This window comes from Chenopodium album, chromosome 23 (genome assembly GCF_948465745.1).
Source record: "Chenopodium album chromosome 23, dcCheAlbu1.1, whole genome shotgun sequence".
Classification (NCBI taxonomy): Eukaryota; Viridiplantae; Streptophyta; class Magnoliopsida; order Caryophyllales; family Amaranthaceae; genus Chenopodium; species Chenopodium album.
Window position 1 is genome coordinate 39,299,815 of NC_137856.1, and position 113,757 is coordinate 39,413,571.

Sequence of the window (113,757 nt, forward strand, 5' to 3'; positions counted from 1 at the left end):
AAGAAGTGTGTATTTGGTGTTGAGTCCGGCAAGTTTCTCGGATTTTTGATCGATCAACGTGGAATTGAGGCCAACCCTGAAAAGATTCAAGCCGTCCTTGACATGAAGTCTCCAAGAACAATTAAAGAGGTGCAAAGATTGACCGGCTGTTTAGCAGCCCTTGGAAGATTTTTGTCAAGGTCAGGGGATAAGTGTCGTTACTTTTTTCAAACCATTAAGAAGAGAGCCATGTTCGAGTGGACAGAGGAGGCCGAGGAAGCATTCGTACAGTTGAAGAGTCACTTGCATACATTGCCTCGCCTCGTTAGTCCGCTCAGGATTGAGAAGCTATATATCTATCTTGCCATCTCTGAACACTCTCTAAGTGTCGTCCTTCTTGCTGAGAGGGACGGCCATCAGGTCCCAGTGTATTTTATCAGCCATGTACTTCACAATGCTGAGCTTAAGTACCCCCTAATTGAAAATTTTGGCCTGGCCTTGTACATGGCATCAAAGAAGCTGCGGCCATACTTTTTGGCACATTCAATTGTGGTCTATACAGACCAACCCTTGAAGAAGCCGTTCTCAACATTAGAGGCAAGTGGTCGCATGCTCAAGTGGGCCTTGGAGCTCAGAGGTTTTGACCTTGTGTTTGAACCAAGGAAGGCAATCAAGGGGCAGGCTTTTGCGGATTTTTTGGCTGAAATGACACGGCCTGATCTTCAGCCGGCCGGGGACCAAGTCTGGAAAGTGTTTGTGGATGGTAGTGCAACAGCAACCGGGTGTGGTGCTGGTATTATATGTGAATCTCCTGAGGGAGACAAGTATGAGTACGCATTGAGATTTCAGTTCCAAGCGTCAAACAATGAAGCTGAGTACGAAGCGTTGTTGGCCGGCATAAGGATGTGTAAAGCGGTCGGGGCAACCAAAGTTGAAGTATGCTCGGACTCCCGGCTAATAGTTCACCAAGTCAATGGTGGCTTCGAAGCCAGGGAGCCGGCCATGATGAAGTACATGCAGCTAGTAAAAGATGAGGCCGAGGGCCTAGAACATTTCTCTCTCAAACAAGTTCCTCGTTCAGAAAATCATCAAGCGCACGCCCTCTCCAAATTGGCTTCCTCGGCATCATGTGATACTCCAAGATCAGTGTTTTGGGAAGTAAAGGAGAAAAGGAGCATTGATGCCGAGCCCGTTCAGATAATAGATAGAAGTTCAACCTGGATGGACAGAATTATCTCCTACTTAAGGGATGGAATACTTCCGGACGATCCAAAAGAGAGTTGGCTAATGAAGAGGAGAGCAGCCTGGTTCGAGATGAAGGATGGGGAGCTATTCAAAAAAGCCTTTGTGAAGCCTTACCTTAAGTGTATAACTCCTGAAAGAGGGCATGATGTGTTGGATGACCTTCATCAGGGACATTGTGGCTCACACATTGGAGGACGAGCCTTGGCTGAAAAAGCGACTCATTTGGGTTATTACTGGCCGAGCTTGAATTCGGACGCCATGAAAATGGTGAAAAAATGTGACAAGTGCCAGAGATTTTCAACCCTTATTCATCGTCCAGCAAATAGTCTATCAGCCATTAGTAGTCCGCTTCCTTTTGCTAAATGGGGCATGGACATTTTGGGGCCGTATACTCCTGCATCCGGCCAGAGACGATATGTACTAGTGGCAGTAGACTACTTCACTAAATGGGTTGAAGCTGAGGTCGTCCGGGGCATCAAATGGACGGATGTGTCAGCCTTCATTTGGAAGAGTATAATCACTCGGTATGGGGTACCTCAGTCAATGGTGTTCGACAATGGGCCTCAGTTTGAGACGCGCCAACTCAAGAAATGGTTGGGAGACCAGGGCATAACTCATTGTTTTGCCTCAGTCGGCCGACCACAAGCCAATGGCCAAGTTGAGGCCTATAACAAGTTGATTTCAAATGGGATCAAGCGCAAGCTTGAAAAGGCAGGCGGCCTATGGGCAGATGAGTTGGTTAATGTGCTGTGGTCCATACGGACAACAGCAAAGAGTTCTACAGGGGAGACTCCATTCTTTTTGGTCTATGGAGCTGAGGCTGTACTCCCAATTGAAATGTACGAGCCCACTTTGCGGGTAATGCTTTATGATGAATCGGCCAATTGGGAGGCCATGAAGACCGCTCTAGACTTTCTTCCAGAATCTAGGGGCAATGCGGCGCTTAGGCATGAAATTTATCGCTTAAGGATGACAAGGGCATATAACCACCGAGTGTCTAAGCGGCCGCTCAAAATGGGGGATCTAGTGTTGAGAAAAATGGAAGCTGTTGGCCGTGCCAATGAGGATGGCAAGTTGACCCCAAATTGGGAGGGGCCATACCGAATCAGGGAAGAAGTCCGAGACGGCACATATCGCCTTGAGGCAATTGATGGCCGTCAGATCCCACGGACATGGAACACTGACAATCTGAAAAAATATCATGTTTAAGTTTTTATTTCTTTAAGTACTTGGCCAAAAAGCTGTGTATACAGCTAGGTCTACTGACCGAGCCTTGTAATTAAAGCCATACGGCCACAACAATGTACTTTTGACAAAATTAATGAAAAGTCAGGCATTGTTGAACTACTTACTATTTTACTTATATTTATTTGCATATTATGATTTGTGATTAAAGGCTGAACGAAATGATTTACTAAGTTGCTTCCAATATAGCAACACGGCTTATCAGTCTTACTGAATGGCCGAAGTGAAAAGGAAGCAAGGTTGCTCCCAATATAGCAATTCGGCCACACAAAAAAAAACTGAAAAAAAAACTGATTTAATTCAGAGAACAATGTGTCCGCCCCATTCAAGGCGGACGATTGAGGCAAGGTATTCCGAACTTGTGTAAAAAGCAAGTGTCCTTTACAAATAGGGCAAGGGCATACCTAGGCGTTTATCCCGGCCGAACAAGGAATCTCTAAGTTGAGATAATACTTGGGATTTCTAGGGTGCGTCCGAGCGATAGATTCAACGGACTACTCGTACAATGATAGCCGAACGGCCGATTAAATTGATTCGGTGCTTCACCTAGTCCAAGGGCAATCATTACTATGATTTGATTAACTTGCTAGTCGTCATACTATACCCTTTAAGGCATAAAAACTACCAAGTTAATCAAACCACTTAGAGAATGGACTAGGCGAACACCGAATAAAGGGGCATACCCCTAGGAACGTACGAAAAGGCATAACGTTGAGACGTACGAAAATCATTCAAAAAACACAAAATTGCAAAAAATTGCTAAGTATGAAACAGAGTTGAAAAACCGCTCAAAAGGGCGGACAAAATTCTCATTGATTAGACCGCTCAAAAGGCGGCCGGAAATGTTTACAATACCGCTCTAACAGGCGGCTTCAAATTAAAAACAGAAAAGAAAAGTACAAGCTAAGTACAAAGAAAGCTGAACAAAGAAAAGCTTGGAAGCTGAGCAGATGGCTGCTGGAGGACCTGAGCTCTACTTAGCCGTATTGTCTTTGGCAGGCTCCTCCGCATTTTTGGCGTCCGTGACCTTGGCAGCCCCGTCGTCCGCCTCCTCCTCCTCATCTCCTTCTTCTCCCTCGTCCTCTCCGGACTCAGGCGAAGTAACTACTAGCTCGGGAGGAGGCTGGCCGGCCCTCTTTGCCTCTTCCCTGAGGCAGACATAGTTCAGCCGCTTCTTGAAGCGTTCTTCATAGTAGGCGGCCTCACCCTCATCCACCATCAGGTCAAAGGCATCGAAGAAGTATGCCTTAAGACAGTCTTCGGCGTTCTGCTCAATGCGGACAATTTCTTCCGCGTTGGGTGGTCGAGGAGTCTTTAGTTGCTCCTCATAGTCCGCAACGGACTTCTTCAAGGTCTCTACCTCGACCTTCAATTCAGCGCGTCCGCTTCGTCCAAAGCAGACTTAAGGTTGGCCTGGGCCAACTTCAACTCACTCTTCAAGGCCTCAGACGCCTCGAAGCCCAGCCTCCATTTTTCCTTCTCCAGGACGGCCTCGTCCCTCTCAACCCGCATGGCATCCCTGGCCAAGGACTCCTCTTCGAGCGCCTTGCCCAATTTAACCAGGTCTTCAGTTTGCCGCGCCGCCTTGTCCGCCAGCGCGGTTATTTGGGTCTCCAGGTGCACCCGTTGGACGGCGGCTATCCCCGTCACTGCATCCTCGGCCTTCCTGATTTCGAGCCAAGCTTGCTTCAGCCGCTCGTTTTCCTTGTCCTTCCAGTCTAGGAAGGCGTTTAGGCGGAGGAAGAGCTGCGGACAAAAGAAGGAAATTTAGTCAAATATATAAAAATTGGCTAAGTGTTGGAAAGAAAAATTATAGAGAAAAGGAGGCGTACCTCAGCACTACAGTTGAGCATAGGGCCGAGGAAGCCCTCATTTATTCCCCGCAGCTTGTCACGCTGCGCTTGGGGAACTGCGCGGACCATGGCCTCGCGCATCGCTTTTCTGTCCGCACCAGTCAGTGACTGGCCGGGCAGTCTCATCTGCAACTCCTCTGAGATATCTGCATACGGCCGTTCAAAAGAGTTAGTTAAAATTTACAAGTCCAAATTAAACGTACAAGAATAAAGCAAACAGGCTAACCTGTGGAGAAGCTTGGAGGAGAGAGAGCGATGGGAGGAGGCGGCAAAGAGGCCTCCCCCTCGTTTCCTGTACGACCAGCATCAGCATCACTGGCCGACTGACTGGCATGTAGCCAGTCATATTTTTTGACTATCTCGATTCCCGGAATCGAGAGGGAGCCGGTCATTTTTTCTGGGGTTGACTTATCCCCACCATCCGAAGGGACGGACGCATCGTGGACCTGATCAGCAACAGGTTCCACGGGCTTGGAGACCCCGCTTTGTGTCAGCCGGGGCTGTTCTCCTTGAGACTGCGTTTGAGCAGCCTGCGACTTTGCCTTGGCCGCAGATTTGGAGGGCGTCTTGGTCGCAACCGTCTTCCTCCTTTTAGATGCGTTCGCATCAGGAGTGGACGTGGCCGGCTGCTTCCTCCTCGCCTTCGGAGTGGAGGACTGCAAAAACACAATCAAAGTTAGAAAAATTTTACAAGATAAGGAATGTGTTGGCGTCCGTATGAATTGGGGAAGGAGCTCCCTTCCAGCATGCCTGAACGGACGAAAAGCGTCCGTGCAAACTCGGGAAGTAGGCTCCTCCCAATATAGCAGAACGGACACAATGAGGAAAGAAAAAACTCAAAAAATAAACTAAGTGTTTACCTCCTTGAGCTGCTCGTACATCTTAAAACGAGCTTTGTATCGAGCCAAGTCCACCTCGGACATCTCCACTTCTCCTTTTTGGGCCGAGTCCAGCATAGCGTACGCCTCCGCTGCAAAGAGAAAAAAGCAAAAGTGTTAGAATATTTTTCTAAAAACTCTACGTGCGTACAAAAATTTTATATATCTAAGTGTCCACCTTGGGGCATGTTCTGGTACAGGCCGTACGCAGACATGAAGGTAGTGTCCCTAAGCCAATTGGCAAGAGGAACCCAATGGCTAGGGACACGTTCAGTTTTGTTACCCCGCTTGACTCGGTTGACCTTGAAATACTCAAGCTGGTGCTCGTGGCTTGGGTGGATGGGCGGCACTTGTTCATGCGGAGGTTGAACTCCGCATCTTGGGTTTTGATGCGGTAGAATCGGTGCTTCCAGTCCCTCCATTTGCTGACACGGTCGACCACGGCCATGTAATCCCTGGTCGCGCTCAAGACGAGCCAACCATCCACATCCTTCTCCAGCCGAGTAAGTGAGTGCATCTCACAGAAGACCGCAAAGTCTGGCGTGAAACCCTTGCAGATGCACGTCACTAGGTACCCAAAAATATTTAACCAATTGTTTGGCGTCAGTTGGAAAAGGCCAATGTCGTATTCGTCCAGAACTGTCCGGACGAATGGGTGAAGAGGGAAGCGGAGGCCTACATCCAAGGCGGCCCTGTAAACGCAAAACGCCCGTTTGCGCGGCTTCTCCTCATCCCAGGTAGCCACAGCAATGGCTTTCCTGGGCACTTGTATCTCGAATCCCTCCCCCAAATGGAGGGACTCCTTGTACTGCTCGAAATTCTTTTTCAAGAACTTCAGGGCCGTCTCTCCAACTGTACAGGCGTACGGGTCCCTGAAGTTATCAATGTTGGCGACAGTTTCTTCGGCCGCCGCCTCACCTTCGGCCGTCTCACCCACGGCCTCTTTCTCAACTTCTTCTTCTTCCACTTGGTGAGAAGGGGCACTCCCAAATTCCGAAGACAGCACCCTGTCCAGATCTGCCGCTTCGGCCGAGCTTCGGCCCCTTGAGCTAGGAACGCCCATGGAAGAAGGAACGTCCTCCTCAACCATCGGACGCTTGCCCTTATCTTTGGCAGTGTCCGCCTCATTTCCCGAAGTAGGGGCGTTGCGAATAGGCAGGTCGGACGGTTCCCTGATTGAGATTCCCGTCAAAGGTCTGTCCGCCCCGCCCAATTGAAGCAGAGGTTGAGAGGAAGAGGGGACGGACGAACCAGCAGCGTCCGCCCCAAGATCGGTAGGATGGTCTTTGCAGGCTACCAGTTCGGCCCCATCCATGACTGAACTGGCGAAGTGAGGGAACCTAAGTTCCGGAGCAAGAGTGGACGAGGCGTCTTCAGCTTGTAGGCGTTCCTCGAAGGAAGAAGTGACCTCCACGGCCAAGTGATGAGAGCCAGTGGAGGCGGTCGTTGTTTGGGTGGTGGAGGTAGTCTCCACCTCCATTGTGCTTGGGTTGCTAGGGTCATAAGGGACCCTAGGGTGAACCAGACTACCGTCTGGGTTCCTGGCCGCATGACGCTCACGCGTACGCATTGTCCTTGCCATTGCCTGTTGGGACAGAGAAGAATAAGTGGGGGTGAGTATGTACACATCAGACATAGACTCACTCCAAGGAGGAGACAACTCTTCTCCGTCCACTCTAGACTCCTCAGTCCCAGGCGAACGGCCGGCCTCATGAGGAGAGTCGGACGAAGCCGAGTATGGATCCAGAATTGAAGTAAAGAAAAAGAAAACAAGTAAAAGTAAAAGAGAAAGATGTAGACGGCCTACCTTTGTACGTTCTGAAAACTTTGAAGGTGGTGGTGAAGTTCTCAAAAAATGCCCGGAAAACTCAAACTCATGGCGGCGCTCTTGAAGATTAAGGAAAAAATCACTTTCTCTCACTAGAATGCTCTGACTTCTCTCTAGAATTCACAATTGGGTAAAGTGTGAAAATGAGAATTCACTTCCCATATTTATAGAATGAACTCATGGGGGCAAAATGGTAAAATCATTTTTCCCGCCTAAACATTCAAACGGTAATTTCTTGAGAAATTACTCGAAGAAAGGGACAGAACGACGTTAGGGTTCTGTTAACTTGTGAAAAAATCAGACGGACAATTGACGGCACGTCAAAGTGAGTTGAAATGAGTTAAGTGACAAATTCAAGAGTTTTACACCTTCAACACTTAGTCTCCAAAACTTGAGAATATCTAAGAGGAAAATGCGTCCGCCCAGTTCTCAGTTGTTTAGTCCAAAAGGAAAAATTCAGACGTACGCAACATGATTAAAGAGCCAGAGAGTACGTCTGAAATCATGGAAGCCCAATCTATCTCAAAAAATATGTGGACGCTCTGGGTAGTTAGGAGACAAGCTCCTCCCAGAGTATCAGAACGTCCAGACCCACTGTTGTGGCCGCTCTGGGTAGTTAGGAGATAAGCTCCTCCCAGAGTATCAGAACGTCCAGACCCACTGTTGTGGCCGCTCTGGGTAGTTAGGAGATAAGCTCCTCCAGAGTATCAGAACGTCCATCCCCACTGTTGTGGCCGCTATGGGTAGTTAGGAGATAAGCTCCTCCTAGAGTATGAAGACGTCCAGTCCAAAATATGTGGACGTCTCGATGAGTTAGGAGATAAACTCCTCCCAGAGTATGAAGACGTCCAGTCCAAAGTATGTGGACGTCCAAATGAACCCAAGGGTTAAGCCCCTCTCAGAGTACGAGAACGTCCAGTACAAAGTATGGACGTCCAAATGAGCAAGAAGACAAGCTCACTCCAGACTACGAGGACGTCCAGGACAAAATATATGGACATCCAGGTAGCAAAGAGAGCCTTGAATCAAAAGTATATGGACGTCCAGGGCAGATGGGAGGTAAACCCAGCCCAGAGTACCAGGACGTCCAGAATGCAAGATCAGAGGAGGCGGCCATTAAGTGTACGAGCCACCCCCTCCGAGGGGAAAATGTTTAGGGTAAAAATACCCCAGGTACGTGGCCCAATCTCATAGTGACACGTGGCCCAGTAAGAAGGCGACACGTGGCCCTATGAGAGTGTGACACGTGTCCACCTGACAGGGTGACACATGTCAGCCATCTTTAAATACCCAAATACAACATCAAAAAGAGAAAAAGGCCCTGATTACATCAGGCCCAAATCCCGAGAAACCCTTGAAAGCCGTAAAACGGCGCCCCCCATGACACGTGGCGACCTCTGATTGCGCAGCCAATCACGTCACGAAATTCTAGGGTACAAACCCTAGAGGGGCACATGTTCCCACCCCTATAAATACCCCAATCATTTATGATGGGAGGGGTGGATTATGACATAACATAAATACAGAGCACAAAAAGCTCCAACTTCTCTCTACTTTCTCTCTCTAGCCTTTTCCGGTTTCCGATCACTAACTTGATCGTCGGAGGCGAATATTCCGATCACCGGAATATTCGTTGTTTTGCAGGTGTCCGACTCTCATTGTCATCAAGGCGTGACCAGTATCCGAGGAAATCACAAAAAACCCCGAAACAGGCCCAATAACATCAAAAATTCCTCAAAAAGCGTGGATATTAGCCTTTAATTTTGGAATTTTTTGACCTTTTTTTGCTCGGAAATAAAAATTGCCAAGATGTTTATTATGGTCCCTAATATTCTCCAGGAGTCCAATTGGATGGATGGAACCATCTAATTTGCCTTAAAACGCTCAATTTGCCCGTTCGAAACTTGCACCGATTTCGTGAACTCAAGCCTACCACGGACATTTATGACAACATATAATGTTCATATATGATTCCAAACGTCATTATATGACCCTTAAATGAATTCTCTAGGGTCTCAAGACTTTTCGACACCGGGCCCCGTAACGTCAAAAATTACTCAAAAAGCGTGAATAATAGCCTTCTATTTGGAATTTTTTGACCTGTTTTTGTACAGAAATAAAAATTGCCGAGATGTTTACCATGGTCCCTAATATCCTTTGGGAGTCCAATTAGGTGGGCAGAACTATCCAATTTGCCTTAAAACGCTCAATTTGCCAGTTCGAAATTTGCACTAATTTCGTGAACTCAATCCTACCACGGACATTTATGACAAAATATAATGGTCATATATGGTTCCAAACGTCACTATATGACCCTAAAATGTATCCCCTAGAGTCTAGAGTCTCAAAACTTTTCGCCACCGGGCCTCGTAACTTCAAAAATTCCTTAAATAGTGTGTATAATAGCCTTCAATTTTGGAATTTTTTGGCCTTTTTTGTCCGGAAAAAAAAATTGTTGAGAACTTTACCATGGTCCCTAATACCCTCCGTGAGTCCAATTGGGTGGGTGGAACCATCTAATTTGCCTTAGAACGCTCTATTTGCCCGTTCGAAACTTGCACGAATTTCGTGAACTCGTGCCTACCACAGACATTTATGACAACATATAATGGTCATATATGGTTCAAAACATCATTATATGACCCTAAAATGTATCCCCTAGGATCTCAATAATTTTCGCCACCGGGCCCTGTAATGTCAAAAATTTCTCAAAAACCGTGGATAATAGCCTTTAATTTTGGAATTTTTGACTTTTTTTTGCTCGGAAATAAAAATTGTCGAGATGTTTACCATGGTCCCTAATATCCTTTGGGAGTCCAATTTGGTGGTTAGAACCATCTAATTTGCCTTAAAACGCTCAATTTGCCTTTTTTGAAACTTGCACCGATTTCGTGAACTCAAGCCAACTACGGACATTTATGACAATATATAATGGTCATATACGGTTCCAAATGTCATTATATGACCCTAAAATGTTTCCTTTAGGGTCTCAAGACTTTTTGCCACCAGGCCCTGTAACGTCAAAAATTCCTTAAAAAGCGTGGATAAAAACCTTCAATTTTGGAATTTTTTGACATTTTTTGCCTGGAAATAAAAATTGGCGAGATATTTGTCATGGTCCCTTATACCCTTCGGGAGTCTTATTGGGTGGGTGGAACCATCTAATTTTCCTTAAAACGCTTAATTTGCCTGTTCGAAACTTACATCGATTTCGTGAACTCAAGCCTACCACGGACATTTATGACAACATATAATGGTCATATATGGTTCCAAACGTCATTATATGAGCCTAAAATGTATCCCCTAGGGTCTCAAAACTTTTCGCCACCGGGCCCCGTAACGTCAAACCTTTAATTTTGGAATTTTTTTGACCTTTTTTTGTTCGGAAATAAAAATTGCCGAGATGTTAACCATGGTCCCTCATACCTTCCGAGAGTTTAATTGGATGGGTGAAACAATGTAATTTGCCTTAAAACGCTCAATTTGCCCATTCGAAACTTGCACCGATTTCGTAAACTTAGGGTCTGTTCACATTTACTGAATTGAGCTGAACTGAACTGAACTAATTGGAGCTGAGCTGAACTGAACTGATTGGAGCTGAACTGAACTGAACTGAATTGTGCTGAAATGAATATTTTATGTGAGAGGGAAATTAAGAGCTGAACTGAACTGAACTGATTGGAGCTGAACTGAACTGAACTGATTGGAACTGAACTGAATTGAACTGAAATTAAGTAAATGTGAACAGGCCCTTAAGCCTACCACTGACATTTATGACACACATATAATGGTCATATATGGTTCCAAACGTCATTATATGGTCCTAAAATGTATCCCCTAGGGTCTCAAGACTTTTCGCCACCAGACCCCATAACGTCAAAAATTCCTCTAAAAGCGTAGATAATAGCATTTAATTTTGGAATACCTTTTGGTCAAATACCTTTTGGAACTTCAAGAGCCAAGTCTTTTTATATTTTAATAGCTTTTGGTCAAATACCTTTTGGAAATTCAAGAGCCAAATCTTTTTACATTTTAAAGGGAAAATTTTTCTGATATTATTATCATGTGATGCATGATGCAATGCCTGCCCTTACAGGAGTTACAAATGAATAATTATATTTTGGACTTCAGTTTATATTTAAATTATTGGTCGATGATTTTGTTATAGTAACCAAATCTTAAACTTTGGATTAGACATATCCTATACGAATTCAAAAGTTTTTATGAAAAAAAAAAGAAAAAAGAAAAAAAGAAACCAATTTCTTCGACCCAGGCACCCATCCCACCCTACCCCAACCCGGGATGGTCTTGTGTCAGCCTACCCAATCCATGACCCACCTAACCATGACCCAGCACACCCAGCCTCAACGATGGCCACCTCTAGTAGTGTTACCTACAACCTAGCTAGACAATCCCAATATACACACAAAGTATAACATGTTCATTTAGTCAGCCATTTCATTAATCACAAACATTGGTTGCATAATATACAAAGAGAGTGAATAACGTCAGAGAAACATCCATAGGCCATATCTAAAACAAAGCAGATTTAACTACTTAAATGTAAGTTGTAATAGGGAGTAAATCGAATTCGAATGAATAATGTTCAGAGAACTATCCCTAGCTAGCTCAAACTTACTGTAGCATATATATTTAACCACTTATAATAGGGAGTAATTTGAATCAGCTTTTTCCAAATTTAGAAATTCAGACACCTTGTTTTTCGGATTGAATCAGATCGAGTCCCCGAAAATTGAAGACAAGCAATTACAAAAGATGGGTAGTTTTCCATGCCCAAGATGTGATTTAAAAAATTTGACTAGAAATTATGCAGGTTCATTAGTCTTTTATTATTATTAGTTATATAAACAATGTAAGTGGATCTTTGTTTATAACTAGTGGATCCTAAGAGTTAAGTTAGATCCCCATCATTTAATTAATCATGACAAAATTCTAAGGAACCTTTCTTTTCTTATTGTGAACTTAGACGACCAAAACCCTCATTTTCCTTTTTATTTTTATTTTTTGTAAGCTAACGTACGACATAACGTAAGCTTCATGCATCATGCACTCGTTAGAGAAATGGGGCAGTAAAGTTTCTATAAAAGGGTCTAAGTTATTGGTGAACTTCCTCATTCAAATCCTGTTCTATACAAGTAGTATTCACCTCGATCACAACTTGTATTTGGGTTTGAGTTTATATAGTAAAGTTTTCGAGAAAAAAAAATGGAAAGTCGAGTTGTTGGTAGTCATGAAAAATCATTCAAGCTACAAAGCTTTCATAAGTTTGTACGCTCAAACCCGAAATCGGATAAATTTAAGGTGAAAAGGTTCCACCACATCGAGTTTTGGTGTGGTGACGCATCCAACACGAGCCTCCTTTTTTCTAAGGGGCTAGGCATGCCTATGGTTGCCAAATCTGACCATTCTACCGGCAACCTTGTACACGCCTCCTACGTGTTGCGTAGCGGTGACGTCTGCTTCCTCTTCACCGCTCCTTACACTCAATCTTCGTCTCCAACGGCCTCCATACCTACGTTTAACTATGAATCCCACTCCTCTTTTATGTCCACTCATGGGTTTGGTGTTCGCGCTGTTGCCCTTGAGGTGGACGATGCTAAGTCCGCCTACGCCACTAGTGTGGCAGCCGGGGCTCGCCCTTCCTCCCCTCCCATCCTCTTAGAGGACGGGCATACCCTCCTTGCCGAGGTCCATCTCTTTGGTGATGTGGTCCTTCGATTGGTCAGCCATGCACATAATAATTCGTCTCCAACGTGCAACTTTCTACCCAAATTTGCTCAAGTACATGGATCAGGAACCGAATTCGGGTTCAAGAGCCTAGACCATGCCGCAGGAAGCGTGCCTGAGCTAGCTTCCGTCATGGAATACATAATGAGGATAACCGGGCTCCACGAGTTCGTAGAGTTTGCAGCCGAAGACCTAGTTGGAGTCACCGAGTCCGGACTCCAATCCGTGTTCTTAGCAAACAACGACGAATCTGTTTTCCTAAACTTCAGCGAGCCAGTGTATGGCCAAACAATGAAAAGCCCCATTGAGACATTCATAAAACGTAACAACGGTCCAGGAGTGCAACACTTGGCTCTCATCACAGACGATATATTCAAAACCCTAAGAGAGATGAAGAAGACATCATTATTCGAATTCATGCCACCACCAGAAGACGATTACTACCAAAAACTAAAGGCGGTGGCTAGCGATTTCTTAACGGAGGAGGAAATACAAGAATGCGAGGCGCTAGGGCTTAAGGTGGACAAGGACCATGAAGGTGTTATAATTCAAACATTTACAAAGCCTATTGGAGATAGACTTACTATATTTATTGAGGTGATACAAAGAATTGGGTGTATGATTCAAGGAGAAGATGGCAAGTTTTACCAAAAGGGTGGGTGTGGTGGCTTTGGCAATGGGAAGAACTTTAATGAATTGGTTAAGTCATTGGAGAAATATGAAAGGACTATTATTACTACTCAGAGTTAATTGAACTTGGTGATATTGATCAGGTGATGTGCAACAATTAAGTCCTATTGTTCGAACATAGTGTGGGTTTTACATGTTAAGTATACGTAGAATAATTATGAGTTGAGCCTTTGATTAGGTTCCAACTGGTGAATTAATGTGCTTTAATATTAAATTAGCTCTTTAATTAGTATAATGGTCATCAAATAAACTGTATTACCTTTGAGCATTTTATTAATGCATGTATTATATCATACCATATGTATAATACTTAAATCTTTAATATATATACTTCGTATATTATATCGTATGTAATTCTTCTTATTTTATACTTGCAATATTGCATACTCTCTTGACTCATGAAATGATTATGAAAGGTAAACGAGTGAATTAAGTTATAAAATTTAATTATAGCAACGTAACACTTTCTTCTTATTGATAATAATAAAATTATTGTCAATTTATTTGACTATTTACCTAACTTAATATCTCCTCTTATGTGCGTGCTAAGCTGGTGTATTGTAAGTAAATTAAAATTAAATAGGTCCTAAGTGATGTCTAAAGAGAGCTACAAGGTAAATTAAGAAGAGATATGTGATCCATGTCGATCTTAGGTATAATCATCTTACCTTAGTACTTCGTATAACAATATTTAGCAATATTATTTAGGGTATAACAAAATATGCATGTATTAAAATTTGCATAACTAGAATGCATGAGATATATCCTTTACCAAAAGATACTTTTACAAAGACATGATGAGTAGATCTATGGCCCAGACAAGGCCACACATCATGCCAGCAGGCCCATGTACCAGGTTCGTGCTAAAATTATAAAATGATGCTCATTCAAAACCCAAACTCATCAATGAATCGTGCAAGGCTCATCTTATATTTGGCCATGTCATGTCGTATTTGATCAACTCACATGTCAGCGTGACTCATATCCAACTCTATACGTTACATTTGCGAAAACGCATAACTGTTATATCAGCCCAAATATCCAAATACTACATATGGAGTACTAAACTAATCAACTTTGATAATTGAGCCCAAATGTATATAAAATCGAGCCCCTTATTAATGATTTGGGTATTAATTTAAGCAATTTGGCAATTAATGTGAGGTAAAAAGTCAACCCAAACATGGGAAACAACAAAAACAAAACAGAATCAACCCAAGTGGCAATTTCGCGCAATCGCGCAGCACTCAATCAACAGACAGCAAGCACATGAAACGACCAGCAAACAGTTTAGCCAACTCAACCAAAACTAAAACACAAAAACAAAAACAAAACACAAAAGAAATCACCGAATATATTCACGCCCCCTTTATATTATCTCTCTCCTCTTTACACGCTCAAATCTCTCAAACAAAACGTGTCCAATTTCTCAACAATCTTCTTCCAAAAGTAACCCAAATTAAAAGCATCTTCCTACTATTTCAACTCATCTTCTCATTTTCTTCAAACAATCAAGAAAAACAAAATGGTAGGAGCAAAGAAATTTGGAGTAGCAGTTGATTTTTCAAAGAGTAGTAAATGTGCTCTTCAATGGGCAATTGATAATTTGGCTGATAAGGGTGATACTTTATATTTAATCCATGTTAAACCATCTTCTCATGATGAATCTCGTAATCTTCTTTGGAGTAAATCTGGTTCTCGTATGTCATCTTTACTCATTACTTATCTTATACTTTCGCCTTCAGATCATACTTTTTAGTTGAAATGGAACATGAAAAATGGGACAGAGGATTTAAACCCGATTCACTTATTGGAATTTTTTTTGCAGCGGTTATTCCTTTGGTGGAGTTTAGGCAACCGGAGATTATGAAGAAGTACGAGGTTCAGACTGATGTTGATGTTCTTGATATGTGTGATACTGCTTCTCGTCAAAAAGAGGTTTTTTTTTTTTGGTTTATTTTATATATTAATTGCTGATTTCTGTTTTTATTTTTAAGTTATTAATTTTGGTTGTTTATATGTTTTGGGATGAATGAAGATTCATATTGTAACGAAGATATACTGGGGAGATGCAAGAGAGAAGCTTCTGGAAGCAGTTGATGATCTCAAATTGGATTCTTTGGTTATGGGATGCAGGGGACTAAGTGGTCTTAAAAGGTACTCTTAATTTCTGTTTATTAAATTTATTAATCTATATTTAATTGATAAGTTTGGGTGTTATGTTACAAAATTGAGAAGGATTACCTTGTAGATTAACAACTTTATGAGATCTGTTCTGATTTCTGACTTCATGTGACTTAAATATAGTGCTTAGTTAAAGAATTTAACCAGTGATGTTGACAAAATTTGATACTACCTCCGTTTCATGTTTTTTGCAACTTTGGACAAAACATGAAACGCAGGTAATATATATGTCTGAGACTTCAAGTAAATAACTAAGCTAGTTGGCAGTCATGTACAAAGTTTAAAGGTGTACGAAATTGAAAGACTTGTTGATTAAGTGAGACAGACTTAACCCCACTTAGGTTATTGACTTATTGATGATCACGTCATGTTAGCATACTACGTCTCTTTCTAACAATTAGACAAATTTTTAAGGGCAGGGGATCTCAATTCCGTGTACAAATTGATAATAAGTTCAATGTTACATACTTTTCTGTCACAAACAAAGCTTTAGAAGCTTTAGTTTTGATGTGTTACTTTAATTCAATGGTTAAATCCTAATAAACGTAATTAATTTGTGGCTGGCTACTTATTTTTCAGGATTATCATGGGAAGTGTGGCGAATTATGTGATGAGTAATGCTACTATACCAGTGACCATTGTCAAAGAGCCCGGGTTCCAGAGGGCTTGATGTAGTTGTTGTAGTCAGATATCGCTGGCTGTACTCGTTCGATCCGTTAGCCAGCTATTACCTATGAAGTTCATAAATCGATATCTATTACTAGATGATCAGATATCTAGTTTTACAATTTGTTGTTATGCACTCTTGTGTTGTTAATAATGTTGGGGCGCCTTCGGACCAGCTCAGAGCTCGATATCTATGTCTAGATGATCAGATATCTATGTACTTGATACTATATGTGTTTGCCTTCAAACTGGTTTACTACTCAATATCTATTTCAAGATTATATACATTTGACAATTTGTTATACTAGTGTAGAAAATTGTTTTCTGCTTTGGTGTTCGCTTAAGCCAACAGTTTGGTTTGAATTTGGCTTTTGGATTTTACAAGTATTCAACTAAGTTATAATGGCTTATTTTACTCATAAAATATCGCTTATTTTACTCATAAAACATCAAAGCATTGAATTTTTTTTCAACATATTATTTTAACTATATCATGCTAGCATCCAGCTCAAACAATTAATTCTACTACAAATTACAGAAGTCAAGTGAGTTATGGGTGATTGCAGCCTAAAAGTGTTGATTACATTTGAGAGATCAAACAACCACTATTGAAACTTTTGGAGTCAAATTTTCACTGTTGCAAAAATTAAGATGCTACATTAGTATATTGTACTTTACTCATATATCTATACTTAGAAAGCGTTTTGAAATAAGTTCACATATAATGTGCTCGTTTCATTTAACGAGTCTTTCATTTCATACATAGAAAAAAAAAACTTTTGATAGTTCGAAAACTAGTTGATTATTAAACTCATGTAATATTCAATCCTCCCAACATACCTAAACAATTTAACTTGAATCTGACTTGGTTCATTTTCCATAACTCGTCTATTATTCTAGGAATTACAAAACCTTTAGGACTTGAGATTTTTCCGTCTAATGAAACCCAAAAACGACTTGGACTAGAAATTTTCCCATTTGAATATGTCTCTATTTTCAAAACTCGAGACGTTTCCGTGCTACATTGGTTACATATGTAGGTCATAGGTCTCCAAAAAAAAATGAAGATTCTCAAAAAAGAAAGAGAAGAGAGGAGAAGAATGAACTCCAAATTCGGACCCGTAGCAATCGGAAAAGACAAGGGGCAATAACATTATGAATTCCTCTTGTTTGTCAGCTTCTCCACCTTTTACTATTCGTAAAAAAAAACTTGGGGCGCATCATTTTTATCTACAGTTTTTTCCGCTTTCAACTTTTGACAATTTCACTCCTTCATTTTTATTCCAATTCTCTATCATTCTACAATCTTCTTCATCATCACATTGAGACTTTGAAAGAGAAAAAAAGAATGGCAGAAGAAGGAAAGAGAGTTGGAGTTGCTGTTGATTTCTCGGTGTGCAGTAAGAAGGCGCTTAAGTGGGCGTTGGATAACGTGGTTCGCCAGGGTGATCACCTCATTCTTATCACGGTGCGCCCTCAACATAGTTATGAGTCTGGTGAAATGCAACTTTGGGAAAAAACTGGTTCTCGTACGTATTCTTTAACCAACTACGCTAATTGACATTCATTTTATTACTTCGTTTGTGTTTTGTATTTACTGTTTTTTTATTGTAGTTGATATTTGGAACAAATCTTGTAATTGATTAAAGAGGAAAAACTTTGAATCAAATTTTGCTGAAGTTTTTTTTAAAAAAAATAGTAGGGGATGACAAACAAGAACAGATGCATATACTTTGTTCATTTTAAGAGGTGCTTTTAAGGGCATTTAAAGTGACAAGCTTTTTTAAATAGGTATTTTGTAAGACATACAAAGCCAAAAAAATATATGGTTAAAACAAGGAGTCATTTGAAAAGGAGGGAAAACTCCCTGCTTATAGAAAAGATTATGTAAAAGAGAAGACTGCAGGCTATAGCAACCTTAATCAACAAATTAACACGAACACGAACACAACATTTTAATACTACAATTCTGATTTCTTAGCAGCTTTTATCCCTTATGATGACTTCTCAAACCCCACCATCATGAAGAAATATGGAGTAGTACCTGATGAAGAGACGCTTGAGATTGTAAGAAATGCAGCTCGGGAGAAAGGGGTAAGTTATAACATTCATTTCTAGCTTTCGGCATATATATTTTTACTCTTTAAACAAACTGCTCTCGAATTTTGATAGAAACTAGCCTCTTTATTGAACAGGTTGTCCCACTCTTGAAAATCTTCTGGGGAGATCCTCGTGAGAAGTTATTGGAATCAATTGATAGCATACCCTTGAGTTGTCTTGTTATCGGAAACAGAGGACTAGGCACACTTAAGAGGTTGGTTTTGGTTTAATTTCTACCTAGTGTTTAGCTAGTATAGACACATCATGTTTTAAACCTCATTGGTTGTCTGGCTTTTGTCTATAGAGCTGAAAAATGTCATTCTGAAAATTGCTCCAGTCCCTACTTATGCAAGAAAAGGAGTAAACGATACTTCTTCCATACCTAAATAATAGGCCATGTTATAAATAGAGTTCATTTACCATATAAATATCCCTCACTATCAAAAATTTGAACCCCATCCTGTCTTGAGCAAGAGATCCCATTATAGTTCTGATTTATTGGCAGGCTTCTAAAATAAGTGGGTTCCAACAAAAACTTTGGGGCAGTATGGGAGAAGAGGAGCAAAGTCGTCACTCGTCAGTGAGAAAGGAGCCCAGATGTACAAGAAGGTTGGATAATTGAATAGTGCTTGTATATAGGCAAAGTATATGGCCTTGAACATTAAGCGAGAAGAAGAATTGGAAACCATTCTCATTTCCTCAGCCTCGAATTGCTGGGGTAGGACTGTAGGAGGGTTGGTGCATGATTTTGGGATGGGGGTTTCAGTGTCTTATCAGTATAGCAGAAGCCTGGTTTGGAGATATTATTTTAGCTTGAGACCTCTGTGAAAAAAGGATTGATAAGCAGTTCAAGAAAAGTCACTGAATAGACACCAACAGTAGGGCTAAAGGAAAATGATTGTCTGTGGTCTGTGGAGCATTAGATTCTGCATGAAATATCTGAACAAGATGATGAATCTTATAGTACCTCTTCTTTCTCCAACTTAAGGATCAAGAAGTAAATAGATTACAGAGTATTGAGCCTCATAAATTCTGCTTGACTTATTGTTTAAAAAATGCAGATGTAACAGATAAGAATACCATAGCAGCCAACTAAGAAAAATCTAATGTCAATTCTACTAAAAAAAAAATTATTGCATTTGAATTTTGAAGTACTAATCCAGTCCTTTGATCAAACGGTATATTGCTTATTTTAAAAGCCAGTGAAAGGGAAATCCCTATCTAACTGGCTTATGTCTTTCACTTATGTTCAAGGATCTTACAATTCTTATTGTTTTCTTCATGACAGGGTTTTCTTAGGCAGTGTCAGCAACCATGTTGTGAACAATGCATCTTGCCCTGTAACCGTTGTGCGCTAAGCGGTTTCATTTCAAACCAAGCTTCAGCTGATTTAGTCTGGTGGGGGGTCTTGTGACTTGAGCCTTTGTTGGCCATTTGGCTGTCTCGATTTTCGAGTTAGTTCAGTGGAGTTGTTCTTAATAAGTTCTGTTGTTTGTAGAATATTGTTAAAGTAGAAACTCTTATCTTAAAACGGCATGTATGTGTTCAATTTACTGTCAGCATGTAACTGATGTTTGTAATTACCCTCAGGAAGGGCAAAGTGCGTTATTACAATAATTTCTATCAGCTAGCACCTTACAAAAAGGAAAATTATACTCCCTAAATTACAATAACTTTTCACTGATTTTTTTGGTGTTCCTATACGAACTTTGCACTTCATCTTCTTTCTCCATCCTCTCTTTTCCAAAGCTTTCTCTTAGTTTTGGCTTGCTCATCCACATTCAAAATTTCAAACTAAATTTAACTAACTATCACTAATCTCCATGTCGATCTTTTTATGAAATTAATTTTGGAACGGAAGGAGTATATGCAAAGCTAGGGTTGTTTTGGGGCATCCATATATAATTCAAACCCTTTTTTTTTTTTTTTTCAATTGCAGCAAAATCCAGACAAAATAAAGGTTTGTTATACATAAACATATAGCTAGAAGTTTTTAAATAAATGAACCAATCAAATAATAAGACATCATTTGTAAACTTTTAATGAGAAAAAAAATAGATCGTGCATACATTATTTTGGCCACTCGGAAGCAACTACTTTCAAAATTTTTATGCAACAAGTAGCCACAGATATTCAGATTGAAGGGGCAATGGCACACTAGTTACAAGGAAGAATGAATGTTGTTCAAACAATACCATTCTAACTAAAAATATTCTATGTTAAGGCAAAGCAGCACTGTCTGCAGAATGAAGATCCAACCAAGCTTTTTAACAAGAATAACCCTGACCTTTGTTTTGATATACACTCTCCAGCTGTTCCTTTGCTCTATGGACCTTTGATTGAAGGTAAAAGCTCCCTTGCTTAGCATTCCTCTCAAATAAAACGTCGTACTTCTGCACAAATCAAAAGATGTATGACAAGGAGAACTATGCAACAGGAAAATTAAAACTTAAAAATCATATCTGCTTTTGTATAATACATTATTTAAAAGGTGAAGGAACACTGACTTTCACAATTTCCTCCCAGGCGGCATTTTCAGGGACTCCAAGAATCTGTCTTGCTTCTTGCTCTGTGAGAGCCCGACTTGCTTTACGAACTGTGTTCTGCATTGCTTCTTGTGCAGTACCAGTTTTAGACGCATCTGCAGTAAACAAAGCAACAATTCATTAAGCGCCATGATACCTAAATTGTTCTCCAGTAAACTTAGAAATTAAATAAAAAAAAACCCCAACATTTATCTTAAAGCGCCTACTTTTCTACATATATGTGTTGGTTTACGAAAGTGGAGCATTTAAACAAACATACATTACACAATCACAATCATGATGACAAATTCTGCAAATCTATATTAGAAAAAAAAGAAACTAGTAAAGTTTGAGAGATCGTTGAATTAAACATCATATAACAGCAAAAGTCGGCGCATATTACAGCAGAAGGAAATACTGCAGTTTCTCAAACATTATTAGCAACCTGAGAATAGAAAAATAACTATACTCTTTCCCACACAAGACTAAAAAAGCACTGAAAACTTGGTAATGATCAGTTCTCCCCTCATAATTCACACATTGTACAAGTATTTCATCTCGATTTTCCAATCAGATGTTACCCTGCAATAACAATGCACAACCAAACTATGAAAGTACAGTAAAGTACAATCACATAAAAGTTGCCAGACTTCAAGATGCAGCCAGAAAGAAATGACAAATTCAATTTTATTGAATCGATATCTATACACAAACCCAAAAAACGCATTGGGCAATTAAGAAAGAAGAAAGATGCTAATTCATTGATATTAATGGTTTAGACTCTAAAACATATTGGACTGCAGGACTCTTCAGTAATTAACTCTTCACAATAGTTTATTACAGCCTTTACAAGTTCTCATTTCCTTATTTTACAAAAATTAAGCAAAGGCCATCACCATCCCTCACTTTATTTCTTTCCATGCCCCACTTCACCTCGCCAAACAGCAAACAAACACTGAAAACTTCTCAACATCAATAACATGGATGATCTGGAGAAAACTATACAAAGAAGTTCCAGCAACTTCAATTCGGGATAAAGCTAGTGAGCAGGGACATCTAGATAATTGACTATAGCTTTCCTCCAAATTTGGTTCAAAATTTTAAAAGTAAGACTCCGTATAAGAAATTCTTTGTTGTCATTAAGTGTAATGATATCATTTCCAAACCCTGATGAAAACCCAAAATCTTTGATGACGCGGATATGACATTCAACTAAGACCAAAGAGCAAAAAATCAGGGATTCTTAGGAAGAAAGTAAGGTCTCTTGTTTCCCTAGTCATATCAAGAATTGTTTCGATGATAAGTTGTTTGCATAAATGAAAGGTATTCACAAGAATCATAACCATGTGTATTATCACAAGCAAAAAAAGAAGAAAAATGAGAGATAAAACTATGTAGTTAAAAACAATAACAATCCTCATCACAATGCCAATGTAACCCCAAACAATAAATCTCCAGAGAACGATGAGCTGAGCCCCAAAGTTCGTAAATGACAACGAATCGAGCATCAAGATAGTTTTAACAATTTCAAGTGATGTTCACCAAAAGTTATGTACATTAGAACACTTCATCTCATTCAAATTAAACGATTCCTTCTTCACCCCATTCCTCACAATTAACAATACCCCTAAAAACTCCACAAATAACCCATTTGAAAATCCATCTAAACCCCACTTACCATCCCATTTAAATCATCAAAATAACCCATAAAAAAGCCTATAATTCAGATACTTGTTTTTGGCTGAATTATAATCAAATGGCGCAAAGTAAGAGTTCATGAATAATAAATAAATAAATAAGGGGGTAAAAATGAAGAAGAAAGAAGGAAACTTACTAACAATAGCTTGACGGTAAGCTTGAGCAACGGCCCGAACTAACATCCCAGAACCCATCACAAGAACTTGGGCGAGTATTCTTGCTGCCTGCCCACCATAATAATCCAACAAATTAATTAATTACCCATTAAATATCAAATTAAAAATAATCATAAGAAATTGGGACAATCAAAATACCATATTTGGCTTTAATATATCTCAGACTCTCTGAATATCTGAGTAGAGCTTAATAAATACAGAGGAATTTCAGAAACTGTTGAAATTGGGAGAGAGAAGTATAATTAGGTATTTAGGTTTTCTCCCCTGTTTTGTTTTAGTTTTTTTTGTTCTTCCGTTTTTTTTTTTTTTTTCAGTATTGAGTTCGGGGAGTTGGCTGCCTATGCCGGTGGAGAAGAAACGAAGGTATCACTTTACCAATTGGGGGTCAATATTTATTTTCTCCGATTTTTTTTTTTTTTTTTTCTTTTTCTTTTTGTCTTGTCTTGTCTCACAAGAAATTAATGTTTGAAATATGCCATGGAGCATAAAAATGAACAAAATATGAAAATACAAGTATAGTTTAAGTAAACAGTGCCTTTTTGGTGCAGCATGCCATATGGTGTGGCCTACTGCCAAGTCAGCAAAAATAATGGGAGTTACTGATATTGTCAGGGTTACTTGTATTTTTCAGGTGTTACTTGTATTTTATTTTTTTTCAGGAGTTACTTGTATGATTACTTATTTAGGGGTTACTCATATTTTTTTTTCAAGAGTTACTTGTATGGATTACTTATTCAGGGGTTACTTGTATCATTCAGGGGTTACTTGTTTTATTTTTTTCATGAGTTACTGATTACTTGTATTTTTAGGGGTTACTTGTTTTTTTTAAGGGGTTACTTGTATGGATTACTTATTCCGGGGTTACTTGTATGAGTTAATTCAAGAGTTACTTGTATGATTAATTATTCAAGGGTTACTTATATGAGTTACTAGCTTATTTAAAGGTTACTTGTATGCATGGGTTACTTGTATGAGTTACTTATTCAAGGTTACTTGTTCAAGGGTTGCTTGTACGTATGCCCTATACCAAACCAGTAACACCCTACAAGCAACCCCGACCAAAATTAGTAACACCCTACAAGTAACCCATGACCAAAACCAGTAACATCGTACAAGTAACTCTTGAGAAAAAAATTGTATTCTGGGTTACTTGTTTCTGGAGTTACTTGTAGGTGTTACTTGTAGAATGATACTTGTATTCTGGGGTTACTTGTATGGAACACTTGAATGGGTTGAGTAACCCCACACCAAAATCTCGTACCAAACCAATAACACCCTACAAGTAACCCCTGACCAAAACTAGTAACACCAATACAAGTAACCCCATAATACAAGTAATACCTACAAGTAACTCCTGACCAAAACTAGTAACACTCATACAAGTAACCTCAGAATACAGGTAACACCTACAAATAATCCCTGACAAAACCAGTAACACCCATACAAGTAATCCCAGAAACAAGTAACACCTATAGTAACACCATACAAGTAACCCCTGCCGCACCATGTGGCCAGCCGCATACAAAAATTTGTGTTAAGCAAAATATAATAAAGGCATCAAAGATTTAAATGGTAACCTCTTTAGTTAGAAAGATTGTACAAAGCGGGAATTCGTTTTCATTAGACACACTTTGTGTGTGAGGATTCCTTATCTTCCCCTCCATCACTTTAATTTTAAGGTATTGTGCTATAACTCTATAAAAAGGGTTACAAGGACAGTTTAACATCTCTTTATGAGATTGAGATTCATAAAATATTAAAATTACAAACGGTTTTTCTAATGGAATTCGATTTCAATTTCGAGCACCCTTGTTTTTTTGCTTATTGCTAATGGTAAGAAATACTTAATTAAAAATTTAAATGCAATCAAAATCATCAAAGTCATAGGTAGGGATGCCAAATGTGTGCGTGTGGTCCCCTCCCTCATATCCATACCCATATGAAATTTTTAAACCTACCACCTATCCATTATACATGGCGGATATTAGGATATATAATCAATATTCATCCCCACCCAGGTAGACATAAATTTATACTCATGCCCACTTTCACCACCCAAGTAGATATCCACTACCTACTTATTACCCTAACATACTCGCCTATTATCTGCCATTACCCACTTAGGCCCTGTTCTTTTGAGTTTCTGGGCAGAGTAGGGCAAGATAAAGCAGAGCAGATTTCAGCATAGCAGGGCTAGACTTTCACACACTGCGGAGTAGAGCATTGCAGATTTTAGCATAGTAGTGCAGAGCAGAGTAGAGCAACTCTAAAGAACAAGGCCTTACACCCACTTGAAACTATTTACTTAAAAAAAATAATTACATGGTTGTGAAAACAAGTGGAGATTAGACAAACATGAAGATAAGAAGAGTGGGCGAACGGATGCGGGGTAAGCTAGGGGAATATAAGGCGAGTTACAAGTATAATTTTAAATCTAACACATTTTCACTTGTGCATGACTTTTGATATTCATATCCACTCACTATTCATCAAAGCTGTATTCATAAGTCATACCTGTTTTAATTAGGGCATAGGTAACCATAAATATTCTCAATTACAAGTTAAAATCTTAAAATTATCATTTTACCCTTGAGAGTGGGCAACTCCGTCCAATCTCAGGTATTGGTCTATTAGCCATTCAGCTGAATCAGCTCCCAGTACTAGCTACTGCCTGGTTGAGCAATATTTGTGATGCTCCACATAAAATAAAATAAAAATAAAAACTAATATTAAGCATGTTTGTCATCTACTATTCCTGAACAACAAATTGATTCAGGATCCAAAATCGATGATCATTTTCTTCTTCTTCTTCTTCTTCTTCCAACTTTAGGTTTCCACTTTCATATTGCCATTTCCAGTGAAGTTGTTATCAATGGCGTTTTGGTGGCCATTGTTAGTGCTTCTATTTGCTTACGCCATTTGCAGATTTCTCTTGATGCTCATTCCTCCTAATGTTCCTTCTATCGACGTTGATGTTTCCGACGGTATTTTCTCTCTCCTCTTTTTGTATTCCGCGTTCCAAAACTCGTCAATTTGATCTTCAATTTGTTGTTTTGTTGTTGTAATTGCTGCTGCTGTTGTTGTTGTAATTGCAGTTGTTGATGACGGAAATCAGACCAAGGAGAACAGCTTTATCTATGTGAGTTTTGAATCGAGTTGAATTGAAATCGCTTAATTTTTTGCAATTGTTCCTAATTTAGCTAGGTATTTGTTGATTTTGGAGTTGAATTGGTGAAATGTGGACTTTATTTTGGAAATGTATATTAGGTGTTGCCTTTTTAAGCGAGTCTAAAAAATTTAGGAGTAGTATTTGATTTTTGGTTGACTTTTGATGAAGTGAATTTTGGATTCAAAGTGAGGTTTGAATATTATTGAACTAGCAAATGCAAGATACTTCGTATATGATATACGGAATACAAGCATAAGACAATAGGAACATGTCATATCTCGTAACGTGAAGTTTGCTTCAGATTCTGCTTTGTTGTGCTTTCATTTTGCTGTCAGTAGCATGATTGTGAACATATTTTGATGTTGAAGTAGTATGTTGAAAAATTAATGGATCATACTTTCTATGTTTTGTTTCTATGGAGCTAGATTGGCTGTTATGTTGTAGTTTAGCAGTTCCATATTTCTGATTATGGTTTATTTACTGGTATGAGCAGATACCAACAAGGGGAAGACAAACAGACAAAGTGCAATGCTATGAACCAGCTACAATGAAATACCTGGGATTCTTTCCGGCATTGAAGCCAGACGAGGTCTGTGTTACTTCCGTGTCTTTTAAAAAATATATCATTGCATGTAACACAGAATGAGCACTGTTAGGTGATTATGTTATCCTCTTGATAATTAATTTTCGATACCCAATTTAGCTCTGGGTCCTTGGGCTCCAGACATGTTTGTGGCATGCTTGTTGAAATAACTGAGACTTATATGTTACTGTTCAAAAGTTTTATAGATGTCATATTAAGATGTCTTTCGAGAGCATAAGGTCTCTTAGAAGGCTCTTGATTAGGAGACTGATATTTATTTGCACAGATTTCATTTGGATGTCTTATGTTGTGATTTTAATTAGCTTTATATCCTTGCTTGAGATTGTTTAATATTATGTAAACTGTTTAAGATGTAAGTAACGAAAACTTCATCAAGAAAGGAAAGTGAGGTATATTTTGTTCAAAGACTTTTCTTACTGTTTCCTATCTTTTGTTCTAATTTGTATCTTCTTCTAAATCCCCTTCATTTCTTGAAGGAGCCAATGGGCATATTTTGTTCATTAACTTTCATGAAACTATGTGTGCGTTGTGTATTAATTTACTTGCTGTTTAACTGTTTGGAAGAAAAAAGAGATTAACACCTATCAATGTCGTATTAAAAAAAGGCCTGGTTTACTATTCTTTATCTATTTTTTTTTAGGATATGGTAACTATAGATGAGTCACATTCCTGCAATTACTAACTAGAGGACTTGGTAGGAGGGAAAAAGGATAAGGATTACTTAATCCCAATTTTATTTATTAATTTATCTATAATGTGAGGGAAACTTAATCACAAATTAAGGACAATAGGACTATAAAAGTATGTGTTTTGTGCCTAATATTTAATCTCATTGACTCTAATATCATAGCACCGACTGAATGTATAGTTTCCTAGTGTTTATTACCAAAGATCCATAACATACATCTTCCACCTATGTTATCAGGTTCGAGAACGTGTTGAACAAGCAAGGAAGGCACAGGAAATTTGGGCCAAAAGTACCTTCAAGCAAAGACGGCAATTTTTACGCATACTTTTAAAGTACATAATTGAGCATCAGGATCTTATATGCGAGTAGGATATCCTTCCTTATTTCCTGTTCTCTTACTCTTGTTTCAGTTTAGGTCTATAATTCTGTTCCTATTAAGAGCTAATTTTGCTTCATATGGAGTATGACCATCTCTTTTGCTACTTCCATGATGAATCCTGATCCTAGTTATCAAGTTTTATCTCTATGGATGCTGCCTAAAGTTTTTCAGTACCCTCAGATGGATATATTTCCTGAATAACCAGTGTTAGTTGGGATTTACATTTTGCCTCCCTGTAAAAATTAAATTGAGGTTTAATATTTCTGCCTCCATATAGTAAGATTATTACTCCCTGTAAAAATGTACTATGACCGGTCTATTCTTTATACTTTTTGAAATTTCTCAGTGTTTATACTGAAAGGAATAGTTTGGGTGATCCTTTCAACAAGTATAGTAAGAGTTGCCATTGCCATTTTTTGAAAAATTTGAATCTATTAAGCTTCTTTATGGTGTCCAAGCATTAATACTTTCATGGTAGTCTAGTGTTTTACACTTTTACGGCGAGAAGCCAGTGTGAAACATACACATACCACGTCACAACACCTGAGCCTTTTTTGTAGATATTGTCTGGTTGATCATAAATCTCAGAGTAGTACTTGAGGATTCATTTGGTACTAATTAATGTGTGCTTAGAAACTCATTTTTGTATGCTGATTAAATGTTGCAGGATCTCTTCTCGTGATACTGGAAAGACAATGATTGATGCTTCCTTGGGTGAGATAATGACAACATGTGAAAAAATACATTGGCTTCTATCAGAAGGCGAAAAGTGGTTGAAGCCTGAATACAGGTATCATTTTCATCAATCATAATTCTTTTTTACTTATCATGCAAACTGGAAAACATTCTGTGGATGTATTTTATTTTAATATGTGCAAACATCTTTAATTCATTTATGTTTAGATGATGAGGGCTTTCTTTGTCTTGTTGTGTGTGTATCATTGAAGTTTCACCAGCATGATTAATTTGTTGTTGTTTGTTTGTTATTGGCATGCTATGTCTCAGTGTTGTTTCAATTAAATTTTTACTCATTGGAGATACAATCATACTTGGGAAAATGATAGATATACACATTGAAACATATGAAGTATCTAATAAGATCAAACTATGTTTATTCTTGTAATTCTTGTATATTAGTTAATAGTTACTCATAGCTATTATCTTTAGATGGTTGGAGCTGAATGTAAAAAGAGCCAAGTCAAGTCAAAATCTATCCAATCTTATCCACTAGGTGGCACGGTTGGTCTTTTGTTGTCGATAATTAGTTAGTCTTAAACTTATATGCCTGATTTTAATACTGATATATTGACTAAAGCATCTATAGTTGGTATCATTGCTGTTTCCAGCACTGGAAATTCTGCTTACAGTGACCTAAATGGCCAAATATATATTAATATAATGTTTAATTTAGGAAGTATTTCAAGTTGCAATATGTGAGTACAGGTTGCGTTGTAGTCTTGTAGACCTGTAGATGTGAAATATGGTACATATATCCAGAGCTCCCTATGCTGAGATTAACCTTTATCATATTGGATTTCAGGAGTTCTGGAAAGTCGATGCTTCACAAGAGATCTAAAGTAGAATTTCATCCACTAGGGGTTATTGGTGCCATTGTCTCGTGGAATTATCCATTTCATAATATCTTTAATCCAATGCTGGCTGCAGTCTTCTCAGGAAATGGTATTGTTATCAAGGTATGTAACTTCACCACCATGATGCTTTATTTAAACTTTTGACCTATTCGATAACTCATATTCCTATATGTTTTGATGTAATCACACTTTTGAGAGATGCTTATCTGAGAGTCAAGAAGTGAGACTTGGCCTGGTTTTTGGTGGCACCAAAAGTGTTTTTGTTGTTTGTTTCATCTAGCTAACCTGAAATGTAGGTTGTACAACGAATTTGTTATTGATGGAAGGAAAAATAGAAGCCAACCGAGTCAGGAAGTGCATAATGCTCATCTTGGACTGTCGGACTGATATAAGAAATTTGTAATCATAATCTGCCTCATAGTATTTTGTTGCCACTAAAAGGGCATTAAGTTGTATACAGAGAACATAGTTAAACCTGTGAGATAATATTCCCCAGTCCATACCTCCCTACAATAAAAGAAAAGGAAGAAATAAAAAAGATAAAGTGTATTTGCTCAAACATTGCATTTAGTGGAACTATTAGATTTTGAAAAAAAATAAAATTTAATGATGCTACTACCATTTTCTTGAACACCACCAATCATAATCCACCTAGCTGTCTAAATATAGCCATGTTTTTCTAGTGGGGAAAAAATAACCTCCCATAAATTTCTTGGTTTACAACTTCTCATCTTGATGTTCAATCAGCTATTCAGCTGTGATAGCAGATAATTTTGGTTGCTGGGTCCAGCTAATTTTGTTTAACAACTTACTTTGATGTTCAATCCAGCTAATTTGCCTATCATGTTGTCAGATGCTTATGTGCATGCTATTCATGAACATGATTTTTCTTGCAGCATCTAATTGGAATATAAACATATGATAAAGTTTAGATGAAAAACACTCCCACTGTGCAGGCCTTTTAAATGTTCTGACAGCAATTATCCTTTTGGTTTAGGTTTCAGAGCATGCTAGTTGGTCTGGTTGTTTCTACTTTCGGATAATTCAAACAGCCTTGGCTGCAGTGGGAGCTCCTGAGAATTTGGTTGACGTGATAACAGGGTATTCAATTTCTCTTCCTTTTTCTTCTTCTGCATCATTCTTTCTGATTGTTCAAGTTTGCTTTTGTCTTTTTCAATACGAGATCTGTAATTGAATTTCGTTGCCAGATTTGCTGAAACAGGGGAAGCATTGGTTTCTTCAGTAGATAAAATCATTTTTGTGGGTTCACCTGGTGTGGGTAAGAAGGTATGTCATGCTCATCCCCCCTCTTTTTTTTTTCCCTTCCTTTTTCCTTTTCTTCATTTAGGTAGTTGCTTGTCTAAAGCTGTTTTATTTTTCATGATGTGTCTATAAACTTATGTGTCAGACTCATTTAGGTTTCTTATATACATATACTTCACTTTGCCGGGTATAATGCTCGGCTGGATATTGCTTAATGAGCTAAAGCTATTTTGAAATCGTGCAACAACTACAACAAAGCCTTGGTCCCAAAATGATTTGGGGTGTTATGAAATCATATATGCCCAATAAGGCCCTACAGTCTTTGTTTTCTCTGTTTATTAGAGCCTTCCTTTATTTTTACTCTTGTTAGGGCTTGAGTTAATGCTTTATTGATGTGCTTAGATAATGAGAAAGGCTTCTGAGACACTGATTCCAGTGACACTTGAGCTTGGTGGTAAAGACGCATTTATTGTGTGTGAAGATGTAGATGTCGAACATGTAAGCAATCTTTCTTTTATTACATATGAGCTATAGCATTCTTAAATTGGTCCTCCTTGAACTCCAACATGATTGGTCTGCTCATTGACTGAAAATTTATATCCTTGATGTACAGGTTGCTCAAGTGGCTGTTAGAGCTGGTCTTCAATCAAGTGGGCAGAACTGTGCAGGGGCTGAGAGGTTTTATGTTCATCACGATGTTTACAATGCTTTTGTTGCTCAGGTGGTCAAGATTGTCAAGTCTGTTACAGCGGTGCGTTTGCAGTTTAGAAACTTCAAGATGCTTTAATTTAAGTTTAGTTATAATCAATATCTGAGTTGTTTTTTTTTTCCTCAACTTTTCAAGTCTTTTGTATATGGTAGCTTTAATTTGGCTACTCTGATAAGTGATAAGTGTTTATTTGTTTTAAAGCTATACATTTTTTTTAAAAAAAAAAGATTTTCTCACGGTTGAAGTTCAATTTGGAATCTGCAGGGCCCACCTCTCGCAGGAAAATGTGATATGGGCGCGATTTGTATGCAAGACCATGTGGAAAAGCTTCAAAGCCTTGTAATTGACGCCTTGGACAAAGGAGCAGAGATTGCTGGTCGTGGACGATTTGGGAATTTGGGGACGGATGCTGTTGATCAGTTTTTTCCACCAACTGTACTAGTAAATGTGAACCACTCCATGCTCATTATGCAAGAAGAGGTAATTCATGTATACTGATGGTACAGATATAGGAACTAGATGAGACCCTTTTTTTTTTTTTTTTTTTTTTTTTTTTTTCCCTTTCACCCGCTGGCATAAGCTTTGATCACTTCTGATGCATGTGAGTTAGCTGTGAGATACGACCGCGCAAGACCAAGTGTAAATAATATTATAATTAGTGAAGGGTGTTTCAAATTATGCTAGTTACCACATTCTCGTCATTACTTGGCAACTTGAACTCATTGTATAGTTTTCGGTGATGTCCAATTGTCCAGGCTTTTGGACCAATCATGCCCATCATGAAAGTTAGCTCTGACGAGGAAGCCATCAGGCTGGCAAATGACTCAAGATTTGGGCTTGGCTGTGCTGTATTCTCTAGAAGTCAGAGTCGAGCCAGAAGAATTGCATCACAGCTACACTGTGGAATTGCCGCCATTAATGACTTTGCATCTAATTACATGTGCCAGGTACCCTTATTTTTTTATACAGTATATAATTTTAGTATTATGATGTCTTTAAAATTGGAAACTATGATTTCAAAGATACAAAGTAATAATTGTGAGTTACAGTATGTTCTAATAGTGTATATGTTGTATTGTTTGATGAGTATGTGATTTTATTACTTTTTTTTTTTTTTCTTTTCACAATACTTATTATTTCTAGTCCTCTTGAGATCTAGAGTCAATGTGTACTTGATTCTCTTTAAACTGCTTACTTTGCTTACATAAATATCAAATCATTTTCAGTCCCTACCTTTTGGCGGTGTAAAGGACAGTGGCTTTGGTAGATTTGCTGGTATTGAGGGGTTAAGGGCCTGCTGTCTTGTAAAATCAGTGGTTGAAGATAGATGGTGGCCATACATCAAGACTAAAATACCGAAACCCATTCAGGTCTTCTGCAAACTTTTGATTCATTTTTTTATAATGGGTGCCTTGCTTGGTAACTAACATTGAACTAACTTTTCTCCTGCCCATTGCAGTATCCTGTTGCAGATCATGCTTTTGAGTTCCAGCAATCTCTGGTTGAAACACTCTATGGTTTGAACATATGGGACCGCTTGCGAGCATTGGTTAATGTCATTAAGGTTTTAACTGAGCATAACTCACCTAGTGCTGGCAGCAGTAGGAGAAGTGATTGAGTCTTGTTTGCAGACCATTTTAACTCCAGAGAGGGAAAAAATGAAGAATATCTGAATTTTGACTACGCAATTGTGTACAGGAGAGGGTCATTGGTGCAAGGTTGTCCATTAATTTTCAAACTCTAGGTGATGCTTATGAGCTCATGACATTTATGTGTAGGTTATACATAAACTTCAGATGCAGTGACTGTTCAGAAGTCGTCATTAGTTTACATATGTTGGCAATTTTGCAACTTACAGTCACAATCTGGATATGAAAACATGATTTTATCTCATGCTTTTTACATTACCACGTGTCCTGTGTCCACGTGTATTGATGTTTTCAAGCTATGGATCTTAGCTTCACTGAATGGCTTAATACTTTTTGTCGGTCTATATACACTAGAAGGTTACTAAAATTCGTAATTAGGGCACCATTGATCTTCCAAGGAGTCATTTTCTGCTGTCGCGCGCTCCTTGAAGATGGTTTCTGCTGGCTACAGTTAACAATTGCTATCAGGTATCTTTCATTCTTTGTTAAGTCTTGTAAAGGTATTTTTTTGAACAATGTCTCTGAATTGATATGTATTAGAGATCACAGGTCCGTAATGGTTATGAACATTTCTTCTAATAGACTTTGTTGTAACCCCCTCTGGAGAAACTCCCCTACATTTTCATAAACTTCCCAAAATGCCCCGTTATAAACTCGACATTTGTTATTCCTGGATTCAAATGCCAAAGTAAGCAAACGTCAAAGGATGGTTTGGTCAGATTATCTACTTATTAGATCTAATATTTTAGGGGAGGGGGAATCTAGGTAGAAGTAAACTACATTATATGAGGAATTTTTGTGTATAATGCGAATGTTTGTGGATGGCTGAAAATTTTAAGAATATTGTTTGATGCTTGGTAGAAAATAATTTTTAAAATAAAGTTCAACAATAGTATATTATCTGCTCAAGATGGGTCACTATCCAAATACCTATTAATAATGTACTAGGTAAGAGAAACTTGATGACATTTTTTTTTTTGAAGAAAAGAAGCCTTGATGACCAGAGTCTAAAGAAAGCAATTTTTCCGACTAAAATAGATTTACTTTATGTAAAGAGGGCTCTATTAAAGCATCTGGCTTCGACGAGAGTTGTAGCTAGCTGCAGTCGACAGCGATATCAGTCGCCGGAAACAATAACGAAACATAGAAAACGGCATGTCATTTCATTAGCTATGCTATTAAAATGCAAGTAAGGTTATCCCACTGATGAATGTAGATTAGCAGAAAAGCACAAATAGTCAACATTTTCATGATTAGATCAAAAGGTAAAATGATTGTTCGAGCTTTTAAAAAAGGATAATGGAGAAGGTGAAACCACTAAAATTAGAAATACTAGTCTGTACTTTTTAGCTACATACACTTGAAAAATGAAAATACTGTCTAATTTTCGGCAATTTGGTACTAGTTCCTAGATTGTGCTTCAAGCAAGATATTCTGACGAGTGAAGGAGAAGGTGAAAATCTGTATTCAATTCTATGCACTCGAAAATTCTGTCCAGTTTCTCGTGTAATGGTATTAGTTCTTAGATTGTGTATCAAGTCATCACCTGTATTATATCACCCTTTATTTACAGGGTAGCTTGAATGTTCTACATTAGTTACCAGCATTCACACATTCAACTTGATTGAGATTCGTCCTTTTTCCCATTAAAAGAAGTCACCTTAAGATTCCGATCGCTAACATATATATATGGGTCTCCTGTCCTCTTATGCCTGTAAAACTTCTAGTTTTATCAAGCTACCTAAGGTGATCCACATAGTCAGGTTAGTTTGCTTGATTAATTTCCTTACCGCTTCAAGCTTTATGCGAGAATTACATCATTTATGATCGTGATATGCTTAAAAGTGTACTCGAAGTTTGCATGATAATGTTCTTGATATGAAGTTTTAATTTGTTGGTACTTGCATGCATCATTACATAATCTAACTCTCATAACCTATTTTTATGCATGTTAGAGAAATGATGAAGCTCATGGAAGCAGATCATACAGAGAAACAAGAAAGAAGAGATCAAATTGCGCTTGATATTGCACGATTAGAGCCAGTTGAAGACCTCACTACCTCCTTAAGAGAGAAATTGGAGGCCATTTCTTTTCCATGCAGTGTATATTATGTCCCAGACAGATTTTTGACTGAAGGAGAACATTCATATTATTATCCTCAGATGGTCTCAATTGGTCCCTTTCATCATAATAAAATCCATTTACAACACATGGAAAAACACAAATGGGAGTATCTTAATGCTCTCTTAGGTCGAAATCTTAACTTAGACTCCACCTTAGATTCATGTGTCAAGGTTGTAAAGGAATTGGAGCCCAAAATTAGAGCATCTTACCAAGGGAATCTTTCTATCCAAAGCGGCGAGTTCATACAAATGATTCTTCTTGATGCTTGTTTCATCATTGAGCTCTTCTTAAGGTATGCTATTAGAGGCTTAAGGAGGAGAGATGACCCCTTGTTTAGATCACCTGAAAAGTTTCATATTTTGAGGAATGACTTGAGCTTGTTAGAGAACCAAATCCCATTTTTCGTTCTTCAAAGGATTTTTAACCTTGTCCCAATGCATAAGGATTGTTATAGTTCAATTTCCAAGCTTAGTTTAAGGTTTTTCAAACCTTTAATTCCCACAGATGTACAGTTATTACAAGAAAAATATAGCTTTGAAGGTAGCTACCATTTGCTTGATTTGATATGGAAATCTTACCTCCCTTCATTTTCAAAAGTCCATTTGGGTGAAGGCACTGGTTCTGAGCCAATTCTGCAGAGCGCGTCTGAAGTACAAGAATCAGGAATCAAGGTAACTCTTCACTTCTATTTATTTGTAAATTTTCCGTAGATTACATATACACTTATACAGATTACAAATTTACATGGTTTTTCACAAGCAAAGAACTAATATAATCTTTTGTGCCTAATATGGAATAGGTAAAAGCAATAGAAGCAGAGAGTATTTTGGATGTAAAATTTGGTAATGGAGTACTTTTCATCCCATGTATGAACATTCATGGTTACATGGAAGCTTTATTTCGGAACCTCGTAGCAATGGAACATTGCCATAGTGAGAAGATGAAGCATATTACATCCTATGTCTTCCTAATGAAAGGCCTAATACAATCACAGAAAGATGTGAAATTATTATATCGACGACAAATAATCTTAAGCTATGTTGGGAAAAAGGACAAGCTCGTCGATCTGTTCAAGAATATGTGTGGAGATGTAGACTTAGATAAGTTTTATTACGAAGGGATGTGGGAGCAACTTAAGAAGTATGGAGGAACTAAATGGGAGGTTTGGTTGTGCAAAATGAAGCGCAAGTATGGGTTAATTCATTGTAAAGTTTCAAGAGTTACGTTGGGAGTTTCATTTTTATTAGTTGTGTTGGTTGGGATTTTGGTTGTTATACTTTATTTTTTTATATCTCGTCACCGTCATTAGACATTGTTCAACAAAATTACTTGAATGCATAATAAAAGAATTTTATGGGAAAGTGCATTGCAAAAAGGTACAAATTTTAGTAGATGGTGGAATAAGTGAATAACATTAGTAAAAGGATTACATTATGGCTGTGAACATATATGAATGAAGTTTTACGAAAGAAATATGTCTAAAGATTTTGAAGGAATTATATGTTTGTTATACTACCTCCATTACATATTATATGCAACGATTAGACATTTTCTCTCTCTACTTTATGTCAAATCTTTGCAAATAACATGTAACGGAGGTAGTATGTATTTAGTTTTATGTAAGTGTTTTAGGTGACCGGTTTAATTTCAAACGGTGGATGGAACCATCCAATTTGCCTTAAAACGATCGATTTACCCATTCGAAACTTGCATCAATTCTGTGAAATGAAGCCTACCAAGGACATTTTTGACAACCTATAATGGTCATATTAGGTTCCAAACGTCATTATATGACCCTAAGATGTATCTCCTACGGTTTTAACACTTTTCGCCTCCGGGCCTTCAATTTTGGAATTTTTTAACCTTTTTTCACCCGGAAAAAAAATTGCCGAGATGTTTACCATGGTCTCTAATAACCTCCGGTAGTCCAATTGGGTGGGTGGAACCATCCAATTTGCCTTAAAACGGTCAATTTACCCGTTCAAAATTTACACCGATTTCGTGAACTGAAGCTTACCACGGTCATTTTTAAAAACCTATAATGGTCATATATGGTTCCAAACATCATTTTATGACCCTAAAATGTATCCCCTGGGGTCTCAAAAATTTTCGCCACCGGCCCTCGTAACATCAAAAATTCCTTAAAAAAGCGTGGATAATAGTCTTCCATTTTGGAAATTTTTGACCTTTTTTCGCCCGGAAATAAAAATTGCCGAGATGTTCACCATGGTCTCCAATACCCTCCGGGAGTTCAATTGGGTGGGTGGAACCATCTAATTTGCCTTAAAAGGTCAATTTACCCGTTTAAAACTTGCACCGATTTCGTGAACTGAAGCCTACCACGGACATTCCTATAATGGTCATATATGGTTCCAAACGTCATTATAAAACCCTAAGATGTATCCCCTAGTGTCTCAAGACTTTTCACCACCGGGTCCCATAACATCAATAATTCCTCAAAAAGCATGGATAGTAGCCTTCCATTTTGGAATTTTTTGACCTTTTTCCGCCCGAAAATAAAAATAGCCGAGATGTTTACCATGGTCCCTAATAACCTCTGGGAGTCCAATTGGGTGGGTGGAACCATCCAATTTGCCTTAAAACGGTCAATTTACCCGTTCGAAACTTGCACCGATTTCGTGAACTGAAGCCTACCACTGACATTTTTGACAACCTATAATGGTCATATATGGTTCCAAACGTCATTATATGACCCTAAGATTTATCCCCTAGGGTCCCAAGACTTTTCGCCACTAGACCCCGTAACATCAAAAATTCCACAAAAAAACGTAGATAGCCTTCAATTTTGGAATTTTTGACCTTTTTTCGCCTGAAAATTAAAATTGCTGAAATGTTTACCATGGTCCCTAATACCCTCCTGAAGTCCAATTAGGTGAGTGGAACCATCCAATTTGCCATAAAACAGTCAATTTACTCGTTCAAAACTTGCGTCGATTTCGTGAAATGAAGCCTACCACAGACATTTTTGACAACCTATAATGGTCATATTTTGTTCCAAACGTCATTATATGACCCTAAGATATATCTCACAAGGTTTCAAGACATTTCGTCACCGGGCCCCGTAACATCAAAAATTTCTCACAAAGCGTTGATAATAACCTTCAATTTTTGAATTTTTTGACCTTTTTCACCAGGAATAAAAAATAGCCGAGATGTTTGCCATGGTCCCTATTAACCTTCGGGAGTCCAATTGGGTGGGTGGAACCATCCAATTTGCCTTAAAACGGTCAATTTGCTCGTTCGAAACTTACACCGATTTCGTGAATTGAAGCCTACCATGGACATTTTTGACAACCTATAATGGACATATATGGTTCCAAACGTCATTATATGACCCTAAGATTATCCCCTAGGGTCCCAAAACTTTTCACCACTAGACCCCGTAACATCAAAAATTCCACAAAAAGTGTGGATAATAGCCTTCAATTTTTGAATTTTTGACCTTTTCGCCTGGAAGTTAAAATTGCCGAGATGTTTACCATGATCCCTAATACCCTCCGGAAGTCCAATTAAGTGTGTGGAACCATCCAATTTGCCATAAAATGGTCAATTTACCCGTTCGAAACTTGCATCGATTTCGTGTAATGAAGCCTACCACTGACATTTTTGACAACTTATAATGGTCATATTTTGTTCCAAACGTTATCATATGACCCTAAGAGGTATCTCATAGGGTTTCAAGACATTTTGCCACCGGGTCCCGTAACATCAAAAATTTCTCACAAAGCGTGGAGAATAGCCTTCAATTTTGAATTTTTTGACCTTTTTTCCCCCGGAAATAAAAATTGCCGAGATGTTTATCATGGTCCCTAATAACCTTCGTGAGTCCAATTGGGTGGGTGGAACCATCCAATTTGCCTTAAAACGGTCAATTTGCTCGTTTGAAAATTGCACCGATTTCGTGAACTGAAGCTTACTACGGACATTTTTGACAACCTATAATGGTCATATATGGTTCCAAACATCATTTAATGACCCTAAAATGTATCTCCAAGGGTCTCAAGACTTTTCGCTACCGGGCCTCATAACATGAAAAATTCCTCAAAAAGCATGGATAATAGTCTTCCATTTTGGAATTTTTTTGACCTTTTTTCCCCCGGAAATAAAAATTGCCAAGATGTTCACCATGGTCTCTAATACCCTCTGGGAGTCCAATTGGGTGGGTGGAACCATCCAATTTGCCTTAAAACGGTCAATTTACCCATTCGAAACTTGCACCGATTTCGTGAACTAAAGCCTACCTCGGACATTTTTGACAACCTATAATGGTCATATATGGATCCAAAAGTCATTATATGACCCTAACATGTATCTCCTAGGGTCTGAAGACTTTTCGCCACCAGGCCCCGTAACATCAAAAATTTCTCAAAAAGCGTGGATAATAGCCTTCAATTTTGGAATTTTTTGACCTTTTTTCGCCCGGAAATAAAAATTGTCGAGATGTTTATCATGGTCCCTAATATCCTCCGGGAATCCAATTGGGTGGGTGGAACCATCCAATTTGCCTTAAAATGGTCAATTTACCTGTTCGAAACTTGAACCGATTTCGTGAAATGAAGCCTACCACGGACATTTTTGACGACTTATAATGGTCATATATGGTTCCAAACGTCATTTTGTGACCCTAAGATGTATTCCCTAGGGTTTCAAGACTTTTTGCCACCGGGCCCCGTAACTTCAAAAATTACCCAAAAAACGTGGATAATAGCCTTCCATTTTGGAATTTTTTGACTTTTTTTCGCCCGAAAATAAAAATTGCCGAGATGTTCACCATAGTCTCTAATACCCTCCGGGAGTCCAATTGGGTGGGTGGAACCATCCAATTTGCCTTAAAACGGTCAATTTACCCGTTCGAAACTTGCACCGATTTCGTGAATTGAAGCCTACCATGGACATTTTTGACAACCTATAATGGTCATATATGGTTCCAAACGTCATGATATGACCCTAAGATTTATCCCCTAGGGTCCCAAGACTTTTCACCACTAGACCCGTAACATCAAAAATTCTTCAAAAAGCGTGGAGGCCTTCAATTTTGGAATTTTTTGACCTTTTTTCGCCTGGATATAAAAATTGTCGAGATGTTTACCATGGTCCCTAATACCCTACGGAAGTCCAATTGGGTGAGTGAAACCATCCAATTTACCTTAAAACGGTCAATTTACCCGTTCGAAACTTGCACCGATTTCGTAATCGGTGCAAGTTTAGACTAAGATTATCCGATGACATTAACAAAATAGAATAACAAAATAGAAACGATTCATAATTAAGTAAAAATGAGTTATTATGCTCAATGACAGTTATTTAAGGTAGTTTAGACTAAGATTATCTGATGACATTAACAGCAATCCACTGTAAGCTGAATGATGTTAAGAGTATTAAAGTCTCAGTTTCTGTAAACCAATACCTGGTCAGCTGATATGACTCAATTTCATTTCAATATCTACATTTTGATGGTTTTGATAGCGATTTTGGAGGCTTTGTGAGTAGTCTAAGTACTGAAATGCTAAGGACCTGTGACCCGTAGCTGCTTTACATACAGAATGAGTCTTTGGCTTTTAGTGACTGACAATCTGACATATTGCATTTTACAAAAATTCTGGAAGCGAAAACATGTCATTCATAGCTTCTGCCAAAATATATTTACTGAATGTTCGGAATCATTCTTAAATGAAGCTCAATTAATTGCATTAGTACTACAGCCAGAGATTGAACATTTATAATTTAAGGGCGCGCGTGATCTCCCAGGGGACCATGTCATTTTCTGCAGTCACACATTCCTTGAAGATGGTTTCCTGCTGACCACAGTTCACAATTGCTATCATGTATCTTTCGTTCTCCAGCGAACATGGGTAAATAACCTGTTCCTCCTGAATGCCAAGGGAAGCAACAATTAGATGATGATTAAGCTTGAGGCTAATCTATTGTCTCCGAATAAAACACTTGAAAATTCCTACCTCCAGCAACTTTATTTAAATCATTATGCACAAATGTCCCAATATTTGAGCAGAGTTTTTCAAATAGTGAGTACACAATTGGATTGGATCCATATGATCAAATTAAGCATACCTCAGGCAATTCATAAAATTCATCTGGAGATATTTGCAGTAGTTCAATCGCATTTTGACCAGTACACCATGCAAAGACTTTACCACTATCATCAGCCACAGTTATTTTTACATGGAAAGTGCGTCTAGTTTTCATCTCACAGCTGCAGCAACAAAATTCACATTCCATAGAACCACTTGCAGTTGTCTTAACAAAATGACCACAAGTAACATGTGCCAATCTTGTATTAACATGACAGTATTCAACTTGGTCCAGCCACACCCTGCAAATCTGATTGGTATTGACAGCAGCAGCAGCAGAAACAGGGTAAGACTTATGAACAATCCAACTTATTATCACTTATCAGATCTATTTGTAATTTACGAGAAATAAGGTATATTCTCATTCAGGAATCAGTTAAACCTCATCTCGCAGTGAGAACCCCCCCCCCCCCCCCCCCAGTTTTATATTTTTCACAGCCAATTCTATTCTAAAAGACAGGAGGCAGCCAATAAAAAAAGGCAAAGAAACTGAATTAAGGTTTCAGTAGAGTATTCTTCAAAGAATTGTCAGATTTAACTATTTAAGTATGTAGTACATAAAGACTTAAAAATATTTACGATAATTCCTGTTTTAGGAGTACAACGAAATTTTATAGGATTGACCAAATAAGCCAGGAGAATATATTAGTCAAGTGAAAATTACTTTATCAGTCGCGAGCAAGCACAAAGTTACTACTCCAGAGATTTCACCATTTCAGCTAGCTAGTTCTACACAAGAAACTTTTGTAAACCCCAAGCTTCAGCTTTGGCTAAAGATGCATAGGTCGAGTCTATAAAATTAACCAGAAGCAAAATTGTAGTATAACAGAGACAAAGACAAATTTAACCAGTCATAGGCTATGCTACCAACATGGAAGTGCAATCATCAAACTGATGAATGCTAATCTAACAGAAAATCATTTTTTTTTTAAAAAAAAAAAACACACACACACACACACACAAAATCAGCCAGGTGATTCAAAAGATGCCAGCTTGTGGAAGACATACATGTGTACCAGTATTCTGCCTTAAAACATCAGCAAGGTAAGAAGGCTTGTGGAGACAAGATGAGTTCAGGATTGCAGGCAAGCAACTTAGGTTGGCAAAGGAAGTTCCAGGACCAGTTTCAAACCATCGTGCTTCTAGACTGTCAAAGAAACTTGATATATCACAATCTGAGGTGAGGCTATACAGAAGCATATGTTACTTGAACCAGATTACAAGAGTTGGTCAGAGAAACAATTAGCCAATGAAGATAGAAAAAATTATGCGCATATCAATAATCATTGGATATAAGTGGTGAGCTCACCCCTTGTGTTTTGTCTTGGCGCATGTCAAACCAGAGATGTATACAGTGTGACCAAGACTCAATCTCCCTAAAGACCTGAAAAACATGATTGAAGAAATCAACAAACAAATTGATCCTCTAACAAGGAAATATTTTACAAAACTTCAAAATGTCTATCAGTAATACCACGATTCATTAAAATGCAGCTTTACACAAATAGCTCCTGTTGGATCTTGAATCTTCATATTAAAGATAGATTTTGCAGTATTTGCTTCTCGAGAGATGTCCATAACTGCACCGTAGATGCTAATGCCAGTCATCTTCTCGTGCAAATCAACAATAAAAGACTGCAAGACTGAACAAGTAAGACATTGGTGAAGATTAAGAATATTAAATACATTAAAATATAGTAACATTTACAGCAAAGGACTACACAAATGCACAATAGAGGCAGGCAATTAGACAATTCCGTTGTGTGATACCACTCTCCTTAGATTACAAGATAAATTTAGTACTTCCTGTGTATCTAAAAGGGCCTAAATTTTTTTTGTCTAGTGCATCAGTGGATGGCTATGTGGGCAGACCAACAACGTTATTTTGCATAATAACAGTCTAATAACAACAGAGAACTAATTTTTAGAGACAACTCACCTGAAAAGGATAATTGCTGAAATCAACTGACCCTTGAGAGTCACATGGCAGAGTCATTTGAGAGGCTTTAGGGCCTTGAGTAGGACATGAAGCTGTTGTCAGCCTTGATCCTCGTAATCGATTTGGAGTCAGTCCTAGACATACCTGAACCCATAGACATTACTTATTCTGTTTTTCATGAAATATTGTGCTGAAATAGAACAAAAAAAAGTACCTGTTCCTCTTGCCGAATAAATGGAACTAGATATAACTGAGTTGCACTGCCATACTCAAGACAAACACTTCCACATGTCTCCACATCACTCTCCGAAGAACTACCAATGAATGGTCTATCAATTGCAAGCATACTTTTAACACTGCAAATGATGTACTATTAGTATAACAAGTAACAAAACACTAATGCCAGAAACAAAGAAGCTAGAAGAAGAGAATTTTACCTAAAGAGATTAGCCAGCGCAACTTGCTCACCCCATAATAGAAAGCTCATCTTAGAGTTGTCATTATCAACTAACTTAATCTGCTTCCTCTGTATACCACCAAATTTCTCCAAATTTTCAAGAGGCCCTATGGATTCAATCCTATATACAGTATGATTCTTAGAAAAGGAACCAAACAAAGCCAGATAAAAGCAAACCACACCCAAATATAGCCAGCTGATGTCAAAAGGGATGTTGCCCCACCTAATATATATATATATATATATATATATATATATATATATATATATATATATATATATATATATATATATATATATATATATATATATATAAAATAAATCTAACCAACATAGGTTCAACTAGAGATGACATGTTACTGAAGTTAGTGCATCCAAACACAAACTATTCTATGCAATAAACTGATGCAAGGGAGAGGATCACTTTAGGCAGTCTTTAGAGGTTAGTTATGAGTAGATTGGGGAATAAGTTAAGGAAAAAATTCTACATATAGAGAAGATTACGGAGAGGGAAATCAAGCTAAATATTGTTGAGGTTTATAATATGTATTTGGAAGAGAGAAAGCCTCTCAAAACTTCTGTTTATCAATCTATCTTATGCTATATTCAAACTCTTAATTCAAACCTGTTTTTATACATTAATCTCTAATTTGTCCAAGCTATTTCAGATCATATAATAAATATAAGAATTTACCAGGGAAATGAAATTCGCTAAAATTCCTATTTGTCCATTGGGTTAATGGGAATATTTTTTTTGGGCACAGGGTGGCAGACAGATATAATTACAACCAAAGTTACAGTCACTGAAGCCAAGAATGTTCTATTACCTGGCATATAATGAATAAGATCCCCCTTCATTTGCACCATCAAGAGAAATAGAGGAGAATGAGTCTGTACAAAATTGAGCGCCCAGTAACATGGCATCATCGTCTTGCTCCTAAAATAGCGCAATATTTAGCAAAAGCATGCCATGTTACGACTTCCTTGACTAGGAGATACACGTCTTAAAACAAAATTTGAATTGGCTGGACATACATTAAGACTAACACCAAGTAATCAAGAATTAGTATGATAAATAGAGCAGAACTCTATTCTTATTCGGTTATTACGAGACAAACAAGAAAAACAATATTACGGTCCTGTGGCATATCTAGCATAGAAATCATGGCAGTATCTATTTGTATAGCCTACACCTCCAGGAGCCAAGAGCAATAAAATCTTTTTACAATTTTCTTGGGTTTCGGGCCTTTAGGGTGTAATTAAGAGAATAGAAAATTAGAAACTTGTAGGATGCAATATTTGTATGAGACACTCTAGCCATGAATTCAGCACTTGGAATTATCATGCCAAAAACTCAAAATGACTGTTGTTTCATAAAAGGCAGTATCTAGCTCTCGTAGCCAAATAAGTCATCACAGCTTTAACATGTGTACATCACAAGAAAATCAATAATCACAACAGAGCTCAATTGATTACCTCATCCAACAGAATCACCAGATATTCTGTAGGCAAAAGTCGAGGATGGCCAGAACCTTCATTAGCACTTCGAAGATAGCACCCTGTGAGAAACACTTCCCTTCCTTTCCTTAAAATTCCATTTTGAGGAGATACCAGATCATAATACCTGCAATGGTGTTATACCAAAGGTTTTAAATCCATTACCAATGTAACAAATTTTATTCTTTTATGTCAATAATAGAGGATATTTGATAATGGATTAGTAGGTATGAAGTGACTAGCTTGTGATGTTAGACAGAAAAGGCAAGGACTTGATATATGAAGTAAGCAAGCAAGAGTGCATTCCTTCATACCTTAATCAAACTTAACACACCAACAGTGTACTCGGCATGGTTCATGGGAATTAAAGGCCTATTCTTTTCACCTTAACAAATATGTTTCAGTTCTAATAAGTTCAACTCTAGGTTATGATTTCTGATGTCCAAGGCAAGTCCACATAAGTTCAATTCAGGCTTAGAATATAGGTGAATTTTAGTTTAGAAAAATATATTCAAATATGTTCAATCCACAGTTAACAAGTTCTGGTGGAAGTCTTCTTCTCAAAGACTGAATACTAAAAATAATACAAGACAGTTGGCTAGAAGAGAATGATGCGATAGCAAATTTCTGACAGTTAACATGTTACAGATATGTACCTTCTGTGGAGATAAAGATCAATAGTATTTGAGCTCCAAAAATCACCCAGAGTAATCATGTTGATCTTTGTTCCTGAAAAAGATAGATTTTTTTTATACGTTATGTTACTCCAAATTCAATCCACCTTTAGTACCTGTGTCAAAATATTGAAGCTCGGACATAGGAATTACACTTCAACACTTCATTTAGGAATAAAATCATGCAATATTTTCATAAAAAGGTCATGTCTGACACTTTTAGTCTACTTTGAGTAACATAGTCTATTCAAGTTATCCAATGTAGAGGTACAGATAAGTGAGAATGTGAGATTAGTCTCTCCTCAACACTATCATTCATTCTCCCTTTTTTTCCCTCCTTCAATACCTCCCTCGAGTTTATGCAAACCAAAACTTTTCAAGACAAACACGGAGAATCATATTAGTCAACCCCGAAGATAAGATACCAGAGAAGAAATATTTCTTGCCACAATTTGGGAGTTATCAGGTTCATTTTATTAAATATTCTATCAATATTTCCAACAAAACTCAAGCTCTCACCTAAAGGGACTCCAAGTTGGTTAAATGTGCATAACTTTTCTAATAAATCTGAACTTGCGAAGAGGTAGTTTCCATGGATTCTTAATTAACAATGCATCATATCATTTGCCCACAGCCCTTAGAACAAGAGAGAGAAGGATAATTTACTAAAGTATTCAATCAAGTTGTTCATAATCCAGAGCTGAAATTTCCCACTAGTTATTCTTCAAGTCCTCGCTATGAGCAGGAAAGCAATAAGTATTTGACCAAGGAAAAGTTGAACAAACTCTTATAACTTAATCATGAAACCTAAACCATAAACGATTCATAATGGTAAGATTTGCAGGAATATCATCATCAAAACATAAGTAACTTGTGATCATCAGCATAAATAACCCTAAATCAATAAAACTACCAACCTGGAAGAACAAAGGTATCAACAACCACAGCTTCTAAAACACTATTCAGAGACAAAAAATTCTTCTCATATATTGTATCAATTGTAACTGTATTCGGCAGCTTAGATCTCTTATGTTTCTTCTTCAGTTGGTTAATGCAATCTGGTCTTTTCCTGGGCGCACTTGTTTTCCTCTGTTCATTCCATGCCTGCCAACTCCAATTAACCAGATACACAAACTACAATTAATCAACCACTCATCACATTTAGCCACCTAAATTATTTTAGGCATTTTGCACTTAATCATGTTATCAAAATTTCAATCTAAATCTAAAGCGCCACTTAGATTCTTAACAGCAATATTACCATGACAAATGATCAAACGACGGCTAACAAAATGCAACTCACAAGTCTACTCTCCTTTTTTTGCAGATACTATTAAAATTGTAGGATACATTTTTCCATATTCCACACAATAATTTCAAGGAAAACACCAAAGATGGAACATGTACATCTCAAAATTCTATCCTAGTAAGTCATATAAGCGCGAATAGGCCTGCAAACATAACTAATTCAAAACTCTAACCCTAATGTGGTAGAATAAAAATCTTCAAACACATATATTCATGTAATAATTTTAAACAAATCCAGCTACAATTAGTAGCATTTATAAACACAGAGCCGGATATCAAGTAGCAATTTCGTTATAGAACCAAAAAAAAAAAAAAAAAACATATCCAGTCGAATTGATTGAAAGTTGCAGGGCATCTTAGATTATTTCATCAAACCTAGACTACAATAAACATGAAATTCCACAAATTAATAAAATTCGAAGTAAAATGTCAAAATGATTAAAACTGCAGGACACCGTAAGTTCATCAAACCTAGACTACAATAAACTTGAAATTCCAAAATTACAGGAAAATGAAGAAAAAAAATATGTCGAAATGATTGAAATTGCAGGACACCTTAAATTAATTCATCAAACCTAGACTACAATAAACTTGAAATTCCACAAATTAGAAGAAAAATGAAAATAAAAAATGTTGAAATGATTGAATCACACCCTAAATCAATTCATCAAACCTAGAGTCCTAGACTACAAAAAAAAAGTCATAATGATCGAAATTGCGCTAAACCTTAATAAATTCATCAAATCTAAACTTCAATAAAGTTGAAATTCAACAAAATCGAAGAAAATGAGGTTAAAAAAATTGTTGACCTGAGAAAGTTCGGAGAGAAGAATGGCGGCGGTAACACCACTGGAATACGAAATGCAAGTCTTGAGAACACGAGAAGCGATCCAACTCCAACCAGGACCTTCTCTTTCTCTCTCCTCAGTGTCAGAAGTTGGTTCTTCGTCTTCGTCGACATTGTTGAGTGGAGGAGAGAGAATGGAGCTTGCGTAATTGATGAATTTGATGAATGGATCGATGTCGTCTTGTTGCTGCTGAGGATGATCTTCAAGTTCTTCGTCTAAATCCATGGCGGAAGAATCCATTCAAGGTTTGGAAATGGAGGATTTTGGAGTTTCGGCAGTCGGGAGGAAGGGTTTGGTTTGCGCGGGAAAATAACAGCTTAGGTCATTGTGTATCACTATTTGTGATTCTACTCCGTATTTTGTATTTATAAAGTCGGTTAAATACTTAAATACGACTTAAGTTACATTAGGAATTCCCCTCGAGGAGAGGGCTTTACGGTAGATTTTGCTTTCTTTTCTTTTTTTATTACATTTTCTTGCATCTACAGTATTTGTTTTTGGTGGAAAACCTACTGTTGATGAAAAATTGTACTTTCAATGATTGATTTATGCCAATTAACCTTAATTTTACACAAAATTCTTAACAACAATCACGTATAATTCCAAACATAAAGTACAAAAGGGAACGGATGGAGTAAGTATTAGTCAGATTGTAAAAGGCTATATACCATGAATTTTATTAAAAGGTTATATGCCATGAACTCTATCAACTAATTAATACGTAGTATTAGCTTTTCTTTTTCCAAAAACAAAGTAATTAAAAAATTGAAAATAAACTAAGACTAAAAAAGCTAAAAAAAAAACTTATAACCACCAAAAATCTCAATAAAGAGTGTCTCAGACTAATAAATAAATTTTAAAAAAATCTAACGATCAATTTGTGAAATCTAATTGGTCCAATAATTCTTCGGTCGATATCTTGTCATATAAACTATCAAAATCCGGCAAGAAATCTTCAAGATTACCATAGATGGAGTTATTTAGGACATCATTGTCGTAGCTGATGAGATCGTTGCTGTTAACCAAACCATCATTATTGTCATTGCTCATGAGGTTGTTGTTGTTAACCAAGCCATCATTATTGTCGTAGCTGATCAGGTTATTGTTGCTGTTAACCTCATAATCATAGCCATAGCCTACAAATTGGTTGGAGCTAGTGTTGGAGATGAATTGTTGATTGCTAATTTGTTGTTCGTGGCTATTGATGTTTTCCTCTTCCATATTATTTTCTACCACTTCTTTATCTTCTTTTGTAACTTGTACATCTTTTATTTCTTTTTTGGCTCCTTCGTTGTAGTAGATTTTACATAGCACATAATCCAACTGCATCGCATCCAAAAAAAAAAAAAAATTAATTTAAACTATATATACATTTGTTAATTTTTAGTTGCAACAAACGATATTATTATTATTATTATTATTATTATACAGTACTAAAAATTAACAAAGACATTAAAATTTAATGTACCCTCATACTAGTATTGGTATGTTGTTGATGATCTCGTTTCCTCTTGGGTGTTACTTTGGGTTGATCATCATCACGGACTCGTAACTCTTGCATATGCCATTGTGTCTTCTCATTATTATTCTTTTTCTTATCCTTATTTCTGTTATTATCAGGTTTTTCTTTCAAATACACCAAAGACCTTTGGTGTCCGATCAATTTACCATCATCATCTTTGATTGGGTGGTCTTTTCCGATGGCTTTCCAAAATCCGTCACCGGCTTTTCTGTCCGGAATTCTCCCGTTCGGGTATTTTTTATTCCTTGGTGTAAAAAAATACCAACTTTTACATTTTCCTTCTCCTTGTGGATTGAATCTGGCTGCAAGGTTTAATTACAAGAACAAATTAATAATTAATCTTAAAAAAATTCATCATATCCTAGATGATACAGTAGTGTACTAGTCGCAATAGCTAAAAAAGAAAGACATATGCCTAGTAGGTTTTTTATTTTTTATTTTTCTTATAAAAAACCCAATCCGAGTAAATTAATTACTCAAATTCAAAAATTATTAGCTGACAAATAAAATAAACCCTAATTATGTAACACATGTGGTTGACCACACCGTGTAGTTAGGGATACTCAGTTACGGGATCCTTAGTCAAGGGTTACTCAGTTGGTCATCAAGGTTTACCCGGTCAGGGTTTACTCGCGTGTCAATTAGCCACGGTGTAGCCGTGTAGCGGAGATGCATTGAATATGTATTATAGAATAAATTTTAATTTGTGAAGGACTAAAAAGTAAGAATTTGAAAGATTATTAATTACACCCAAATCAAGAATAGAGTAAATATATATGCTTTTGTGACTAGTTATTTTCGGCTTGCATACAAAAAAAAAAGGTATTAGTAATGCAATTGTACGTACCAGTGAGTTCTTCAGGGCCGTAAACATTGATATTGTCAACTTCGTGTATGGGATTCATAGGCAAATGAAAGCCGTTGATCTTGGGTTTGAGATAGTGAGTAATTAATTCTTTCATATAGGGTTGAAATCTATAACCGGGTGGAAGGTTATCGAACGATTCTCCAGGTTTTTCCTCCATAAAGAGAAAGAAAGTTACGTTGTTGATGAGTTAATAATTGCGATAATCAAAATTTACCACTATAAATCTTCTTCACTTTTATATATAAGGAGGTTGACCTTTGGCCAAGCATGCAACGTGAAGATAGAATTTTGATGAAATTTGATGCGGAGTATAATTCTATAGATAGTAGGATAAGATATAGTTAAATATCATTAACTAACCAACTAACGGTGTGTCAAAAAAAAAAAAAAATCAACCAACCGAGTACAATATCTATTACTAGATGAATTTTGTACAAAATCTATCTAATATACTAGTATGTAATTTACAATCAATATACCATGATAAATATGGAGTATAATTGTATAATATATTAACATACCATTTTACCATGATATGGATACGGAGTATAAAAATACTCCGTATAATACATGTGCAAATCAATACTCGGTATTTAAACGAAATAAAAAATGTATTTGGCGCCAACCATCATTCATTCTCCTCAACAACATTGAGCAGTTAGTGCTTGAAAACAGAGAAAAATGGCAAAGCTTAGAACCCTTAGTTTTGAACATTATCATTTATTCTTCAACAATCCTTTAATTTCTTCATCTTTCAACTTCGATCAACTCAATCACATTCTTTACATTCATGGATTCTACAGACTTACTCGCCGAAATCGTCGTAAGGTATAATCATACCCATCTTCCTCAAATCACCTTTTGTTGTTTTTTTTTAATGGATTATTATTATGTTTGAAATTATTGAGTATAAATTTTTTTTGTAGGAGATGATTTTGGAAGCATTGGATGCAATTGATGAGTTTATTAATCCTCATCGTTCAACTTTGAATGAAACCCAGATTTCTACTAACAATGATGTTTGCCTTGGTATTGATGAAGTTACTGCTGATCTTGATGCCCTTCAATGGCACGATTCCGACGATGATGGCGGTAAAGACGATGACAATGGAGGTGGAAATATGGAGATAGTTAAGTATAAGAGGAAGAGAAAGGAGTTCAACCCAGTTCACTTGAAGAAGCCTAGGTCTAAGATTAAGACCCAGTTGAGGAACAATATCAGTGAGATTGCTCTACCTGATCTGCTTGTTTTTAATAATAAGGGTTTGTTTTGAGATTTGCCTTCTAGGTGTTTGTAAAAATGTCCAAATGAAAATTCATAGTACTATAGTAGTACAATTGAGGAAAGTATTTTGTGCAGGAATTTCAGGTTTTTTGCTAGTAAAAATTGTCCACTGTATGTTTGTAGATATGTTTAATACAGTAAACACACATACTTAGTCCAATGAAATGAAATGGGTTATGGGTTTGTTGCTTTTTTTTTTTTTTTTTTTTTTTTTTTTTTTTTTTTCGGTGATAAATTTGCTGTATGTTTGTAGTTGGCTAGTGTTTTCGTTTACGGTTTGATATACATGCTGCATTTGATTTTAGTGTGGCAAACATGGTGGATATGTTTATCTTTTTGTGTTGCCTATATATATTAGACAGATAAGTTTGGTACAATCCAACATCAGAACCAAATGAAGCTGCCATTCTCTGCCACAACTTTGGTCTAGTACAAAAAAGATCAGTGTATGCATATATGTACTCTTGTGATAAGTCATAAGAAAATAAAATGTAGCATGTCAATGATAGTTCCCCGTATAAATTGATCAGCACATTTAATTCCGTGAGCCTAGTAAAACCAACTTTCAATAGGAATAGACTTTATATGTCTTCCCTTATTCTTGTAATCAGCTTCTTCAGCACCATGAGCAATCAGGTGATCGGGAATTACAATGCAGAACTGGTCTTGAAAATATGAAGATGCTTGAATAGAATTGTGCATTAGGTTCTAATAAGAATGTCTCCATATTCAGGGATATGGCAGGTGACCCTTTATGTAGGATCAGATTCTACCCTGTTCAAATTATGTTGGTATGTGAAACTAAAAGAAATTTGTTAGCTTGTTGAACTTGACACTCTATTTGCTCTCAACTTAAGCTTCATAATTTTTATGTTGGTTCCCTATGTCACTCTTTCTAGCAGGTTGGATTAAGAGGGCTCTCCCTGATGCAAATTTCACTTGGTTTATTAATAAGCCTTAAAATTGTTAGTTCCTTAGTTGCATGCTACTAATTAGCTTCATGCCTTATAGTTGGTCTTCTTCTTAGCTTCATAACATGAATTTAAATTTTCCACCAAGGAAAGAGCATTTTTCTTTCCCTAACTTGACTACGTGTAGATCATTAAAATGTGCTTCAAACTGGACTACAGGTTGCAGAGATCAAGATGGCAAAGCTTGGGGAGCTTGTTGGAGTAGTCCTAGGGTGCATAGAAGAACTCGGGTTTGGTCTGAGGAGATCAAATTTGAAGATGGGATACATGTTTGGCCTTCAAATCTCTCCAAGACACAGGTGCTTCCTTAATCCCACTCTGTTATTATTAATAATTGCTGTAACATCACTGTAATACCTGTTGCACAAGATTTTAGTGTTCAATATAGAACAAGTGTTATGGATGATCTAGACACTTCTATCAATCGTCTTCAATAACTAATTACCAAAGTTCTGTATTAGGTAGTGGACTTAAGCTTCTTGAATCATCTTTTTCATAGTGATTGAATTAACTTCACTTAAAACAGATAGTATGGTTCCATAACATGGCACATTGCTCTTTACTCATGCTATATTAGGCTGCTAGAATTTTTAGGCATGTTAACCCTCTTTTTTTTCCTTATTCGTATTTGGTACTTACAGGCATACGGGAATTGGACTCAACCTGATGAATGCAATTGAAGAATGGCTTGCAAAAAATGGTGCTGAGTATGTATTCCTAGCTACCGAGGAGAGCAATGTTGCTTCTAGAAATCTGCTTTACCCTAAATGCCACTATAAAGTTTAGAGTTATTTGCATATACTTCTATATGTTCATCCTACTATAAATATAGAGAAGTTGCAGCTCGGCCAAGCTGTTTCTTTTTATAAATCAGCTCAACTGCAAAGACTTATCCAAATGTAATGACATTGAAACAATCTTTAGAGGTAATCCAAGCCTTGGAACGTGGGCATGTAATTTTAATGATAAGGGACTGAGGGTTGGGAAGGTCTGCATATCAAGGATCACAAATACAGACACTGCAGAGCCGAGCTCCTGGATAATTTTCAGCTTATGGAAATGGAATAGCTGTGAGGTTTACAAGCTTCAAATTCAAAGGTCTAGTCATTATTTTTCAGTCCTTTCTATATAAATTGAGATCAATCAAATAATATCATTTAGGGACAAAGAGAGTAAAAATTGTGATTAAAAAAAATTACAAGCCATGTCCATCATTTCCATGATTTAACTAACAAATTCAATGATTCTTCAGATGAGCCTCCTTCACTAAATACAACCTCAGCCTTGCTTTTCAAATCCAACACACGTTCCCTTACCACATCCCCTTCTTCCGAGCTAATAATTTGTTTGACTCGCTTCTCAATTTCACTCGAACTCACAAACCGATCCTCCGACTCATCCATTGGTAACGCAATCCTGATAGAGAATATCCATAGAATATTCTCATCTTAGGTTTAGGATATATTTTGTATAAGATTATCTTTGATATCTGTACATATCTTATAGTTACCTAATATGATTAGGTTTCTCATTGTAACCCTATAAATATTGATCAATGGAAATCACTCTGATTAAGGAGTTTATATTCTCTGACATGGTATCACAGCTTAGGTGAGATCTTGGGATTATATATAAAAATTCTCACCCTGCCGGTGGGTTGGAAAATTAAACCCACCGGCGGGATATACACAAACTTTTTATGCTTCCGCAAACACACACATATAGATTTTTTTTTCCTTTTCTCAAAGTTTTTTTTTAGAATCTTTATGTAACCTTGCGCCTCCCACCGATAGTAGCAACCGCGAAAGCCGCCTCCATCATTGGTGGCAATCGCATACACTACCGCCTCCCACTACTGACAGTAACCAAATCTGCCAACCTTCTCCATGTGCCGCACTCTATTTCCACCTCCTCATGACCAACAATGATTCTTACATTGTTCCATTGGTTTTTCTACACATAATCACATAGATTTTGTTTTGGTGGTCGTATATCAAAAGGTCAACTACTTTTGCACATCTCTTTTGCTATCAAGTTGGCTCCTCTTATTATTGCAGCACTTGGAATCTTTGTGGAGTATTGATTCTTGCTACCTGGGTTTCTCTTTTGGATTATTTTCAAGCGGTGGAATTTAATCTTATCTTGCGCTATTTTATTTGTTTTTATTCAATTGTGATTTCACGTAGTAGTGTAGTGTCTTCTCCCCGATGATGGTTTGATCCCTTAGCTTCTTCTTCTCTGGATCTGCAACTTAGCCCAAGTCTGTGTGCGGCTCTTCTCCTTCTCCTTCTCCTCCGGCCTAGCAGTGCTTATCTCTACTCTATGTAGGTCGTGGCTGTTGCTTCTCATCGTCAATACCGGCACATGTCTACTACTTCTCTTTTGATCATGGGTTACCATACTATCCTTACCGCTCGATGCGTGATTCAGATCCAGTCTGAGCATCCGATTTTCTCCTGCCCTGACTGCGGGGGTATGATAGAGAATATCCATAGAATATTCTCATCTTAGGTTTAGGATATATTTTGTATAAGATTATCTTTGATATCTGTACATATCTTATAGTTATCTAATATGATTAGGTTTCTCATTGTAACCCTATAAATATTGATCAATGGAAATCACTCTGATTAAGGAGTTTATATTCTCTGACAAATCCCAATCTCCTCCACGAGCAAAATCTTATTAAATCTTTGCTCAGCATATAGAGGCCAAGCCACCATAGGCACTCCAGCACACACTGCCTCTAAAGTCGAGTTCCATCCACAATGAGTCACAAACCCACCTACCGACCCATGTTCCAACACATCAATTTGCGGGACCCACATCTTAACCACATGGCCCCTATCTTTAGTCCTTTCCAAAAACCCCTCAGGAAGGAATGAATCCAAATCTGGCTCAACCAATGACCTTGAAAGCACCTTAGCCTTATCTTTTTTAGGTGGCATACGCTGGCCCGTCGCTGAGCCGGGGCACCCGCCCAGGGCCCACGGACGGAGAGGCCCCATTTTCTGTTTTAAGTTCATGAGACAGCTATATTTATTTTATAGAAGCAACAGCTAACATGAGTATCTCGCCAGCTTAGTGGTTAGGATAACTTGGTGAAGTTAAATGTTCTCTAAGGTCTAAGGTTCGACTACCATGTTTACCAATTTTCTTTTATTTTTTTTCCTTCCCTGTTTTAAAAATTAGTAACCATTTACGTAGTATATATCGATAATAACTACAAAATGCTTCCTTTATAAATTCTTTTTTTTACTACCATATAGTTGTAGTAGTAATGTAGTATATAATCATAGAAGTATTATTTTACATTGAGTTTTTTTTTTTTTTTTTTTAATGGAATTTTTACATTGAGTTTAACTTATTATAAGTTTTTTTCAACAATAATTAAAACTAGATTATTTGGTCAAAACTTTTTTTTTTTAAAAATGATTATTTGTTCATATATATATATACTATAGGGCCCCAATTTATTATTTCGCCCTAGGCCCCCGAAATCTCAGAAACGGCCCTGGGCATACGAACCACCCATAAAAACCTCACCCCACTATTCTCCAACCCAAGAGCTATCTCCCTTGCTTGCTCCTTAGAAAACACACCTCCACTCCCAAAGCACAAGTACACCACGCTTCGACTTGGTTGTGAGTCGAGCCAACTTATACACTCATGTCGACTTTCTCCTCCTCCTTCACCGCCTCGATTAGCTATCAAAGGCCCAACACAATAAACATGTGGAATTTTAACACCTGGAAGACAAGTCCCTTGTCTCAAACCCTTAATAGCTCTAACCTCTAATGACTCGAAAGTATTAACGATAATCCCATCCGATTTAAGAAAAGTTTCACCTAACTTGACAAACTCCTTATAACTTTCCCCACGATCAAGCATGCATTCGATCATACTACTAGTAGGAAAAGAAAACAACCCGGGAATCTCAAGCGAAACTCGAAGATTTCTATAAGAATCACTATAAGTTCTATCATATACAGGAAGGTTAAGGAAGAAAGCTAGAACAGAAGCACCCGAAGCAAAGAAAAAGTAAGTAGGGATATTGAGTGATTGAGAAACTTCAACCGCCGAGTAGCAGAAGAAGTCGAGAATAAAAGCGGAAATAGTTGAGGATTGAACAATAGATTCGAGTGATTTGAGGACGTTGGTGTTGTTACTACGGAGAGTTTCGTACGTGATTTGTTCGACATCGTTGTATTTGGAAAGGTCGCCGAGAAGGAGAGGAACGGGAGGGTGGAAGACGAAGGTGATGGAAGGGAAAGAGGAGGAGATAGAGGAGACGTAAGAGGAGTACGTCGACGATCGGCTTATTGGAGAATCAGGGATGATAATGGTGATGGAAGAAATAGAAGGAGAGTGTGTTAGAAGGAGTTTACCTAGTTCAATCATTGAGATTAAGTGACCTACAAATGGTGCAGGGTATAGTACTATTGTTTCCATTTTAATTGTAATAATTGTTGCGGTGTTGAATCGGAGATGATCTCTTAAGAGATAATTGTAGGTTCGTTGGTGTTGAACGTACTCGTGTGGTGGTATACTTGCAAGGTAAAAGTGTGAAACTGATAGAGAATATCCATAGAATATTCTCATCTTAGGTTTAGGATATATTTTGTATAAGATTATCTTTGATATCTGTACATATCTTATAGTTACCTAATATGGATATTCTCTATCAGAAACCTCCTCCGATGGTTAAGTCAGTATCCTGATGTCTAAGTAAGTAGAGGGAGAAAAATGGAGAAATTGAGTTTATTTTAGTTGGAAGAAGAAGGGAGAAATAACGTGTGAATAAGAATAAGCTAGTGGGGATTTTATTATATGGTTATGAACTTAAGACTTATAAAGTTGTGGACTTGTGGTTGATCATTATTTCATATGGAGTAAATTAATATCACGTTGTACAACTGATGATTTTTCTACAATTGGTGGTCCGTCCTAATTAAAAGAATTGTACACATGCATATGCATGGTTGACTATTGAGGAGAGGGATTCAATGAATTGAATCGTGTGATCCATGTTTATTAAGTTATATTCTTATCTAAAATGTACCAATTACATTCATTGTTATTTACACTTTAATTATATATTCGGTTCACCAGAACACTTTCCGTATCCTTTTGATGCAATAAGTAGTAATTGAACATTAACGGTTTTAATTAATGGATTGGGATTTCAATTTTGTTTTCAATATTGCTTAATCATCATGTACTATTGTACTCCATTTTAAATGCATAGTATAAGTGAGTTAGGGGTCTGTTCTCATTAACTGAACTGATCTGAACTGATCTGAACTTATTAGAGCTGAGCCGAACTGAATATTTTATAAGAGAAGGAAATTAGAAGCTGAACTAAATTGAACTGAAAATAATTGTATGAGAACAAGCCCTTAGACTTATTTTTTCATATTTGAGTTGGGTATGACTTTCACTATGACCAATTAGCCTTTTTCATTATGATGAATAAATGGTGGCTTGGTATGTATGAGTAGTTTAAATAATTTTGTATTCGGTATTAAGATGTCAAATAACAATGCTATTTGATTAAAGTTTTAAATTTTTTTGAACTAACTTTACACACACACACACACAAAAATAAAAAAAAAAATTAAAAAAAAAAAAATCCAAAATTAATGACTAGGGTAAATATAACAGTAAGATTAAAGGAGGGGGTGAGGATTGAACCCTGTCACTTGTTGTTGATCCTAATTGACAAGGTTAGTTTAGGAAATATTAATTTATTATTGACTAGATGTATTTTAGGAAATACTCGTATTAATTTAATACTTACTAGATGTATCATAGAGCTAGGATACTTCAGATATTTAGTGGAGTCGGTTACTCTTAACTTGTATCCGAAGCTTAATATTGTTTCATAATTCTAATTGAAATAGAATTGATAAACTAGGTTTGGGTTTATAAATATGAATTCAAATAAACCATTAACCATTAAAAACTTAAGTATAGTATAAAGCATTAAGCTAAAAATTAAAGACTACTGTAACTAAGTTTTAAGATCGATATTAGTATAGAAAACCTCTACTCGTATCTCTAATTCCCAGGCAATTGTTGTCTTTCTTGAATTCGAAGATGAATGCAGGTTAGTACATTATAGTTGATCGATCTATTTGTTCATGGTCTGATCTTATTTTATTGCATGCCCTAGGCTTAATTTATTAGGAAAATAGATACTGTATATTTTTTTCGTTTTTAATTGTAAATCCTTATACTTCATAAACAAATTAAATTATAATTGAATTTATGCCATTCACAACTTTTGTTTTTAGAAAATGAAGATAAAGGGTCATATATTCACGTTGAAGAATCTTGGAATCAGAAAATACGGAGTATATTTGTTGTGAAATTAGAAAATGAAGGGTCATAATAACTATTAATGTTGAAGAATAATCTTGAAATTAGAAAATATAAAATCTAATTATTATTTTTTATTTTTTATGTATATTCGAGTGCTACACTCAATGGTATTATTTACGATGATTAATTAAGTAGTATCTGACATTGGCTCATTTGACTGTAATATTAGGTACGAAGAAGGGACTAGTAAAGGTGGGCCCAATTGGTAAACGATCAAATAAAACTTGGGATGATAAAGGGCGTTACAAGGTTACTGGAATATTTATTTCATATGAAGACTCGCATATAAATTGCCTGCAATTTCAGTATGAAGATAATTGTGCAAATTTGGTGCTGTCTAAGGAGTTTGGGCGTCACACCGGATCAAAATTTTCAACGGTAGGTAAACTTTAAGAGACGTAGGAACGTTTTTAATGTTTATATTCATTATACACTAATAATACCATGTTTATAGTTTCTAACGAGTGTGATTTGGCATGGACAGGTAATTTTCGACCATAAATTCGAATACATTACGGGATTGAGTGGTTACTACTCTGCTTCCGAGATCAAATCATTGACAATTAAAACCAATCGAAAAAAGTATGGACCTTTTGGAAGTAAAGAAGAACTTAACACTAAGTTTAACTTTGAGTTCGGTCCTAGCAACCGATTTGGTGGATTTCATGGCACGTACTCTACAAATGGACGCATAACATCGATAGGAGTTTATGTAAAGCCTGGCTCTGGCCTCAGCTTGTGCCCCGTCGTCCACAACTTCAGCCCTAGTGCACCCCCAATGCCTCGGAAATTATGATCGTTTTCCACCTTACTTCTACTTGTGTATCACTTGTTCGTGTTAAAGGACAAAGACTAGTGTATCTTATTACTCCATAAATTATCAAGAATTATTGTAACATTAATTGAAAGATTATTTTGTTCAGTTCACATGCTAATTAGCATAATTAGTTTGTTAATGATTAATTACTCAATTCGTCTATTTTTATTGTTCAACTTTGTTTAACTTAGATTACAAAAAGATTTCACGTAGAAACAACAATAAGAGAAGGATGATGAAATGCATTTACTTTGGTACTAAGCAATAGTTTTCGATAATTCTCGAATTCTTGTCGTGCGACAAGGGAAAGAACTTTGGCTGGCTTGATCAAATACCTTACTTTTGGAACTTTCAGTTTTTTATAGCTTTATTATGGTACGTACGTAGTAACTTTTCCTTGCAACTCAAGGCTACCTTAATTAGACCATACACAAATTAAGATTAAACATTTGGATGAATGTTATATGAAACCCAAGTTATTTTATTTAACAACCTCCTAGACTTTTACAAAGGTGCAATCATCGTTCCAAACTAAGGTATGTTGAACTCTTCCATATAAAATAATACATATTTTATGAGCAATCAAGGTAGGTTTTAAATTTTTTTTAAAAAAATGTTTTTTAAATGAACCACAAGGGCGATATGAATTGCTTGTAGGGTACAAGGTTTGATCGAACTTTAATTTTAACATATCACACACATGCCCTCATCATAAATCAATAGGCTAAGAACTGGTTATTGGTAGGTAATAACAAGAGTTTTTTTTAAGTACTCTCTCCGTCTCTTTATTAGAGTTATATTTCTAACATTTATTAATCATATAATGGGACTTTAATTAAGAGACGAAGTGAGTATGAAACATAATTTTATCGGCTATATGTACATTTTGTTGTAACAATTATTCTACTTGTCTAGGTAGATCTAATTTAATCCCCCATGACAAAGGAAGCTACTCATCAAAAAGAAGAAAATGCGACAACGTTAATGCTAAAAGTGGGTCCATTTCCAAGTCCAAATAGCCGATTTTATCCAAGAAGCAGTGATGATGGCAAGATTATAGTAGTTGATTGGGATGAAAAGGGAAGAACAAAAATTGCTCAAATGTTCATATCATATGACAATAATTATATCAAATCCCTTTCATTCCAATACATTGAAGATGGCCAATTGATTCTTTCTCCTATATTTGGCTCCCAAGACCTCAATGGTCACAACTTTGATACGGTCTCTCTTTTCTCATTCTTACTATTGGATGTTCAATTAATTCTGCATATGAGTAGTCTCACATTAAATAAATAGAGAGATAATAATGAAGCGTATGATTTACTTTGATCCAATTATATTGATCTCTTTAGGTTACATATTGTGTTGATCGAGACACATCAAACAATTAAGATCCTAGCTAGGGAGTATTTGTTAGTTACTACGAGTAGTTACTAGTATAGGTGTCTAATTGTTGTGAATAATAATGACGTACAGGTGACGTTCATGGAAGGCGGAGATAGTGAATACATCACAAGAGTGAGTGGGTATCATGGTTATAGAGACCACAGAGGGCGTGGATTGATGTCATTGACAATCGAAACCAATAAAGCCACATACGCCCCGTTTGGAAGTGAATTTAAAAACGTCGAAAAATTCAGCTATAGCTTGGGACGGTCGGGCGATCAATTTGGTGGATTTCATGGCAGCTCTTCCTCTGAAATTGTTACATCCATTGGAGTTTATTTGAAGCCTATCCAAAATACGGTTGCCTTTGTTAAAAGAGCTCATCTTCTTATAGAAAGTATTGACTGATTATATATACGCATGTATTTCATATGATGTAAGTATAAAGAGTGTGTAGATGCACTCAAGGAACCTATCTACAATAATGAAATTTGTACTCTTTGATTAAGATTCTCTCGTAAATTATTTAAATTTGCATTTGGAACTTTACTTAAACACGCAAATATTTCAAAAACAATAAACCTTAAATATTTAACATTTAAAAAAATCGGGTGTACAATAATTATTGTATATCCATTATATATAAGGATAGGCTTGAAATGAATAAAAGTTACCCTTAAAATGAATAAAAGTTACCCCAATATGCATAAAAGTAACCAAATACAAATAAAAATCATCTACAATTTATTAGTAAAGACTCACATTTAAAATGACTATAATTCAATTATTAGTGATTGAATTTAATTACCATTATAAAACTTTTCTTGTTGTCTATATATATATAAATCGTATTATGTTTAAAGTTACCAAAAAAAAGTAAAAAGTTACCTAAAATTAGGTAAAAGTTATCCTTATATTTCTCGATATACAATAATATTAGCGTAAATTGGGTGTATATAAAAATTTTTTTAATTTAAATTGGTAAAAAAAACCTTAAAATTAAATAGGAGTACTATGATTTTTTTTTTTATTTGACACAAGGAGTACTATGAATTCAATCTAAACTACGGAGTTAAAACAACGAGGCTGATATACTTGGGGATTTGCTCGGGTTTTACCCACGTTTGCATCAAAAAACAAAATATACTTGGGGATTTGGGATTCAAAGAATCTAAATACTGTAATTATTGACGGTTAAGTTCCCATAATATGTTGGAATTGGAAAAACAATTCAATGTGATTAGTCTCTTCGTTTGCCAATACTATTCCGTTGACGTTTTGTTAGATTAGGGTTTCTATTGTTTCTAAGGTACGTACCAGGTACCACTATAAATAAGTTACTTCATTTATTCATTCTTAGTTTCTTACTCTATCCAACTAAAGCTTGTAAATTAATTAGTGATCGTATATTAAGTTTAAGTATGTCTCAAGAACGTGGAAGTAAGTTTTTACAGTCTTTCATCATCATATTGCATCATTTATTCTTTTATTATTGATGTGTTTCTCTTGAAAACTTGTAAATCGATATTTTGTGCCATGAGACTGTAAAGGTCACCTCATTATATCTCTTGAAAACCTATTTATTTGTTATAATGACAATTTCTATTACAACATTTCTGCTCGATCTTAAATTTAAACTCGCATGATTATTTATTTATTTATTTATATTTTATTTTATTTTTTGTTTCAGATTTGTCAACCCTTATAAAAGCGGGTCCAGCTGGTATAGTGTCTGATTCTTTTACAGCATGGGATGAGACAAGGAAGATTACTCACATTTTTATTTCACATTCTTTTACGAATGGTTATTTTCCTCTTGGTTATATAACATCCTTGCAATTTCGATATGAAGATGGTGGAATTCGTGGAAATTCTCCTCTTCATGGCAAACCTGGTTCACCTGCACCCATCTTTACTACGGTTTTTCCCTAATTTCAACTCTTACCTTTTCGAACGATGCTATTTCTATTTTTTTTGTTTTTTGTTTATGTTTCGGTTTTTCAAGTTTACTTTTTTTTTTTTTTTTTTTTAATTTGAAGATTTGCCCTACCCCAAATTTTTTTTGTAATTTGACTAATTTTATGATTTTTATGCACTACTTTTATTAGTTTTCAAAAAAAAAAAAAAAATGCACTACTTTTATTCATGTGTGATCTTGTTAAATCCCTTTAAATTTAGAAAAAATGCTATACATAGCCTTTAGGGCTACATATAAGCATTAAACTTACACTTGAAAATCTTAAAAAGTTAAGAAGCCATGAAAATATAAACATCAATTATACTGATTCACGCGTGTTTTTGTCATGAAATACTAATTTTATACAATTCCCAAGATTATATTTAATGCTTATATATATATAGCCCTTAGGGCTACATGTCTACATATACTTAATTTATTATTATGCATGTCAAAAAATTTACATTAAAACATTATTTACGTTGACAATATTTTATTAAAACAGGTAACACTTGATGGGCCAAGCGAGTATATCACAGGGCTTAAAGGTAGTTTTTATCAATATTCCATTTTGATCAAGAAAGAAGAGTGGATCTCATCGTTGACAATTGAAACCAACAAGAATAAGTATGGACGTTTTGGAAGCTCAAATAATTGTTCAGATGAGTCTGAATTCTATTTTCAGTTTGGACCTAGGAATCAATTTGGTGGATTTCATGGCGCTTTTGGTAATCCTGATGGTTTAACTACTAGACTCACGTCTATTGGAATATATGTGAAGCCCACATAATTTGGATGGTTTCTCTTTCGTTTGGTCTGATTTCATCTGTTCACAACTTTTGCTGATGTTATTGTTTTCAGCCGCGAATTATTTATGAACTTTGCTTTTGTCATGAACATTTTTAATGTTATAATTATCATTAGCAGTTTTAAGTATTAGTCTGATTTACTATTCTTTAATGTTTCTTGAATATTTTCATGAATGGTTGGCGTTAGACATCATAACATTTTTAGTATTGAAAAAACAGGGTGAAGGGCACGATTTCAGAACTAATGTCTTTGATCCTTATGCTTGACTACATTTGGTGAGGGAAGTGAAAAATATTCTTGGCACAAATCAATAAAATGGAATTATGTTAAAATGCGACTATGTTTTCCAATAACATGAATAAAATTTTCTGTTTCCTTACAATGTATGCACAGCTCATCAAATGAATTTTTCTTGTCATACTATACAAAACAAGATTATGGACTTCAAATTATTCTAAGGCAACAACTATTTGTATCTTTGCCTTGGTCTGAATGCAGTTCTTTGTTCCTTACTTTTTGCTATGGACAACAATGATGTTTCCATTTGGTCATCGAGTTTGTTTGGATCAAGGGAAAATTTTTCTTTGATGAATGAATCCAAGTCAAAACCACTCTTATACCTAGCATCTTTTACCTCTGATGAGGGCGATGATCCTTCATCGTTGTCCTTGACTTCTGATGAATCTGGGGTCTTTCCAAATGGATCCTGCTCTAAATTCAAGAGTCTCTTTATGCTATCGAGTGCTGGATCAATGATGTCTAGAAACCCGTTCACCCAGGAGGCATCATCTACTACCTCTGTGCGCTGTCAAAGATAGGTATTATTGAAATCAGAAACCATGTACAGCAGGACCTGAGCATAAACTACGCCTTAAGTTTCTAAAACAGTATCTCCAGCCTCCAGGTTTTATTAAGTTAGATTGTTTTCATTGGAAAAAAAATACTTATGTAATCTAAGAAGTAGTAAGCTATGTAAAAACATCTAATTGTGCTTGGAGAATATGTAAATATATAGTACTCCCTATGGCAATAATAAAAAAAAACATTTCATCAATTCCATCTATGTTTTATTTACTTCGAGATTAAGGTTATTAAATAGACAGAATGAAGTAAGTGATTGAATGGTGAGCCTAATGTTAGAGAAACATTAGTAGATACCTTGCTAGCAACGGGTCAATCAACTTCAAACGTTCTATGATGCAATATGTTGATTTGTTTTAGGACTGAGTATGAAAAAAACAGGACACTAAGCTAGTATTCTACTGTATATATTAGATCATGTATAATATTGATATAGGGATCCTATTTGGCTAAGCTAAGCTTGATTAGAACCAGAATCATCCGCATCATGTATATGAGCATCAAACCCTAAGCTAGACTGCCAGTTACTGACCTGCTGGAAGTAGAGGTTACGGATTTCCTCAGCACGCACAGAGTTCCCTTGGTCCTCCTCCAAAGAAGCCCAAGTCATCCATGTCACATAGCTTTGTGAATTTATGTTGAGAGACGATCTGAATAATCTCCTAGCTGCAGACAGGTTTCCAACTTTTTGCTCCAGAACACCCCACGCCTGAAACATATATACACCAGTTCTAATTTTATCAGCCTTTGTTACAAGTTATACAGAAAGCATGGTTTTCTGAAGTAGCATATCAAATTTGATTGTTACCTGAAGGCAACGAGCAGCACTTTCTGTCGTCGAGTTGATGGATAGAGCTTTCTGGTACAGCTCTCTAGCAGTGGATATATTACCTTCCTTCCATTCCATCCAACCCCAGGCCTGAATAGGAACATACATCATTAGTCACTTTGTGGGCAAACTACAAGTAACAACAAAAAAACATGAAAAAGGTAGGTGAGGCTCCTCTTACAATCCATACGGGTTGGTGCCTTGGATCCAACTCGGATGCCCTCTTGAACAAGATCCTGGAAACATTTGCAGTGGAGTGCCTGTACTCCAGCAAAGCAAGAGACTGAAGAAGTACTGGATCCCTCGGGTTTACAAGATGACCTATTTTTAGAATTTTTCTTGCTTTGTCAATGTTTCCAAGATTAGCCTCAAATAGCCCCCATACATGCCAGGCAAACCTGTTTTTTGGGCTAGCCTGAACAGCTTTCTGTAAACCGAAATTGGGGTTGGAAATTAATGGAGTAATCCATAGATTTTGTATAATTCATCATGATGCATAGTATTCCATATTGTTATGATCAATTACCTCAAACAAATAACATGCAGCTTGATTGTTTTCCTGCTGCATCTCTAATTGTGCCCAGGCCTGATTTTGGAAAGACAAGAGTTGCTTAGGAAGTTTCAGCATTATAACCTCTATGAACAGAGTTAAACATTATTAATATTCATTGCTTTAATGCAGAAATGGATACGAGTTGAATGGCAGGTAATTAAACAAAAATCAAACAAACAGGAAAAAAGAAACACTTACAAGCCAACTAGCACAACTTTTGGGGTTACACCTTGTTGCTTGTCTAAACAAGTAGCTGGCCTGCTCATAGCGATTAGCCTTAGCTTCAAGCAACGCGAGAGTCTGGTATACATACTCATTTCCACCACAGTATTTAATACCTTTGCCAAGAAGATTCCTAGCCTTCTTAATATTACCTTGTTTTAGCTCCAAAACTGCCCACCCATGCCACGCTGCAATGTGCTTCTTATCAGCAACTGTGGCTGCATCAAATAGTTCTCTTGCTTTCCTTGTATTTCCCATGTCACTTTCTAGCACAGCCCAACACTGCAGTATATTAAAGGAAAAATGTTGGATAGATTCATAGCAATTCATCACTGAATAAAACTGCTAGTAATCGGGATAGTAGATCAGAACAAACCTGCCAGATATAAGGGTTTTCACCCTGAGTAGCCTGAGAGCCTTTTTCATAAACAGCTCTTGCTTCAGTTATTCTTGATTGCTTCCTTAGTACCTTCCCCAATGCCACATACGGCCTCCCGTCTTCAGGCCAATAGTATATACACTTCAAACATAACCAAATCAAGTCATTACTACTGAAGTCTAACATTCTATCCCAACATAACATATCTGTTCTAGAATGTTGTATATATAGATTGTAGTATTCCCTAAAAGTTCTGAAATACCTTGTTTTTCATAAGAACTTACTTTGGGAAGTTCTTTAATATTGAAAATGTCAGTGCCTTGTTATTAATCAAGGGACAATTTGTCCATTAACATTAGCAGGGCAACGATTTTCTGAAACTGTTCAACACCGAAAGACACTATTCTTAGCGAGGTAATAGACAGAATTATGAAAAACTCGAAGTAAGGCACTCCGGAAACAATTTCCTCAAGTTGTGGAGACTAGAGCCTATTTCCGATTTGTCAACCAAGCAACTTTATGCTTTCCACTCTACAATCCAATATACTCCGTACTTTGTATATGTCAACCAAACGACCACTAATTGATACAAATGACAAAAAAAAATCTCAATAAGAGAAATCACTGTTAATCAAGCTTCAATTAATTTATAAATTTCCTCTATTTAACCACTAAACTAACTTTTCCCATTTAATATTAAACCATCTAAACTTCTGATGCTCATTGGTTCATTAAACTATTAAAATATCATTTCATCAACCAACATTTTCTAAAAACATATGCATAATCTTATTTATAAACCGTAACGCAAGTAATAAAGAAACGGAGGAAGTATAATACAGCATATTTAAATTATAAAATAATACCTGTTGTAGTATATTTTCAGCATCATCAAACTGAAAATTCCTAGTTAAAATCTTAGCTTTATACAAAGCCAAATCCAAATTAATCTTCAATGGCTTCTCAATAACTTCACCATTTTTATCCCCTTCTTCACCTCTACCTGGTTCAAATATCGGCAACTTCTTCGCAAACTTCTCCAAACTCCGATCCAACGCCGACTTCTCCTCCTCGTCTTCATCTTCATCATCACTGCTACTTCCACCACCTCCGACCTCATTTTCTCTCTCCTCATCTCCGCCGTCCGATTGAATCATCGGACGGCGAACAAGGAGTTGCTCCAGATTCTCTCTCCTCGAAGAAATCTCATCAAGTTTGGGCTCCTGTAAAACAGGGGAGACTTCATTGTTGGAAGAGGATGAAGAAGAGGAGGTGTAGGAAGGTACAGTGAGGTTCGAAGGAGGAGATTGTAGGGACTTGATTGGAAATAATCTAGTTTTGGAGGATTGTTTTGAGGAATTCAAGAAAATTGTGGTTGAAGTTGAGGTTGAAGATGATGATGAAGAGAAGAGTTGCATTTTCTCTCTCCTCTGTTTTTTTTTTTTTTTTAACGGATTGAAACTGTATGTGGTGTGAGTGTGTTCTTAGAAGTTACTTTAGGCGGGAGCTTCTTACGTGGCTTTGCATACACCTCAATTATCCCTACTTACAATTACAATTTTTAGGAGGTCGAGGTGATGGAGTAATAGTATCGCTCCCTTAGAATGAAAAAGGTTAAAATTAAAATTTCAAGCCGCAAATTTTCCTAGTAACGTGACATTTAAATCGAGTAAGAATTGTATTCGGAGGAAGGCTAGTAAAAGAGTGGGATGGAGTGGTATAATCTTCTTCTAATGAGAGGAGGAGATAAAATGGTAAAGGCGGACAAGTAGGAGTAAACTCCAGTAAAGAAATCAGATTTTATGAATGTTAAGATTTTTCATATACGTGGCAGAAGCTTGTTGGTTAGATATCAACCTTCAATCTTCTAGCCCATTGCTCACTTCGTCTTCAGACTCCCCACCATGAGAGCCAGCCAAAAGTGGCAGTATTATATTAGATTTTTTTTTTTTTCAGACAGTGGTTACAAACAAACACCAGTTTCTGGACTGGGCCGTGCAGGTTTACATGTCGTGCTATGCTAGCGTGTCTTAAGCGGGCTACATGGAACGAGCCAAAAATAAATCGGGTGCCAAACTTGTCCAATGTACTACGGAGTACTTGGCAACATGTGGTCGTCTGGTCACACCGTGGTAACAGACCTCTTTAAAGAAAGTTCTCATTTTTACTAAGTTAGTCAAATATAAACACGCTAATGCGCAAGCAAACCCGTCATGATCATGTTGAGTTCACGCCAAAATTCAAAAATGATGTTCATACACAGGACATGGCGTCAATCTTAAGTCGAGTTGGTGTCAGACTTGTTATGGACTCTTACCAAGTTAGCTCTTTTTTGTGTCAGTCCGGCCTATGCCTACCTCTATTTGTAACACTGTTCATTCCAAAGGATGAAGTACCTCGTATTTATTTACTCAGTCAGAGGACTCAGAGCAAGAGAAATAATAAAAAACTATGAAGTTGTAGAAACGAAACATGAAGGTAACAAAACGAAACTTTAGGTAGAACTGTGAAAACTGATGTCAGGAATTCAGCAACTTCTCATCATTTGTACCATATTTTGTAATGCAGACTGCAGCTACTTAGAATTGTAAAGCAACAAACGAACATACAAATTTACAACTAATAGTTAAAATTCAGTAAAATCACATAACGCAAGATACCACAATTGACCCCATGAAGGTAACGAAAATTCCTTTTGATTTTATCCGAGTTTCCTGCTTCTTTTCAATTGTTTGGTGAAAACGAAACGTCCATTAGCTCAGTACTAGTCAGCTCCTTTGCCAGCTGAGGTAGCTGTATCACCTGCAAGATGAGAGGATTTTATTTAACATGGTAAAGAATGAAGACAAACCATTTAATAATTTAGAAATAGCACTTTTGAGTGCTTATTACCATTGTCTCGTAAACTCTCAACCTTTGATACTGATTCCTTCATACAAATTGCTTGAGAAATTCGGTAGCCACAAGCCTCCCTCGAGTGTTTACTGACAATTTCAACTCATTGATCTCTTTATCAATGTCCTGCAATTTTAATTGAAAGACAAAATTTGGTAAGCAATTAAGTAGCTTTTTTATTATGTAAATTTTTTGGTAACAAATCACGATGTCTCTTGTCAGAATCCGAAGCCAACCACACTTCAATACTGAAAGAACTAGCCTCACTACATGAGTGTAATTCCAAAAGAAGTTTAATATAACTTCTTCCACGGCCTATGAGGTGTCTATCCTGCCCCTGACAGGATTGAGGAATGATGGTGCCTCACCAAAAAAAAATTGGTTACTGATGGGGGGAATATCAAACCTAAGACCTCAGTCAAGCTTTAAATATATAACGAGTTGCTCAACTTTAATTTAGATATACAGGGCTTGGCTATTAATCCAACAGAAGAAGCAAGTTGGGATAGCGCAATGAGGTAAGGTGACTAAGATCAATAACTCAACACCCTGACATGGATATAGACATATCTTTGTTCCTATGCTCCAAATATTGGCCTCTTGCAACGGTTGATAATCCAGCTCTGGCATCACATATAGATCTTGTTTGACCAAGAAAGGTTAGCTAAAGGCTTAAGCTGTTTGTAAGTCTGGATAGCTAATTGTGATTTGATTTGCTATCAAGATGTGAGACACAATTGTTAGCCTTGTAGCTGTTTGAAAGTGTAAAATGGTATACAAAGGCATAAATTCTTTTAGCAAATGTGGCCTGACACATAATTTTGGTAAAGAGTTGAGCGTTTATGTCTTTAAAGTTGAAGTACATTTGACAAGAATGTAATTTATTTTAAGGAAGCCAACTATTAATTTATAGAAAGATTGCTAAATACAGGGCTTTTAGTAACATGAAATTGGTTATTAAACTAATACACTACACACAAGAAACATATAACCTTAATATCAAATGGGAATTAACAGCAAAAGTCTTACCTCCATAAACTGCACAATAAAATCTATAAGTCTCTGTTTTTGCATCTCCTCACAATGAAAATTGGTGATGAGAAAGCTAATGTCATATCCCTGCAAAAGTGAATCAAGTGGTTGTACAATGTCATTATGTAGTCTGGTGGAAAAAGAAAGATCATTCACAGTTCACATCAGCATGCACATGAATAAGCAAGCGATTACCAGATCGTTTGTTTCCTCAAAATTTACAGAAGTTGAACATTAATATGATACCTGTACGGGTTTTCTCCTTAGAACCTGAAAAGCTTCAGCCCTCATCGACAAAAATCTAAGGAACTTTTTGGCTAGTATATTCTCAAGTTCATCGGCCTGTTTTACCTGTAAAACATAAAAAAGAATATTGCACAGAATGAATTTACTTATATGACACCAACCTTAAGTTAACTAAATAATCCATAAAACTGAGAAACATAGCTACCTTAAGGCTGATTCTTAGGGAATTTATTGATGTTTCTATCAAGCACTTTTCAGCCTCATTTCTACAAATCATTACCTGCAAAAACATCCACAAAGACATGATTATATAAAAAATGAGTGGAAAGAGTGACACAAAACATACAAACTAGCAACTTCCATACATATAAGCAAAGATAATTGCTGCATGCACCACGAATGCTAAGCAACAAGCAACTATAACTAATATGACCCGGAGTAGGATAAATAATTAGCAGTTTTTGTCAATGGTTCCCCATAATTTTTTATTCTTTTTTTCTCCTTATAGAACAGTCCTTCAGCAGCTAGAATTCTCAAGTTCTCAGGCTGTTAGTACTCATGCTCATCACATTATGAAAGATGATAAAGATTTTAACACCGTCTAGAACTCTAGATAAATGAAAATGATATGCCACATTTGACATGAGAGATTCACATTGCCATCCTCATAAAATTGCTAGCTCCCCAAGTCCCCAGTTTTTTAGTTTGACGATCTGAAGAAATATTCCAGATCATCCCTAATAATTTCCTAAGCTTGGGTCGCAGCTTTCAACTGTCAGAAGCCTCAAAACTCCAATAGCCAATAAATATTGGATAGGACTTTAAGGCAGATAAATATTGTTGCTCAGGATATTACTCAAGAAACTGCAGTCTTACTGAATATAGGATATCTTCTTACAGGATTTAGTAGAAGCTCAGGGCTCGTCCTGAAAAGAAAAATTAGAAATATAAGAACCAAAGTGCAGCTTTCTAACTAAACGAAGTAATGAACCATTATCTGAAATAGATAGGCCATACATCATGAAGATTATAGAAGTAAAATATACGAAGGACATGAACATGAGGATAAAAATTTTCAGACATTGCATATGATCATTTTAGTTTGCAAAAGATCTAGTAAAAGTGTAAAACACCATAAACCCAAAAATCTAACAACAGAAGGAAAATATGTTATGTCAGTGTCACTCACTTCATTTCAACTTCTGGTTTATTATGTCTTTCTACTTCTTGACATGGGAAATTCTGCAACAAACACACCACAACACAGTGAATCCTCCGAAAAGGCAGAAAATATTTCAGCAACAAAAGTAGAGAGCATTAAAAACCAATGCAGAAAATCAGAAATACCTGTAGACACATAGCAGCCTCCAAAGTGTTCCTTATGCAAGTCAAATACAACCGCATTGTGTTCGCCTGCACATCCAACAAGACTAATTAACAACACCATCGTAGCGCCAGGCTGCCAGTAAACAACTTAACTTAACAAATCAACAAACTCAACCCCTAAACATCAAGTTCTAATTGACCAATATGTAAATTTCATCATATGCAAGGTATCTCAAAATCCTCAAATTTAAGTTCTAATTGACCAATATGTAAATTTCATCATATGCAAGGTATCTCAAAATCCTCAAATTTACATCAATCTCACACTCCCAATGCATCCGGCTTTCGGGAATTCGAATAAATCTAACTAGAATGGTAAACAAGAACAAAAAAAATTATGACAGCTGCTCTCCAAATAAACCCCAAATACCCAAAATATTTTGATAAAAGCAGTACAACCCTACAATTCTTCCAACACAATCACATAACAATCTCGAATCAACAACCCAGATCTAGACGTGCTTACTTTTTCTGCAGAAGAAGACATTCTTGAAATTACACACAAAAAAGGCAATTGTTTTTTGAGAACAATAAATTTTCTCAAAACAAAGACTTGGGGTAGTTGAACTAAGATCCAAAACATGTTCTTCTAGCATGACTTCCATTTTCTCCAATAATATTTAAAAATTAATTGTCAATAATATATACGTCATCAATCCAGCACCACAATATATATTATAATAAGAAATTAAACCATCACATTTGAAACATAATAGGAAATGCCATTCAACAGAATTGAGAGATAAAATACATATAATTAACCATAATAATTACAATTGGTAAAAACTAATAATGAGAGATATTGTAGATAAAGTACATCAAATTTCTTGATTGTGCGAGATAATACTAACAAGAAATGATGAACCCAGATAAAAAGATCAAAAATTTAATCTGGATTGAGAAATTAGAGAAGACATACCATATAAAATTGGGATTTTGATTTGCTTAATTCTTCTCAGAAGAGCAAAATTATTGGATCAGAGAATTGAATTTGTAAAGTATATTGATTTGGGTTTCCTTAGAAAGTGGGCAGTGAAATAGTGAAGTGTGAAGGATTAAGAAGAAAGTAAGAAAATTTATTTAAAAAAAAAAACACGAAAAAAAATCCGACCTGCCGGAATCGAACCAGCGACCTAAAGATGCCTGAAGGCTATTAACCCACTACAGTCTTCCGCTCTGCCAACTGAGCTAAGGTCGGATTGTTGGTTTATTATTCCAAATATTGTTATTGATATTATAATTAGATATAATGACAGACAACAAATACGATGTTTAAAAAATAAAAATAAAAAACTCTAAACGAAATTGATAATCTGTTATTGGTTGATTAATCCCTAACTGTAGGAATTGTTGTTTTTTTTAAAAAAAACCCCTTTTAAGGTTTGGTTTTAATTGGACATTTATTTATTGTATAGAACTTATAAATAAGTCGTGTTGTATCATGTCGTGTCATGTCAAATTTGTGTCTGTATTAATTTGACTAGATTTTTAATTGTGTTTGAACACTTGACAATAAACTACTTTGTAGTTTGTAAAATTGAATAACTATGCAAGTCAAGCAAACATGATTAAGTAAAATGCAAAGAAAATTGTAACAATGATTAATTCCTTATACCAAATTGCTACGTTGTTATATCAATTCATGTGTGACTAGCCCCTAACTTCCTACTCAAAATATAGTTGTAAAATTAAAATGTATCCGTAAATTATGTCAATTTTGAGTTATCTCAACAAGTCCACTAAGTGATAAGGTTGTATCGATCAATTTGAACATAAGGAGTTAAAACCCTTTTTTATCGTATCATATTGTCATGTCGGGTCAACTTTTGCCAGCTCTACATAACATACCTTCGAGAGATTTACAAATATAATGCAACAATTGCTTGACCACCAAAAGCAAAAGTTTACTCCAAATCCATATTCAAAAATCTAAATAATTTCACTTTAATAGATCTGGAGTAGAGCAAAGTCAAAGTGCCATAACTTATTCAATTGCCTCAATTTTGAAAAGCCAGTGATTGGTGTAGCATTTGACAACGACACAGCACAAGAGGGTAAGAGACGGATCAGAGAGTCACCTACATATACGATCACGAAGCAGGGAAAATTTATGCAGAACAATACACGAGTACGTTCACTAATAATTTATTTGATAGCAAATGAAATTATGTTCAACTTCCGCCAAGAATTTACACAAGAATAAGTCAATGTGACATTGTGATACGAAACTCATCTTATGTTTACTGTCTTTGCTATAAAAAACTATACCAGAGAAATCAGTACCTCAGCAGCTCAGCTTCCACCCCATTTCCTTTTTCTTGCTGGCCTTTGTCCCTTGGATTCAGCTGTTTCAGCTAGTCTATCACCTTCTGGCTTAGGGTCAGGATCTGTATCTGTTTTCGCAGGCATGGGCTCCTTAAAGCGCTCCATTCTCTTCTCCATCTTCACCTTAGTCTCAAGTATTCGGTTCTCATCGTATACACAAGCACCATTCTGACTCACAGGTTTCTGATTACGAAATGATTTTTCTTTCAATGGGGCTTTCTGAGCTAAGTGTAAAGGACCACGACCGTTCTTCTTTACCTTGAGAAATTCAGTTTTGGAATCTGCAGGTATTTGACCCTCTTCTAGATCAATAGCATTTTTATGGTTCATTATAGGTAGCTTATCCTGCAGTGCTTCAGTATTTAAACCTTTTTTCACCATCTTTTTGTCAGGGAAAACTTCATCTGGTTTCTGTTGCTGTTTGAACTGCTTCTGGAACCTCTTGTCAGCCTGTTTACAAGCATCATTATTTGGCAGACTTCCAGCATTTGAAAATTTCCCATGTAACTGCAGAGTGTATCATAAAGTATTAATGTTACAAGATCAGTGATTAACAACTCTCATAAATAAATGCAAGACAACCAATGCACAGCTTGAGGGGTTTCTGAGACAAACAAAACATCTAGCAATATGATTAATCTTAAAATGGATAGAAGGAAGACGCAACTACATCACAGACTGCTCATATAAGACATACTAAGAAGCAGAGTACAACGCACTAAAAATGAAACTAAATGAACATCTGACATGAACTGCCTTGCCCTCTTTATCATATGACAGTTAAAGCTTAGTTTGTAAGCAATGGTACTCCGTAAAAGATAAAAGATGGAAACATGAGGGCACTAGAACATATTCTTTGACAATTATACTATATCTGTGAACCTATCTCAACATGAATTTCTCCATCCCAATGTCACGTCCAATCTCAATGCTGCAGCCTGCAACCTTGTCAGTCCTAAAACTTCTCTCAAACTAAAAACACATGACTGGTGCAAACCCATTACAAATAAAAGGAAGGACCAGAATATTATACTCTATGTTCATCAATCCTCAACACAAGTTATGCAATTAGTATACCTGATACATATACAAGCCTACTGTCACAAACATTCAAAACGACACCCACTCTGCAACTGATTGATCAAGGGGAGGAGGACAGTGGTATAGAAGAGCACATTAATTCATATTCTCAGTCCTAAAATAGATACAAACAAACACATAAAAGGAGACAAAAAGCCAGTATTCCGAGAGATATATAGCAACTAATACTGATAATCGCATTATCCAACAATGGACATGGGTCTTGACTGCAGCCCATTCACATCTGCAAATTTTCATGAGAAGAAACCACATACCAAGATTACCAACTACTGCCTAACGCATAATACATCAAGCATCAATACTTACAGTTGTAAAGAAGAGTTCAAAGTTTTACAGGTCCTTTGCAGATAGGAGCTAAAGTCTCAGCATTAGAAATGCTAAAATAGGAATAACGCTTCACATTATAAAAATGAAAAAGTAAATGCAATGGTAGAAGTGCTAGATTCTACTTGTGATCGATATACAGGAAAGTTTGACAGACTTGTTCTACCATTGAGCTATTGAGGAACAAGAAGTTCATCTCATTGTTTACTTTCATGTTCTTGAACCATCACCTATGTGGTGTCGAAACTGATGTTCCTCAAATTCTTCTTTTTTTTTTTTTAACTAAAGCAGAATATGTTTCAGAACAAATCTTACAACTCTAATTTGAGAAGTCCATCTTCAATTTCACTTTAATCCAACATAAGATGGCATGCATCAATAACCATTTAGCCCTATACCCATCATCCTCGACAAAATTCCCTGTTTAAAGATAATAGAACATGAAATGAAGAGTGGATACAACCAAGTGACATCCAGCTTATCATAACACCGACCAATACAAAGTCTAAATAATACATTTTTCAAGTAACAATCTAGCTATGATAACAATGATTATTTTTCTTTTTTAGACCTTCATTTCATTGCCTAGTCCAAAGAAATTATGAGCTAGCATGCATTAGCAATTAATATTTCTAAAATTAGCAAATTAAAGTTGTCAAAGAAGCATGTGTACATGCATAAACTAAAAATAATCAATCACCGAAGATCAGCATTGTGAAATGAAGAGGACACTTTCTAAAAAGTATGGTAGGATAAATTAAAACCGAAGATCAGCATCATGACATGGGAACTATCAAGAAGCAGACACAATCAAAGAAAATGAAAATAAGTACACTTAGCTTATGATCCATATCGTTCACAAAATCCTATCACCATACTTCGACTCACATTAAAGCAATGTGGCAGACTGCATCAATCATACCAAAAGGAGACCAACATACAAAAAAGCTAACAATTGCCAGCTCAGAAGTCAAAATTCACAAGCAATGATAATATTAAAAAGCCATTTTCTCATAAATATAGAATGGAAAATCAACAAAGATTAGAAGTGGACAGACACACTAACCTGTAAGCTATCTACTCACTTGAATATTAAGACAGTATAAGAAAAAGTTCATTTTATTGAGTACTTCAGTACAGCAAAATTTATATAATTAAAAGATCTAATGGTAATCCTGAAGCCACTCATCCTAAAATCGTCTGAAAAGGACAAGATAACCTAACATTCATGATCCCATAAATTTTTAAGAACTCAGTAATAACGTCGATATTTTTCATAAATGTCATGGTCAGTATTTGTGTTCATTTTTAAGACAGTGTATCCATGACCGAACTTTTGAGCCCAGACATAAGTGACTAAAAATATGTTCCTTACCCAACACTTGTACCCGTGTAGAAGCCCTTGGCTCCAACTGTACACTACCCTCAAGTATAGAAATTACCTTGGCATGACGAAGCTTTCCCTACTAAAATTTCCAATGCCTCTCCCACGACTAGCACCAAAATAGATTCTACATTTTGCAGTCTACTTGTAATATAACCTCTTCTTCCAAGCCACCAGAAAATCATTTGATTTACAGGATTGAACCCAAACTAATCCAAAAGAAAGATAAAAACAATTGCAATCAAGAAACCCTAGGCAATAAAAGTAGGAAGTCATCAACTAACTCCCCATCAAGATTTCAACCTGCTTGTAAGATAAAATTCCCTCAATCAAGTTCACTTCTGTTAGAAACCTTGCAGCTTTCAAGCAAAGAGCAAGCTTTTTCTGGGGACTGCATGCTAAATTTTTACAGCAGTAAATGTTGCATATTAACTAAGAAATTAAGGGATGACAACACAAAATGGGTTAAGTCTACAAATAGAGATCGAACAGGCAAATACAGAGACATGTATCCAATTAGCACAATGATAAGTACATATTACTCACAGTATAAAAAGCAACACTAAATTTCACAATGATGAATATTTGAGCAATGCTAAAAGCTTGCGATTACATGAGTAATTAATTGCATCAATAACCATGAATATAACATAGTTAAAAAAAAAAAGTTCAGAGGGAGAAATGCCTGCATAAATAAGATTCCCAAACAAAATTAACTTAAATTTAAGAATGCATGCATAAATACATCAAACATCCATGGACATGTTCTGCTGCAGAGAAAGAGATGTGCACAATACATAAACATAGCATCCCAAACAAAGCATAAGTGAAGAGCCTAAGGAGCACTAGTAGCTCTTTAGGTGATCCTAAGCATAATTGTTGCATTTCACTCAAGCATGAGAAACATAATTAAAAGACTAAGTTGTCAGAAACTAGTCAAGAAGTGATCCTGAATAACCAGTTCCATGGACATTGAGTACATGAAAGTTCACAGTGTTATAGCAATCACATCCACACCTAAAAGAAAACAAGTAAACAACAAATATTGTGAGAGTTGCTAATAGCAGATGCAAATGTTTCCCTACAGTTATAAGCACTGATTTGCACAACAGTAATCGCACTTAGATGCATGCCTTCGAGGATCCAAATAAGAATACACAGGAAAATTGAAGTATATTCAATACAAGAAACAAAATAAAGAGCATAGTCAATCCAAATGAAAAACATACACCTAAATCTATAAGCACTCAATTATAAGCAATTTTTTGAAGTAAAGAACCTTGCTACAGAGTTTTGTACAAAATTTTCAGTAATTTTCATCACTGAAAAAAAGGTATCTAAAGCTTCTTTCCACTTTTACAAATAAGGAAATAAATTCAAAAATGAGAATTTTGAACTACTCACACGCCCAAGACAATCTAACTCTGTACTATGAGTGTTCTACTATCTTTAAATGTAATCAAGCATAAATTTGACAGCTGACTTTATACAATAGTGAAGACAAGAAATTGAAACCCTATCTAGATCTTGTTAGGTTCCAAAATTATGATCAGGTTTATTTATCTGCACTGAATTTTCCAATTTCATCTACAATGGTGCTGCCGCCACCAAAGTATAGACGGAGCAAGAGGATGATCAATCTTTAATAAATTATTTATAGAGATCATGAAGAAGAATGTACAAGGTATTACGCATTTGAAAAGAGACATGCATAATGCATTAAGAATAATGATTCGCCCCAAAATTTGGGGAGATATCATGGATACAAGTACAATGATATAGAAGATCAAACATAATATCCCCATCGTTACCTTTTTCTCCCTAACAGTATTTTGCACTTCCACTGAATTCCTGGCCCATAGCCCAATGTCCTCATGTAGATATCTTGTTGAAGACTTGAAATAAGATTTACTACCACCATCACTTGCCACTCCAAACCTATTCTTCATTGTCTGTATATGCATAGTCGTTCTACCAGGCACAAATCTATGTTTAGCCCCATGCCAATTACGTCTTGGAATACCATTGAACGGATCCAACACATTCTCAATGCTAAAATCATTATCAGAACATCCATCTAAGAGTGTATCTTCAGCCCAACTCGAACCCTTGGACCGGAAGGTATTTCTTCTTTCCTCATAATCCTCAAGATAGTCATCCTCATCAAGGTATATAGCAGCATCATGTCTATTATAGGCATCCCTGTCATCATAAACCTGCCTATTACCTGTGCCCTTCTTGGCAGAAATAGACCTACTATGTCTTTCATGTCTCGTATATAATTGAGGATCATCCATATCATCTCTGTAGAAGGTGTTTTGATGCCTTCTTTCACCATGAGTAGGAAGCCACTCATGATAATCATGAGTAGATATGGGAGTTTGTCCATTCCAGCATTCATCAACATCATCTAAAGCATATCGCGGATAATCCACATCAAATGGACTTCCCAAACATTCATTCTCTCTGCCCGATGCTCCTACCTCTACTCCAGAATACCATAAGTGTCCTTCATGTCTATTCTCCAAATCTAGATAATTATTTTGCCAATCATCCAAGGGATTGGACCTGGCATATTTATTGTGCTCAGTCCCATGGGAATTCCTAAATTGTAAAGGCCGGCCATGTTTTCTTCTTTTATCAAAGTGGACATTGTCATATTCCCTTTGTTGTTTAGGCCAATTAGTATCATGGGAAGAAGAAAACCTCAACGTGAAATGTTGTTGGTTCCGAACGAAAGGTTTTTCTTCCCTAATTAAACATTCTCTTTCCTGAAGACGCCAATCATCTTTTTGAACAGTTACACCTCTCATTCTTTGCATCCATCTGTCAGAAAAGTATTGCTCCTCATCCCACTCTCTTTGAAAATTCAGATCTACTTCATCTCTTGATCCCCAATGATCTCGTTGATCAAAATCTATCTTTCGTTTGGCCTGAAACCTGTTTTCAACAGACCTTCTATCATAACATCCAAAGGAGGATTTGTTATCCCTATAACTAGGCCAATATTCATCATCAGAAGCAGAGGTAAGGCACCATTCTTCACTTCTATGATGGTGTACGCTTGAACGGTGCACTCCATAGCTGTGCTCTGCAGTGTCAATCAGATAGTTATTATCTTTAGAACTGTGGCTCTTCCACTTCAAATGTCTCCGAACCCTTCGTTCATTGTGCTTCAGGTCTTCTTTGATGAAGTTTCTGGCTCTTACACGATACCTACCACCACTTTCATTCAACTTCTCATCATCCCTTCTGTTCCTCAAGTGACAATAATCAGCTTTAGCCACTTGGTGCCTTTCCTTTTTGGAATCTGAAGGTGATCTTCTCCGATCTCGATTTCTTCTTGAATCACAATAATCATCTTTTAATGCCTCAGACCATGTATTAGAATTAGAAGGAGAAGGGCTAGTGCATCCATGATCATCATATGATAAATCTATATCTGCCACACATGGGTTTGTCTCTGTCGTATTGCTACCATTATCAACACCCTCCACAGAGCTATTGAGAATTTTTATAACTCTCGGACTTTCTCCAAAAGAATCCTGAAGCATATGACTGGATAATGCTGCAGACTCGTGTGATCTGAACAGACACATACAAAGCATAAATGTTTTAAAATTTGATCCATAGTGAGATAAAGTTGCATAGATGCACAACCACGGTGTAACAAGAGAAAAGAATTATAAGTGTCAGCTCAGGTCTTCAGGAGATATGTATACTGTTTGGATTCTTTAGAACATCCAAAACAGAGAGGAATTTAGATTTTGAGGAGGGTCATGAGACAAGTATGAAGTTTCTCTATACATAGTAGAACCAGATATGTTAAAAGGAGCCAACACAATAGTTTATAAATAATCAAAGAATAAGGAATTTTAGCTACAGATAAGATGACAACCTTTTGCAATCAGACGACACACTTGAACTTCGAAATTTTTCCTCCTCAGAATTCTTTAGTATTTCATAAGCCTTGAAGCCACCAGATTTCTCAGATTTAAGATCAACATGTCCAAGGCCAAACCCTTTTTCAGACATTTTACTTTGAGTTCCAAGTGTATTATCTGGCTCCTCAATGCCAGAACTAGAGGGCTCTTCTGGATCTTGCACAGTTATCTAGCCAAACACAGTTTATTTAGAAAACTCTTAATGTGAATGTAATTGTAATACAAGTTAAAATAATACCTGTATGACAACATCAGAATCACGATTACGTGGACGCCTTCCATCTGTAGACGGCTGACGCTCAACATTGCTATCTTCTACATGGATGGCTTGACCAATTTGCTGAACAAAAGACATGAGTGAGCCACTTATGGAGAATCATACATCATGAAGCACAAGATGGAAAACGATTATTACCTTTACTTTTTAGAGAATAAAATTTGTAAATGAGCAACCAGAAACGGAGGACAAGTTGCACTAATAAGTAATAACAGCAAAAAATTGATTACATAGTAAACAAACAACTATCCTGATAGTAAAACTGCAAAACAAGTTAACATCAATAAGGGTGAAGTACATTTAGGGAACTACACCTTTTTGAACTGCTTAGTAGCAAAATCTGACTCATGAGAAGTAATTTTTTTAAGCCCACTAAGGGTGGACTCTGCTTCAACAAATCCTTCAGACTCTAGTTCCTTAGTAGCTCCAGCTTCGGCTTTCTGATTACAAGCAGAAGAAAATCTCAAAATCCCAAAACAGAGTAGCTTCAAAGTTCTAATGCAACACAAATCCTACCAGCTTGAAGCTGTTGTTAACTTTGTTTCTGGTCTGACTGATCGTTTGATGGCGTAATTGATCCTACACAGTCAATTAAGATCAGAAATTCCTTCAGGAAGTCATTTTATAAAATAAAAATTTAAAAAAATAAAAAAAACAGTTAAATAAAAATCAAGGCTTCAGATACATAAGTCCTGTTTGAAAAAGAAAGAATGTGTCACAAAATAGTAAGGGTGATAAACGGCCTGACCATCTCAAATGCATAAGGATTAAGGAGTTTTTCATAATCAGATAAACATGCATGCTGGCTGATCTCAGACAAGAGAAGTAGAAATATAGCCATTAACAAGTAAAGGTCAAAGCTGTAAAGGCAGTAAAGGATATTTCTACGCGGAAAAGTAATTAAGATCGATATCCAATCCATAAGATCACCACAAGGACCACAACTGGGCCAATTTTTTTAAAAAAATAACCTATTCTGGGGAAGAAGGGGGTTCTTATTTGACAGTAGAGCTCAGAATTACCCACCAGTGAATGACAAAAGTTTCTCCAACTTTCCTCATCAAAACCAAAATTAAAGTAGTCTGTTATATCAGCTCCAGGACGTGTCCATGACTTCTCCTCTAACGTATCAATGTCCACATCTACAATAGTTCTGAAAAACAATAGCAAGATGTCCACATTTGTTTAGAAAAAAATACAACAGGCAAATTAGAACCAAAAAGGCAGCATCAAGAGAAATTAATATGAGTAGCACATGGTGCCAGGGGAAATTTCCAAAGCAACAGATAGTACAAATCTCTCTTTATCCCCTCAACCAAAAAAGAAAGAGAGTGAAGGGGGAGAGACATTGCTGCTCACCACTAATAAAATACTTTGCAATTTATAGTCCCTTGTATTGAGTTCAGCACAAACAAAGGCTATCCAAACAATATTTCCGTTTGCGCTTACCTATACCATGGAAGCCAAAAATTATTTCCATTGCCAGAAAAACCATGAACAAAGCCTGACATTGTATTTTGACCACACCAAGCATCCTCTCTGTTGAGTTTCCAAGAGCTTATAGCTCGTTGATTTCCCGCAAAGACTGGGCCATATCTTCTTAGATACTAAGAAACAGAACATGAAATCAATTTCTAACACAGAGATTATCCATGTACAATACTAAAGAAAATCAATACAAGTATGGGTAAAATAGGATAACAACTGACGAGGCACCTAAACAGATTTGTCCTCTTAGTATTATCTTTCAAATGCAATACACAGTTTCCATGTCAAAATTCAACTCAAAGCCCACTGAAGACAGAGCTATAAATCAGTAAAGGCAGCTGATATCATTTCACGACAAAGTGCATTACCTCCACCTATAAGCCAAGATCAGATTCAAATGACTGCAACCTGATGTGTCAACGACTCAAAAAAGAAAAAAGGGCAATTTTGACCAGAAAATAGGCTATAAATGGAAAACAAAAATATAAGCTCTAAGCTACCATTCTCCTAATTCTCCAATACATAGGAGACTAACACTACTTTTCCATATATTCAACACACTGTAAACTACAACTAACTCACAATTAATGAAGGGCATGTACAAAGTTGAGTTATGTATGAACAGATTGATCAAGTGAAAATAATTTTTTACCAAGACACTAGTGTGATCACATGAATTGAACCCGAGTGTTAATTGTTATCTATCTCAATTTTAATTGCCACTGCAATGTTGTATATTACGTCAAAACACCTATGAAATTTTATTAATCCGTCTAAATATCAATGTGACAACCAACAACAAACATGTACATAACCTTAAAAAACAACTAAAATGATCATTGCACTACATCAACTATGAATTATAAACAAACAACATACGAAAACCTTGCTGTTGATCAAAACATATTGCTTCTCTCATTTATGTAACTATAATCTATTGCAACATCAGATGGCGTTTCTCTTATGGTGTACAAATGAATTCAATGAAATTCAAATAATGCAAAACAGTTAAAAGACATCTCCATATAAGCAAATAAAACTAGCATTCGTGATCAACCCAAATGCAAATTCGAATACACATACCGTGTGTTGCGAATTGCAACCATTGTTCCCTACATTCCCCCTCTCTCCACCACAATCACCGCCATTCGGCTCCGTTCCATCGCCATCAACCCGCATTGTCTTCTTTCCCGGCAAATTCCCCTCCGAAACCCCAGCAACAATCTCAGCCTCTGTATCATCCTCCGCCTCCTCGAGACAATTCCTCCCATCTCTATCTCCCTTCTTCGGTCCGATATCCTCGTCATTGACAACAACATCAAAATCATCATCGCCATCATCATCAGTATCACTGTCACTGTCATTTTCCACTTCAAAATCATCAACCCCATTAATACCCATCTCAGAATTCTTATCATTCATCTCACCTCCTCCATTCCCAGAATCATTCTCTCTCTTCTCGTCGACTCCCACCTCATTGCAATGCTCCTGCTGTTGCTGGTTTTTCTGCAATTGATAAAAATCTGGGACTCCATTGATTGCTGAACTCGGATGAACTTCAATGTCGGCGTATAACTCGCCGAAATCATCGCCGATATCTTCCATGATTATGGAAGAATTAGTTCACGGAAATAGGACTCATCCGATTACAGAGTATGAAGGTGAAGGGTTGAATGAATGATAGCAGAAAGATGATTAGGGGTTTAGTTAGGGTTTTACCTTAAACCCTACTAAAATTTTCGGAATGAGGAGGGGTAATTTGATAATTTCATTGAGCGGGCCTGAATCAATTCCACATTAGGCCATTAGTTACAACCGACTATACCTTAAACCCTACTAAAATGGTGTCTTCTTCGGTCTTCACTTAAATTAATTAATAAAATTTATTTCAGTTCAGTAAAATAAATTAAAATACTAAATAATTATTTAATATTCCTCAAAAAAAAAATAGTCATTTTTTCTCAAAAAAAAAAATTAAAATAAAATAGTCATTTAGTGAGCGAAATTGGAGGAATTTTCATGTCCTAAGATAAATGGAGAATTAGATAGATTAGACGGAGGGCTTGTCCAGCGCGAGCTCTTAGGTAGCTTTTAGAGTCAAACCATATGGTAGGTTTTAGTGGTGGAGGTAGCTTTTATGAAAAGTATAAAATATTAGCTTTTGAAGTTAGAGGTAGTTGAAAATTTAATTTATTAGCTTAGTCAACAGCTAATTTACCGAACAGTCATACCTAAATTTTCTATCTTCGCATCTAACTGCTTGTTGACATCTAACAACTACGATCACAACTATATTTTGCCGAACACACCCTTAGACAGTAGGCACAGTTCAGTTTGTTTTACAAAAATAATTTCAGTTTAGAAAAAATAATTTCAATTCAATAAAATTCAGTAATTATAAAGAAGAATTATAACAAAATATTAGATAATTTTAGTTCAGCTTAGTAATATTTTAAAGCATGTACTCTTCAAATTTTTCAGTTCATTTCTTAATTTCCTTCTCACATAAAATATTCAGTTCAGTTCAATTCAATTTAGATACCTAAAAAATACTTCCTCCGTTTCTATTTAGTTGACGCGTTTGATTTAGGCACATATATTAAGGAGAGGAGAGAGAGTGATACAGAATGAAAAAAACAAGTGGGGTAGCTTGTTAATGCAAGGTAAAAAATTTACCCAAACAGAAAACGTGTCAATCAAAAAGAAATTTTCTAAAAAGGAATACGTGTCAACTAAAAAGAAACGGAGGTAGTACGTAGTATTAAATTTACATTACATTACAAAACTCAAAAGCAAAAGGTAAAGGGAACTAAAAACAAATGTCAACCAAAAACATCAAGTTTACTTCTCCATTGACATGGCCTTCTCCTTATCTTGCTGCAATTCATTCTTCCCCCATAACCTCCAAGGTACTTTTCTACTTACTCCCTCTCTTTTTCTCTCCTCTCTCTGTCTCTTTCTTCAACTAGTTTCCTCAATTCTTACCTCAAAATTCAAACTTCGGTTTTTGTAGTGAAAGTGAGTAATCATGTCAGCAGCAACAACACCATCAGCCTTAAAAGTGCCAAAAACCTCGTACTCTCAACTGGGGTTCCTTCAATTGCAACCCCACCTCAAGAATCTCTTCAAAAGGGCAATTGGGTCAAGCTCATTTGTGGTGCTAGCTTTGAGGTATTAATCAATTTCATCTATTCTTAAACCCTCTCAAAACCCCATCTTTCAATTTGTAGAATTGAACTAATATGATGATTTTTTTGTCTCTAGGATGTTGTTGACATAAGGAATCTGTCTCTAGTTTACACTCTTGCTGGAGGTACTCTATGTTATTACTTACTAATTATGTTACTCAGACTCGGGTACTCGTGTTGAACATGGTCGTGTTTTAGTGTCCTACCCATGTCGAGTGTTGAGGATCCAACACGGGTACTTGAGGAAAATGCGAGTTTAAGGAACATAGCTTACTGCTTATGTAATTTGTAAATTGGTTTTAGTTTTGTTTAGCTGTGTTTATTTATTTTTTATTTTTTCACTTGGGGTTTATGGTGGTATGTTGTGTTTGTAGTTGATTGTATTGATTGTGCGGCGGATGCATCAGTTGTGAGTGCGGTTAATGAAGGAATTGAAGCAGCCATGAACTTAGTCTCGCTTCGCCGGCCATGGGTGATGATTAGTGTCAATGATGATGAGGATCTTCATTTTCGTAAAGCTGGTAATTTGTAATGCTTTTATTTGTTTATCTTCAGTTAAGGAAGATTGATAATTGTAATTGTTAATATGTTGTGTGTTTTGGTCCTTGATTAAGTAGAGTTAGCTAGTTTAGAAACAATCTAATTCCTTCAAACAATTTAAAGATTGTGTTAGATAAAAAGTGAACACAGTTTAATAGAAGGATTTGTGCTGTCAAAACCAAGAACTACTGTAATTGTGATAAGAATCGTAAGATAACATAAAAGTACGCTAGAAAACACATTATAGCACAGTTTGAAGGCATTGATTGATGATTGTTTTCCATTACATAAAAACCTGTTTCTTTGTTGTCTTATCTTCCCTTCATTCCTGTGCCTTCTCCGTGGTTTTACTACCGAGTTCTTGTAGACATACTGTTGCTCACACTAAAATGGTTTCATATAATGTGAGCACAGGAATAGATGTCTTGAAAAGTCTTAACAATTTTATTGGCTTGATAATATATGGTAGCAATGCCAATCATCCCTGGTGAAGCTACTGTATGATCCTAGGAGGGGTGATTGTGTATGCATTTCATTTCACGACTTATAGCTTCTGGCTTCATTTGCCCCTTTAAGTGTGATGTTCTGTGTTAAGTAGACTTTTCATTTCACGTCATCTGTATTTTATATATCTATCAATTCTATTGATATGGGGACTAGGATGGACACTTGGGACACTCTTCGAAAAATGGCTAAATCCCATATCTAGACCATACCCATTTCCGATTCTTTTAACCATGTCCCTTGAACAAAGCTCGTGTAGGATTGACAACTTTGGGGTTACACACATTGCAGTAACTTCAGTCATGCAAATATTGAAGTCCTGATATTTCTTCGTTACATCATCACACTTTAAGCTACTTTTTTCGCTTGGTAACATTTCATATTTAACAGCCTTTGATCCATTGGATTGTCCACTGGATTGCTCGAGACCATGCGAGGCTGTTTGTCCTGCCAATGCTATTGCATTAAAGAAAGGGGACTCCTTGGAGGTATGCCCTTATGCCCAACAATACTTGTATAGAATATTATCTTGCTTTTTTTAAATATTGACTGCAGCTTTATATCTCAATATTTGAAATATTAATTGACATGCAGGGAGGAGTGATTAATGAGCGATGCTATGGGTGTGGACGTTGCATTCCAGTCTGCCCATACGATAAAATAAGTGAGTAGTTCTCCATAAGAATTTCGCCCTTGGTCCTTTGTCCTCTTAAGTATTTCTGTAGGCAGTGCTCAGACTTATTTACAGTTCTTCTGTATGATTTTAGCGCTTACTTTGCTATACTCATTCATCATTCATGCAAATGATTTTTACAGAGGCAGTTACATACTTGAGAGATGCTGTTTCTACTGCTCAACTGGTCAGAAGAAATGATGTTGATGCTATTGAAATCCATACAAATGGAAGGTAAGTCCTGAATTTTTTTACATCTAGTTGATGTAGATTTGTGTACAAAGTTCTACTGTGGAGCAACATATCCTCTTCTTTGAAGTTTTCTCAATAAGTGTATCTAAAACTCAAGATGGCTAATGTTTCCATTGTTAAAATATCTAAAATTAACAAGTAATTTAATGTATCCTCTTCTTTTAAGTTCTCTGAATAAATGCTTTCCACAAAATGTCCTTTTTCTGTCTTCTGCTTAACTTACAGTGGTTTTCGGCAGGCAGACTGATTCCTTTAAGGAATTCTGGAATGGAATGGGAGATTCTGTTAGCCACCTGAGATTAGTGGCTGTAAGACTGGACATATTTCTGTATACACATTGAGGTCAAATAATTATGTTTGATTTCTATTAATGTGCATATTACCTTCAACCACTCAGATAAGCTTACCAGATGTGGGTGAAGCAACTACAACTTTAATGAACACGATGTTCTCAGTCATGAAACCAAATCTAAATTGCTACAATCTATGGCAGGTTTCTCTTCTCTTTTTCCATGTAAGTTGTTATTCTCTTTTTCTGCGGTTCCAGCAAGCCAATAATTTTATACTTAATTCTGGCATTAGCTGGATGGACGCCCAATGAGTGGAGACATTGGACGAGGGGCCACCAGGGAAGTACTTGCTTTTGCTGTTCGCTTGGCTTCTGCAGAGGATAGACCCCCTGGTTTGTTGTGAATTTTTTGAACTTTATACCGTTTTTATCCTTTCTTAGTAGCTAATTGGTTGTAGCTTCACAGGCTTCCTTCAATTGGCTGGCGGCACTAATGCTCACACCATAAATGGGTTGAAGGAACGAGGACTTTTTCAAACCATGAGTAATATTTACGACACTTACAAACATGTTAGTCTTTATCGGTCTCATTTTCTTTCCTTGATTCAATTTGCTTAACTCTTTCAAACTGTTCATTAGGGAATCCTGAAGATGGGACTTTAACTGAAGAAATACCTGGTTCATCACTAATTGGCGGTATAGCATATGGTGGTTATGCTAGGAAGGTACAATTGTGTATCTGTCTATATTTTCATGTTTTTCCTTTATTATCATATACTGCATGGTTAAAACTAGTCAATTAGCCATCTTTAGCTCTCCATCACATCACAGTAAGTGAGGTCATCAGGATTCATGGATTATTTTTCAGATTGTTGGAAGGATATTGAGATCCATGCAATCACAGCATGGTCTTGCTTATATAGAGGATTGTCCTGCATATCTAAGTGAGGCACTTAGAGAAGCACTTGCTCTGGTTGGATCGGTCAAATGCTATACTCACTTCGGCATTTATCGAGAATAATCAAGGTCAGAGTTATATTTATGTAGTTTCGTCTTTTCTCAGTAAATCAAGTATGTTCAAACTGCTTATTACCAGTACTCCTGTCACATATAAGGTATTCATATTCTAAATAATAGAAGCAAAATAACATCTTTGAGATTCATGACAGTCAATGTGACTTTAAGCTTGATTACTATCGAAAGACAATGGTTATTCTGATTAAACGATGGCCATATTTTTACAGTTTATGAAGCTGCTATTATCACCTTTGCTTTAATTTAAACCCAGGAAACTATTATCCTCTGAACCAGAATCAAGTGTCAGACTTAGATATGGGTTCAAATATCTGACATGGGATATTCTTGAGTTGAAGGTATGGGGGACTCAGTTGAGTGTCTTTACGATCGAACACATGGAAACAGTTCGTTGTTATACATGTACATAGAAGTAGAAAAGTATAAATTTTCCTTTCTTCAGCCTAATTTGATGTCTTCCAAGTGCACATCCATTCCTGTTGGAATATCAAGTACGAATATGTACTTGAGCAAAAATCACAACTCTGCTCGAGTTGTGAAACAACGGAAAAATCACAAAATAGTTTTTTACAAGTGGAATATTTTTTTTATTGTTTTGGCACTATAATCTCTTAATGGGTTGATTTAAATTAATAATCTACCAAAATTATGTTCAAAGGACGACATATATTTTAGGCATGTCATTTGATACAGGAACAGGTAAATGATGCTCCAAAATTCGTTGAAAATGAGGCACTCGGATCATGAAGTCGTCATTTTTAACTTTGTTTAAATAAATTTGAAGTTGATGTAACTTTGTTTAATAACTTATACAACTAAGATCCACCTTTTTTTATACTTATATACTTTGTATTAGATTGAATAAGAATATAAGGGGTTTTTTTTTTTTAAGGTAGGCAATTTGGTAGGATGTTGATTTTGCTGATTATATATTGATCAATAAAATTTCTGCAAAAGTCAATATGGGGATTGCTTCTTGATTATAACATCCCTAATCTCTCTTCGCAAGATTTCAAAGATTATGTGAGGGTGTTTATATACTCCTTCCGTCAAAAAATAATACCACTATTGATATACATTCGATTAAAATATACTCTGTAATTGGAAAAGGTTGTCAAAATAATCACTTGCTATTGATTTTGCTTACACATATCCCTGCTAAGATTAATTGTTGGGATATTCTAAGATTTTGTATGATAAAATTATTTTGAATAGATCTAGTTTATTTTGAAAATATCATGTTGTGGTTGGCGTTGAGGATAGTACGGCAATAAGATATGGTATAATACTATTTAATGTGAGAATTAAATCAACTAAGGGTTCATAGCTCAGTGGTAGAGCATTTGACTGCAGATCAAGAGGTCACCGGTTCGAACCCGGTTGGGCCCTTATATGTTTTTTCTTTTCTTTTTTTTTTTTTTTTTTTTTTTTTTTTTTTTTTTTTTTTGGTATTATTTCCTAAATATCAAACTTTGAATTATATCCCATAATGTTAATAAATTGTATACTTTATGGTCTATCTTCTATTTCACCATTTTAGCTCGCTGTTTGTTGAAATGGGGGAGCATTAATTTGGTGGATGCAAGACGATCCAAAATCACTCAATCATGTGTGGTAGAGGTTTTAACAAAAAGAAAGGTTGATTGGTAGTTGGGTATACATTAAATTACTACTACATCATACGACACCATGAATTTTTAGTCATTAGTGTTGCGTAATGTAAACACAAAGACAAGTCTACATTTATTTTCCTAGTGATCCAAGGAACGGCTCTATATAGTTTATACTTTATACATATGTGCGTAAGCAGTTGTTACGGTATTCCCATCTACTAGTAAAATAATAAGCAAACACGAGAAATTGCTCAATTGGGTAGATCATTTCTACAATTTATAGGAGGTTTGAAGATTGAGTCTAATTACCCTCGATAAATTGAGGTCTACTTTTTCGTTCATGTCAAGTTTTATTTTATTTTTTCCAATCAAATGGGCGCAACCAAGCAAGTGTGGTTTTTAAGTTTTTTCAATTGCTTGTAAAAAAATTGACTATTTAAAGGAGTACGTGCATACATAGGTGTACTACTTTGAATAATAATGCTACTGAGTGTATGAAGTAATTCAAGTAAATGCCAAACTCAGGACTATCAGGACATTCAGGAGTGTTAGAAATGAGGAAAGTCAAGCTCTAAGTTGTTGATTTTAAGCTAAAACAGTCAGTATTAGTGTTCATGAATTAGTAATTTAGTAGTAGCACTTTAGTACTGGACTACTGGTATATATTGTTTTGACTTGGCCAACTACAAGACTATGAATCTTCTTACGAGTAAAACAAAATGGGCTGTAAATTTGAAATTTAATTTGTAGCTTATGCAATAATTTTGTATTATTATAGTCAATCATGAATGATTACGTATGGAGTTCAGAAAATGGTTAGTCGTGTTATTATTTAAATAATAAAAAAAATTACGGGTTAGACCCTTGAGAAGTTGAGAATGCGGAGAAAGATAAGATGATCGATCTCACTCCTAGCACCCTCACTTGTTTATTCGAACCTCAAAAACCTCAATAATTTAATGTAAGAACTTTACCAAGTAAGGAAAATCTCTCCTGGTATATGAGTACATACAACATAATATACTACCTCCGGTCCAAATTACTCGCAAATTTGGGGTATTATTTGTGAGATATAAAATATTCCAAAGTTGCGAGTAATTTGAACCGGAGGTAGTACATGATTATTAACTAATTAGACTAATTTACATATTAATTATTAATTAGACTTTCATACACTACATAAAAACGTAGAGAGTGTAGTATTCTTTATTAAAAAATCGAATAAAGTTTATAAAATATCACTAAATTACTGCATCATTTATAAATAATTACTAGCAAAAATTTGACTCCCAATAATAAACACTAAGCTACAATTATTGGCCTCGCCAATTATCATCAACTTAGTTAAACAAAAAATTAACGTCCATTACTTTGCCAAAGACGGCAGCATGTGAGACACGAGGGTGAGCATTGGAGCGTGCAATAATATAACACGAGGTGCACGAGGGAGAATGCATGCAATGGGAGACTACTCTCGATATACTATTGTTGTATGTTGGTGAATAATGACATATAATATACCATGATCTTTATTGTACTTTTTTTAATCAAAATTATGATCCTCGTATCTTTATACATGCTCATTTTAGTCGTGTTGTGATTCATTATTATTATTATTATTATTATTATTATTTATCTGTAATAACGAATTGAACTAATGTATTACAACTTAAAATGATTAGGGACTTTTAATGTATTGTGTGGATGTTATAGACGTATAGTTGACTTATGTTTGAATTATTTTTAAGAGTACTCTAACCTGATTGTTAATTTAATTTGTGTAAGTACTAATCCAGAAATATATAATAACAACAGATAGAGTGATACATTGGAATGTATTACCCAAAGTAATAAAATGATATAATTATCATCTAAATGGCATACATAAAACTTTAAAAGTATGTATATTGTAAGAAGATTATATATGTAAATTAAGCACTCATTACCAATAATGTGAAATTGAATTAACTAAATAATTTATTTATCTCCAAACATTTGAATGTAATCATCTTTTTTTCGAATGGAAGTACTTAGTATTTAGTAAGGAACGTAAATCATTGCTAGGAAATAATATCAATTGTGTCAAAAACATTCATCGCAAGCAAATCTTGTTTGAGTCTCGTATTACAATGACTAGGCGTCTAGGCTAAGACTTAAAAAATACGAATAGAGGAAATGCAAGCATGCTACAATTTGTCGTCAAAATTATTATTCAATAAATCATACTTCGTACATATATAGCGACAGCCGACAATAGAATCGTAAAGGAAAAAGACATGCATGCACGTAGTTTTCTTGGACAGTTTCAAATCATGGAGACCATGAGATTCATGACAATATATAAATTGATAAATGTTATATTGGTATAAGAGATCAAAAATGGAGTATATAAGGTGTATCTTTTTAATTTAATTTGTCGTCTTAAATTTTTTTTTTTTAAAAAAATGATCCTAATATATAAACAAATTAGTTTTATAATTGTCACTATAATTAGTAATTTTGTAGGAAAAACGCTGAGGTCTAATTGTGTTTAGTTTTAATTATATAATAACGGATTCATAACTTTAGTTGTTTTCCACTTCAATTGCTCTGTTCTTCATTAATCTTTCTATGATTATGCGTGCTTCATAAATTTTCTACTCTTTTGTCAAAAAAATTAAAATTAATAAATCTACTCCATGCTATGTTATTATGTTAAACTCACAAAAAGCTTTATAACCTCCATTTTTCTATTTGAATATTAGAGTACTTTATATATGATTCATATCCTTATTACTTTGTGATAATACTATTTTGTCAAAATTTTACAACGTGAGATGAATTTAAAAGGAAAAAAAAAAAACAATAATATTTCGTATTATGTACTTTTATTATGGACTACTCGTATTTACTTATTCATTAGCATAAAAATCTCGTGCTTGCTATAACCTACTCCGTATCTCATAAATAGGTGTTATTTGATTGATATGGGAAATAAATTCCCATCTAATCATTACAACACTTAATTGTATGAATTTGTCAAATTGACGAAAAACAAGTAAAATGAGATTGAGCGACTACTATAAAGAAGTCACAATCATAAGTTATAACCCTCCAATTCACCTACCCCAGTCTATCTCAAGTTTGTGAGCTAACTACCACAGCATGTAGTACCAGTACCAGTACCAGTACCATTTGCCACGTGATAGTTTTTTTTGAAAAATAAATAAATAAATAAATTTTATTTCACGTTGCCAAAATTCTGACATGAATAGTACTGTAAAAATTTGCACCAGATAATTTACAGCTTTAATTACTTGATACATTCTTCAAAATTTTCACTAATTTAAGTAAAGTCAATTCATGGTTGATGGCTTCAACAAATAAATAATACAGTAAATTATTGATTCTACTCGAATAAGGTTCGTTCAAAGTTTGCTTTTGTAAGTGAATATCTATCAAATTTAATCAACTACTTTGACATTGACTAAGTATTCTTATACGAGTTTTCAAAAAAAAAAAAAAAAAAGTATTCTTATACGAAGTACTCCGTATTACTTAATTGATTCGAGAAAAGCTTCTTATATATGATTTGATATCACATTTTGTAAAACGAAAAATGATTTTTCATGTTATTTGATAAATTCATGCAACCTTTTTTTAATTAGTTTATTTTTCAAAACACTCATAGTTTAGGATGTGTGATAAAATCATATATCACTGATCGAATGTAATTGTGTAAGTAATGTTTATTATGGTTCAAGAGTTTGCTTAAGTATCAAATCTTATCAACTACTCTGACATTGACTAGTATTCATAATCAATTAATATTTGATTCACTGTCATATGTAATATAGTATTATTTTATTAATTTTAATTTAATTTAGATTACGCGACAAAAATCATGCACACCGCATATATTGGTGATACGGTGTAATATAATGTTGACTTAAATTTAGATTTTCACCTACCTTTTACTCCATATATACAAGTTTATATGTATGGGATAATGCTTATATCATTTTTATTATGGATTGTGTAATTAATCATTTTGATTGAATTACTCTATTATTTTTATTTGAGTACTTTGCTAGAAAAAATATCAACAAGATATCAATAATAAAGAGCTTACTTAATTAGTGATATTCCATCACAATGTTAGCAATACTTTCGAACATTCGAGTAAAGTGTCCATGTCATGCACAAGTTACCGAGATTATCCATACAAAACCTATTAACTTTGTTGTCATCTTTCACTGATTGTAATTTGTAAATGATAATTTGTATTTGAGCAACAATTGTTGGCATTTTCCCTTTTTTAGGTGGATTAAGCTAAAAGATGTGGTTATTTTGTTGCCATTTTTCGCCGATCACAAATGATAACTCAACTCAATCAACAAAATTAATTTAGATTGATGGATAGAGTTTTAACGACCTCATCAATTCAATCTTACACTTATTATGATCAATCAAACAATAAAAAGACGATTATTTCCCAAACGAGTTAAACCTCATATGGAGTATAAATAAACTTCGCAACCCCAAATCTTAAGTACACTTAAATAAAAAGCACAAGAGATTTCCCTCGTTCTCCCCGTTGATCATCCCTTCCTCACTCATCAACTGGTCAGAAAAATATAACCAATCGAATTAATTTTCTCTCTCTTCAACGACTATAAAATCACACCAATCTACCATTCTCAATTTCCAACAACACTTGTTTGTTTTCTTCCTCTCATTTTCTCTCTCCTCGATTTTCCCTTTCATCCAGGTTTGATTTCGATTTTGATTTTGATTTTTCTCCCATTTATTTCTCATCTTAAATTCCGCTTTTTTGTGCTATCAATTTCATTTGTTTTCGGCTCACCTAATCGTATGATTTCATCTCAGATCTAGATTTTTGCTTGTTTGGTAGTTTGTTAGGTCACATGAATTCATGATTGTTTTGCGTAATTTAGAAATTAAGTAGTTGGAGATCTGTTATGTGTTTGTTCACCTACATTTCCCTTGATTTTTAGGTAGTGTCGATTAATTTGATGTGGTATACTTTACATTTGATCTGCTTCGATTTCTGAATAGCTTCTGTGATTTATGTATGATCCTTTGTTGAGGAGTGAGTTTCGAGGTTTTAAGAGTTTTTAATCAGTGTGTGTTTGTGTTTTATGATGATGTAGACGGGATTTGATCTCGGGTTTTGGGTTTTACTCCTTGGGACTTTAATTGACTAAGCTAGTTGAGATCAAAACTGTAATGTATATATTTTGTGTTAGTGAAGTTATTGGGTTATGATCGTATATTGTATTGTACATTTCTATTAAGATCTTATAGTATACTTCGTATTAAGTCATGGTGTATTTGTTCATGAACTTGTTGGGTAATGTTATCCTTGCAGTTTATGTTCTTTAAAGATGTTTTTTTTTATTGGCCTTCTAAGCTCTTTATGATTTGTCAATTTGAGATGATGCACTTCGGGATTTCGATCTATGAGCTATTGTTCTAGGGGAAGTGATTATGTTGAGAGTCTAGAATTTGTAGAACTAACAAATGCTGTTATTAATTTCAGTATGAAATGATTGTCTCATGAAATAGATGACACACAATATTTTGAAGGGGGATAACTGCATAAGAAAATTGCAACTTTGCAAGTTAAGCTCTGTTCTTTTGGGAAATGACAATGTTGAAAAGAATGTGGGATCCGGAGTAATTGTAGGGATAGTGCAAATTTATATTTTTAAGTGGTGTAGAAAACTAGACATATTGTTAAATTGGAAAGGTGTCATTTTTTTAAGCATTCTCATGACAATCTCAGGTATGAGTGTACTTTGATGTTCATAAATGATCTTGTTATCATTCTGTCTGGAATGTAGTATTCTTTTCTTCTTTTGTTGGTTGAAGTAGGAGTAAGAATTTTCTGTTGGATCAGTAGTTATAACCGCATTAATGATTCTGTATGTTTTCAGGCCTGGTTGAATCTGCAACATGGCCACCGGTCAGATATTCTCGAAGACTACACAAGCACTATTTTATAATTATAAACAACTTCCTATCCAGCGGATGCTTGATTTTGATTTCCTCTGCGGTATATTTAGTCCCTTATTCCTTTATTATGCTCTCTGTAGAGGTAGAGATCTATTTTTGTATGATTGTTCTAATGTAAATTATTCCTTTGCATAGGGAGAGAAACACCATCTGTTGCTGGAATCATTAATCCTGGTGCTGAGGGATTTCAGAAATTATTCTTTGGTCAGGAAGAAATTGCCATCCCAGTACATTCCACGTATGTGTTCTTGCCCACTCATATATACGCACTATTGGAATAAAATCGGTTATGAATTTTGGATTTTATCTTCATAGCAGTACTGCTAAATTTGATGATCTGTATAGTTGGTCAAGGATGGTCAATAGTCACATCTTTGAAACTGAGAGTTTAGTAATAAAAAGTGGAAAGATTCAACGGTATAACAGCTTCATGAGGAAATTGCTAGTTTTGAAGATTAATATAATTTCAAGTATAGTTGGTTAAGGATGGTTTGTAGTCACATCCTTGAAAATGAGAGTTTAGTGAATCAAAAAGTGGAAAAGTTCAAGGGTTTAGCTTCATGGAAAAGCATCCTTTTGTAAAACATCTGGTTTATTATGCTTTTATACTAGGTTAAATCAACGAATATGATCGCTGTTTTTCCAAAGACTTACAACTCCAACTGTCCAACATGAAGTATGACTTCTTAGGCTTCCGCTAACTAGATTCTAGCTATATAATTGATTGTATGACATTAAAAACCAGCAACTGTTTACTTTGTCAGCCTACTTTGCATTAAGAATCGTATTTTAGTTGTCCCATCAGATTTCAAGATCTTGGACCTAGACTATTAAGCGTGGTCATTATCAAAGTTGAAACATAGAATATATGGGTAGGATATTTCATGGATGTGGACCTTTTATTTTGTGATTAATTCTCAAGCTTGGATTAAGGGAACATATCAGTTGGTGGAATCATTAGCAGCATTATATGGCTATGAGACTATGAGTCATTGTATTTTCCAATATGTAAGGACTTTTGTTAATTATTCAATTTTTTATGGCTCTCTGATGTGATGTATCAGTTTGTCACATGACCGTCAAATGGTATATACTATCATTTTTAATAATTACTGATGAAATTCTGACATTGTGGCTTTTGTTGGTCTGAATAAAAGTGAACAAAATTCCTTATCCCTTGTTGGCTCATTTGGTTTCCTTAATTTTTTGCAGCATTGAAGCGGCTTGTGCTGCACATCCTACCGCTGATGTCTTTATCAATTTTGCTTCTTATAGAAGGTTAATTTCAATTCCTCTTCTGTGTCTCTTCTAATATTGAATAATCGAGTTGTAGTCTCACTTCTCTTTTGAACTGTAGTGCGGCTGCTTCTTCCATGTCAGCATTGAAACAGCCAACCATTAGAGTGATTGCCATTATAGCCGAAGGTGTTCCTGAGTCGGACACCAAGCAGTTGATCGCATTTGCTCGGGCCAACAATAAGGTAACATCATAATTTTTTGGCTCATAAAGTTGATATCTTCTCTACTATTATGATCATTCTGCATAAGATTCAGCTACTAATGTGTTTCGTTTATTGTTTGGGGATTAAGATTGTTATTGGTCCTGCTACTGTTGGAGGTATCCAAGCAGGAGCCTTCAAGATTGGTGACACTGCTGGGACTATTGACAACATTATCCAGTGCAAGCTTTACAGGCCTGGGTCTGTTGGATTTGTTTCTAAATCGGTAAGTGGCTTGAAAAGTTTCATCTGTGCAGTTCCAAGGTTCTTGATAGTACAGCTTTTTGTTCTTGCCTTAGTTTAAAGTTCCATGTTCAATTTCACTGTTGCAGGGTGGCATGTCTAATGAATTGTATAATACAATTGCACGTGTAACCGATGGACTATATGAGGGTATTTAATTCTTTTAACATTTTCCCCATATCATTTCATAGCTCATAGACTTCAATTAAACGTCTTTCAACTCTTTCTTAGGTATTGCCATTGGAGGAGATGTTTTTCCTGGATCAACTCTCTCAGATCATGTGTTGAGGTTTAACAACATCCCACAGGTACCAACATAAATTACTTATACTTCTTTATGTGAAGAGTTGCATCCTAGTTATACCTGCTTGCTTAGTTTAAAAGCTTCAATTGCCTTCTTAGCTGTAGCATAATCGAAAAAGGTCTTCCCTACTAGGATGACAACTGAGCAGAGCTTGAGTCAGCTTAGCTCATCTTGCAATAGTGCTGACTTGAGTTCAAGTCAAGCTCTAGCTTGTCAAAATTGGAAAATTTTTGATCTACTCTTGCAGCACAAACTTGAGCTTGAGTAATAGTTGCAGCCTATCAAATACTTTTTCAGATTGCCACATATCTATGGTTGATTTTTCTCTATTATCTTGATTTCCTTCAAAGCATGTTGTGAAATTATATTTTCTTATTCATGTATATTATAACTCCTTTATCCTTTGATGAAATTTGAGCTACTTATGAGCTTAATAAGCCAAGATTAGGTTTACTCAGCTCAGCTTGTTTGCCTTGTTATGGGTCTGTGTTGAGTTCAAGCTTGAGTCGTGTTCGCTTAATCATTCTTTGGCCAGGGCAAACTTGCGTATTTGGAGATAATGATGGGGTCATTGTTTGTAGGCTAAAGAGATTAGGTTAGGGCGATTTGGATGGAGTGATGTTGGATTGAGGGTTTGTGGTTTGTTTTTTTCATCATGCTGAAATGAGCTTACAAGAACTGTAAACATTATGTTTTGGAAGGGGGGTTGAGGGTGGGGTGGGGGATAAGGAATGAACTCACAGCAAGGATCACTTTAAATAATTATCTTGTGTAACCTGCCCTTTGTACTTTCTGCTTATCACCTTATCCTACCCCACAACACAAGCCATGAAATAAAGTTGGCCCTTGGAGCTAGTCCATTTACATATATATAGACCTCCAAGGCACAGTATCCACTTGCACTTATAATGTTATATACGCTGCCATTTTGAAAACTTACTCTCAACAGATTGCAAGTGATTCCTAGCACATAAACCACTTGCCCTTGTAATCTTATAAATGCAGCCTTTTTGTAATTCACTCTCGCTAAGCAGTAATACTTTGGTGTTCAACAGATCATTTAAATCTTCCTTACATGATAAATTATTAGGCACCCTCATTTTATATACATCTTGATTTTTGATAGTACACTTACCACCTTATTTATAAATACCTATCTTTGGTCAGAGATCCCAGAAAGGCTTTAACATAGCTGCTTTATTCCAGTAACCTGAATGCATAAAATTTAATCCCTCAGTAGCCCTGGTAATGATATAGTTCATATATAATAACTCCACAAAGCAACTTTTTTCTCATGAGTGTCTTCACAACAACAGTTAATTAAGGAAACTGGGGTCAATTACACTTTTTTTTGAAAGAAAGGGGTCAATTACACTTAGTTATGAAGTCTTGCTGCGTCTAATTCATCTCTATGCTCTTGTATCTATTTAATATGCATTATAAATTGTATGTGCGCTTGTGCTGCACTACTGCTTGCGTTTTCTAGTTATTGACTCTGACCCTATACCCTGCAGGTTAAGATGATTGTTGTACTTGGAGAGTTGGGTGGACGAGATGAGTACTCCCTTGTTGAAGCCCTGAAGCAGGGGAAAATAAGTAAGCCAGTTGTTGCCTGGGTCAGTGGAACCTGTGCAAGGCTCTTTAAATCAGAAGTACAATTTGGCCATGCTGTAAGTTCCTGTTTGAATATCAAATTGATCTTACAGCACATTAGATAAATAAAGCACAACTAGATTACTTATGACTTGCTTTGTTATTACATCAGGGTGCAAAAAGTGGTGGTGAAATGGAGTCTGCCCAAGCAAAAAATCAAGCATTGAGAGAAGCTGGAGCTGCTGTTCCTGACTCTTACGAAGCATTTGAGGGTGCTATCAAGCAGACTTTTGACCAATTGGTTAGGCTTTCCCAATTCATATATTTTTTTTTTCTGTTGTAAAATGCCTTCATCTTCCTGTTATGCTTCCCATACTAATTTACTACATTTGCTATCCCCGCGGTAGGCTGAAGAGGGCAAGATTGCACCAGTGAAAGAATTCACACCTCCACAAATACCCGAGGATCTCAACTCAGCAATTAAGAGCGGAAAAGTCCGTGCTCCAACTCACATTATCTCCACCATCTCTGATGACCGAGGTATGTCACATCACTGAAATTTTCACCAAGTTTGGAAAAATTCAATTGCTCTTGGGTCTGATTTTCTATGCTATTTTCTTAGGCGAGGAACCATGCTATGCTGGTGTTCCTATGTCATCTATCATTGAGCAGGGCTTTGGTGTGGGCGATGTCATTTCTCTGTTGTGGTTTAAGCGCAGTCTTCCTCGTTACTGTACTCATTTTATTGAGGTCAGTATATGAATTAATTCCTATGTTTCTTCATACTTTCAACATCCCTAAAAGGTTGTTCATTTTGGAATTTGTGTTGTAAAACATGATTATTCACAAATTGCAAAGTGTACAGGTTTTCTGGAGGGTATTATCCTGTTTTCTTTTGAAAGTGAAGTCCTTATTTGTGACTTACTACTATGTTTGTTTTGTTTTTAGATTTGTGTTATGCTGTGTGCCGACCATGGTCCATGTGTGTCTGGTGCTCACAACACAATTGTAACTGCAAGAGCTGGAAAGGACCTTGTTTCTAGTCTTGTTGCAGGTAATATGATCCACTTTTGTATGGTTCATCTTGGTGTTTGCATTTAGTTTGAATACATTGATTGCAGCTTATGTAGCGAATACATGCTGAATGATTGAATTGAAAATTCACTGCTAGGTTTACTTACCATTGGACCACGATTTGGTGGGGCTATTGATGATGCTGCACGATACTTCAAGGATGCATATGACCGGGTAGGTTTCATGGGCGTTAGTTGCTGCATCTGTCTTATCTTGCTGTAACTCTGAGTCTGAGATTGTTTTGTTTTTTCTTTCCAGAATTTGACTGCCTATGAGTTTGTCGAGAGTATGAAGAAGAAGGGCATTCGTGTTCCCGGAATTGGCCACAGGTAAGGGCATTTTTCATTGCTTTACCTTCTTAAGCTCCATATGACTGACATGAGAGTCAATGCTTCTTAATTTTCATTGTTGTTTTATCATCCATACGTAAATTTATGTGCGCGTTTGTTGTGGAGATTCCTGAAATTTCTGTGTTGTTTTGGAACAGGATCAAGAGAGGAGACAACAGAGACAAGAGAGTAGAGCTCTTGCAGGAATTTGCTCGTACACATTTTCCCTCTGTCAAATACATGGAATATGCTGTTCAAGTTGAGACCTACACCCTTTCAAAGGCCAACAACTTGGTTCTCAATGTTGATGGTGCTATTGGGTCACTCTTCCTGGATCTCCTATCTGGCAGTGGAATGTTCACAAAACAAGAGATTGATGAGATTGTTGGGATTGGTTATCTGAATGGACTCTTCGTGTTGGCACGTTCAATTGGTCTGATCGGGTAAGTTTTTTTTTTTTTTTTTTTTCCTTTTGGTTCATGTGGTAGTTTCAGTGTCTTACATTGTGGCAATTCTCAGTTTCTTCTACAAATATATACACAATTATATGTCTTTGCATTAGATCATAAGTAAGAGCATCATTGCTTAAGATTTGGAATTATATGACATGAAACTGATGGTATCATTGGAAATCCAGGCACACCTTTGACCAGAAGAGATTGAAGCAGCCACTATACCGCCACCCATGGGAGGATGTTCTTTACACAAAATGAAGTGGTTCCTGATAGCAGGGGCGGATGCAGATCCTTGGGAAGACGTTCTCTACTCTAAACAAAGTGGTTCCTGATGGTAGGGTGGATTCGGAACCACCTTCTTCAATCATTCTTTTCCATAATGTTCTACTCGCGGGTGATTTTAGGTTTTTGCATTTCAGGAAATCTTTACTTTTTTTTTTTTCTTTTTTTTTTTTTTTTTTTTTTTGGGGTCAAAGTTACTATTGTACGTACTGATAATTCCTAAATTTGGACTTTTTACTTGAAGTCTCAAGGGATTCTTTAGTTTGTAAGCCAATATCCTCCATTCTTTTGAATTGAATCCCTTCTCATAATATACGTCTTTCTTTTAGATTATGTGTTAAAGGTTAATACACATTGAGGATTTTATCTTGTAACTTTGTTGTTTTGTAGTGACTAATAGCAAATAATGGAAATTAAAAGTGACAAGTAATATTGCCTTTGGTGTCAAAATTACCAAATATAATGAAATTCAGGTTCGGGCAAAGATCATTGTTCGAGCAATCTCTGAATTCGTGAATTTTTTTTAAAAAAACAAAAGTCCTTGTTCTCTTCACATTTTACTAAACCTTTTTTTTAGGACACTCAATACTATTTTATTGAACTTTATTTATATTAGTTGTATTGTGAGGAAAATTAAATTATTTTTATTGAAAATTAATGATATTTACTAGACTTAAATTACATATTATAATTCATTATTCCATTTTTTAAAATTAAGGATTTGTATTAATTAAAAACTTATTTCTCTTAATGGATTTTCCTTAACTTAATTTCATTGAAGTGAATTTATTTTTATTGAACTTAATTTATTTTTCACTAACATAGAGTTTCAATTATTCCTTTGTTTTCTAATTACAATTAGTGTCACCTTGTTTGTAACCTTTTCTAATTATGAATATAGCACAAGCACAATTTATCTCTTAAATTATTCTAATTAAAAATAATTCATTTTTATTGATTTTAATCATATAAAACCATAAGATGGAATGAATCCTTTGAGCGATCTTGAAGTAGTCCCTCGAGTAGGGTTTCGGATTTTCTCTCTATTAGGGTTCCCCTTCGCTTTTTTCCAAAAATCCTGTGCTATTCGACATAGATTTTCCTGAATTCTGTTTCATTGCTGAGTTTGTGTGTTTTCTGTCTCCATGGATGAACAATTAGTGAATGCGTGGGAGAAATTAAAATTGACTGATGATGAAAACACTGTCCTTGATGGGGCGAATTCGATGATTGATGATGAGAACCCTTCCGATCAAAGGATAGCCCTGTCTCTTGTGGGTAAACTGCTCACCAAGAAACCGTTTAATGTTGATGCCATGAAACGAGTGCTTAAGAATTTATGGCGTATTGATGACAATGTCGCAATCCGCTCGATCGATACCAATCTTTTTGTGTTCCAGTTCTTTGCCGAGGAAGATAAGATGAAGGTGCTGGAAGGCCGTCCTTGGGCTTTTGACAATCAAATCCTTCTGCTAAAGGAGGTCTGCGCTGATGAACAACCTTCTGATGTTTCCTTTGATTCATGTCCTTTTTGGATCCGACTCCTTGATGTGCCGTTTGGAAGACGATCCCCTCATTTTGCTAGGGAGGTGGGGGATTGCATTGGTGAATGCTTAGAAGTTGATGAATCGGATCCTCTTTGCTGGGAGGAATATATGCGTGTTAAGGTGCTCGTGAATATTCACAAACCTCTTCGCCGTGGGATTAAAATTGTTGTGGAGTCTGGACTCACTAAGTGGGTGGGATTTAAGTACGAGAGGCTATGTGATTTCTGTTACTTTTGTGGCAGAATTGGCCATATTGACAAAGATTGTGAAGAGAAGGAGAAGTGCAATGATGACTCCCCGTTGGTTTTTCAATATGGCCCTTTCTTAACTGCATCCCCCCATCGCTCCAAGGTACCCCCAATTGAGCGAGAACGGGAGAAAAAATGGATGGAAAAGATGGCTGTTAAGGGAAGGGTGCTGCGCTCGGAGTACAACGACCCTGCTGCTATTCGCCTTGGCCCTCCAGGGGCTGCCTGGAAGCTTCTCTTTGCTTCTCCTAAGATGAACAATGATATTACTCCGAAACCCCGTGCTATATCCTTGATGGCCGTGGCTGATGAGTCTGGTGCTATGGTTCTACGTCCTTCTGCTATGCAAAATGTTAGTGCTGCTGCAAATCCTGCATATTCGAGTAGTGATGTGAAGACATGTGAGAAGCAAGTTTCGGTATTACAAAGGAGGGAGAAGGCAGTGTCTACTGAGATGACTGGTGGGGAGGATATTTCTGCAGCATGTAAGTCAAAGTTCAAGAGGAAAAATCGTGGTGATGGGGCTGTGGATATGGATGTGACTGAAGGCAGTATGGGAAATAGTTTATCAAAGAAGAGAGTGGCCGAGACTGTTACTGATGGTGACTGTGATCTTGTTGACTTTTGTCCTGAGAAAAAACTGAAGTTAAGTGACAATAACTTTTCTTCTAATTTTGTTGTATCTAAAGTAGAGGGTCTTGGGAATGTCCAAGCCCTCGAAAAACAATGAAAATCTTAAGCTGGAACTGTCACGGGCTTGGCAACTCGTGGACAGGTAGAGCTCTCCAAGATATATGTTGGAGAGATAGGCCAAATATTGTCTTTGTTATGGAGTCTATGATTGATGACAAAAGACTTAATAAAATTAAAAATAAATGTGGCTATGTGAACGGTGTTTGTGTTAGTAGTAATGGTAATTCCGGTGGTCTTGGGATGTGGTGGAAGGATGTTAATGTGAATGTCGTGTCTTACTCTATGCACCATCACTAGTAGAAAATAAGTAATGGGAAGCCCCAAATGGCAAGCGGTTTTAAAAATCCGCTTGCCATTTAGCCAATTTTTTTTAAAAAAACCTCTAATATTGATTGGCAAGCGGTTTTGGCGCAAACCGCTTGCCAAAATGTAAATGGCAAGCGGTTTGGACATTGAACCGCTTACCATTTGCTTAAAAAACCCTAAATGCGCGTTCCTCATTTCTCCTCTCTTATTTTCACGCCTCTTCTTCTCTCTCCTGCCTCCCCTCATTTCTCACGCCCCCTTCTCTCTCCTCCCCTCAGGCTCTTTCTTCTCTCTCCTCTCCCCTCATTTCTCACGCCTCCTTCTCTATCCTCTCTCCTCTCCATTTTCGATCACTTCCTCTCCTCTCTTCATCTCCTTCTCTTTCTCCACTACAACCACCGATCAACGCCCACCAAGCATCCAACACCCACCGAGCATCATCAGCCCGCAACACCAACAGCAACATCGACGACTTGACACCCACCGAGCACCACCAACTTTTCTCTCCCCTCTCCTCTCTCAGACCCCACATCAACTTGGGTTTGGGTTTGATTTTCGTGAGTTTCAATTTTAATTTTAATTTTGATTTCAATTTTGTGGGTTTGATTTCGACTTTCGTGGGTTTGATTTCAAATGTTTGGGTGAAAATTTTTAATTTTAATTCTAATTTTCGATTTTAATTTCGATTTTCGTGGGTTTGATTTCGGATTTTTGGGTGACAAATTATAATTTTAATTTTGATTTCGAATTTGTGGGTTTGATTTCGGATTTTTGGGTGAAAATTTTTAATTTTAATTTTAATTTCGATTTTAATTTCAATTTTGTGGGTTTGATTTAGGATTTTTAGGTGAAAAAATTTGGGATTTTAATTTTAATTTGGGATTTTAATTTTAATTATAATTTCGGATTTTAATTTCGATTTTGTGGGTGATGTGTGTGTATTGTGCGTGTTTCGAATAGATTTAAAATTTCAGATTTTTTTTTTAAAACTTAATTTCAGATCTCATTTTGATTGTATGTGCAGGTGGTTTAATCGGTGGTGCGCGTCGGTGGTGGCTGCTGGTGGAACGAGAGCAGCAACAAGTTACGGGATGGCTGATTTTTTTTTTTAGAATAGTGTTAACTTTTTTTTATTATAATTATTTTTTTTTACTACTGTACTCCTTTTTTTTATTGAAATGTAATATTACAACAATTAATTAATAAAAATTTTAATGTTTTTAAATATGTTTGGTTTGTATATCAATTAATATGAAAAAAAACAAAAACAAAAAAAAATTATTTTTACACCCATAATGGGCAGCGGTTTGGCGCCAAAACCGCTGCCCTTTCTCTAGTAATGGCAAGCGGTTTTGAACCGCTTGCCATTTAAATGGCTAATGGCAAGCCCCCTAAGCCCATGCGGTTTAAAACCGCTTGCCATTAGGGGGTTTGAACCGCTTGCCATTACGTATTTTCTACTAGTGCATTTTGCCATTGATGTTCTTGACAATAATAATATTGCAATGTGGAGAGCGGTTGGGATTTATGGGTGGCCGGAACAAACTAATAAACATTTGACTTGGTCTTTGATGTCCACTCTCAAAGCGGAATGTACTGTGCCTTGCATTATGTTTGGTGATTTTAATGAGATTGTTAGTTTGTCGGAAAAAGAAGGTGGGGTGTTAAGGAGTGAGAGGTGTATGGATGCTTTTCGTGGTGCAATGGACTCGTGTTCTCTTCGTGACCTTGGTTTTAAGGGGAGTATTTTCACTTGGGAAAGGGGAAATTCTATGGAGACGTTTGTTAGGGAGAGGTTGGATAGATTTCTTGCCGATGAGGATTGGTGTTGTTTATTTCCGAATTATGAAGTGACTAACATGCCGATTTTCAAGATTAATTCGGATCATGCTCCCATAATTATGTCATTGTGGGTCGATTGTTGCGAAGGGGTGGAGTGATGGTGCGGGCTTGAGCATAATGCAGCGTCTGGCAGTTTGTAGTGGGGAGCTATCTTCATGGGCTGCCCTTACCTTCGGTGTTGTGAAGAAGAAAATAAAAGCCGTCGAGAAGGAGATCCGTGAGCTAAAAAAGGGGCAGATGGATGGGAGTAAGTTGGAGAGGTGTAATGAGCTAGTGGTGGAGCTTGAATCGTTACATAAGCTGGAGGAATCGTATTGGCATGCCAGAGCCCGTGCAAATGAGCTTAGAGATGGGGACAAAAATACAAAATATTTTCATCGTAAAGCAAGTGAAAGGAAATCTCAGAACAGAATTGCGGGGCTATGGAGTGATGATGGGGTTTGGTTTGAACAGAAAGCTGATTTGGAGCGCCTCATTTCTGCTTATTTTGAGAATCTTTTTGCTACAAGCTCTCCGACGGGGTTTCAGGATGCTTTGGAAGGGATAGACCAGGTGGTTACGGAAGATATGAATGCTTTGCTGGATTGTGAGCCGACAGATGAGGAGATTAAATCTGCACTTTTTCAGATGCACCCGAATAAGGCTCCTGGGCCCGATGGTATGCATGCTTTATTTTTTCAGAAATTTTGGCATATTGTTGGCTCGGATATTATTGCTTTTGTGAAGAGCTGGTGGAGAGGTGAGGTGGACTTGAGGGATGTGAATAAGACTTGCATTGTTCTTATCCCAAAATGCACGTCTCCTTCACGGATGACTGAATTTAGGCCGATTAGCTGTTGTAATGTGATATATAAAATTATTTCGAAAACAATGGCAAATAAGCTGAAGGGGTTTCTTGACAAGGTTATCTCTCCTAATCAGAGTGCGTTTATTCCTGGACGTCTCATTTCCGATAACGCTCTTGTGGCTTTTGAGATTTTTCATTCTATGAAGCGTGGAGGGGAAGGGAAGGAGGGTAACATTGCTATGAAGTTGGATATGAGTAAGGCCTATGATCGGGTTGAATGGGTGTTTTTGGAAAAAGTTATGAATAGTATGGGTTTTTCGAGTGCTTGGATTGGCAGAATTATGAGTTGTTTGCAGAGTGTGAATTTTGCTTTCAAGATCAATGGGAAGATTTCGGGTTCTGTTAATCCTACTAGGGGACTCAGGCAAGGAGATCCTATTTCACCATATCTATTCTTACTTTGTGCAGATGCTTTCTCTACTATGCTTGGGAAAGCGGCTAGGGACAATCGTATCCATGGTGCTAGAATTTGTAAGGGTGCGCCTCGAGTATCACATTTATTCTTTGCTGATGATAGTTTACTTTTTGCTAGGGCAAATATTCAAGAATGCTCGGTGATAGCTAATATTATTAGCCAATATGAGAGAGCTTCGGGCCAAAAAGTCAATCTCGATAAAACTGAAGTTGCTTTTAGTAAAAAAGTGAGCACTAATCGGCGGAGTGAAATTATTGATACCCTTGGGGTGAGGGAGGTAGCTAGACATGAGAAGTACCTTGGGTTACCGACTATCATTGGGAGATCTAAGAGGGCAATTTTTGCGGGCATTAAAGAGAGAATTTGGAATATGGTGCAAGGATGGAAGGAGAAATTGTTGTCACAACCGGGGAAGGAAGTCTTGATCAAAGCGGTGGCTCAGGCAATACCGACTTATATGATGAGTATCTTTAGAATTCCGGATGGAATCATTGATGACATTCATAGATTACTTGCCCGTTTTTGGTGGGGCTCTACCGAGGAGACAAGGAAATTACATTGGCAAAAATGGGAAGATTTGTGTAAGCCAAAACATCAAGGTGGTATGGGGTTTCGGGATTTGCGTGTTTTTAATCAAGCTTTGTTGGCTAAACAATGTTGGCGACTCCACCACAACCATGGTACGCTTCTATACTCTATTTTGAAGGTGAAATATTTTAAAAATTGTGATGTATTAGAAGCAAATCGTGGGTATGATCCTAGTTACACATGGAGGAGTATGTGGGGTGCAAAATCACTCTTGTTGGAGGGCTTGAAATGGCGGGTGGGGAATGGTTGCAATATTTCTGTTTGGGACAATGCTTGGTTGCCAGGGAATTCTGCCATATGTGTGCCTACTCCTCTTCCTCATAGTAATCTGAATCTGCGTGTCTCGGATTTAATTGACCATGTTACTCGATCATGGCGTATGGATATGCTTCAGGAAAATTTCTCGGTAGCTGACCAGGCTGCAATTTTAGTGCTGCTGTTGTCTTACCGTTCTTCTAGGGATGTAATGTATTGGTGGCCTTCAAAAAATGGTGAGTTTAATGTGAGATCAGCTTATTGGCTTGGCAAACAAGGTCCTGCAACACCGAATACACCTGATGATTTATGGAAAATTATTTGGAGTATGAGGGGTCCTCCCAAGCTAGCCCATTTTTTGTGGCGTGCTTGCAAGGGCTTCTTAGCTGTTCGTGAAAGGTTGCATTATAGACATCTTGTTGATGACAAAACTTGTGGGATTTGTGGTGAGGGTGAGGAGTCTATTATCCATACTACTTTCGAGTGTAAGGATGCAAAGAAGATTTGGGCGGCTAGCAGTTTCACTGCTGTGATTTCGCAGGCTCCTTCCTCTGATTTTGGATCGAGATGGGCTTGGTTGGCTTCAAATGTGTCAAGTGGCGAATTGAGATCAATGGCTACTCTTATGTGGGCAGCTTGGTGGTGCCGTAACAAGGTTGTTTTCAACAATGAAGATGTATGTGCTATTAGTGTGGCGGCGAATTTATCACGTTCAGTTGGCGAATATTGTGAATATGCTGCTAGAGTTTTTACTGGGCATGGTTCTCAGAACACTCCTCTGGAAAGTTCGTGGCTGCGCCCAGTCGAAGGTGTTACAAAAATTAATTGCGATGCCTATGTTGGTGGGGCGACTGGTCTGGGTGTTGTGTTGCGTGACCACGAGGGAAGAGTGCTGGTAGCTGTTGTGCGCAGGGAGCAGACTGGTTGGACTCCTAAGCTAGCTGAAGCGGCTGCTTGCAGATTCGGGCTCCAGGTTGCTCTTAGGCTGGGCTACTCAAATGTGCAGCTGGAAACAGATTCGTCAAATGTTGCAATGGGTATCAAGAAGAAGGCAAAAGGCTTTAATCCCTTATGTTTATTACTAGATGATATTTGCTCTCTCTCTCGATGTTTTAATAGTTGTTTTGTGTCTCATGTAAAGCGTGCGGGTAATACTCTAGCCCACAACATTGCTCGGTGGGATTCTAGAAGTTGTACTGAATTTGTGAGTTTTGGGCCATTTCCGCAAAGTCTCTTAACTCTTGCGGAAATCGACCTCCTTTAATAATATTACCGCAGATGCTTCCCTCAAAAAAAAAAAAAAAAACCATAAGATGAGAATTCTGTAGGCAAAACTTACTTAAAAATCTACTCCGTAAAATGTTAAAGAACAAATGACACAAACAAATCAACATATGACTATACAACTAATTAGATTCTTTTATTGACATGACAACATCTTTAACCTCAAAATATCATATAATTTCTTTTTCTTTTTTTTTTGGACAGGAAAAGTTATTATTGAGGAAGATAAGGTTATCTAAACTTGTTATACTATAAGAAAGATAAGGTTATCTTATATTCACATACCTGGGATTAGTAATGATTTTATTTCCATATTAAAACACAACTTGTGTACTACGAGTAGTAACAATAATTAGGAGAATTTGATTGACCAATTTAACCTTCAACTATCTTCATTAAAAGGGGTACGGATATTTTGAATTTTTTCTCTATTTTACCTATATCTAGTATTAAACCACAAATCTCTATCTTAATTGGTCCATTTTCCCTTTAATTTTTTTATTTTTATTTTTTTATTACAAGTATTATTTATCTATTTCTAATATAGGTTTTTATTCTAAATTTATTAAAGTAAATTTTTTTCCCCATGTCCTAGGCAACTTAAAATCTTAAATTTTACAAGTTTGTTAATGTTTAGTTCGGTCTCTCCTCTCAAACTCTTGTTACTTGAACTTGACCAACAAGAAAAACACACGATAATTAAAATGAACAAAATATTTTTTTAGGGTTTAACTATTAAATATTTACATGTAGTCGCACCTAGGCCGAAATAGTAGTGATAGAAATTGAGATATAGAGCCACACCCAGTTGATAACAGATATCAACAAACTTTTGTTAATATCACCAATTTTTCTCTCTCCTCCCCTCACATGACCCATTTTTCTTTCTCTTTCCTCCATTTCTATGGCAACTACTTCCTTCTCTCTCCTCCAATCCCATGCCCAAGGTCGGATCTACAACAGTTGGCCGGCCGGCCAGCCAAAAAAACGACACCCTAGTAGCAATTTATGAAAATTGGGGCCATACAAACCCTTTAGGGAAAGGGATTTGCTCGTACGGTGGTGTTAAGGCGGTCGAATGTTGGTGCAGGCAGCCTGTGGTGGTCGGCTAGGGTCGATTCGTAAAGGCTAGTGAAGCTAAAGGTGGTGATGTGGGTGGTAGCTAGTGGTGTTGCGGCGGTCGAATGTTGGTGCGGCGGCCGTATGGTGGTCGGCTGGAGTCGATTGGTGGTCGACAAGGGTCGAATTCGTGAAGGTAAAGGTGGTAATGTGGGTGGTAGTAGAGTTGTATGTGGTGATAGAGGGGAGATAAAGAGGGTGTGGTTGCTAAAATTACAATAGTACCCTTGGTGTGATAGCTAAATTTACAAAATAATCCTTGATATTAACAAGTTTTGTTGATATCTGATATCAACTTGTATTTACTCTTGAGATATATATATTGTAAAAATATAGAAGTGAATCTTAAAATTTATTAATTCAGGAAATTCAACATGTATTATTAGTATGTTATTCTTTTACCATATGTTTTAATATTTCTAAATCTAATTAATTAACTAAACGCTATTTTTTCTATTTACAGTTTGAGATAATTTAATTAGAACATGATGTATATGAGCATTTATTTCCCTAACAAAAGATTTTAAAAGGTAGTTGAGAAAACAATTGTTTAACCAGTGTTTTTTCTCCAAATTTTGAAGACTAATGAAGTTAGGTACATGTGGTAGATGATTGATAGCTAAGAAGAAGAATAATAATGTTGAAATTCCATGATCTTTTCTTCTTATTCTAAAAATGCAAATGAAAATGGAATGCGTTATTTGTATCTGAGGGAAACCAAATTTGTTGAATCATGATATCACACGCGGTATCTATCTTTTTTTTGAGAAATTGACCCATTGTTTCAATTGAAAGGGGGACAAAATCACATGGACTAGTTTTTTTGTGATACTGAATCAGCATCAGCATCCAAAGAGGAGTCTTTAGGTCCAAGGGTTTCTTCAAACTATACTCTAAACTTAGTGACTAGCATGTATTGTTGCTTTATTGGAGTCTTACGTCATATGTTCTCTTTTCAGAACTGTCGTTCTTAGCCAACCACTGAATTAAAGTCTAAAGAAGTGATGTTCATATCTTAACAATAATCTTTATACAAATTAACATAAAAGGCTAATTTCCAGCCAATCATGATAAGATATAACAGATGTGACTATTACCAATACCATTCTCTACATTATTTATTAGATAAAGATAATAAAAACCCATAAAACGCGCTTTACTCTACCTAATAAAAGACATACAAATTACTAGTTTCAATAATTCATTTATCTACATACAATATTGTCTATACTAGGGAAGTAAAATCAATAATTGTGATATTAGTAAATTGTTTAATCCAACATAAAAATGTAACCTTCGCAAAATATATAGAGTATTGAGTACCTATATTTTATTTCTTTCTACCCTAGTTTCGATTTTGGAATTATAATTTAGTTTCCGTACCAAAAAAAATGGAGAAAAAAACAAAGGAAAAGTGGGGGCAAATGTAATTGATCAGTCAGAGAATAGTTAGTGGAGTTTAGTGAGAGTTGGGGTTGACCACAAAGTTTTCACGTGGGTGTTAAGAGACGTTTTATATAATTTCACGTGGGATGCACACTATTTTGTGACCCAATGTCACGTGGAGGAATACTTGCTCTTTTACCCCACTCATTACTATTCCTAGCTCTGTCAATTTTTGGCAACTTTTTGCCTTTTTTTTTTAAT

The 113,757-nt window shown here is 36.3% G+C and overlaps 17 protein-coding genes, 2 non-coding genes and 2 pseudogenes across 21 annotated transcripts; 14 read left to right on the top strand and 7 right to left on the bottom strand.

The window, feature by feature from the left end:
• Positions 1-12,254: 12,254 nt before the first annotated feature.
• LOC145607615 (4-hydroxyphenylpyruvate dioxygenase pseudogene) lies at positions 12,255-13,526 on the top strand (annotated as a pseudogene).
• A 1,350-nt stretch (positions 13,527-14,876) lies between these two features.
• Positions 14,877-16,618, top strand: LOC145608192 (universal stress protein PHOS32-like). The gene is made up of 4 exons (XM_081663803.1): positions 14,877-15,166; positions 15,295-15,404; positions 15,505-15,623; positions 16,230-16,618. Exons 1-4 carry the CDS (start codon positions 14,992-14,994, stop codon positions 16,318-16,320), a joined length of 495 nt encoding a protein of 164 aa, XP_081519929.1. The 5' UTR covers positions 14,877-14,991; the 3' UTR covers positions 16,321-16,618.
• Positions 16,619-17,594: 976 nt separating this feature from the next.
• Positions 17,595-19,992, top strand: LOC145609178 (uncharacterized). The gene is made up of 4 exons (XM_081664727.1): positions 17,595-17,845; positions 18,301-18,410; positions 18,512-18,630; positions 19,705-19,992. Exons 1-4 carry the CDS (start codon positions 17,665-17,667, stop codon positions 19,772-19,774), a joined length of 480 nt encoding a protein of 159 aa, XP_081520853.1. The 5' UTR covers positions 17,595-17,664; the 3' UTR covers positions 19,775-19,992.
• Positions 19,993-20,521: 529 nt separating this feature from the next.
• LOC145608869 (mitochondrial import inner membrane translocase subunit PAM16 like 2-like) lies at positions 20,522-23,107 on the bottom strand. Its single transcript, XM_081664462.1, has 4 exons — positions 22,954-23,107; positions 22,776-22,863; positions 20,924-21,057; positions 20,522-20,809 (listed from the first exon to the last, which is right to left on the bottom strand). Exons 1-4 carry the CDS (start codon positions 22,954-22,956, stop codon positions 20,684-20,686), a joined length of 351 nt encoding a protein of 116 aa, XP_081520588.1. The 5' UTR covers positions 22,957-23,107; the 3' UTR covers positions 20,522-20,683.
• A 2,410-nt stretch (positions 23,108-25,517) lies between these two features.
• On the top strand, positions 25,518-33,631 carry LOC145607640 (aldehyde dehydrogenase 22A1-like). The gene is made up of 14 exons (XM_081663228.1): positions 25,518-25,799; positions 25,911-25,954; positions 26,478-26,573; positions 27,514-27,641; positions 28,323-28,445; positions 29,196-29,349; positions 30,245-30,348; positions 30,456-30,534; positions 30,913-31,008; positions 31,124-31,261; positions 31,484-31,699; positions 31,975-32,166; positions 32,446-32,589; positions 32,679-33,631. Exons 1-14 carry the CDS (start codon positions 25,688-25,690, stop codon positions 32,835-32,837), a joined length of 1,785 nt encoding a protein of 594 aa, XP_081519354.1. The 5' UTR covers positions 25,518-25,687; the 3' UTR covers positions 32,838-33,631.
• A 1,196-nt stretch (positions 33,632-34,827) lies between these two features.
• Positions 34,828-36,425, top strand: LOC145607616 (UPF0481 protein At3g47200-like). The gene is made up of 2 exons (XM_081663209.1): positions 34,828-35,664; positions 35,793-36,425. Exons 1-2 carry the CDS (start codon positions 34,828-34,830, stop codon positions 36,300-36,302), a joined length of 1,347 nt encoding a protein of 448 aa, XP_081519335.1. The 3' UTR covers positions 36,303-36,425.
• A 4,279-nt stretch (positions 36,426-40,704) lies between these two features.
• On the bottom strand, positions 40,705-48,083 carry LOC145609424 (uncharacterized). Its single transcript, XM_081664913.1, has 13 exons — positions 47,788-48,083; positions 46,588-46,774; positions 45,653-45,725; positions 44,976-45,123; positions 44,327-44,436; positions 43,480-43,620; positions 43,257-43,398; positions 43,043-43,186; positions 42,578-42,738; positions 42,413-42,487; positions 42,112-42,250; positions 41,084-41,353; positions 40,705-40,884 (listed from the first exon to the last, which is right to left on the bottom strand). Exons 1-13 carry the CDS (start codon positions 48,064-48,066, stop codon positions 40,732-40,734), a joined length of 2,022 nt encoding a protein of 673 aa, XP_081521039.1. The 5' UTR covers positions 48,067-48,083; the 3' UTR covers positions 40,705-40,731.
• Positions 48,084-50,897: 2,814 nt separating this feature from the next.
• On the top strand, positions 50,898-53,604 carry LOC145607617 (putative N-acetyltransferase HLS1-like; annotated as a pseudogene).
• Positions 53,580-57,015, bottom strand: LOC145608104 (UDP-glycosyltransferase 88A1-like). Its single transcript, XM_081663706.1, has 3 exons — positions 55,997-57,015; positions 55,136-55,434; positions 53,580-53,893 (listed from the first exon to the last, which is right to left on the bottom strand). The coding sequence occupies exons 1-3, from the start codon at positions 56,922-56,924 to the stop codon at positions 53,684-53,686; spliced, it is 1,437 nt and encodes a 478-aa protein (XP_081519832.1). The 5' UTR covers positions 56,925-57,015; the 3' UTR covers positions 53,580-53,683.
• A 1,556-nt stretch (positions 57,016-58,571) lies between these two features.
• On the top strand, positions 58,572-59,652 carry LOC145607618 (inactive protein RESTRICTED TEV MOVEMENT 1-like). Its single transcript, XM_081663210.1, has 3 exons — positions 58,572-58,581; positions 59,026-59,234; positions 59,341-59,652. The coding sequence occupies exons 1-3, from the start codon at positions 58,572-58,574 to the stop codon at positions 59,650-59,652; spliced, it is 531 nt and encodes a 176-aa protein (XP_081519336.1).
• Positions 59,653-60,078: 426 nt separating this feature from the next.
• LOC145609453 (inactive protein RESTRICTED TEV MOVEMENT 1-like) lies at positions 60,079-61,570 on the top strand. Its single transcript, XM_081664934.1, has 3 exons — positions 60,079-60,209; positions 60,589-60,897; positions 61,153-61,570. Exons 2-3 carry the CDS (start codon positions 60,610-60,612, stop codon positions 61,468-61,470), a joined length of 606 nt encoding a protein of 201 aa, XP_081521060.1. The 5' UTR covers positions 60,079-60,209; positions 60,589-60,609; the 3' UTR covers positions 61,471-61,570.
• Positions 61,571-62,483: 913 nt separating this feature from the next.
• Positions 62,484-63,809, top strand: LOC145607620 (inactive protein RESTRICTED TEV MOVEMENT 1-like). Its single transcript, XM_081663211.1, has 3 exons — positions 62,484-62,502; positions 62,753-62,982; positions 63,525-63,809. Exons 1-3 carry the CDS (start codon positions 62,484-62,486, stop codon positions 63,807-63,809), a joined length of 534 nt encoding a protein of 177 aa, XP_081519337.1.
• A 341-nt stretch (positions 63,810-64,150) lies between these two features.
• Positions 64,151-68,407, bottom strand: LOC145607937 (protein high chlorophyll fluorescent 107-like). Its single transcript, XM_081663529.1, has 8 exons — positions 67,540-68,407; positions 66,671-66,814; positions 66,271-66,576; positions 66,046-66,105; positions 65,701-65,946; positions 65,499-65,609; positions 65,223-65,399; positions 64,151-64,634 (listed from the first exon to the last, which is right to left on the bottom strand). The coding sequence occupies exons 1-8, from the start codon at positions 68,089-68,091 to the stop codon at positions 64,296-64,298; spliced, it is 1,935 nt and encodes a 644-aa protein (XP_081519655.1). The 5' UTR covers positions 68,092-68,407; the 3' UTR covers positions 64,151-64,295.
• Positions 68,408-68,983: 576 nt separating this feature from the next.
• Positions 68,984-73,278, bottom strand: LOC145608647 (actin-related protein 2/3 complex subunit 4). Of its 2 annotated transcripts, none has more exons than XM_081664255.1 (9): positions 72,699-72,894; positions 72,194-72,259; positions 72,036-72,088; positions 71,745-71,772; positions 71,052-71,126; positions 70,847-70,951; positions 70,598-70,687; positions 69,566-69,694; positions 68,984-69,475 (listed from the first exon to the last, which is right to left on the bottom strand). In XM_081664255.1, the coding sequence occupies exons 1-8, from the start codon at positions 72,813-72,815 to the stop codon at positions 69,605-69,607; spliced, it is 624 nt and encodes a 207-aa protein (XP_081520381.1). In that variant the 5' UTR covers positions 72,816-72,894; the 3' UTR covers positions 68,984-69,475; positions 69,566-69,604. The 2 variants fall into 2 exon arrangements, with proteins under 2 accessions (XP_081520381.1, XP_081520382.1); XM_081664256.1 differs by lacking the exon at positions 72,699-72,894 and adding an exon at positions 73,152-73,278 and having other exon boundaries at positions 68,989-69,475.
• A 59-nt stretch (positions 73,279-73,337) lies between these two features.
• Positions 73,338-73,430, bottom strand: TRNAY-GUA (transfer RNA tyrosine (anticodon GUA)). The gene is made up of 2 exons: positions 73,394-73,430; positions 73,338-73,373 (listed from the first exon to the last, which is right to left on the bottom strand). It is a non-coding gene; the product is annotated as a tRNA-Tyr (tRNA).
• Positions 73,431-74,524: 1,094 nt separating this feature from the next.
• On the bottom strand, positions 74,525-82,428 carry LOC145607621 (uncharacterized). The gene is made up of 7 exons (XM_081663212.1): positions 82,336-82,428; positions 82,104-82,166; positions 81,902-82,027; positions 81,549-81,650; positions 81,265-81,479; positions 79,178-80,951; positions 74,525-75,064 (listed from the first exon to the last, which is right to left on the bottom strand). The coding sequence occupies exons 1-7, from the start codon at positions 82,426-82,428 to the stop codon at positions 74,525-74,527; spliced, it is 2,913 nt and encodes a 970-aa protein (XP_081519338.1).
• Positions 82,429-85,895: 3,467 nt separating this feature from the next.
• On the top strand, positions 85,896-90,542 carry LOC145609171 (uncharacterized). 2 transcript variants are annotated; one of them, XM_081664719.1, is made up of 14 exons: positions 85,896-85,984; positions 86,089-86,246; positions 86,340-86,388; positions 86,638-86,784; positions 87,698-87,795; positions 87,902-87,971; positions 88,124-88,214; positions 88,471-88,540; positions 88,630-88,725; positions 88,815-88,914; positions 88,988-89,065; positions 89,161-89,246; positions 89,390-89,547; positions 90,250-90,542. In XM_081664719.1, the coding sequence occupies exons 1-13, from the start codon at positions 85,933-85,935 to the stop codon at positions 89,540-89,542; spliced, it is 1,248 nt and encodes a 415-aa protein (XP_081520845.1). In that variant the 5' UTR covers positions 85,896-85,932; the 3' UTR covers positions 89,543-89,547; positions 90,250-90,542. The 2 variants fall into 2 exon arrangements, with proteins under 2 accessions (XP_081520845.1, XP_081520846.1); XM_081664720.1 differs by having other exon boundaries at positions 90,256-90,542.
• Positions 90,543-90,873: 331 nt separating this feature from the next.
• Positions 90,874-90,945, top strand: TRNAC-GCA (transfer RNA cysteine (anticodon GCA)). The gene has a single exon. It is a non-coding gene; the product is annotated as a tRNA-Cys (tRNA).
• Positions 90,946-95,720: 4,775 nt separating this feature from the next.
• On the top strand, positions 95,721-103,407 carry LOC145609738 (ATP-citrate synthase beta chain protein 1-like). The gene is made up of 17 exons (XM_081665201.1): positions 95,721-95,919; positions 97,109-97,227; positions 97,323-97,425; positions 98,400-98,465; positions 98,545-98,668; positions 98,778-98,912; positions 99,019-99,079; positions 99,161-99,237; positions 100,748-100,903; positions 100,999-101,127; positions 101,234-101,366; positions 101,449-101,576; positions 101,775-101,880; positions 101,998-102,074; positions 102,159-102,229; positions 102,388-102,672; positions 102,867-103,407. The coding sequence occupies exons 2-17, from the start codon at positions 97,128-97,130 to the stop codon at positions 102,940-102,942; spliced, it is 1,827 nt and encodes a 608-aa protein (XP_081521327.1). The 5' UTR covers positions 95,721-95,919; positions 97,109-97,127; the 3' UTR covers positions 102,943-103,407.
• Positions 103,408-107,265: 3,858 nt separating this feature from the next.
• Positions 107,266-107,700, top strand: LOC145607622 (uncharacterized). Its single transcript, XM_081663213.1, has one exon. The coding sequence runs from the start codon at positions 107,266-107,268 to the stop codon at positions 107,698-107,700; it is 435 nt and encodes a 144-aa protein (XP_081519339.1).
• A 19-nt stretch (positions 107,701-107,719) lies between these two features.
• LOC145607623 (uncharacterized) lies at positions 107,720-108,345 on the top strand. The gene is made up of 2 exons (XM_081663214.1): positions 107,720-108,260; positions 108,329-108,345. Exons 1-2 carry the CDS (start codon positions 107,720-107,722, stop codon positions 108,343-108,345), a joined length of 558 nt encoding a protein of 185 aa, XP_081519340.1.
• The last annotated feature ends 5,412 nt before the right edge of the window (positions 108,346-113,757 follow it).

Bases quoted from the DNA above. Each gene is read 5' to 3' on its own strand.
- LOC145608192 (XM_081663803.1), top strand. From the start codon at position 14,992: ATGGTAGGAGCAAAGAAATTTGGAGTAGCAGTTGATTTTTCAAAGAGT. The intron at 15,405-15,504 runs GTTTTTTTTTTT...GGATGAATGAAG, and splicing joins CTGCTTCTCGTCAAAAAGAG to ATTCATATTGTAACGAAGAT. The intron at 15,624-16,229 runs GTACTCTTAATT...CTTATTTTTCAG, and splicing joins GGACTAAGTGGTCTTAAAAG to GATTATCATGGGAAGTGTGG.
- LOC145609178 (XM_081664727.1), top strand. From the start codon at position 17,665: ATGGCAGAAGAAGGAAAGAGAGTTGGAGTTGCTGTTGATTTCTCGGTG. The intron at 18,411-18,511 runs GTAAGTTATAAC...TTTATTGAACAG, and splicing joins ATGCAGCTCGGGAGAAAGGG to GTTGTCCCACTCTTGAAAAT. The intron at 18,631-19,704 runs GTTGGTTTTGGT...TCTTCATGACAG, and splicing joins GGACTAGGCACACTTAAGAG to GGTTTTCTTAGGCAGTGTCA.
- LOC145608869 (XM_081664462.1), bottom strand. The intron at 21,058-22,775 runs GTAAGTTTCCTT...TGTTTACTGCAG, and splicing joins TTACCGTCAAGCTATTGTTA to ATGCGTCTAAAACTGGTACT. The intron at 20,810-20,923 runs GTCAGTGTTCCT...TGATTTGTGCAG, and splicing joins CCTGGGAGGAAATTGTGAAA to AAGTACGACGTTTTATTTGA.
- LOC145607640 (XM_081663228.1), top strand. From the start codon at position 25,688: ATGGCGTTTTGGTGGCCATTGTTAGTGCTTCTATTTGCTTACGCCATT. The intron at 25,955-26,477 runs GTGAGTTTTGAA...TGGTATGAGCAG, and splicing joins AGGAGAACAGCTTTATCTAT to ATACCAACAAGGGGAAGACA. The intron at 32,590-32,678 runs GTCTTCTGCAAA...TGCCCATTGCAG, and splicing joins AAATACCGAAACCCATTCAG to TATCCTGTTGCAGATCATGC.
- LOC145607616 (XM_081663209.1), top strand. From the start codon at position 34,828: ATGATGAAGCTCATGGAAGCAGATCATACAGAGAAACAAGAAAGAAGA. The intron at 35,665-35,792 runs GTAACTCTTCAC...AATATGGAATAG, and splicing joins TACAAGAATCAGGAATCAAG to GTAAAAGCAATAGAAGCAGA.
- LOC145609424 (XM_081664913.1), bottom strand. From the start codon at position 48,066: ATGGATTCTTCCGCCATGGATTTAGACGAAGAACTTGAAGATCATCCT. The intron at 43,621-44,326 runs GTAATAGAACAT...TACTGTATATAG, and splicing joins TCTTATTCATTATATGCCAG to GATTGAATCCATAGGGCCTC. The intron at 42,488-42,577 runs GTATTACTGATA...CATGTTTTTCAG, and splicing joins CTGCATTTTAATGAATCGTG to GTCTTTAGGGAGATTGAGTC.
- LOC145608104 (XM_081663706.1), bottom strand. From the start codon at position 56,924: ATGGAAACAATAGTACTATACCCTGCACCATTTGTAGGTCACTTAATC. The intron at 55,435-55,996 runs GTATGCCCAGGG...GCCCCGGCTCAG, and splicing joins GAGGTTTTTATGGGTGGTTC to CGACGGGCCAGCGTATGCCA. The intron at 53,894-55,135 runs ATTGGGATTTGT...TGGATATTCTCT, and splicing joins AGATTTTGCTCGTGGAGGAG to ATCAGGATTGCGTTACCAAT.
- LOC145607618 (XM_081663210.1), top strand. The intron at 59,235-59,340 runs GTAGGTAAACTT...TGGCATGGACAG, and splicing joins CCGGATCAAAATTTTCAACG to GTAATTTTCGACCATAAATT.
- LOC145609453 (XM_081664934.1), top strand. From the start codon at position 60,610: ATGACAAAGGAAGCTACTCATCAAAAAGAAGAAAATGCGACAACGTTA. The intron at 60,898-61,152 runs GTCTCTCTTTTC...AATGACGTACAG, and splicing joins ATGGTCACAACTTTGATACG to GTGACGTTCATGGAAGGCGG.
- LOC145607620 (XM_081663211.1), top strand. The intron at 62,983-63,524 runs GTTTTTCCCTAA...TTATTAAAACAG, and splicing joins CTGCACCCATCTTTACTACG to GTAACACTTGATGGGCCAAG.
- LOC145607937 (XM_081663529.1), bottom strand. From the start codon at position 68,091: ATGCAACTCTTCTCTTCATCATCATCTTCAACCTCAACTTCAACCACA. The intron at 66,815-67,539 runs GTATTATTTTAT...TTATGTTTGAAG, and splicing joins CTGAAAATATACTACAACAG to TGTATATACTATTGGCCTGA. The intron at 65,610-65,700 runs GTAAGAGGAGCC...GTTCCTATTCAG, and splicing joins GGCACCAACCCGTATGGATT to GCCTGGGGTTGGATGGAATG.
- LOC145608647 (XM_081664255.1), bottom strand. From the start codon at position 72,815: ATGTTTTGGATCTTAGTTCAACTACCCCAAGTCTTTGTTTTGAGAAAA. The intron at 71,127-71,744 runs GTAAGAAGATAT...ATGTTTTTGCAG, and splicing joins CTGAGCTTCTACTAAATCCT to GTAATGATTTGTAGAAATGA. The intron at 70,952-71,051 runs GTAGCTATGTTT...TATGTTTTACAG, and splicing joins CCCTAAGAATCAGCCTTAAG to GTAAAACAGGCCGATGAACT.
- LOC145607621 (XM_081663212.1), bottom strand. From the start codon at position 82,428: ATGGCTATATTTCTACTTCTCTTGTCTGAGATCAGCCAGCATGCATGT. The intron at 82,167-82,335 runs GTCAGGCCGTTT...TTGACTGTGTAG, and splicing joins ATCCTTATGCATTTGAGATG to GATCAATTACGCCATCAAAC. The intron at 80,952-81,264 runs GTTGTCATCTTA...GTGTCTGTTCAG, and splicing joins GTGTCGTCTGATTGCAAAAG to ATCACACGAGTCTGCAGCAT.
- LOC145609171 (XM_081664719.1), top strand. From the start codon at position 85,933: ATGGCCTTCTCCTTATCTTGCTGCAATTCATTCTTCCCCCATAACCTC. The intron at 85,985-86,088 runs GTACTTTTCTAC...CGGTTTTTGTAG, and splicing joins CTTCCCCCATAACCTCCAAG to TGAAAGTGAGTAATCATGTC. The intron at 88,215-88,470 runs GTAAGTCCTGAA...GGTTTTCGGCAG, and splicing joins GAAATCCATACAAATGGAAG to GCAGACTGATTCCTTTAAGG.
- LOC145609738 (XM_081665201.1), top strand. From the start codon at position 97,128: ATGGCCACCGGTCAGATATTCTCGAAGACTACACAAGCACTATTTTAT. The intron at 98,669-98,777 runs GTAACATCATAA...TTGGGGATTAAG, and splicing joins TTGCTCGGGCCAACAATAAG to ATTGTTATTGGTCCTGCTAC. The intron at 100,904-100,998 runs GTAAGTTCCTGT...TTATTACATCAG, and splicing joins AAGTACAATTTGGCCATGCT to GGTGCAAAAAGTGGTGGTGA.
- LOC145607622 (XM_081663213.1), top strand. From the start codon at position 107,266: ATGTGGAGAGCGGTTGGGATTTATGGGTGGCCGGAACAAACTAATAAA.
- LOC145607623 (XM_081663214.1), top strand. From the start codon at position 107,720: ATGCAGCGTCTGGCAGTTTGTAGTGGGGAGCTATCTTCATGGGCTGCC.